This window comes from Chinchilla lanigera, unplaced genomic scaffold, assembly GCF_000276665.1.
Source record: "Chinchilla lanigera isolate Chin_1 unplaced genomic scaffold, ChiLan1.0 scaffold00022, whole genome shotgun sequence".
Lineage (NCBI taxonomy): Eukaryota > Metazoa > Chordata > Mammalia > Rodentia > Chinchillidae > Chinchilla > Chinchilla lanigera.
This window is the reverse complement of record NW_004955423.1, coordinates 23,366,451-23,508,125: the sequence shown is the minus strand read 5'-3', so window position 1 is coordinate 23,508,125 and position 141,675 is coordinate 23,366,451. Positions and strand designations below refer to the sequence as shown.

At 49.9% G+C, this 141,675-nt stretch overlaps 3 protein-coding genes, 2 long non-coding RNA genes and 1 other non-coding gene across 9 annotated transcripts in view; 1 reads left to right on the top strand and 5 right to left on the bottom strand.

The window, feature by feature from the left end:
• The window catches only part of LOC102014146, a 69,483-nt gene extending 68,307 nt beyond the window's left edge, over positions 1-1,176 (top strand). Inside the window, exon 5 of the long non-coding RNA XR_260988.2 lies at positions 111-1,176. This is a non-coding gene — a long non-coding RNA (uncharacterized LOC102014146). The remainder of the gene's footprint in view (positions 1-110) is intronic.
• Positions 1,177-42,817: 41,641 nt separating this feature from the next.
• Wls (wntless Wnt ligand secretion mediator) lies at positions 42,818-133,725 on the bottom strand. Its single transcript, XM_005385271.2, has 12 exons — positions 133,620-133,725; positions 97,440-97,712; positions 71,398-71,522; positions 66,194-66,355; positions 64,992-65,128; positions 62,096-62,264; positions 60,203-60,300; positions 59,700-59,763; positions 57,370-57,513; positions 56,244-56,327; positions 50,147-50,300; positions 42,818-43,592 (listed from the first exon to the last, which is right to left on the bottom strand). The coding sequence occupies exons 1-12, from the start codon at positions 133,723-133,725 to the stop codon at positions 43,483-43,485; spliced, it is 1,626 nt and encodes a 541-aa protein (XP_005385328.1). The 3' UTR covers positions 42,818-43,482.
• Trnaa-ggc lies at positions 54,830-54,901 on the bottom strand. Its single transcript has one exon. It is a non-coding gene; the product is annotated as a tRNA-Ala (tRNA).
• LOC106148546 lies at positions 82,316-93,085 on the bottom strand. The gene is made up of 2 exons (XR_001234091.1): positions 92,772-93,085; positions 82,316-82,679 (listed from the first exon to the last, which is right to left on the bottom strand). It is a non-coding gene; the product is annotated as an uncharacterized LOC106148546 (long non-coding RNA).
• On the bottom strand, positions 104,899-133,605 carry LOC106148544. 4 transcript variants are annotated; one of them, XM_013514461.1, is made up of 3 exons: positions 133,082-133,605; positions 132,301-132,907; positions 104,899-105,004 (listed from the first exon to the last, which is right to left on the bottom strand). In XM_013514461.1, the coding sequence occupies exons 1-3, from the start codon at positions 133,143-133,145 to the stop codon at positions 104,962-104,964; spliced, it is 714 nt and encodes a 237-aa protein (XP_013369915.1). In that variant the 5' UTR covers positions 133,146-133,605; the 3' UTR covers positions 104,899-104,961. The 4 variants fall into 4 exon arrangements, 3 of the variants coding, with proteins under 3 accessions (XP_013369915.1, XP_013369914.1, XP_013369913.1); XM_013514460.1 differs by lacking the exon at positions 104,899-105,004 and adding an exon at positions 128,810-130,009; XR_001234090.1 differs by lacking the exons at positions 132,301-132,907; positions 133,082-133,605 and adding an exon at positions 105,657-107,955.
• On the bottom strand, positions 133,721-134,239 carry LOC106148545 (coiled-coil domain-containing protein 71-like). Its single transcript, XM_013514462.1, has 2 exons — positions 134,074-134,239; positions 133,721-133,986 (listed from the first exon to the last, which is right to left on the bottom strand). Exons 1-2 carry the CDS (start codon positions 134,222-134,224, stop codon positions 133,751-133,753), a joined length of 387 nt encoding a protein of 128 aa, XP_013369916.1. The 5' UTR covers positions 134,225-134,239; the 3' UTR covers positions 133,721-133,750.
• Positions 134,240-141,675: the final 7,436 nt, after the last annotated feature.

The window sequence follows — 141,675 nt, the reverse complement described above, 5'->3', positions numbered from 1 at the left end:
CATCAAACCCAGGACCTTCTGCATGCTGGGCCAACTTCAGTTTTTAAAGTTGGTGGTTTAACAAAATTTAATCAGCCCTAGGTTTACCCACCTATCTCATTCCCCTTCAGGACACGAACGTCAGAGTCACTGACGTCACTGTCAAGATTCCCAGGGCTCCCGATCACCAGGTCCACAGCGCTCAGTTCCCACTGCCCAGAATGACTCTCAGAAGCCCCAGCCGCTGTTCCGGAACAGAAGTCACCTGCGTCCTGGGGAAAGCAGAGCCTGCTGTGACAGAAGCTGCCACAGAGAGCCCTCTCACCGCACTGAATCACCCCTCAGGCCGCGAGGCGTCCTCCAGAGCCGGAACGCAGAGCAACAGGAGCTTCAGCCAGAGCCCTGACCCCCCTGCTCACCCGTAAAGCCACCTCCTGCCGGGGGGTCTCCAGCTGACCCTCTGCCTCAGCGAGGCCCGAGCTGCCCCCCAGTAGGTCCTGGGCCTGTCTCCTCTCTGTCTTTCTGATGAAAGTGCTTGCCTGTAAATTCAGAGAGTCGCTTTTAATTTAATCCCCATTTCTCCTAAAGCAAGGATCCACCCAGGCTGCGACACCCGCAGCTCCGCTCCCTTGTCCTGCACTCGTCCCCCAAGCGCTGAGCCTGCACCTATCCCAGAAGCCGTGACCCTGCCCTCACCCCGGAAGTGGTATGGGCCTCTGACGCCCTTGACTGCCGAGCTGCCGGGCTTGCTGCGGGCACCTCCCCTGCGCCCTGCCGTCGGTTCCTGCTCTCTCCAGCTGTGGCCCAGCTGGCTGGACGTGCCCTTGGGCCACTTCCGCTGTGCCCACCCAGTCTCGCTCTGATGGGCTTCCCTCCCTGCAGCACACGCAGCTCAACGGGCAGTCCCGTCCTCTGGAAGATGCGGCAGCTCACCCTCTTGTTCCCAGGGTCTCACCCCGGCCGGTGCCTGCTCTTCCTGCCCAGGGCGTGCGCGCTGTGTGGCCCGCGGTGTGTGATGCCCCCTGCCACCCCTGCAGCCTAGGTGACGATGTCCTGCAGTCAGGCTCACCTGTCCAGCTGAGGCAGGATAGAAGAAATAACGACAGGCAGAAAGGAGACGAGGAAGACCATGATTAATACTGACTTTTAAGGAAAACCGTGGGCTCAGGACATGAGAAACGGCTCAGGCCTTTCTCCCTTCCAGGAGACTCAAAAAAAAAAAAAAAAAAAAAAGAAACAACAACCCTGAAGGTCACAAAGATGCAAGGCGAGGCTCTGGTGTGTAGACTTTTCCCTTTCGCCTGGAAAATGGGCCTTGCCCCAACGGCAGGGTTAAAGGACCCCCCTTTCCACAGATTTCACACTAAACCACCCAGATACCCAGGCTGTAACCCAGCTTCTCCTGAGGGCCAGCCCTCCATTCTCAGTGTCTGTGAGTTCACTGGAATGGGGTCTCCTCAGGCTGGCCTTGAACTCACCATGTAGCCCAGGCTGGCTGGGAACTGGCAGCAATTCTCCTGCCTCAGCCTCCCGAGTGCTGGGATGACAGGTGTACACCCCCGTACTGGCCTGACCTTTCGTGTTTTGTGGAAGCATTTCCTGGCTCCCCACAGCACCCTGTGCAAAACAGGGAAGTCATCGCCCTCACTCTTGAGTGGGCATCACCATACGCTTTGACGTTTTCAAACACACGGGCTCTTCCCTGTTACGTGAAATCAGACACACGTGTGAATACTGCACTGTCTCTGGTGTGAGAAACCAAAAGTGTAAATAAGGACCACAGTGCATAATAGGTACTGGGAAATGGGAAGAAGACATTCGAATGGGGAGGGGAAGGAAGGAAGGAAGGGAGAAGTAAAAAAAACGAGAAAAGAAGGAGAAAATGGAAACAAAGCTTTTGTAAACGGGGACGGGGGAGGAGGGGTTGAAGGGAGCGGACGGGAATGGAAAAAGAAAGTACCAAGTTAAGTCCTGTACAGGTACAGATCCTCTGTGATGGATGTGATCGTTACGCATACCTAAAATGTACCAATAAAATCTGATTGGAAAGAAAAAAAAACAAAACACACTGATTCTGGGCCCTCTCGAGGCCGGTTGGATGGGCAAACGGTGAGCCCAGATGTGTGTGCTTTTGCGCGGTGCCTTCACTGACCGGGTGGACCACCAAGCGGAGTGCCCCGGCTGGCTGTCCCATCAGCCACCCTGAGAGTCTGACGGACGGCACCTGGGAGCCTGCTCTGCAGTGTAGACTGAAGGGTAGTGCTGGCATCTGGACGGAGCATCTGACGGGGACGCCCGCCCCGGCTTTCAGGACCCTCCACAGCCGGGGGGGATGCTGCGAATCGAGCCCGGCGCCCTTGCCGCTGAGCTGGGCCCATCCCAGCATCCTCAGCGGCTGTCATCTGACGGAGGACATCGGGAGAGACAGGCTTCCCGCTCCTGTGCCCTGGCCCTCCCTGATCAGCATCCTGTGATGAAGGACCTCTTCTTCCCTGCTCTGCTACAGCTCTGCTCATCCAGCCTTCCCGTAGGAGACCAACCCTCCTGCCTCTCCAGCTCACCTGCCCACATGCCAGCCCCCCGGGTGTTTTCTTCATGGTCTGAAGGCCATTGCTCGTGTTCTTTCTTCCTTGTCATAATGCCCTGATCACGGGGTCTCAGCAGTGCCAATCGCCTTTGTAGCCCTGTGCCATTCTAAACCTCTGGATCAGACCCACACAGAAATAAGCTCATGCAGTAGTTCGGGGGAGAGAATCCAAGACTTAAACTCAAGCTGGGGTTCACTCCATAACTTCTTTTTTTTTTTTTTTTTTTTTTTTCTCCGGTACTGGGAACCGAACTCACGACCTTGCGCTTGCCAGGCAGGCACGTTTGCCCCTGAGCTAAATCCTCAGCCCCTCACTCCATAACTTCTCAACCCTCACTGTAGGTGAATCACTGCGCAGCTCCACACTCTGATTTTTTTCACTTGCCAAGTGATATCTGTCCTCCCACATGTCACGTGTAGCTCAGCGTAACGTGCAATGTTATAGCGTAAATGAACAGCATTTGAAAAAGTCAGAGTCCCAAGGTGTTTAACAGCAATGAGCAAGACTTTCCTGGCTTTGTAAGACGAAGGTCTTTCCTTCTGGGTGGTTAAATAAATAGCTCAACCTTTCCAGAGAACCACCATAATATATATTTCATTAGGTTAATGTATATTAAAGTGAGTGTTGAATGTGAGCCACCACCCTTAGGGTGTTAATGATTTGTCACTTAGAACCAGGGGCATAGATTAAGTGCACGTCCATAAAGCGTGCTCCGGAGACTGAACGGCTCTGGCCCTCGTCCTTGGCAGAACTCCCCCGTCAATCTAGCAGCTGTGGTCAGTGAACCAAGTCCACGTGGGTCAGACTGCGGGCTTTCCCACCTCCCTGACCCTCCTCCTCCAGATCCTGTCTACACTAGCAGAGCTGAACCTGCCTGGCATGTGGGTTCACCTGCAGAAGGATGGAAGTGGGTTGGCTCCAAAGAGAGTAGGGCTCTGACTTCACTGTCACTGGGAAACATATTTTTAAAATTTCCCATGTGACTTTGCTAGAATCACAGAAGAGCGTTTTGAAAACACGTTCCCTGGATTATTATGAGCACCTTTTGAAAAGTTAAAATAATGAGTCATAAAATGAGAAGAGGAAAGTGATGCTGCAGAATGTCTACTGTGTTCCAGATGTGATGCCAGCTACGTCGTTAGTGCTTTTAAAGTTTAATCTCAAATTGCCCACAAATACAGCACTTTTACATACACATGGTTGGATAAACCAGCTATTTCCACCAGGTTGATTAAAAGGAAAGTCAGCCAGCCAGCCATCGCCCACCCCAACGTGCTCATCCTGCCACCCAGAGGCAGCTGCTTGGAATCATTTAACAGTTTCTTTGCTCATCTGTCTCCACATTTCTCAGCATTGTGCTTATACCGTGATCTCTTCATTGTATGTCTTATGTCTCGACTTCCTGCTGTGGAAGATGAAGATTTGGTACACACACACACACACACACACACACACACACACACACACACACAGACACAGACATAGTCACACAGGTATACACAGACACGGATGGACAGACACACATACACACACCATAAACTTTCCTTCGTAAAATATGATATTCGGTGACATCAGTATGACCAGGTAAATTTTATTCACAGTTGAGCCCGAAGGTCTACATATTCATTTTTGGCTTGGGATCCCTGAAATCTTCTGATTCTTTCACTTTTCTGTCTCACTTTGGGATTTCTGAGGGCTCTACTTGGCTGTGTTAATGCTTCTTTCTCTCTGAGAAAGTTAATGATAGTTATTTTTCTCTTTTAAGATACACTTTCCTACACTCTTGGTTTTCTCCGAACTTGCCTACTTGGTGTCCCTTGGTCTCCTGTGTTCAGGTGAGAGGTGTCCTTCAAGTGTCTGCCAGTCTGGGGACATCCACCATATTGAAGAGCAGGATGTTCAAAGGTGGAGCAGAATTTTGGAGGGGTAGGAGCAGGCGGCGGCTTTGTGAGCAGCAGGTCAGGGTCAGCAGGTCAGCCTCGTTGCGTGTTTTCTTTTTGGCCCTTCTGATCGCTCCTAGAAGGATCTCTGTCTCCAGTCTAGAGACCATGTGTAGGAGACTGCCAGCCCTCAGGGAACCTAGTGAGGAAAGGAATGGCAGGTGCTCAGAGTTCAGTGTGTGGGTCTATGTCCAATCCTGTTGTCCGTGCACCAGTCTGGTGGGAGGCGAGGAAGAGGTGGGCGTGCATGCTGAGAACAATGGTGCCTCTGACTGTGTAGCTTCCCAAATAGACCAGGCAGTTGGGACTTCGGTATGCTTGGGTCTTAAGGGTCCCCCACAGGCCACATGCTAAAGGCTGGGTTGCTGGCCTCCAGCACTATTGGGAAGTGAAGTGGAGGGACCATTAGTAGGCAGGGCTGAGTGGGAGAAAGTTGGTCTGTGGTGACTGCCATGTTGCTATCATGATCTAGGTGGGTGGAGAAGCAGTTACTGAAATGAGACTTCCAGCAGCGTAATAGATCTGACTTTATGCCAATTCCAGCTTAAATACGTTAACTCATTTCATACAATTCAGGAAGTGCTGCTACCTTTAATGTGAAGTACTATCAACATCACCTTTTTCAGAGGAGAATGGAGAGCTTCAGAGAGATCGAGTGACTTGCACAAGATCACAGAGCCAATAGTAGTGAGTCTTGAATGCCAAATTCCAAAGTCTTCCCTCTCAACCACTGCACGAGTCCACCTTTTGAAAGAGCAGACCTGAGGAAGGTCAGAGCTCTTTCCAAGTCACCATATCCCCACTCCTAAGATGACTTCAGAATTGCTTCCCCCACTTTAAGCGATCAATGGTTTTCCTTCCCCGTGCTTGTACCTGAGGTGCTCACAGCTGCTGTCCCCAGAAATTTGGCAACTGCTATAATTATGCAGCCATTGCCATCACTGCCCACAGAGCTCTCCACAGCCACTCATCTCTCTGTTTCTCAAGTGACCTTAATGGCTTCTCCAGCTTGACCCTGTTCAAGTCCTCTGCTCCATTGCTTAACCCTACACGGCACAGATGACCTTATATGACAGTTTGCCAAGAAAAGACAATCACTGCATGTATATTTCTTCATCTTCTACTTATACACCAACCCATCCACCCACTCATAGCTTCTTTCATTCCTTAGTTAGTAGAAAGAGTATTCTCCCATTCATCACCCTTTGTGGACCATTCTCCCACCAAAGTTCTAACCATGCCCAACCCTACTTAGCTTTTAAAATCAGATGAGATCAGGCACATTTGTGGACCAGTCTAACACTCTCGCAACCCTTCAACTTCTCCAGCTTGGCCCCCTACCTGCTCAACAATTAAAGGTACTTAATGCTATGCTCTGTATGTGGTACTACTGAGACATAGTCATCATGAGACACACTGCCTGGCTCCCATCATGTAAAGGAGAGCTTTAACTTGGCTCACAGCTTTGAGGAATTCAGTCCATGGTTGGCTGACTCCAAGGTGGAAATGTCGTGGTGGAAGCACACAGTGGAACAAAGATGCTTAGTTCATGGGTGCTGAGAAGCCAAGCAAGAGAAAAATGCCAGACAAAGAGGAAGGGCTGAGGGATTCCAAGGCCATGGCTCTGTGGCCCACCTAGAATACCCAGAAGTGTGTTCCACCAACTCTCGGGCAGGTCCTAAGTTCATTCAAGTTGATAGTCCACTTTAACCATCAAATATACACAAATAATTGTTCTTATTATGGCCCTTGCCTAGTTGGCATCAAATATAAGAGAATAATTTTCAGCATACTGTGGTTAATTTAAGTCATAAACATTTCCACTCTTTGGGTCCCAGGCAATTTTAACTTATGTGTATAAGTGCATTCTCGCCATGATTATAAGTTATTTTTTCTAATATCAGAACAAGACAATCATCCAAGTAAAATCTTTTAGGAAATTTTTCTCATTATGGAGGAAAAGGCCACAAGGTCCTTAGTCTCTAAGTTTAGGTTCACTCTGATGTTTATCTCTTCCCCCATCCTCAGTATCTGATCAAATGTGCAGAAGGAAAAGCAGTGGGGGAACGGCGGGACAATTCCAGGGAGAGGTGGAAACCACGCGTGTACTTCCTAAGGGTTGTACACACTTTCCTTCATGGACTCACTCATGGGAAAAGCTTGCAAAGCTCCTCCTGGGAGTCAGGCACTAAGGAAAACAGATGCTAAACCTGCCATTAAAAACTAGGTGTCTTTGTAAGTCATCAGCAAGGATCAGTTGTCCATAGTTCCAACGTACAAGGATTCTACACACCAAAGCTCTGCAGAAGTTGGCAACTCATGTTTTGATAACAAATCAACAGACAGACGGACTTGAAGCCGTTTGTAGACCTTGTGTTCTGCCACGTTAATGAAGCATAGTAATATGTTAAATTTATGGCTTGCTGCCCCAGGCCCAGAGGGGTGTTGCGAGAGTGAAAACTGTGGCTACTGAAGTGTTTCTGGCCGTAAGAGTTTTCAGGTACAGGTTCTGTGCCTACTGAGAGAGACCACAGTGAGGAACTAAATACTTACTGAACTATCACTGCCATGGAAATTGCTTTACAGGCAGAACCTCGCTTTGACTTGATGACAGCCTGGTGCAATAGGTGCTGTGATCCTCCTCTACCGATCAGGAATTGGGCTGTCCTTGGCATAAGCGATTAGCAGCAGGGAGGGGACAGGCAGGAGTCCATCTCACCCCTGTTGATACGTGTGACACCACTTAGGGGTGGTTGAGAGCAGATTTGGGTGAATGTGGTTTGGATCTCACATGTTCCCCAAGTACCATAGGTTGCCAGCTTAGTCACAGCCCGTGGTGCTGGGAGGTGGAGCTTTTAGGAGGTGGGACCAGGGGGAGAGTTAGGTCAGTGGGGGGTGCTCTTGAAGGAGACATTGGGCTGCCCACCCCTCCTCTCTCTCATTCTTCCCAGCCACTTGGGGTGAGCAGCTTTCCTGGCCGCGTGCCCCTTTACCATGATGTTCTGTCACTGTGCAGGGTCCAAGGCCACAGGACCAAATGGCCATGGACTGAATACCTGGAACCACAAGCCAACAAAACTTTCCTCCTTCAGGATGACTTATCACAGGAGCTTTTTCACAGTGACGAAAGTCACTAACTCAGATTTTTGTTACCGAAGGTGGGAGATCCAGAGAGCCAGGTTTTTAAGAGTCAGAAAGGGCCAGGTGCAGGAGCCAGACATTCATGTTGTTTTGGAAGATTCACACCAAGAGGAGGTGGGCTTGGGGCTGAGTCCTAAGAAACCGCAATTTGCTCGAGGTCGGTGATTCAATCAGGTCGAGCCTGATTGAAAGCAGGCTCTGGAAGTGGCTTCCGGCATCTGTTGTCCTGTGAGCACTGCCCAGGGGCCGGGGGCTGGTGGAGACTCTGCTGGGGCTCATCTGGTTCCCCCTGGGTTAGGGGGGCCCTGCGCTTGGGACCTGTGTAGGTATCTGGATACACAGGCTTCAGCTTTAGTGTTCAGGGCACCAGCCAAAGAGCCAGTCTAGGGCATTTCAGAAGACGGACCTTATTTGAGCAGGAAGCTTGTTTTTGTCCGGAGTGGCTGTATAGTGCATCCCTTTCACATGACAAGGTTCCCCACGGCTTCTCAGGGTTTGTAAGGTCACAGCTTTCTTTGGGACCTTTGTGGACATTGGCCTCTCCACTCCTGGGGTACAAAAGGTCCTTCTGCCCCAAGTTTCTCTGGAAGCACATCTCTTTTTCACTGAAAGTTATCTGAAAATGGAAACATCTGGCTAGTACTTTGGAATGGCAGGATGCCATTAGTACTTCCACGGTGTTTTTGGAGGAAATGACATTATCTTAGGAGACGTTTAAGGAGATAGGAGGACGGATGGGAGAACCAGGACAGGTCTGACCAAAGCTGGAATCACAGTCAAGAACAGGAGAAGGAGTCTCAAGTACGGCAGCCCCACCCAGGGAGTCCTCACTGGGCACCGGACAGGCTGAAATCCACCAATTCTGCTCACTCCACGTACCACCGAGGGGTCTGTGCACATCTTGCCCTTCTCTGTCTAAAGCAGGAGAGGATTCGATTGTCTTGAAGTTTCCTTCCAGCTGCATACTGCTTTCTGTTTAAGACTCCAAATTCAGTTTCACATTTCAAAAATTTAAGTTGCACAGTCGAGGCAGGTTATAATACCTGTAAGCGGGAGCCAGTGAGAGGAGACTGGGAGAGACTGTGCGGGACGAACCCAGGCGCTGTGTCCCAGACAGGAGACTTGGACGGCTGGACGTAAAGCCAGCTTCCAGCCCTGTTCCGGACCCAGCCCTGAGGAGCAGCTTTGACCTCTGCAGAATCTAATAGGTGCCCTGCAACGTACCTGCTCCCCCTGGCACCTGGGCAGTGCCAGCGTTAGGTTCCGGCTGCTGGCCCAAGGGTAATGATCACACAGGCAATGAGAGGCCGGTGCTCTGCGTGCACCTGCGGTGGGAAATCCCTGAGCTGTCCAGCTCCAGAGCCGACGCGAGCGGCGCCCTCTTCCACCGCGGGCTTCTGCTCCTGCTCCTTCTGTCCAGCAATAAATGTTCCTTCATAGCAACAGCTGAGGGCCAACTGGGGGTCATCGTGGATCAACACTTGTCTCTCTGGCTCAAGGTCGTGCAAGGACACCTTGCTCTTTCAGAGTTAGATGTGGATGAGATACACCGTGGCAAAGGGACTCTAAAATCCCAAGTGTGTGTGGTTGTGTCTAAAATTTCATGGAAACATCATAAGACTGTGTGAGTCACCCCATGCTCATTTAACTACCCGGTCTCAGCAATGTTTGGTCTGATCAGAGAAACAATCAGTGCACCAGAACACCCTCAAAGTGCATCTGTGAGGCACACTGAAATGTATAGGGATGTTTAAATTTTAAAATTATTACAATAAAAGACACATTGCCATTAACCCTCCTGGGCCTCTCACCCTTGCTGCAAACATACTTAGCCCAGGTTCCTATCACTGTGTGAAGCAGCTCTGGAGTCCTCTTTCTGAGAGTCTTTGGGAGACGTGATAAATAATTTGGTGACTGCTGCTGCCCAGCTCCTTCCAATGGAAAGGCAGCTGGTGAAAACACGACGCTGTGTCCTCCTCCACCTTATTCACCAGGTCTGGCATTGTACGACTTCTGGCTCCTCCCCAAAGTCAGAATGACCAGGAGAGGGAAACGTTCTGAATCAGTGTAGGACTCGAGGTACCCAGGACAGTGCAACTAAAGACCCTCAGGAGAGAGGACTCCAGAGCTGCTGCTGGAAGCAGATGGGACGGTGGGATGAGTGCATGAGAAGCAAGGAGGAGGATTTTGGGGGATTCGTGCCCATCAGCCTATTATCATGGTACATGTTTGAAATTTAAGTTTTCAGTCACACCTGGTACATTACCTGGTAGATTAAGCAAACAGGCTGCAGGCAGCCTGGAGCCTGCACAGAGTAGGCGCTTGGTAGCATGCTCTGTTGCATGCTTTCTTGCTCCTACACAGCCTTGGGCCTCCCTCTGTCCCCTGGAGGAGAGTGACAGGGAAGCTGAGCAGCACACAGGGGACAGAGACTGACACTGCCCAGGGCAGATGGCGACTGGCTTGTGGCTCTGAGGCCAGTGGCTTCTGGTGTCGGTCATCCCAGACTCAGAGCTGATCAAGAGCAGTGAGAGGCCGGTGTCCACGCTAAAGAGGGCTGAGAAAGCTCACAGAGCAGAGGAACTCTTTAAGAGACAGGGACCAGATCATCTCTGCAGAAGGGAGTAAATGGACACAAGAAGGCCCCATGATGACACATTGGGTGACATCACACCCGATGATGTCATGTCTAGTGATGTCAAGTCTTGTGGTGCAGTGGCTGATGATGTCATGCCCCAAACCCCAGGGGCCTGCACTTGGGCGATGGCTCCGTCCCTCCCATTTGCTCTGTTCACAGCTGCTACAAGTCAGGGCAGGCCAGAATAAAATCATTACAAACTTCAGCAACCCGTATACGCTCTTGAAATCTTTGCTTTTTTAAATCTACAGCTGGGAAATAATCACCCTTGTCCCCTTGGGTGTTTGTTAGGACGGAGTCAGGGAGAGAGGAACCGTGCCCTGCCTCACACGGGTAAAAGAGGGTCCCCTTAAAACCTGTAAGCTGGCCCTAACACGACCCCCAAAGGCCTGCAGTCTCTGGCCTGACTTGCTGGGCCCAGCAGCTTGGCCTGATTTGGTGCCCACCTGGCCCTCATCCTGCATCCTGCCCACATGCTTGACAGATAGGTAAACTGAGGCACAGAGCAACTAAGCAAACCTGCCAAAGGTCCTACAGCTAGCAAGTGCCAATAAAGGAATAACGTTATTTTACAGATAAAATGCTATTTAGGTCTCATGGCTTGCAGAAAAGTGTGCCCTGTCCTATTTTAGGCTTCAGCGAAGGGAGACATTGACCTGTTTGAGGCATCAATGCCGGAAGGGAAGGAGGGCGGGACTCGGGCCCCCTAGAACCCAAGAAAGGCCTTAGTGAAGAGCAAACAGCACTGTGGTTGGGAGCGCTCCCTCTAGGACCAGGCTGGCCTGGTGTGAAACCCACCTCTGTCACTTACTAGCTGTGTACCCGGGAGGAACTGGTTGAACTGTTTAGCCTCTTTGGGCCTTGGTCCCCTCTGTGGGAACGATAGCTCCATTAGTAGCGTCTGTCCTCCTGAGACCCAGATGCGATCATGTCTGCAGAGCTCAGTGGGCATCGCAGAAGTCATGGAAAGCAACTACTGCTGGCCTGTAGAGAGTACTAAGGCGAGTCGGTCACCTCCGCCTCAACCCTTCCCCGGGGTGTGTTTGTTCTGGCTTCAAATGTTAGAGTTGGAGTCGCTGGGGTTAGCGCTGACTCTAATCTAAGCCACTCTTTCCCGCTCATCATACACATAAGAAAACTAGGACCTGTGAGGAGGATTAACAGGAAATAGGTGAGGCAAGGTCCTGGGACAGTCTATTCACAAGGTCCTCAGAGAGCCCGGGATGTTCTGCGTGCTGGAGATTCTAAAGGATGAGACGTACAATGTCCAGAGCGAGGAAATCAGGCATCTTTGTGATTGAAAGGAAAACCCTCCCAGTCATTTCTAAGACAACCTCTCAAAGGCTCAAGTACGTGAGGTTCAAAGAGAACAGGAAATACTAAGGTCACTCACTTTCAAAATTTATCTACTACCAATAACAAAAAAAGTATATATACCCACGATTTCATTTCCCTTTTATTTCTTCTTCCAGATTCTGCTGGCAGTGTTCATGCAGAGTAAATCCGCCAAATGACAGTTTCTCAGGAGGAGGCAGAAAAGGGATAAACACTGAAGGTAATCGGACTCTGAATAATCTTGATTTCATATTACGAAGCCCCGCTAGCAATCAGGTATCTGTGGAAGCGGTCCTCCTAGTTCTTTAGAAGATCTGCTCTGAGCGCCCCTCCTTTGGGTCAGGTGGTGAAATGGATCACACCAGGCCTCCTTTTCCCTCCCACACCCTAAGTGGGGACTTAGCTGACTCCCGGCCCACTAGGCAAATTTGGCTTCGGCAAAGAACCATTCTGATCTGACCCAAAGTGCAGGTCACACTACTGAAATCCAGTTTGAAATCGTGGTCTTGCACAAGCGCACCGTCCCGGGCGGGGTGCTCAGTGGCGGACTGAGAGGGTGGCACCCGCTGGTTGAACTCTCGCACTCGGCTGGTGGAAATGCAAAGTATTGCAATTTTTCCAAAAAGCAGTTTGGAAATATAGGTCAAGAGGCTTAAAAATGCTCATGCCCCTCCTCCCAGTGACTTAAGTCTTGGGAGCTGGGCCCCGGCAGGGCTAAGAAGGGCGCACCGGAAGTGTCTTTGCTGCTCTCCTCAGCCATGCTGACCCTCCAGGTGAACTATCGCACTTCCTGTACAGTTTTGTTGGTGTTTCTGCCCTTTGCAAACCCTCCTCACCACGTATTCGTGAGGCCCCGACTCTGCCAGGCTGGCTCCCTTCCTCCTTCTCGTCTCAGCCTGCCCCGGACCAGTCTGCACGCTCCCCGCTTTCAGGCTCTGCCTCCCAGCATGCTCTGAACCGGGCATGGACCTCCTGAGATGTCCACTGACCTCCCCACTTGGGGCTTCGCCTTCCTCTGCTTTGGCGCTGCCGGCTCGGTGAGAACTGCGGTGATCATATGCACGCCGAGTGTCTGCGTCAGTATCAGCACAGCTGAGGTGTGCACAGCCCTGGACCGTGTCTGGCCCGGTGTGAGGGCTCAAGACACCTCTTCTCGCTTGTGTTTGAGACTCTGTGCTCCTCCAAGCAGCACCCTGGCCTCCTTCCACTTGTGAACACCATGGGCCCTGGCACCTGGCTTTGTCTCCAGCGGGGTACTCAATAAATGCTCAGTGAGTGAATATATGAGCGAATGACAGTTGCAATAGACCAGTGTCTGTGCGTTCCCGTGTAACTCCACAGCGGTGGTGTGGGGGGGAACGTTTAGGAGGGGATCAGGTCAGGAGAGGGAAGCCCCTGTGAGAGCAGCCCCAGAGAGCTCTCTGGGCCTCTCGACCATGTCAGGACACAGAGACAGGATGGCCGTGTGTGACTCAGGGCACGTCCGACCACCTCGCTCTCCTGACCCAGAACTATAGGCCATGCCCGTCACTCCGGAGGTGCTAATCAGCCACCCCCGGCTCCCCGTTCCTGACGCATCGCTGCGGGGGATGCTTTGCTGTCCCCCTCACAGGTCTCCGTGCGCCCCCATTCTTCAATGGCAAGGGGCAGAACAGCTGCCATTCCCTCCCCAACCTCATTTCCTTGACTAAAAGTCCGGGAATATTGCACTAAGCTTCTCCCTCTAAGCCCACGTGTGCCAACATAAATGAATGTTGCCAACAGTGAGTAGCTTGCGGCGGAAACAGTTTTTGAAACACATTTAAGGACTGGGGGGAAATAGCCCCCGGGTGTGGTGGTGCATGCCTGTAATCCCAGCAGCCAGGAGGCTGAGGCAGGAGGATCCCTGTGAATCTGAGACCAGCCTGGACTACACAGTGAGACCCTGTCTCAAAAAAAAAAAAAAGAGCTAGGAGGAAATAAACAAATTGTAACAATAACCAATTATTTGAGGTACCTCATGTGCCGGGTGTGGCAGTAACTCTTTTCATACATTTGTCCTGTTGAAAACCGTACGTGCATTTTGAAGCAGTGTGCCCAGTTGCATCTCTTTGTCCCTCTGAGGTTCCCAGCCTGTCCTTCCTCCTGCCAGATGTTTCTCCCGCTCTCTGCCCGTCTGTCCGCTGTCTGGAAGCCCAGCTCGCGTGTATGTGCAGAGTTAACTGTTCTTTGTCCCCAGGTTGCTCTGCTTCCTGTGTCTCCGCCCTCAGCCGCCCAGGGCAGAGCCTGGGGGTCGCCCTCCTGCTCCGGTCCCCGCACGCGGAACTCATCTCAGGATCCCGCCGACTGCCCGCTCAGCACCCAGCTCTCCCCTCCTGTCCGGATTCTGTCCGTGGCTTCACAGCAACGCCCTGCAGCTGGCGCCCAGCCCAAGCCCTCTTGGCTGTTCTCGTCTCTCGTCCTCGCTGTGGTCACGTTCTTTCCAACTAAAGGCGACTCTGCCTCTCACGAGTTTCCAGCCCTTCGTGGCCGTGACTCCACCGGCTGCCACCTTGGGCCCGGCGTCTCTCGAGCCTCCTCCCTGCCCCCCAGGCGTCCCCACCCGCACTGCACTTTGTGCAGGACTCGAGAGGTCTGCAGGGTGTGAGCGGGGACCCCGGGGGGTGTGTTGTAGACAGCTAAGCGAGGCAGAAGGAGTACACGCCGTCGGACAGGGCTGGGCCCTCCAAGAAGTCAGTGCAGAAGAGGAGGACCCCCCAGCTGTGGCTGGAGGCGCATCCCGAAGGCCAGGCCTCAAGGTGAAGATGGACTGACTGCGCCTACGTGCCTCCCCAGGGATAAGCAACAGTGACCACACTCTGAATAGGCGTCAGTCACCTGGGCGGGGGCCAGCTCTCCTCACCCATCCCTTCCAGGAAAGGGCCTTGTTCTTTCCATGCACACTTGCTATGAGACCTGCGATCCATTGGATCAATGTTACCTAGGAGACCGTACTTGTGACCTTACTGGTTGACCACAGCTTTGTCCCACCTTACACAAACCTCGTGATTTTAAGTGGAGCCCGTGGAAACCCATTTGCTGGGTCCCCTCCTGTCTCTCTTGGGCAGGGGCTGCTTTTCCCCTCAAAAAAATTTCCTGCTCTGAACCTCCATTGTTCCTCGGAGTTCATTCTTCGAATTCGGGGCACAGGAACTCGGCATATCAGACATGGCGCAGGTTGGGAGGTATAGCATTTCCCATCTGTCACTTGGAGGTCTTATATCAACCCTGTATCACAGGGACCTGTACAAGGTCCAGACACAAAATATTTTCACAATAACACCAACACCACGTGCTTTCTTCACTCTCTCACGTGTGCCGAGGTGTGTCCTCGAGGCCACCGGAATGTGACATTGCAGCAAACCGACCGCCAGGAAGGTGGGAGGACCCAGCCTCCTTCCGCTCAGCCAGGCCTTGAGGGGACTGAAAAAGCATTGGTATATTGCAGTTTGAGAAAGTCTATTTATTTTTTGTAAAAGATAAGTTGTTGTGTATCATTCTATTATTTCAAGCAGATAATACATATTTTAATTTTTTATTATTTTAAGCAGATAATACATATTTTAATTTTTTATAGATTTAACTTTCAGTACAGAAAATACTGAAATATTTCTACCTACACAAAATCCTTTTGGGGCCCTCAATAATTATTTTTGGTGGGATGATCCCAGAATTGAATAAAGAAGTACTGAGCTACATCCTCCGCTCTTCTTATTCTTTGAATTTTGAAACAGGGTCTCACTAAGTTGCCCAAGCTGGCTTTGAATCTGGAATCTTCCTGGCTCAGTCATCTGAGTAGCTATGACTGCAGGAATAATTTTTAACGCCATAAAGAGGTCCTAAGGCCAGAATGTTCGGGGACCACTGCTGTAGCCAGTAGAAGCCCCCAGAGGACATGGAAGTGTCATTTTCTCTCTCTTCCTCTCTTTGGGGTGCTCATCAACCACCCCCGCCCCCGTGCCGGGGAGTTGTGCTCAGGGCCTCAGGTTTGCTAGCAGGGTGTGCGGCGCTTCCCACGGTGTAAGTGCTCCCGGGGTGGCTGGGATGCCGCCAGCACGAGCTTGTGGAACCTGTGATACACGCGGAGGGTGAGCCAGACATCATCTTACTGTGCAGGGCTGATGGACTGCAAAACCCAGGCGCGCAGGTGCAGAAAGTGCAGTACAGTAGGGATGACCGCGAGGAGTTCAGGGCATTTTGGACGCAAGGGTACTTGTCTTCAGGTACAGCAACGGCTGTGCTCAGCAGGGCGCTCAGAAAATCCCTGGACATTTAACACATGGATTTTGGACTGCAGGCGTGGCCGCTCCACTGTGACCGCTGTAGATGTCACACACTGCTCTAAGCCCAAGGCCCCCAGGTTATTCAGCCACCTCGGACTTAAATCGCGCCTTCGAGCAGACACTCTCAGGAGCTGTGACGATGACGCTGAGCACACCCAAACCCCTGCCGCTTGCAAAGGGTTTCAGGGCGCAGACAGCACCCAAAGATGTGCCATCTGTCTGTCTACAGAAAGCTCTGCAGGATCCATGACCGCTGCCTGCTTGTCTGTGGGTCCCATGCATGGCCTACTCCGCCCCCTGGCCTGTCCCCATGAGGCGGGTCCCAGGCCGGGGGAGGTGCCGTCCACTCCCAGCGCACCCTAGCGGTGTGAGAAGGCGATGTGTGTCTTCTGGGAAACGGTTCGGTCTGTGCCTGGGACCTGTTTCCGTTCCAATGAAGTCACCCCAAAAGGGCCAGTTTCTCTGCAGCAAGGGGTAACTGCGCTTTCAGGCGTGGATTCTGTTCTTATTTTCAGTCTGCACACAGAATGCTGGTCGGGTTTAAGCTGTGCTTTCCTTGGGGGCCGGGATGGACGCGGGAGGAGGAGCTCCGGGGCTGTGCTCTGGGTTAGGGCGGAAGGCTTGGGGGATCGGACAAATCTAGGCTTGCACCCCGGTCTGTCCCGGACTAAGTCTGTGCTCCTGGAAGACACTGGCCTTTCTGAGCCTGGGTTCCCCTGCAGAATGTGGGTTCCTTCACAGAGGTGTCTTTATCCAGCTGGACACGAGGAACACACTCACGAGCAGAAGCCTCACACAGCCTCGTGCCCGTGAGTCTTACACGCTCGTGGGCTGGAAAGCGATGACACTAACAAGGCTGCGAAGGTGAAGCGCAGAGAGCAGTGACACATCCAGAAGTGAATAAAGAATTAATAAACTTCTCGACGAAGACCTCACACCTCATGTAAAAGTAACTTAAAAGGGGTTTCGGTATTAAACATAAAGCGCACGACTATAAAACATCAGAATAGTCAGACAAAAATCTTTAGAACCTAGTTGATGATTCTGACTTGACAGCAAAAGCATAATCAATAAAAGAAAAGTTTGATAAATTTGATCTCATCCAATTTAAAATGTTTCCTCTGCCCAGCCCCTGCTAATAAGACAAAAAGACAACCTCCATGTTGGCAGAAAATATTTTAAAATCACCCTAAAAAGAATTAAGTTGTGCAATGGACAGGAACCAATTCCCATGATGGGTGTAATCATTATGTACTGCAAACATAGATGATACAAATTTTAAAACTTAACAGAATGAAAGTAAAAATAGAAAATAAAACCACATAGGCAAAAAAGGAGTAGGACAGAGAATGTATAATGCACTCTTAAAACGCACCTGTAAAAACCAAATAATCCAATTAGAAAATGGGCAAAAGTCATCTACCTTTCATTGAAGTTCTAGACAGATGACATACAAGTGTACAAAGATGCTCAACATTACTTGGAAAATACAAATTGAAGATACAGTAAGATAAAATTACACAATTACTGGAATCACTAAAATAAACAAAAACATACAAGGCTGCGTGCAGGCGGTGACGCAGAGAGACAGCGTCACGCACACGTGGCTGGTGGGAAGTGAAATGCCCCACGCAGTCCGGAAAGTTACACAGCTAAACATGCAACTACCCCGTGACCCAGAGCTTGTATTCGCAGCACGCGCGCCAGAAAGATGACAATTTCTGCTCCCTCAAAACTCAGCGCAGTTTTATTTGTGGTACAGTGGGCCAAGCCTGAAAAGAGCCCTGCTGTCCTTCAAAGCAGGAAGGACCAAACCCACGCTAGCACAGCTCTGCCCGCAGGGATGGCGGGAACAAACTACCAATACGCACGTCCCATGAACGAACCTCAGGAGGGTTACACTGCGCTTAAAAAGCCCACCCACAGGGGTCTATCCGTGAGTCTGGTTCTGTAACGTTCTGGAGGTGACGAACCTAGAGCTACAGAGAAGAGATTAATAGGTCCCAAACCATGGAGAGGAACGAGGGGGGAGTGTTATAAAACAGCAGAGCGGGCATTCTTATTGTGACACTATTGCTCGTGTCTTTCCTGGTGTGGTGATGGTAGGACTCTACACATGTGATAAAATTCACAGGACCACACACACACACACATGCAAGCACACACACGGCACGTAACACTGCTGTCCAAGGTTCTTCCTTGTGATATTTTACTGTCATCACTATAATACTTGAGATTTACTGTGAACAGTTTGGAAGGGACTCCGGAATTAGTTTTTTACTAAGAGACCTAGGCAGACCCTAAGTGTGAAATGTTTCATCCTCAGAGAACATTCTGAACCGTAATAGCAATTTAACAAGTGGGGAAAGAACAAGACGCCCTGCGAAGTTATTTTCTGTGTAGCTCAGAATGGCCAGCTGCTACGAACTGCGCGAGCAGAGCCTCCCTGCGTCCACCACGACAGTGACGCTGCTCTCTGGCACTGACCCGGTTTAACACTCTTTCACTTGCATTTTTCTTACAGTCTACAGTGCTTTCACCTCCCTGTCCATCCCGAGCCCGTGGATGAGGGGGACAGATTAGGACCTTTCAGCCTCCTTAAAAGCTGGGGAAACTTTCACAAAAAGCCACGAAGTGGGGGCTTGGATATGAAGTGTGAATATTCCGATTCCCAGTTGATGACGCTCCTGAGACCGAGCCTGGGCCGCAGGCCAGGAGACGGTGGGCCTTGGACAGCTGGGCCCGCGCCAGCTTCGTGGGCTAGCGCCGCCTTCTGGTCCCCGAGAGGGCAGCAGGGGAGGCTCCCCGAGGCGGGCTCCTTGAGTGTGGGAGAACATCTTGGGCTTGGGGTCAGGCTCTCCCACGAGGAGGTGGAGTTGCGGCCCAGCCACAGAGGCAGGCAGGTAGAGACCAGGGCCGGCCCCTTCCTCGCGCTCGACCTGCACGCGGGTCCTGCATCCTGACCCCGCTCACAGGGCCGGCTCCTTCCAGGACACCTGTCACAGGCACACGGAACTGTGGATACTCTGCGGAACGGGCACGTTCTACTTTCCTCAGGTTCACTGATTCCTCTTACTGTTTTTGCAGTCCTGGGGTCGCTGGACCCAGGGCCTTCACACTGAGCTGCACATCAGCCCTGTATCGTTTATTTTGACACAGGGTCTCAGTAGTGCTAAATTGCCCAAGCTGGGGTTGTGATTCTCCTGCCTCAGCCTCCCAGAGTGCTAGAATTACAGACTATCACTTCCACTGTCATATTGAGCCTACGAAGCAGCATTTTTATTTTAATGACTGCATATTTTCTATGTGACTTTTTTAAAAAATTAAGTTTATGGATACAATTTAGGTATACATAACGATCACATCATGCATTCATTATAGGGAATTTGTATCTGTGTGACATATCTTCGTTCCTCTTTTCCCCATTCTCCTCCCCTCCCTTCAAACCCCTCCCCCTTCCCATTCACAAGGCTCTGTTCCACTTGATTGCGTCTTTCAGTTCTGTAATTTGCATTTGGTCCTTTTATAACGTCTACTTCTTTGTTGGGCTTTTCCTACGTTTTCCTGAAGAGAATTCGTAATTGCTGTTCTAAAATTCCCCTCAGATAGTTCCGCCTGGCTCCCCTTGGTGTGTGTGTGTGGTGGTTTCTCATTCTGGCTGTGAGTTTTCCTGGTTCTTAGTTGGAGGGGTGATTTTCTGCCGTATCCTACACACCTCCGGGTCCTGGTGCCGTAAAGGGCTCCTTTAATCCCTGTGAGCGAGGGCCCTGTGGGCACAGGTGCTTCTGAGGGCCGCTGGGCCTGTCCTCACTTTCCTGCTGGCGTCCTCCTTCAGGGCCCCGGGAGGGAGGGAGGCACAGGCTGACTCACGCTTCCTCTTTGCAGAAGGTGCTGCGAGTCCAGCGCTGTCAGCCCCACAGGACGATCCCGCAGTCTGCACACAGAGCTGCACCCTGGGCGGGGCGCGGGATCGGCTCTCCAGGGCCCCAAGTGCCGGCTGAGGCCGGGTCCCCGGGCCAACCTCCACCTGCCCTCCTGGAGCATGAGACTGGGGCAAGTGCGGACAGACAGACAGACGTCGGGTCCGTCCTGCGTTTCTGAGCAGCCGTCCGCGGACAGTCCTAGCAGCCGCCGTCTCCGAACCCCAACGCGAGACGCAGCTCGGCCGCTCTTCGCACTGAGCGTTCCTGGCCCCAGGCCCTCGCCCCGTCCCCTCTGGCACTGCCCGAGCCCTGGCTCATGGTCTCACCTGGGCCATTCTAACAGCTGTCTAGTTTGACCGCCGTCTTTCCGGGATCTTTTCCACACAGGCTCCAGAGAGAGCTTCTTTCAGTGCAGACGCGACGAGGTTCGCTGCCACCCTGTGTGGCTTCCCACAGCCTCTCAGGGACGAATTCCGACTTTGCGTGCTGCTGTGCCACGCCGCACCCTGCTCACCGCCGGAAACACCTGCGGTCTCCCAGAGCCCACGCTCTGTTCCCGGCTCTGCTCACTGTCACGTCTGCCCCGATGCCTCCCTCACCCGTTCCCACCCCACCCGAGCCAGCTCCTGCCAGACCCGAACCATTCTGGTCACGCCTCATGTCGAATTGGTGCCTTGCCTTTTTGCCTCCCATATAATATTCTAGATAGGCTCTGAGGGTGCTTTGTTATTTCCCACCTTCTTAGGAAGAGCAGGCTGTCCTCTGCCGGGAGCTCTTCAGGCTGTGCGGGATGGGAGTGTACAGCCCCTGAGGGCCTGCATCTTCTAATACAGTAGTTTTCTCAGTCTCCTCCGCTTCTCAGTACTGGGGATTGAACTGGGGGCTTTGCGCTGAGCTGCACCCCCCCAGCCCTTTTTGTTTTCTGTTTTGAGACAGGGTCTCATTGTGTCACTGAGTTGCCCAGGCTGGGCTCAAAATGCAAGCCTCCTGCCTCAGCCTCCCAGAAGTGCTGGGATTTGCTCCATTTTGAGTACAAATGCTGAGGCTGAATGACTTGGCAGCCTGGCAAACTGATCACCACCAGGTGTTGTACTCACCAAAGTTGCATAAAAACCAACCCCCAGCGGCATGGCACAGTCGTGGGGCAGAGGCTGATAAATTAATTGTGCTAACAGAAAATTAACAGCTGTAAATGTCTTAGTTTACATCAGACACACGATGCCCCTAAGCCCTATCAGAGAAGATCAGGCCCGGGAGCTCAGGGGACACACAGGATGCACAAACCACACCACCCTCCCCTGGGCTGGGTAAAAAGAGGGGCATCCGGCCCTGGGGTGCAGGGACTGGGACACCTCGAAGTGACATCTTATCGGACCACCACAAGGCCCACAGGTGACAAGCTCTGGCCGTCTCCCTGTTTCCGGTCAGCTCTGTCCCCCTGTCTGCCCTACGGGAACATCCTGCTGTCCAGACCAGGCTCTGAACAACTGCGTCCCCGGTGAGCCCTGCCTCCAAGCCCCGCCTGGTCTGTGGCCCTACCTGGCCTCCTGCGCTGACGGCCCCGTGTCTGCCACTCTGCCTGGCTTTCAGCCACTGTTCGCTCCTTCATCTCTGGCCCTGACAGTGCAGTGCAGTGCGACGCTCGCCTGGGAGTTGGAGGTCGTAGTAATTACAACCGGATGACAAGGCCCTGTGACCCCGGCCCTCCGGCTACTCAGGGCCCGAGAGTACCTGGCCAGATGAGGCTGATGAATTTGGCACTGCCCACGACTCTGAGGTCACTCGGCGCTTTCTGACACTGTGGGAAGACACGAGTGGGTCCAGTGTCATGACTGGCATAGCTCACCTGTGACGCTTGCGTGATACACACAGCGGTGAAGCCAGCTGGTCCCTCTTTGACTGTCTTACAGCAACAGCCAGCCACACCGGTCTGCGTCTGAACAGTGCCCTCAGGTGATCCTGGTGCCCGGGAGCCCTGAGCATGTTCTGGTGGAGCCTGGCTTTCCTCCCTCCTCAACTGTTGCTTGCATCTCTCACTTTATTAGATTCCCTCTCTTAATCCAAAAATGTGCTCAGGTCTCTTCTCTTCTAGTAATAAAAAGCACTAAGGCCAGATGTGTTGGCACACACCTGTTATCCCAGCACTCAGGAGGCTGAAGCAGGAGGATTGCTGTCAATTCAAGGCCAGCTTGGGCTACCTAGTGAGTGTGAGGCCAGTCTGAACTGCATAGGGAGATGCTGTCTCAAAAAACAAACAAACAAGACATTAAGACATTACATCACAGGGTTATGGGAATTAATGATGTTACACATGTAAAATGCAACAGTATCTAGTATGTATACCGCATGTGTTGGCTGCCCCTTTAAAGATTTTTTTAATTAAAGTCCATAGCTTGTTCATATTTCCTCCACTCTTTCCTGATGTTCCTTTTCAGTCCCAGGATGCCAGCCCTTTAGATCCTGTTGTCCTTGTGTCTCCTCGTGTGCTTTTCCACTGGAGCAGTCTCTCAGATTTCCCTTTTTCTGTTTCTGTATGTGTGATGCTGGGGGTTGAGCCCAGGGCCTCTGCACTGAGCTACATCCTTGTCTATTTTTATTTTATTTTTAGGCAGGGTCTCACTATATCACTAAGTTACCCAGGTTGGATTTAAATTTACGGTCCTCCTGACTCAGCCTCCCAGAGGGCTGGGATTACAGATGCACACCACCACACCAGGCTGGGATTTCCTTGTTGATGACTTTGACAGCTTTGAGAAGTAGTGGTTAAATATGTGAAAGTTATTCCTTTCCTGGGGTTTGTCTGATTTTTTTGTTTTATGGATCATGATTGAGCTGGACTGTGGGTGTAGCTAGTGATAGAGCACTTGCCTAGGATGTGAAAGGCCTTGGGTTCATTGCTGGTATTGGGAAAAGAACATCACGATTAGACTGGGCTTGGAGGTCCCAAGAAAGATGAGCCCAGAGGTACATGACTGTCTTACTCCTTCATATCAGCGGAGTACATTAGCAAAGCAACCGCTGACTGCTAATGTTGATCTTGACCATGTGCCTGAGCCGCTCCTGACGCTTCTTCATTAGGAAATTAGTCACTCCCTGCTTCCCACGCTCTCTGGAAGGGTGTCACTATGCACCAGCCTCTAAAAGAGCAGGGGCTTAAGCTCCACTGTCTTCAAGGGCTGAGTTACTACTTAAAAATTTTTAAGGATTATTTGGCATTCTTCTGCACTGAAGAATTATCTCATCTCCCCATTTATTAACTTCTTTATGCAAACCTGTTTTGTACTTTGCAGTATTAGCCAGCTCTCCTTTGTTGGACTGTAATCATTAATTCAAATGGCTCCAGCTTTGGCCATGGGGGGGTGGTGTTTTCAGCCAGCCCCCACTTGCCCTTGACCTAGCCTATTAACCAGTCGGGGCTTTTGTTTGTTTCCTTATTTTCTGGCACTACAAGGTGATCCAGATTTATTTTGTATTTTTCCTGCCCCAATTTTAGAATCAACCTTTTTTTTTTCAGTTAGAAAAAAATACTCCTGGGAAGCCCATTGCTTTTGGGCCTTCCCTGCTGACAGCACCCTTTTGTGCACAAATACCTACAAGCATTTCTATCCGTACCTGTAGTGTGGACAGCTAAGCGAGGCGGAAGGAGTATGAGCAGTCAGACAGGGCTGGGCCCTCCAAGAAGTCACAGCACAAGAGGACCCACCGCCGCTATGGCTGGAGGCGCATCCTGGAAGGCCAGGCCTCAAGGTGAAGATGGACTAACTGTGCCTACGTGCCTCCCCAGGGATAAGCAACAGCGACCCCACTCTGAATAGGCGTCAGTCACCTGGGCGGGGACCAGCTCTCCTCACCCATCCCCTCCAGAAAAGGGCCCTGTTCTTTCCATGCACACTTGCTATGAGACCTGCGACCCCATTGGATCAATGTTACCTAGGAGACTGTACTTCTGATTTTACTGGTTGACCACAGCTTTGTCCCACCTTACACAAACCTCGTGATTTTGCACCCACCTTGTGATTTTGCTTTATAAAACTTCCTTGAGAAGTGGGCTCATGGGCAGCCCATGTCCCATAACTTGTCCCTCCCAAGAAGGTGTTGTCTTTCCCGCAATGAATATTTCCTATGCTTAACTTTCTTTTTTTCTTTAGAATTCATTTTCCAATTTGGGGGAATATAAACTCGATGTAGCAGACATCACGCAGGTTGGCGGTTATATTACTTTCCCTCTATCTTTTGTAGGTCTTATATCGTCCCTAATATCACCTATTTTAAGGCAAACCTGAGTTAGTATAGTCTCCAACTCTAACCTATTACCACATGGATCATTCTGGTGCCCTTGCTAAATGGGTAATTTCTACTCTGACAGTCAGAAATCTTTTGCTGTACTTACTGAATTATTCAGGCCCAGGAAATTTCTCTAGTACATTCAGCACACACACAGTAAATTATTTGTACATTCACATTATAGTACATTCATATCCAGCACCTGAGTGGAGCTGGGTCCCGTCAGGGATTTTTGAGCTTGTGACAGTGTTGACCTGACGACCTGGATTCTTCAGCTCATGTCCGTCCTTGAAAAGTCATTTGCAAGCAGCAAGAACCATTTGTGAAAGACCTAAAGGGTATTCCTGGAAGAGAGTTAAGAATTTGGCATTATAAGGAGTGTATGGCTCGGTGTGTCCAGGTCTTAGCTGACTCCTGCTGCAGAGGCATCCTTTCCTAGAATTCTGCAGCCTCTTAAAATTTGCGTGCATTAAGGTACTCTCACTGTGGTGAAGTTCTGTAGGTTTTGGTAAAAGTCTGATGTCATGTGTCCATTACAGCATCACACAAAATAATTTCACTCTCCTGAAAGTCTACTGGACTCCAGTGGAAAAATATAGACAGTATTCAAGAACAGATGGGTCACATGTACCGTGAGTGCCCTTGACATGTTAATCATACATATTTTAAATTTCTTATCTCATGATTCAAAAAACTTTGAATCACATTTGCATCTGTTTCTGATACCTCCTTTGCTTCTTCAGGTGATGTTTGCTCCTGTCTTTTCGTGTGCCTTTTCTGTTACTCTCAAAAGCCACATGTAACGTGTTGAGCAACTGGAAAGGAGGTAACCAGCTTAGTGGACTATCCAGTGTTAACCGGGGATGTGCTTAATGTTTGCTATGGCTCTAGGTGCCAGCGCATTTCTTTTCTTCTAACGTCCTTGACATTTTCCCCTCTGTTTTCTGAAGAAGTACTTTTCCAATATTTTTGCCTCTCTTTCAGCTGTAGTACAGTGTTGTTAAATTGGCAGCAAGGTACAGGAAAGGGAACAGATCTAAAATCTTGTGTTCAAGGTTTAGTTCTTTAATGGGCCAGTGGGCCTGAGCTCCTGAGCTCCAGAACTGTTTCTTAGGCCACAGTTTTACTTCTTACCCTTCTAGCTAAACAGGAATGCTATGGAGGCTGGTCTTGGCTCACTGCCTTTTGCCTAGATAGATACAGCTCTGGTAAAGTGGTTTTCCTTCCCTGGAGTCACAGACATATTCTCCTGTTTCTTCTAAATTAGCTTTACTTTTCTCTTCCACAGTTATGTCTTTAAATTTGTGCCTGATGGGTGCTGATCTGGTGTTAACTTTTGTGTGGTAAAGCGTGCTTCCCATTGGTGTCTACCAGTCAGACAGAGAAAGGTGGCGGGGAGCAGTGGGGCTTGCTCCAGGTTGGAGCGGGCCTGGAGGGATGAGGGTCCAACTCTCAGGGACTGCACCATGCTGTAAGGAGAGAGCTGAGAAGGAAGCAGAGGATGCTGGGAAGACACACTGCAGATGGGATAGCAAGGCCAAGAGGCACAGAGCCAAGGAAGCAGCTATGAATGAAACAGCCGTTGAGCTGGAATCCATCCTAGAAATCATCGTGGTCTAATTACCTCATTTCCTAGGTGAATAATTTGCCCAAGGTTACACAGCTAGAATGCTGCAGAGCTGGGACTCAAAGCCAGGATGAGGGGCTGGGAATTTAGCTCAGCGGCAAAGCGCCTGCCTGGCAAGCGCAAGGTCATGAGTTCGGTTCCTGTACCGGAGAAAAAACAAAAACAAAAACAAAAACAAAAAAAAGCCAGGATGAATCAGCGCTTGTTCTCCCAGCTCCAGGAGGAAGCCAGGTTCTGCTCAAGATGGCCCAGCAAGTGAGAAGTAGAACTAGGGTGAGGCCTGGTTCTCCTCGCCTGGCCCCTGCCTCCTGTCCTTCCACAGGTGCACACCCCAGAGAGTAACTAATGCACAGGAATCCTGTGGGGATGTAACAGTCCTGGGATCAAGGTGAGATGGTTCTGTAGGAATCAAGAATCATACCACCACCACAAAAAAAAAAAGAATGATACCACCCTGGGAATAGGGTTAGCAGCACGGACTACGGCTTGGAATGAGCTGCCAGCGTGGTCTTCTGAATGAAACGAGCAAAATCTTTCACTGGAAACTTCTCTGAATGACAAGATCTGAGGAAGAGACCACGTATGCCCTAGATTTAAAAGCATGCACTTGATAACTAAGTCAATTCTCTCCTCAAGGGAGAGAGGGTTGCAGGTGAGGGTCTCTCCAGGATGCCCTCTCACAACATCATACAGCGATGAGAAGTAAAGATGCCATGTTCACAGTAGCAGGATGAAAAGGAGGCATGAAAAACATGTTGCTGACCGAAAAACAGTAATAAGATCAGACGAGATACTCAGTATTATAGGGTTAGTAGACAGGACTTAGGGTTCCATTCGGCAGTAAAGGCAGAGGCCTCAGAGTGGAGTCAGGAAGTCCAAAATGGAGGCTGCTGAGGAGGGCCCTCTAGGGACCATACACAAACATTGGCCGGTGTCCTGCAGCTGCCTGGGACCCGCCCAGAGTGGGATCAGACAGACCAGCGCTCACGCACGGGCCCCGCACTGGTACTGTGTGTGGACGCTACACAGAGTGAATCCCTAACAAACGTGCAGTCCATAAGAGGGAGATTATACTTCTTAAACAACGGACTGAGCTCCCTTCTAATGCTGTTAAAAGCCCCAGACAAAGAGCCCCCAGGTATCCTACTGCTAAATGAATACCTTCCTCTAGGCTCTTCTATCTTAGTCACTTTGCTACCAATGGGGAAAAATACCCACCACTCACAACTTGAAAGAGGAGAAGTTTACTTTGGCTCACGGCTTCAGTCCCTGGCCAGCCTGCTCCAAGGCAGAAACATGGCAAAGGGCCACGTGGAGGGGAGCTGCTCATCCCATGGTGGTCAGGAAGCAGAGGGATAGGGGAGGAGCTGGGGTTGGAACGCATCCCTCCAGGTCACCCCGTGACCACCACCCACCAGGGCCCACCCTAGGGTAGGTAGCCTGCATAAAATATACAATATAAGGCAGAGAACAAGGCTTGTCTCCCACTCTTGTTGCTTTGGTGTCTTCTGCCCACCATGAACTGTTCTCTGCAAAGCTGCTCTACCTTGGAGCCAGCCGATTATGGACTGAAACCTCTACAAACTGTGAGCTAAATAAACCTTTACTTCCTTAACTTGTGGGTGTTGGGTGTTTTGTGTCAACAACAAGAAAAGTAACTAAGACAGAATTTGGTACCAGGAGTGGGGTCTTGCTCTGACTGTACCTGACCATGTGGTTCAGAAGCCTTTGGGAATGCCCTGTGGGCAGAAATTGGAAAGGTTCGAAGACGCTGGTTAAAAAAGTAGCACCGGAACTCCTTCAGCTATGTGGGAGATTCTGGTTAGAGCTCAGAAGACCAGAAAGTTGGTAAGGACCAGGCTCAGGAGGCTTCTGCTGGGAAGAAGGACTGCACTGGCTGATGGACTCCAGGTGATGTATGTTATGCCTTGGCAGAAAGTTTTTCTGCATTTTGCTCGTGTCCAGACACTTTGCCTGAGACTGAGATTAAGGGTGATGGACTAATTAATCTGGCAGAAGAAATTTCAAGGGAATCAAATGTTGGGACAGTGGCATGGCTATTGTTGAGGGCTTTCAGCCAGATCTATGCTGAGAATCAAGAGCAAAGAGGCCAGAAGAATGACTTAAAATGTTGTGAGTCTGGCCAGAAAGGAAGCTCCAGTAAAGCTGTGAATTGCGAAGATAGAGAAGAAGAGATCTTGATTGCTGAGAAGAAACAGGAGAATAGAAAAGATGGCTTGAGACCATCACAAGCAGCAGCAGGACTCCACCATTTGTAGCCTCAGAATTTCAAAAGTGAAAGACTTTGCTTTGAGAAGAGAGCCCCAGAGCACCGTGCTCCAGAATGGCAACAGCCTAAGGAAGTTGTTCCTCAGGATTTGGTTCATAGGCACCCCACTCTGACAGCCAAGAGAGAGGGAAGTTAGGCTACTACTCCAGCTGGCAGCAGACCTTGGCATCATCCCTGAGGTGCTGGTTTTACATGCAGAATGCAAGAGTTGTGGGGTCAGAGAGCCTTCCACCCAGATTTCAGAAGAAGGCCTGGGAGGCCAGGCAGTGTGACCCTCAAAGGGCAGTGTGTGAATTTGTGAGGGTGATGCCAAAGGTGCAGTGGAGACCCCAGAAGTTTGGAGGAGCCAAGATTATCTAAGAAAAGCTGCAAGGAGGTTGCAAAGCCAGCCCAAGAGTAAAGTCATGGGAGCTATAACCACTGGAAGTGCCACAGGGGCAGAGCCTCCCAAGCCCCTTGGAGTTCACATCTTGCCACAGACTGCCTCGATGCTGCATGTGGAACCACGGGGCATAGCGCTGACCCTGCTACGTTTTAGTCTGGCTGTGTGCCCATTCCTTGCTATCCCCATTGGTAACTTTTGGGATGGGAAGGATTTTCTTATGCCATTGCATGCTGGAAGTGTTTAACTTCCTTTTCATTTGTACAAAGGGTAGTGTTTGCCTCAAATCTCAGAGGAGACTTTGGACTGAAACCTCTACAAACTGTGAGCTAAATAAACCTTTCCTCCCTTAACTTGTGGGTATTTGGTATTTTGTCTCAGTAACAAAAAAAGTAACTAACATAGCACACATGAGAATTTTGGGGTCATTCTGGATAGAAACCAGGCCACCTCCCTACCGGTGAGCACAGCGTACCAGGCAGAGAAAGACCTTTCCCGTCAAAGCTTCTTTTGTCCCCTACTCTCAGTTTGCTGCTAGCCACAATGGCCTATTGAAATGATGGGAAAGAACTGCCTAGAAAGTGAATAATAATACTAATGATAATAATAATAATAATAATAATAATAATTATTTTTTGGTACCAGGAATCAAACTCAAGACGTTGCACTTGCCAGGCAAGTGCAGTGCCACTAAGCTATATCACCGGCCCAGGAATAATTACTAAAAAATGGAAATAATTATCCTTCTTCAGCCACAGATAAATTTCACTCTCTTTTTGAACAAAACCATCCAGTTTTGTGGAGCATTCTCGTGCTTGTGTCCATGTGCATGGCCCTGCCGCTGTAGATTATGATTGCCCTTGCGCCGGTTAGCAAGTCTCTGAATGCTGTTTCAGGACACAATGTTCTAAGACCCTCCTTTCACTGTTTCAAAGCAAAATCCTATTTATAGTCACAAACCACGAATGCTTCCTTTTACAAATAAAGTCATTTCAGAATGGAATCATTGGAAAGATAACACAGGAGTGTGGATGCTTGGCTCTACTGACTTGCGGTCTTGCCCTAGCTTGGGCTGTGCTGAGGGAGGGAGGAACTGGCGCTTGCAAGCGTGTGCTCTTGTAGCGGAAAGTGAAAGGCTTTGGTTTTGTGAGGAAACAAATACTGGAGAGTGGGAAGGCTGAGAGGCCCCTCTTGCTGTAGCAAAATGCTTGACAAAAGTGTTTCCTGCCTAAGTCGTAGGGGAGTTATTGTAGAGTCGGTTGGAGTGTGTGTCGGGCAGCGAGTCAGACAATACAGGAAGGAGGGGCGCTTGTTTAAGAACCGGGCGGGCAGCAGAAATGACACAGGAAAGCCCAGGAATGCTGGCTTTGGGCAGACGTTCGAGAAATGGCTTCTGGGTCCAGAGTAAGGAGAAATGAGACGGAGGAGGTCAGGAGAGCCCATGAGACACAGCTTGTGCTGGAGACAAGGGGAAGCCCCCAGCCTCACGTCGGAGTGAGGCTACGGGGTGATTACCACAGAAAGAAACTCTGTCCAGGAAACAAGTCTGGGGATATCTCACACACAGAAAACCGGATGGGAATAGATCAAACGCCGGTTAATTTTTGAAGGGATTTATTGCCTGAGAAACCACGAGCCTGGTCTAGGAAAGTCTGTGTTGTTGGGAAACCACAGGAAACGCTAGGGAGGGAAACAAGTTGCCCCAGGAGAGGGGAAAGTTAATCTCTGACACTTGCACTGAATGTGGCCAAATGCAAAGACAGGGGAGGAAGTGCAAAGAACAGGAGCAGGGCCTCCCAAGGCTGAGTCAGGGAGGCGCCCCACAGGGCAGGATGGTGGCCTAGTGAGGGACAGTCCGTGCCGAGGTAAACCCTTCCTGGTCAGGCCTGGGTCAGGCCCAGGTCAGGGCAGAGCCTTCCCCTCGTGCTCCCAGAGGATCTCAGAACACACAAAGCCTCGTGCTCAAAGGTGGGAGGTGGGGAGGTGACCGGATCAGGGGAGCCTCAGAGCTGAGTGTGATGTTAGGAGGTGGGGCCTGGTCAGAAGGGGCGGATCAGCAGGGGTCCGACCCGGAAGGGTTTACTTCCCTTCCTGCTTCTTCCCTTTGTCCTCTCTGCTTCCTGTCCACGCTGAGAGCAGCTCTGTCCCCCAAGCCCTCCTCTCGTGCCGTCCTGCTGGAAGCTGGCCCACCGCCGAGGACTGAAACTCCTGCAGTGCGAGCCCAAGCAGCCCTCTCCTGCTTTCGGTGGTGAGTGTCTGGTATGCTGTGCCAGCGACAGGGTCATGACTGCGACCCTCCGACAGCTCTCTGTGGAGAGACGGAGGGAACTGCTGGCTGATGACTAGACGGGCGGCCTGTGCCGACGAGCAGCGCAGGTCCCACCTCCCAGGCTCTGGTTCTTCTGGCACACATGGAGACAGCACCATGCAGTGAGGGGAGGCCTGTGACCGAGTTCTGGACAGGGAAAGATAGCGGATCATCCCTGAAACCCCGCACAAGACGCGAACTCCTGTCCTTCTGAGTCTCCATGTTCTGGGGCCCGTTTGTTACTGCAGCAGAACCTGGCCTACCTTACAAAATGCATTAGCTTTCATGGATTCTAAACGTTTTGCTAAGTGTCCTTTTTATGTTAACTCATTAACGAGGACAAAACCAGCCCAGGAGAGGGCTGACATTGAATCCCCATCTCACGCCGAGGACGCTGGAACCAGAGAAGCCTCAGGCTCGCGTTTTGAGCTGGAATGGGGCGTGAGAGTTCATTCACCCCAGAGCCGCCAGGGCAGGGGGTTCTTCAAGGAAACAACCGGAAGTCTCAGTTGCTTCTGATTTGCGCAGGAAGCAGCCCGACTCCCGCTCCCCCGCTGTGTGCTGTCTTTCCTCTCAGACCCTTCAGCACACGCAGTGTCCACTGCCTGGAATGCAACCGGTGACCGGCCTCACCGGGAGGAAGGTGCTGGCTGCTCAGTGATGACCCTTGGACCAGAGGTCTAGAAACGAGGATGGAGTCTCCCAGTGGTGGAGGACCAGCAGGACTGGGTCTGCCGAACACATGCTTGTCAATATACTTTCTCTCCATTTTACAAGAAGCCAGTAAAACTCTGTAGTTCAACCCAGTGAGAAATACTGGGAAAGTTTAAAATGTATTTTTATACCTTTCTGTTGGTGTGTGTGTTTGAGACAGGGTCTCGCTATATAGTTCAGGCTGGCTTTGAACTCACTATGTAGCCCAGGCTGACCTGGAACTCAGCTGGTCCTCCTGCCTCAGCCTCCCGAGTGCTGGGATGACAGGTGTGTGCCACTGGCTACTTAAACTGTCCTGAGACAGACACAAAACATGTTAGATTTTAATTTTCAGAGGGACTCTGACCGTCTGTGTGTCAGTAGCTGTGAGTGCCTTCTGTATACCTGTTGCAGTCTGGGGATCCACAGCTGGGGCTGTGCCTGCTTGGGGAGGCAAGGACAGAGCAACTAGCACTAGCGCTGGCTGGTGCTGAGCCCTGGTACTACCTCCCTGCTTTCAAAGGCACCGTTTTCCCTCCTCCTGGGTTCTGACCAGCCTGGCCACAGACTTCTGACCTCTTTGAGACCTGGAAAGTGGGTCTCGCTCCTCCTTCCATCCCAGATGGGGCCCGAGGGTCCCCACTGGGTGGGGAAGCAGACCCGGTCGAGCCACAGCTCTGAGCTGCAGGCTTGCTGGCTCTGGGGCGGGTGCATGAAGGAATTGATCAGGCGGAAATTTACAAAACTCAAAGACACATGTGTGGGCCTCAGAGGGAGAGAGCCCTGCGCTGATGGGGCTGGGGGTGCCTCGAAGGATGGGGACCAGGCCACGCACTCCTCCAGGGGCTGCACCACCCTGGGCTTGGTGGGCGCGCAGGCCATTTTCACCTCCTGGAGCGTGGGCTTAGTGAGTTTCCCACGGGAAAAAGGCTCGAGTAGCTTTCGGGTGCTGTGGTTGCAGTTTTTCTTAAGAGCACAGTTTAAAGTTTCTGCTGTCTCTGTCTCCTTTCCTGTCCCCTCCCTCTCTTGTACCTCTGGCTCCCGCTCTCCTGGGTGAGGTAGGTGCGGGGTCCTGGCGGGCTGGTTCTTCTGGTGAGGATTTTCCACCGCTGTGTTTTCCTGCCTGGGGCTGGAGACTGTGGAGCTCTCCTGTCCCAGAGCTCCACAGCCCTTAGAAGAGGCTGCTGCGGCTTCCAGGATGTAAAGGTGACTGCCTTTCAACTTATTCAGTCAGAAGGTCAGGTGTGGTGATGCACATCTGTAATTCCAGCACTTGGGAGGCTGAGGCAGGACGATCTCCAGGAGCAGTAGGGACAGCCTGGACAATCCTGGATGGGGTGTTTGAGTAGGAAGGGAGAGGCCAGGCTGGGCTCTGTGGAGCACACCTGTAATTCCAGCACTAGGGAGGCTGAGGCAGGAGGATTGCAAGTCCAAGTCCCACCTTGGCAACTTAGCAAGACTGTCTCAGAATACGAAATAGGAGCTGGGGATGCAGTTGGATGTCACCAGGTGTGCTAAGTCCCTGACGTGGCCCTGTGCCCAGCTATTGTAAGTGGAGGTCACAGTGAGGTCCCCTCTGGCCTCGTGTCCCGTGCGGTGGTGTCACGTGCACCCTGCCCAGCTCCATCCGACCTTTAGTGCCCTTGTTTGCCCGCACTGTACTGTCGGCTTCAGGGACTGCGCCTCTGTCTGCCCTCTCTCCGGTCTGACCGAGGCTCCCTCAACCCCTCGGGCTCTGAGCATCCCACCTCGGGCTGCCCCAGTGGGCGCTGGATTCAGGGGGAGAGGAAGAGCTACACACGAGGGGGTGGAGGGGGGTCCTGATGTGGCCCCGGCGCGGCCACGCGGGGGCTCCGGACACTGGTGGGCAGGGATGGGCCCGGGACCCGCCGTCCCTTGGCGGAGGCGTCGCTGGGGGCCAGCACCCGGGCTTCGCTCAGTGCCAGCGGCCACCACGCGGGGACAAAGTCATCCTGCTCGGGAAACAGAGCGGGAAACGCCGGGTTCGGGCCGCCAGGGCCGCGGGGGCGCCAGGGCGTGGCGGCCAGGACGAGCATTCTCTGCCTGTCACCCCGGGAAGTCCGGGGGCGCGGTCCCTGCGGGCGCCGAGCGCACAGTGCGGTCCTCCCTACAGATGAGCCCCCCAGGCCCGGGGTGGGTCCTGACGGTCCCGCGCCCGGAGGTCGCTGCTGAGCCCCGGCGTCGGCGACCAGGATGCCGAGGAGCCCTGCGAGGCCCCAGGGCAGGCCGAGGCGCTCCTGGTCGGGTACCTAGGTGGGGAAGGGAGTCCGGCTGTGTCGCTGCAAACACTTTAAAATCCCGCCTTTTATAAATACCCGCAAATTTCTGAAGGCATTCTGAAATTATGAAATTACACTTTCTCCTTACGAAGTGAGTGTTTTTGTATGCAATTTTAAAAAATTTATGTGACTGTAAAAAAAATTAACATAAAAACCAAGGGCCTGTGACACGTTCTACCCCCGTGTCCTGCCCCCACCCCCCGGTCACTGAGCGTCCCTGAGGCTGAGTGAGTGGCCGTCTCGGACTGCACAGGCCCGTGTCCTTGGCCGAGCTGGGTGAGGCCAGCACGCACCGCCCGGAGAACCCGCTCGGAGGTGGGCGGGGGAGGCGGGCCGCTCTGTGATCCCAGCACCCGGGAGGCTGAGGCAGAAGGGTGGCCACAAGACCAGCCCGATCACTCAGTGACTCAGCAAGACCCCGTCTCCATATGCAAACTAAAAAGGGCTGAGGACGTAGCTCAGTGTGAAGGCCCTGGGTTCCAACCCAGCACTGCGAAAAGAGAAAGGGAAGGAGGAAAGGAAGAAAGGGAGAGGAGAAAGACAGACAGCCGGACAGACAGCCAGACAGGGAGGCAAGCAGGCCGGCCGGCTCTGGAGCCCCGAGTGAAGCCAGGCGGGGCCCTGTCACTTCCCAGCGCTGCGCCCGGGGAGCCCCGCCCCGCCCCCTCGGAGCCGCACCCCGCCCCTCATCTTGGGGACCGATCGCCCCACCTCGCGGACGATCGGAGCTGGCGCAGGAGGAACGGGAAAGGCTGCGCCCTGCGCACCGCAAGGAATCGGGTTGGAGACCAGCCCCGCGCCCACCTGGGCCGCCGCCGCGGAGCAGGCCGGAGCCCGCGGTTGCCCCGGCCGCGCTGCCTGGCTCGCGGTGGCTAGCAGAGGGCGCGGGGAGCCGGCCTCACGCAGACCCGGGGAGCCCTGGGACTGCGCCCCACTTGCTCTTCGGTCCGCAGGCGAGGACCGCGTGGTCCCCGTTTGTCACCAGTCGGGCTGGGGACGGGCTTCGGCCCCAGCACCTGCCCCGGGCTCTGGCACAGAGGATGGACGGACAGACAGTCTTCCGAGCAGCTCCTGAGAGGCCCAGGGGCTGCGGGCAGCTGCCCAGCTTGTCCTGAGCTGGCCCAACCCCTGCACTCTCCCTGCGCCACAGCACAAGGCCACTCCTCGGTTGCTTCCTGGGCACTGCCCGGGCCGCCCTGGAGCTGTGGGAGGTGCAGTCCTGGGAGCCCTGGTGGCAGGGACCGGACGGCTCTGCTCCATGCGGCCAGCCCTGGTGCCCTCAGCCACCTTGGCACTGCCCTCCCTGGGACGTCTCCCGTGGCCACCTCCCAGCTGCCCGGGGCCATCTGCTGCCACAGCCTCCCTGGTGTGTTTACTATCTTGACCTCCCTGTCAATTATTATCCGAAATACCTGGTGGGAATAATTATTTGGGAAAAATATTTTGAGATTCCTACTGAAAAACAAAATACGTATGCATTGATGAAGAAAAGGAAGAGACACTAAAACCCGGAAAGAATATTGAGCTGTTCTTAGGTTAACGGAGACTGCCTTAATCATTAAAGCAAAGAAACTATAAAAGAAAACATTTACAAGTCAGCTACGTAATGACTGAGAAGTTCTATGCCCCAGGAAACATCAGCAAGCACAGTAAAAAGCAAGACACAAACCGCACAGTTTGGTTACACACGGTATAGCCACAGGGTGACTATCTTAGGGTATCAGAGGAAAGCAGGTGGCAGATCTGACCTGACGTGTCGGTCGGCTTTGCCATCTCTGGGACTCAGTACCCAGCACCCGAGACTGAAGGAGGAGAGGTTCCTTTTGCTCATGGGTTCAGAGGGTTCAGTCCATGGTCGGCGGCTCCACGGCAGAAGCGTGACGGCAGAGGGTGCGGCAGAGCAAGGCCGCTCGTTTCACGGTGGTTGGAATCGGAGGAGCAGCCAGCACACCCAGTGAGAGATGCAACCTCCGAGGCTCGGCCCGGGACCCGCCTCCAACAGGGCCCAGGTCCTCACAGCACACTCGGCCCTGAACATGTGTGGATTGATCCACCACGGCTCCGTGAGCCAGCTGCCTGTCCCGGAGCCTCTTCACCCAGTGGAGCTGACATGAAGATTAACTGGCTCAGCTACTGACCTGCAGATACGAGCTCACTGGACTAAGAGGACATCCAGCTTCACGGAGAGTGAGGCAGGTGTGAAACTCTTTTTTTTGTTTTTTAACCAAAACTGCATGGCGTCAGTGAGGATGCAGAGACACAGGCTGATGGGTGGCAGTGACAACCAGGCTTCCCATAGCCTTCACCGCTGTCCACATCTGCTCGCTCCCTAACCCTCTGCCCAGCTGCCCCGCCAGGTTCATGTGCTGCATGATAATAGAAGCACTGATTATTGATCTGTCTCGAGTACTTAGAGCAGCACCCGACCGACAGTAAGATGCCCAGCATATGCGTGATGAGTGAATAACTGACCGTGAATCCCAGTAACTCTTAAGAATTGATCTTTTCCAAATGTGGTGGTGCACATCTGTAATCCCACTATTCAGAAGGCTGAGGCGAGAGGATTACCATAGCTCAGGGCCAGCCTGAGCTACATAGAAAGTTCAAGGCAGCCTGGACTACGTAGTAAGACCTTATTAAAAAAATTGATTTTTCTTGTTGTTTGATTTTTGAGACAAGGTCAATCTATGCAGTTCAGGCTGGACTTGAAGTCAGGCAGGGCTTGAGGCCTCAAACTCCCAGTGCTCCGTCTGCTTCAGCTCCCGAGGGCCGGGAATACAGGCGTGCACCACCACACCCAGCCAGAAGTTGATCTTAGGGCAACCTTCAGAGATGAGTCACATTCTTTCTATCCAGGGATGTTCGTTACATCATTAGTTGTAATAGTCAATCTTGCCAACCACTGAAATGTCCAACAATACGGGACTGGCAATAAATCAACCACGACAGGTGTTTATGAGAGGCCGCATGGATAAAGTCACTAAAATTATATCGTAGGCAACATGTGGGAGCTGTTCCGACGCAGCCTGTGGAGCAAAGGGAGGCTGGGCAGTGCCCAGGAGTTACTTTCCTGATTCACGTTTCCTGCGTCACGGATGGGCGGAGCGCTTGTGTCCTGGAGGGCCCTCGGGGGACACTTGCGCGAGCCTCTCGGGGGCTGTGATGGTGAAAGGCAACGCTTTTGCTTCTCTCTCGGGCATTTCCCTGGAGTTTGTACCCTGGACTGCTTTGCTTTCAGGAGCAGAGGGAGCCACATAGCTGAGCCCGGGGTGTCCCCTCGGGGCCCCGGCAGCGCCAGGCAACAGCCTCTCTGCACCCTCCCTATGTGTCCTGTGCTCTCCCAGCAAACAGAGCCCCTTCGTCACCCTCGGTCCTGGTCTCCGGTTTCCCCCGAGACGCCCAGGCCCCTCTGTCCACCTCCCTGGTCCAGCCCCAGGCGTCATCGTAGGCCAGGGTGCAGGAGGGACCGAGGCTGAGGCAAGGACACCCTCCAACAGGGGCACAGGCTGCCGGCTCCCTTCTTGGAGAAAGAATTTTCAAGACTCTCCAGCAGAAATCCAGAAGTGCAAAAGAGACGGAGTGCGGGCCCTCAAGTGAGAGAGGTGCCGTTTCTGAACCGGGAACGTTTAGCCTGTGGGGGAAGGAAAGCTGGCCGGTCCCCTGGAAGGGTGCGGGAGCCTACCCCGGGGCGGGCAGTGTTTTCTTCTCCTGATGGAGAAGAATTTGAATTCTCTCCGCCCGCCCCTTTAGCTGAGGCTCCCGTTCCTGCTCCTCACTTTCCTGGTTCAGCCAGCCTGGGAGGACAGCGGCTGGACGCTGGCAGGGCCACCTTGAGTGACCCTGACTGCTCCTGGCGGCCGGGCCCTGGCGGTCTTCCTGAAGGACACCTTACTAGTTCCACTCCCTGGGCTCCGGCCTGCCTGAGTCCTTGTCCCACCTCAGGACGGCACAGGGTGGCAGGAAGCGCTCCCCGTGGTCCCTGGGCTCCCTTGGCCCCCGAGCTCCCTTGGGCACCCTGGTGTCCCTACAGGGAGGACGGGTCCTGCTTCCCCGGGGAAGGCCCCAGGCTCCCTCGTCCTGGGATCTCCAGGAGCCCCCTTGGCAGAACTGAGCCGGGCTGGAGCTCTGCGGGGCTGAGACCAAGTGCGAAGATCACCTTTCGTGTGTGTCTGGGCAGGCAGCGCGGTGTGGGACGTGGCACTGAGCTGGCTCCGGGACCAGGACCAGGGCTGTGAGGACTTTGGAAACCACCTTGTTCAAGGACTGGGGGAGCAGCGGCTTTCCTGGGGTCCCTGCGCAGACAAAGCACCAGGGCCACCTCACCGCACAGCAGCAATCTCAGAGCCTGGCTGTCGATCCCACCTTCCTGGTGTGACTTCTGCCCCTTCCCAGGCTTGCTCCGGGGTAGCAGTCGTTCTCCCTTCGGGCACAAGAGGGCAGACACTTGCCACGTTGGAGCGAGGAGCAGCCGGCTTCTCCCAGTAAGGTCCTCTGGGTCTCTGCAGCCGCTGCCGACAAGCCAGCAGAGGTCTGGCCGTCACAGAAGTGCTCCCGCAGGAGTCGGAGCGCGGCCGCTGACTTGCCTGTTGAGCTCTAGCCCAAGTCACTGCGTTCCCCGGGCTTTGTGCCTTGGGAAGTGTGCTCTGGCCTTGTGAGTGATATTAAAGGCAAGTGTGTAAATTATAAAGTCACACCTCCTGCACACACACACACACACTCACTCCTGTCTCCTGATTTCATGCGCTGCATGTGTTGGACAGGAGTGCCCAAGCCGGAGAGGCGCTGGGTTCTGAATTCTCCGGTGATTGAAGCCGGGCTGTGTCTCCTTTGGAGGGAACTGAGCTCTTGAGCTATCACGATACCTACTTTTCAAGCTGAAGAGACACTTCCTGTGCGGGGGTGACGCGCCATCTGCCCTCGAGGCTGTGAAGTCCCATGTTTAGGTCAAGAACTACTGTGGGTCACAGAAGGAGGCAGTGATAACGTCCACGTTGGGGCCTCCAAGCCTGTTAGTGGTCACATGGCCAGGACAGGCAGAAAAGACAGGCCAGGCGCTTGAAGAACCCGCTGTGATTTTCTCAGGACGAGGGGCCCGGAGGCAGGACAAGGGGCCCTGAGACAGGAGAAGGGGTCCTGAGACAGGACGTAGTGCTCTGATATGAACCTGGGCCAGCTTCCGAGTACCACAGACTAGGAGAATGAGAAGGCAGTGAGCAGGTGAGCAGGAGCCAGAGAACTTTGCAGAAGCTGTGTCGGGAGGAGCAGATAGAAACCAAGATGTGGAGGCGGGACAAGAAGCCTGTGCCAGTGAGGCAGCACCGCTGGGGTCTCCTTCAGCACAAGGGTGCAGTCATGAGGAAAGGCCTCACCCTGACAGCAAAGGAGCTCGGGCATCGCCACAGAGGGCAGGAAGCTCCTCACACTGGACATCTCAAGACAGGCGACGTCTGCAGGAAGGGGCAGCCATCATGGTCTCTCCCTACCTGCCTTCTGCCTTGGCACTCTGCTTCCTGTCTGCCCTGCAGTGAGCGGCTTTCCTCCGCCAGGCCCTATGCCAGGCCATCCTGCTTTGGAGAGAGGACTAAATGACAGCAAACTAAAATGTGAGCCACGCCAGTTGTGGTGGTACACACCTGTAATCCCAGCACTTGGGAGGCTGAGGCAGGAGGATTGCTGTGAGTTCGAGGCCAGCCTGGGCTACAAAGTGAGCTTGAGGCCAGCCTGAACTGCAGAGCGGGACACTGTCCCAAGAAGACAAAACAACAATAACAACAACAACAAAAATGTGAGCCAAGAGACCGTTCTCCTTCCTTAAATTGTGGGTGTCAGGTATTCTGTCCCAGCAACGAGAGAAGTATAAGATGGGTGGCCCTGGACGGAACCTCTGCTTCCATTATTATGGTTATTCTTCTCCTAGGGGAAACGGTGGGAATAACATATAGCAGAAGCCCCCTGGCATAGCCAGCATAAAACCAATCTTGTATTCTAGTTGAAATAGTCCTTGGATGTCACTAATTTTTTTACTACACTGGTGAATTTTCTTTATTCTTTAAAAAAGATAATTCAAAAATTGTGTACTTTTCCCCAGCATCCTTTTGAAGAACCTTCACCGCGGTGAAAAGGAGAGAGGCTGCAACCCAGCCTGCCAATGCCCTGCCTTCTCCACAAACAGGAGCGGGTGGTGGGGTCCACACACCCTCAGCCCAGAGAGGCTGGGCCAGCGGAGTGTGAGCAACAGCTTCCCGGGTGGTGAGGAACAGCTTCACTAAGGACTGGCAAGCCGGGGAAAACATGACTAGCTATTCACACCCATCTTAAACACACGTCATCCTATGTGGCCCGTCTGTTACCTTCTCCTGAGGGTGCAGGCGTCTTCCCTCCTCTAGGCCGGCTCACTGTGATGTCCCGGTCCTGGCCTCTGCTCCCCTGTGGCTATGTCATCTGCTGGGAGGGGTCTGGCTCCGCCCTCAGGGTTGCCAACTCAGTCCACATTCCTCCTGGACTAAGAAACATGCCCTGCTTTACGCCGGCCGCCCTCAGAGCAAGCACCCTGCTTCCCCTCTTTCCAACAGGACCGTCACCGAAACCAATCAGCCTCTCCTACCGGCCGGGCCCTCGCCCTTGAGGAGGCTGCACATGCCCTGTCAGCCCGTAAGCTTGGCCCAGTCCCTCGGTGCTGCTGGGCCTCTGGGATGGCCAGCGCTGCTGCTTTTATGACTCAAGTTCTCTCTTGAGATTCAACACCCACATTTTTCTGACTGCCCCCCATTTGGTTGCTGTGCTGTGGAGCGGGGCTGGGACTGGCTCACCCCTCTGCCTCGTGACTTCCCCTGTGCTCTGGTGCTCTGTCCCAGTGCCCTGGTCCTGTCTGCAGTGATGACGGCTACGGCATCTGCGAGGGAGTGGCTTGCCCCGTCCTCCGGAGACGTTTTCTAAAAGTGAGTTCGGGAAAGCCCAAACTCATCGCTTTGCTCATGGTGTTAGGACTTTCCCGTTTGCCAGCATGCGATGGACTCTGTCCACCCACAGGTGGGTGCCAGCTGCTATGTGATCCCACTCCCTGCCAAAGCAGGGAGACGCCACTCGTTCACCCTTGGTTCTGAGGTAGGAGACAGAGACTGGGCCTCGGCCTGTCTCAAAGGCCCGCCTCCAGGGCAGAGCCCGGGCTCCTGTCTCCCCACATCCTGGACAATCGGCTCTGCCGGAGACCAGCGAGACGCCCAGGAAGCTCTTGTGGCGGAGGCTGCAGGAGCTGCTCTTGGTTTGTGTGGTGCTCGGGTCCCGGATGTGCACATCTGGCTTCTGTCTCCTCATTTTAGCTCCACGGTGACTTCCTTCTCTCCTCAGCGCTTCCGTCTGTGGCCTCTCTGCTGACCTGGCCAGCCTCGCCGTGCCCAGCGTAACTCAGACTACAGTACCTCCCTGCCTAAAGCCAGAGGCAGTCTTATTACTCTCAGAACAAGTTTTACAGCCCTGCTCCTTGTCCCCAAAAAGTAAAAATAGAAATTCCATGTGGCCCCTTCTGGACATCTTCCTAAAGAGTTAAAGTCATCACATCACAGGGCTCCACACACAGTGTTTACAGTGCCACAGCTCACAAGAGCTAAACCTTGGAAGTGACCCACGTGTCCATCAGCAGAGGAGTGGATAAAGAAAATGTGTTCATATGCTATGCAGTACTACTGTGTCCTAAACAAAGATAAGCTTGAGTCATCTCTAGGAAAATGGGTGCAGTTTAAGACCATAATGCTGAGTGGAATAAACCAGACACAGAGCTCAAGTATCACGCGGTTTCTCTTACACAAGAAACTCAAAGTAAAGAAAATTTCAGGAGCGTAATGCAGGAGAGAAGCAGGAAGCAGGGAAGTAGGGTGAGTGACGGTGGGAAGGGGCCCCGGGGATGGAGCGGGATGGACCGGATGGGAGAGGGAAGGAATGTGACCAGGGTGTGCCACGTACTTGGCCCAGTGACCCATGACGAAAGTCACTATTATAAACACACCGACAATAAAAATAAACTAAATTCTTGATGGTTCCGAGTCTCTGGCTGACAGGTGTGCTCTGGGGCTCCTGCTGCCCTGTCCCTGTGCCTGCCAGGCTCTGCCACCAGGGCTGAGCCCCCTCTGCGCTTCTCTTCCTCGGACTCTCGTCCTGCAGGGCCTGGTGCCCCTTGGCCCCGGGGAAGATCTTGCTTCTTCCCAACAGCTGTGAGGACACAGACCTCCCCTGTCCTCGCCAAGGAGGCACCCAGCATGGCTGGCTGGCGGGTGACGTGGACAGCTCTGAGCCACTGTCCAGGCTGGGAGAACAGCAGAGCCCAGCGTCTGCAGCCAGCCCTGACCTCCACGGCCCCCACCAGCTCTGGGGATAAAGGATTGGGGTGCCGGCGGGCGAACCCCCAGACAGTGCCCCAGAACCCAGCTGCATCATCTGTGAAGTGAGACGCTCCTAGGATCGTGGTTCGGAGCCGGGAAGAGCCTGTGTGCAGATTCCCAGTTACGGAGCATTCGCTCACTCAAAGGCACCTAGCGCTCACGGTGACCCGCCACACCGGGCTCTTTGTGGACACAGACGGGGGACTCTGGGGTCAGACAGCTCAAGCCAGGCCGAGCGCTCGCGAACGACAGTGCCTCCCACCCGCAGCGGGGCTGCTTCTCTCTGCTGTCCCTCGCAGCTTCCCCAGCACAGCTTCAGCACACAGCCCACGGCTGCTCTGCTCGGAGCTGGGAAGAAGGGGTGTTAGCGGAGGCACCTGGTCTACCCTGAACACCCTCCCCACCCTGCTCCCCACACAGATAAGGTGAGCCACCCAGTATGGAGATGTTGCGGGAAGAGCGGCGGCCCACAAAAGCTCTGACTTGATGGCAAAATATTTTAATTTCTCCTAGAGCCTGCTCTCCACCCACTCCCAGCCACAGGTGTGGACTCAGCACAGATTCACAGCTCCACGGGGAGTTTCCAGCCGGAGGAGGAGGGTGTGCGCCTCCATGTGGGCAGACCCTCGCGGGTGTATTCAAATGTTCGCACTGATACTTTCGGAGAGCGTTTGAAGCATCTTATCAAAAGAAAACACATTTTAAGCAAGAGGTTAAAAAAGCTTTTCAGACCCAAAGGCCATTTAATACCATAAATCCTACTGGGGTGGTTAAGCAAACATTTTTTTTTTTTTTTAAACTCACATCCGACAGTCTGGTTAGTATTGGATACACAGATTTGGTTTCAAAGCTGAAATGCCTCTGGTCGGACAGACCTGCTCATGAAATTCAATTATTTTACATTAAGTCATAAAAATAGGGACACAGATCTATGGAGAATTTAAATATTAACTCAGTCGGCTACTTGGTATAAATAAGGGAAAGCAGTGGTCACGAACAGGGTGTGTGAGGCGAAGACACCAGCATACCTTGAACTGCAAAGAATGTTAAAAATCTACCCTGGAATCTAAAAGAGGAATAAAAAAAGAGTCATAATCCACTCGCTATAGAACCCCTCCGGCCCAAACCATCCCCAAGAAGTACACCCCAGCACGCGAGGCTCGCTAACCGCCTGCTCCTGGCGCCCATGTCCCTAGCTAACCATGACCACTGAACGTGCGTCCTGCTGGAGTTTTGTGATCATCCGCAGTGCACGAGTTAGTGGCTGCTGGAAGCCTCCAAAAGCTACCCCGGAGGCACCCTGACAAAGGTCCAGGCTGTGGGTCCGAGAAGCCCCTGTTGGAGGCGGCAGGAGCGAGTGGAGTGTCCTGATGCTGTCCTACTCCTGGGCCTCCTTGCGGGTCAGCTTGTAGATCTCGGTGGGCCCGTCCACGTGGGTGATGGTGGTGGTCAGCTGCAGCTCCTCCCCGCTGTGGACGCCCAGGTCACCTGAAATGGGGGAGGGGGTGGTGTTAGCAGTGCTGAAGGCAGAGGGAGCACGCCGGGCTCCTCTCCGGGACACTGGCCCTGTGCTGGGCCTCTGGGCTCCCTTCCTGCCTTTGCACTCGGAGTAGGCAGGATTTTAAACCTCGTTCTGGGCTCGCAGAGAGTGAGTGATTGTGGGTGAGCGCACTGCTGACATTATGTGTGGTAATCAACACTTCACGAGCACTTACTTTGTGCCTGATGCTGTTCTGAATGCTTGATCCGTGACCTTATTTTATCCCTATCAGAGCCCTCCAGGGCATACATACTGATATCACAGCAGCTGTACAAAGGGAGAAACTGGAAGGTAAGGAAGGTGCCTGCAGCCACCTAATAAAGCAAGTAATTAGGCTGAGGCAGAAGTGTCTCCTGGGTCCCTGCAGTGGGCTGACTAATAGGAAGGGTGGGCACTTTCACATTTGCTGAGAACAGTTTATACCGTAGTGACATCATGACAGAAAGACAAAGAAGACAACCTGCCTATACTGACTGAGACCCTGGGCAAGTGCCCACATTTATGAACAACTAGGGCTTTTCCTCTTCAAAAAAAAAAAAAATACCCCAAAATGTGCTCAGAGTTTTCTTCTGCCACTCAGGATCTGGGACACATTATGTCTTGAACTCACCCTCTGTGGACAGAAAGGAACTCCACTGGGAGGGCTACGGTGGCCTTTCTTCTGTTAGCGGGAGAAAAATATACAAGTTTCTGGAGCTGAAATCCTTTCTGTGTGTTACTTACCCTCAGACAAGTATGCGGATGTAAATCTGCAAAAGGAAAACGGGAAATGTCCGGAATCATCCACCAGAGTGTGGTGGTGCCCGTGTGCATGGGTATTTGCACACAGGAATGCCGGGAAGTGAAGTAAGCTCGGGTCGCTAATTTTTATCTTGCACACATAACAGTATTTTCTGGAATGGACACTTTTCCAGTTCAACATAGAGAACAGGTAGATAGACGGACAGATCAACAGATGGATGGATGGGTGGATAGACAGATACGCAGGCAGGCAGCAGGGCAGGCAGACGGGATTCCCACACCATTACCCAGACGCAGCCTGGTCCCTACACTCAGGGCTCCTACCCGACATCAGTGGGCCCGATGTTCTTAGAGCCCAGCGGTCGCACACACAGCTCTGCAGGCTGCTTGGCATGAAGTTTCACTGTAGACCCACTGATCAGGGCCCATCAGCGAGATCCGTCCCGTTAGCAGGCCCTGGCCTGCAGTGCTCAGACATGGGCAGAGAAGGCGCCAGAGAGGCATCAATCAGCCTGGCAGCCTCACCTGCACCAGTAACCAGAGGACAGAACCTCGCCTCTCTGGGGCAGGGTTACGGTGGCTGGCTGTGGTCAATCCCAACAAGGCTTGCACAGCAAGGTCACTCACTCACATTCTTGGTGGCTTCTTTCAGTCCCCAGTCAGCCAGGAGAGAGAAGCACCAGCCTCCTCTTAGGTGGAGGAAGCCTGTCCTGGATTTGCATATTGTAGCCCTCAGCCCTTCAAAGTGGCTCCTGATCTGCATGTCTGTGTGGGAGTACTCAGAATTTCAAAGGCGCCTGACACCCAGGGAAGTGTTTACCCAAGGAATCCCTTACCAAGCCTTCCTAGAGGCCAGCTCTGGGATGGTTTTTAGCCTAAAACGTAACTCCAATCAGCAGATCAAGCAGAGAAACAGCCAATACTGCTTTAAAAAAAAATAAAAAGACATCTCCATTATATTGCTTAGCACTGCACAAATAATAATGCACTACTCCTTGTGTCTCTTTTCAGACACAGGTGCTGTTATATCATCTTTGGGTGGAGAAACTGAGGCACAGAAGGGCAGGAACTTGCTGAGGCCAGACTTGATCATTAGCGATGTGAGCGTCAAACCAGGGCCGTGGGGCTCTGGCCCAGGATCTAATGTTTGACCTTCAGGAATACTCACGTTTCCAGCTGCTAAGGTAGGGGGAACCGCAGACAACGAGTGGCTGGTACAAACACACATGTGCAACACGCCGGACCAACCCTTAGACCATTGACTCTGCTCTTACACAGATCCTGAGTGGCAGAAGAAAACTCTGAGCACATTTTGGGGTACTTTTTTTTTAAGAGAAAATGTCCTAGTCGTTCATAAATGTGTGTGCTTGCCCAGGGTGTTGGTCAGTATAGGCAGGTTTTCTTCTTTGCCTTTCTGTCGTGACATAGCTATGCGGGTGTCAGCGCCCCAGTGGTGGCGGAAGCTGTGATTTGAGTGTATTTGGCGGGATTTCCTCCTAAGGTGGGGAGATACTGAGGCATAATTCATTTCTTTAGTGCACTGATGGTGATCCAGGTCAGTGGGGCCCTAGGCAGCAAAACCTAGGAATGTTGTGCAGGGTTATTTGCTGTGTCCTGCAGGGTGACTGTTCCCTAGGGAAAGATGGGGGCAGCAGGAGCGGGGATGCTCCCTCTGTTGCAGATCCCAGCGACTCCAACTTCCTCCAAGGCCTGGCCCAGGTGTGAGGCCCTGTCTCCCTGGGCTCGGAGCACCGAGCCCCGGAAGTTCAGTCTCCTCCCAGCTCAGACTGGAGCCCTCCCGGAAGTGTGCTGTGCTGCTTCCGGAGTGGGGAGGACAGGGAATGCTCCCATCTGGTCACCCCCTCTCCCTGGCCTTGACGGCTGCCACCCCCGCTCCTTCACGTGCAGATGGAAGCTGGGTTCTTCCGATCTTCCTAACAGCATCTCCAAGGACGTAGCCAGGACACCTGCGGGTGGGGTCCCAGGCTCTGGTGTGGCACTAACTGCCAGGAACTCCTGTAGAGGACCGGAAGGCCACCACGCCGGGGCCACTTGTTAAGTCCAGCAGCACTTTAGTGGCAATCGTGTCTGCATGCCTGTGGCCCTCTTGTGGGAAGAAGGAAAACTGTCATGCCCGTCCTGAGGTGGTTTCACAGCCCACGGAAGAAGAAAGGTCCTCTCACAGGAACAAAGGCGCCCTGATTCCCTTCCTGCAAGCACTCCGTTACTGCAGAGCAGAAGCCAGAGAACCCCACACCTGCTTCTCAAGGTCACAGAAGTCTACAGATTCACGCCTCCGGGTCTCGGCCAGGTCTGCGTTCTTCCCTGCATGGCGCCATCTGAGGTGCACACCCACCTTTCTCCCATCCACCATCAAAGCTAAGCTCGAGTGACAACTCCGTCACGAAGCCCCTGGTTTACAGCAGAAGGGGAAAAACAAGGTGCATGTGGTATCTGTAAGCTAAGGATTTTCAAACAAAGGACTGATACTTAATCTCATGTGTGCCCTATGTGTTGAGTGTTAATATAATTATTATATTAAAAACATAATGGGCAGTGCATTTTTTTCAACTTTCTCTGTTAAGAAAGTAAATTCTCAGCACAGTACCTAGTACATAGTAAGTGATTTGGGGTGGCTGGGCTTGGGGCTCCTTCCTAGAGTAGAGAGGCTTTGGTGGGACCTGGTGCTAGTCATCTCTCAGTCCCCGTCACTGAGGGGATGGTTGATATGTGCTTGCCCTGGACGTTTCCAACATACCTTCAAATTGGCTCCAGACATTTACTGCCAGGCAGCAAGTCCTCCAGGGAGTCACTAGAAACTTTAGAAGTTTGAAGTAAAATCTTAAGTGTCATGGGCTGAATAGCCCTACTCCCATCAAAGTCCCATGTTGAAGATACCTTGGCTTGTATTCAAAGAAAGGGTCTTCAAAGGGGTAATCAAGCATTCCTGGGGCACTGGTTCTGAGACCCCCTGGTGTCCCAGCCCAAACCCTGAAGATGTTGAAGTCTTGTATAAAACACTGTCATATTCGCACAGAATATGACACCTTCTTCAGCATGCTGGGCTGCTAGGCTGCTGAGGGTACCTAGTACGCAGTAAACAGATGCAACACTGGGTAGCACAGGGAGTCAGGGCAAGGGACAGTCTGTGCCTGTTCAGGACAGATGCTTGTTTTAGGGTACTTTTGGTTTTAGATGCTTTGTTTTAGGATACTCGTTTTAGGATGCTTGTTTTAGGATACTTTTGGTTTTAGATGCTTTGTTTTAGGATACTTGTTTTAGGATGCTTGTTTTAGGATACTTTTCGTCTGCAGTTAGTTGAATCTGAAGACGTGGAACCAAGGGTAAATGTGTGTGTTTATATTTTATGTATTTGTAAATATGTAAAAATGATTTGTGTGATTTTTTTTTCTATACTGAGGATTGAACCCAGGGCCTTGGCACTGAACTATATTATATTCCCAGTCCTTTTTTTTTTTTAATTATTTTTAATTTTGAGACAGGGTCTTGTTAAGTCACTCAGCTGTCTGGACTGGGTTCTACAGTCCTCTTTCCTGAGTTGTCTTTAGTTGCACTGTCCTGCTACCTTGATGTCCTCAGTTGACTCAAAATGTTCACCTCTCATGGTCACTTGGACTTTGGGAAAGAGCTAGAATTCTCACGGTGCCGGATCTGGTGAATAAGGTGGGTGAGGACACAGCGTCCTGTTTTTATGATCCTGCCTTTCCGGTGGCACTTGGCAGCAGCATGCACCACGTTTTTTATCACAGCTTGTGAAGACACTCAGGAAAGAGAACTCCAGAGCTGCTGCAGAAAGTGGCAAAAGCAATGGGATACGTGTGTTCAAAGCAAGGGGGAATGTCTTGAGGAGATTAATGGCAATGTGTCTTTCACTCTAATGAAGAATTTTTAACTTTAAGCATTCGCCGTGTTTTTGATCATGCTGCCTGTGTGTGTGAAATGCTGAGGCGCATACTCAGTGCTCATCAACTCTAACTGAGTAGTATCATCATCGCAACATCCTCACAAGTGCCTGGGTCACTGTCATGGCCTTTGTCTGAAGACAGGAGCTCCACTCACTCACGTCAAGGGCAGGGCCAACAGGATGACATGAAATGAAATCAAGACTCGGGTTCACAAGCCTGGAATCCCCGAGTGGGCCCCATGGAGGTCACTGTCAGAAGCTGCCTGCCTCTGCCTCCCTTGCATAAATAAAACACCAAAGGCAGGCAGCGGGGCAGAAGCTGACAGCTGTCTGTATGACCAACAGTTGGACTAGGGGAGGTAAACTCAGTCATTGCTCTGACTGGGGATGGATCCGAGAGTGAGGGTGGTGAGAAGTCTTTGCTCCTGGGACGGTCTCACAGGGATGTGGCCATTAAAGGGTGAGGACAGGTGGCAGCCAGGACCAGCCCTCCGCCAGGACACCACGTACACGCCCTCCTATACAAGGGCTGACCTGCAGCTCCTACACACATATCTGTGTTCCTCCGGCATATCTAAGCAGCGGCCCAGCCGGGCATCGGGGTGTTCACTTGTGAGTCCAGGGCTCTGGAAGGCTGAGGTAGGAAACTGCAAGTTCTAGCCCAGCCTGGGTAATTTAGGGACTTACAAAGACTCTGTTTTAAAATAAAAGTAATTTTTAAGAAAGGGTTGGGGATATAGGTCAATGTGAATCACACACACACACATACACACACACGCACACACACACACACACACACACACACACACACACGGCAGTCCTTGTCCTTAAGGACAATGACAGTAGAAGAGCTCAGGCATGGACAAACACCTACCATGTCCACCCAGGGCAAAGGAGAATCGTGACCCCAGGCCTGTTCCGTAGACAGTGGAGTGAGCGCCCCTGGGACACTGGAGGCATAAGAACAAGAACCAACACAAGCCACGTAGCTCATACACCTTCCTCGGTGCTACTCTCTCTCACCTGGGAAATGCAGCTCGTGTTTGGGGGTGAGGCAGGCAGGCGCAGGGTCAGAAGGGGCAGGGTTACAGCCAGGCAGGGACGATCACAGCCCTCTGCCATGGCTAATGCAGACAGCCCCAGTGAGCTCTTCCCTTCTTAGGTCCTCGCTGCCTCCCCTCTAAAATGACAGATGGGCTTAGTTCTCCGAGGTCCGTGAAGCACCAACATCTCAGGGTTCGACGAGACTCAGCACACATCAGCACTGAACCGCAGGAAGGTTTTGGAAAGAGGACTAGGGTGTGGCCCACTAGGACAGCACTTGCTTAGCAGGTGTGACCGCCAGCACCACAAACAAACAAACAGATACAAAACAAAGAAGACTCGTGAAGGAAAATTAACAGGGAGAAAATAAACTCATTCCATCTTCCACTCTCTGGGCTCAGGCTCCCTCTGCCTGACGTCGCAGGGTCTCACTTCTCAAACTGGAAGATTAAACGTGGCCTGTACTTTGAAATGGTTGGTTTTCTTCAAAAGATTCAGGAGAATAAATTTGATTCTTTTTGTACTAAAACTGGGACATATTTAAAAATAGCACAGAACATCCTAAATGTATTTTGGAGATTAAAAACATGAGGACTTCAAGAGCTACGTGGCTTGTGCTGGTTGTTGTTCTTATGCCTCCAGTGTCCCAGGGGTGTTCACTCAGTCTGCCAGTACGAGCGGGACACCTGGAGGGAAGTCTCATCCGCGAGCCCAGAGCTCTCGCCACCGGTCTTATGGGGAGAGAAACCGACTCTTCCTGACCTGAGCGGAGCTGAGGAAGCTGACACTCACCGTTGGACTGGTCCTCCCCGTAGTTCTTGTGGGATGGCGCGTACAAGAACATCAGCGCGAACACATACAGGTTCCACATCCCGTAGATGCCTGTGAAAAAGGCGCTGTTCACCTGGACCGTGACGCCACCCCATTTCCAATGGCCTTCGGTCACCTGCAGGAAAAGCACAGTGATACTCAATCAGAACCGAGCAAGAACGTGATGCCAGTATGGAACCAGCCCCTGTGAACACCAGGGCCCTTCAGATGTGCAGAAGTCAAGGGCACGGACACTGCGTCTTTCCTCCAAAGCAAACCTGCACAAATGGAGGGCAGTGGAGGGCTTGCGGTGTCGGCGGACACAGCCAGATTCTGATCTTGGGGACACATTAGCCTCACAGGGAGTGTCTCTTCCTAAACACCCTAGTGCCTGGTTAGCCTAAACTGTCACTCTCGTCCACAGTTAGAACTCCTGTGCTATCCTCTCAGACATGTAAACTCCGCAGACAGAGAGCAGCTCTGTACGACTGACTGTCCGGGCTTCAATGCCCAGTGCACGGATTAAGTCAGATTCACTGTTTAATAAGCAAAACTGCAGACTCTGGACTTCAATTTCCTCAGTGTAAGATAAAAACTTGCAGGGTTGTGGAGACTTGAGTAAAACTATTTCCAGAAATCGTGTGGCCCACGGGAAGCAATAAACCTCAGTAATTTATGAAGTGTCACTCTAGGTAAGTCGCTGACAAAAGTAATTATGAAGCGTTTGCATGCCTTTTAATTCTGCCAGTGATGGCTGGAAGCTGCCCTGTCTGCCTTAGTGGCTTGGTAACTGTTTTAAGCGCTGCCCGAAGACAGGGTTACACTGAGAACTGTCAGCAGAGCTGTGGAGCTGGCTGACTAATAATTTGCACTGGCTCTGAGATCACTGAAATGATTTTTGACTACTGCTGCTTGCTGTGGGACATTTGAAATGGGGATAAAAGAAAGTATTGGATAAATGTTTCTGTGACAGCTTAATGAGGCTGGGTTACATAAACCCGCTAGGGGAGCCGCTTCTCCACGGTAAGATGCAAACTAGATCTAAATGCTCATGACTACCCAGCAGGCTGACTCCCCTTCGTCTATCATACAGTGGGTCTGCATTCTTGCTTTACCCTCTGCGTCCCCCATTGGTATGATTTGGACCTAGAATGTCCCCAGAAGACTGGTATGTTCAGAGGTAGGGCTTGGGCAGGTGATTGGCTCCTGGGGGTATAGACTCATGGTGGGTTAATCCATAGTTGATGTGCTACTAGGAAGTGAGTGTGGCTGAAAGCGGTGGATCCCTGCGGGGAGCGGGCTTGTTCTGGGGGTGCATCCATCCCCCTGAACTCCTCTCTTCCTGGCCACCGTGACAGAAGCAGCTTTTCTCCACCAGACCCTGCCCTGCAGCCAGACACCTGGGCACAGAAAACAAGAGCCAGAATGAATCTCTCCTCCTTCAAGCTGTGGGCGTTGGGTACTTAGCTAAGACACCAATGACCACTGGGGTCGTACGCCCAGTGAGGTGTAGGGACAGTATTTCCCTGTGGAGAGGTGGTGAACCAGGCTATCCAATTATAGCCTGAGCAGTTTTACTTTGGCCTGGGTGATACATAATTGTTCATTTTGTGTGAGTCATGAGAAAAAAAAAACAAAAAACACCATGAACTCTTACTTATTTCGGGAAATAATTCACTTTCTATGAAATATCCAGGAATGTTTTTAAGCCAAGAAGTGTTTTATAACCATTACTGATATAACCCAGGCATCAGCATTGAAGCTACTTGTAACTTCTTCAAAATGTCTCCAAATGCCACTCTTCCTACTTGGAGGTGCAGAATGTCCTAGCTTTATACGAATTGCAGTGCTTGGGGCACCTTCCGATGATTTTTGATGCATATAATAGAAGGTGAAAGGAAGACCTAAGATCTCATCTTAACAGAAGATTTAAGTTCCTGGAAATATATGTGTGCTGTTCTGACCCAGGGAAATTTCTGCCTGAGGTTAAGGAGGGGAGCTGAGGCTGAGAGAGCTGTAAGCATGACAGAAAATGGGGCATTTAGCTAGGAGCAGGACTGGAAGAGACCCTACTTACATCCTCTAATACACACTGGGATACCCAGGAGGGTCACTTTTGAGGGATGTGATTCTTGCTAGGGTTGGTGCGCCCAACCCATGTAAGGAAACACCATCCTGTGTGTCTGGTACCCAACGGTGCTCAGCAGATATCTGTTGAATGAACACAGGAATCTGCAGGGGCCCCGGCACAAACATATGGAGACGGGGATTAGGCACACAAACAGCCACTCTTACACATCTGGTGGAGAAGTTAAGAGAGAACATTACAGTCTACAGTGGGTCACAATAATTGCACTTGAAATGAAAAGAGATGCCAAAGGGTGACAAGTTTAAATACTGATCTCTATTTCATTCCTTTACTGCCAATTAAAGCGGTGATTAACACAGATATTAGCAAAGCTAAGATTCTTCTGTAACAATAGCAAGGAGGAGCATAGTTCGCATTTATTCCGTGCTCATGCTGTACCAGCCCCTGGGTGGAGCATTTTACATGAAAGATGTTATTTATTTTGGTAATATTTCCACTTAACGCATGGGTACACCATGGTACAAAGAAAGACAGTATCTTGCCCAAGATCGCTTTGCTAGAAAGTCCTGGGTCTGGTCTGAGAGAAGGTGTTCAGCATGAGGGTAGGAGGATTATTTTAAGCAGGGTCAGTCTCTGAGGGCAGCATACGAAGCAAATACTAGGGAAGGCCCAATTTCCTTAGGAAGATCACTCCAGGGCCCATGCGTTGTCCCATCTGTATAGCAGCACACACGCAGCGTGCATCCTAGCATAGCAATGCATGTTGTGTAAATACACGGGCTGCATGTACAAAGTGCAGTTTCACAGAAGGGGCTGAGCGGGATGAGAAAGAGCACCCCGGGACACGCACGCTGCTCAGGATACAGCGGTGCCATTACCCGTCTGCTGGATTTGTAATCTGTACGTGCATTATTTCCTGCTGTGGGCAGAGCCGGAGTGCATAAATGAACTGTGCAGATAGTGGGCTCCGCTGTGGGGAGACTGCATTGTGTGCTCCTCTCCTCTCTTGATTGTCAGGCCCGAGACAGCCTGAGCTCCAGGCACATTCCCACCGACAGAAGCCTCAATTAGCAGGCTCCCCAGAACAGGCCTTGTGGACCCCAAACCTTCCCGATGTCAAGGACAGAGGGGACAGTTCTCCCCTTTTAACTTTCAGAGACAAAACACAGGTAGCCCCATCAAAAAAAAAAAAAAAAAGTCACTCACGGCAAAAGTCTTGTTTCTGCAAGTGCCTGTTTTTCCTGATTTTCCATTTCAACAATTTACTTTCGTGTGAAACCACCCAATTACACCCCGGGAGCCAAGCGAAGGTCAAATCCCTTCACACCCAGTAGTCTTGACAACCGACATTCCACTTAACAACAAGGTTTCCAGCGCTCAGACGGGGCTCTCTTACCCGACCGGCCTCTGCGAGTCACAGAATAACGCAACCTCGCGCACAAAAAGGAGCCCAGGACAGGCTCACTGGGCTGGACCTGAATGTCAGGCACCTGGGGGTCCCCTGCGCGGAGGTCAGTGACCCCGTCACCCCGACACTGCACTTCTGTATCCTGCGGCCATCGCCTCTGAACAGAACGCCTCTTTCTCTTCCAGAAGGAAGCAGGTGAAAGGCCAGGCGCGGATACCACATCCCGTGGTTGCTATGACTGAGGCCATTAAAATGGCAGGCATTAAAGACTGCACCTCCGTCCCCGGCCACAAAGCTTCAAGGTCACCACATTCCACCACTTCCCGGGCCTTTCATTCCTCGCCTTAGAGCCTCGATATCCTGGCGAGCCCCTGCCCCATTATATTCCACGGGGCTTAAGTGCAGCGCTCCCAGCAAGCCCGAGAATATAATGCGGGCTTTAAAACACTCCTTTTACCTAAGGCTGGGATCCATTTCAAAAAAGTTACCCAATAGGTTTTCTTTCAGGTGAGCTCATTGCCCTGACATTCCAAAACGATATTAGAAAATAAATACTATGATGACTGTATTAATACAGGACCGGGACACTGAATGTTGTGCTGGAAAATGTCTTAGATGTCTATAAATAAACCTACAAAAAACCAGCAGGAGGAATGTGAGGAGCTAATGGAAAATCTACTCCAGGCCGACTAACGCAGCGGACATGAGCAGACAGACACAGGCTGGAGCTGGACCTGGGGCAACGGGGTATTAATCTTTCTTCTCTAAAGGAAAGCCCCCAGCTAAGCTCCTTGGAAGTCGGCTTCCGTTGCTTTCCAAAGTGCAGGAAAGATGTACCAGATTAAACTCTGGCAAGGGGCACCCACCTGGAGGACTTCAGGGTGCAAGGACTCTGCAGAGGCCAGCCGGTGGGGTGGGAGTGAAGGGTCCAAGGTTTTATAATCACACAGCTGGTACAACACAGCGCTGTGGTAGGTCAGAGCAGAGCTATGAGGATAAGGCTACATCAGCCCTCAGGAGAGGCAACAGCAGTAACAGGCCGTGGGGCTGGGCTGGGCTTGAGGGTTCTTAACTTGGGGTTCCCTTGGATGGAACTAGGGGTGGTCCATGTATTGGGATTGGAAAGAATTATTTCAGGGTCTTATCTGTATACTTTTTTTTGTGGCGGGGGGGGTACTGGGAATCGAACTCAGGACCTTGTGCTTGCCAGGCACGCCCTCTGCCACTGAGCTATACCCCCACTCAGGGTCTTATCTGAAAGTTAGTTTTTCCTTCAGTTCTGAAGGTGGGAAACAAATCCCTGTAGTATTAGCACTGTGGTTTTCTTGTCAGCAGAAATCACGGAATTTGTACGTCTTAGTTTTTGAAGATATACATCTGTAATATACTTGGGATATCTCTAATGTGTACAATTATATACGTTGCAGAGATATAATTTTTAAGTTATAAATAAATATAGGTAGATGATTGCCCTTATAGTGTGAAATATTTTACTGTACGTATTTAGAAACATTCTCAGAAGAGACCCACAGCCTTCGCCAGCCTGCCCCTGGAGCATGCGGAACCCTGGACGGGAGGCGGCCTTCCTAGCAGAGTGAAACAGTCTCTTGCCAGGGCTCCATCTGTCCCCACAAAATTCTCTATGTTGTCAAATATACGGGTGATGGAGCACAGGCAGAAGAGTCAGAAGGAACAAGCTGCGGTCCGCAGCTCACACGCATTATGGCAACACATCCAGTTGTCTTGCTATTCACACGAACAACCACTCATGCCTGGAAAGAACCAGAGGCCCTGCTAACGGGCTAGTCACGTTCCGGCAGTACCTCCTGTGGTCCGTACAGCAACTTTCTGTTGTGTTCTTATTGCTTAATAAGAAAAATGAAACCCCAGGACTGTCCAGCAGTCCACACACATTCCCGGGCAGCTGGAAAATAGAGGAAATGGGAACTGTGTCAAACACCAGCAGATTTTATATTCTGGCAAACTGGGACATACCAGTTCCTACCCTACTTACTTGAGAGGATTTTTGGAAAGCTCAAAAGAATGATAGATGCCTAATATGTGAGATTTCAACAGTAATTTCTACTTTCCAACACAAATCATCGATACTTCTCCATTACTGTTATTGTTCCTGAGGTTTTCACGTGCAGCTGACATTTCGAGTGTGGGGAATAACAATGGGGAGATGAGGCTGTGCCAGTGGGACTTTTTGAATTACGCACCCAGCTTAAGTGGCAATACAGTCACTCCAAAGAATGGCTGGTGACTGTAAAAGGGTCTATGTCAATGGCAGATAAGGAGCCAATCAAATTAATTCTGGTTAGTGTTATGCTGCAGGGCTCACTTGCAAAGTTCTTTCTCTTCAATAAATGAAACATGTTCCCTTCAGTCTGGCTGTGGGGTTTTAATTTATTGAGCAACTGTTACCTCCTACAAAGCTGGACTGAAAGAGTCAGTCCAAGTCGCTGGGGGTCGAAACAAGCAAAGCTTGACCGGCTGCCTGGAGCATAACCCCTCTGCAACTGCTGATGTGTGCGGGGTCCTCCGGGGACTTTCCCTCTGGATGACTCAGGGCCACTCACCTGACTAACGATGAAGAAGATGACAGTCATCGCGGCACAGGCCAAGGTGATCAGCATGAGGAATTTGAACCGGAAAATCAGCCCCTATTTGGGAAGAGGGAAACGTGCTCAATGTTTTGCCAGGCCTTTTATTCACATAGGAATCCAAGAAAAGCTAATTTGAAAGAACTCTATAAAAGCAAATCCCCACAAATGATGGTAAAATAATTCTGCATGCTAGTACTTCTCCTGCTAATGGGAGCATGGCCGAGACATTTCTGTTTCCCAGGTTTGTATGTCTCACCAATCAGTGGCAGCAGAGCCTGGGCAGTCGTACTCCTAACATGTCAGGGGGCTGCTGACTTCCCGCTAAGCTGACGAGGCTTCTCTGCAAGGGCTCAGAGTTTCAAAATCCAAGTTTTGTGCAGTAGTACTAGAACTCTGCTCTGCTGAGCAAAAGAAAGTATGCATATTCGTCAACAGGAAGTGGATTTGGTTGAATGTGCCCATGTGTCATTCCAGCTCTGGGGACAGGCAAAGCTCAGAAAGTCCCCGTGATTTCCCAGAGCAGGACTGGATGTCTGCTAGTCAGGGGTGTTGATGTGCAAACCCGCTGCATAAGGAAAGCCCTGGGTTCTGCTGTTTCTCCTTCTTTTGTCGGGAGGAAGTAGGCCGGCATCTCTGAGGACAGCCACTTAGGCACAAAGCAAAGGAGCCTTGAAAAAAATCAGGAATGTGTTGAATGGATTAGAGGATGTGAGGCTCCAAGTCTCTCTCTTGAGGGAGGAACATGATTTACACACCGATGACGGGCCTCCAGCTGATCACCTCCTGGCTTTTAGGAGCATGTGGACTATTAGAACTGGGGAGCATTTTAGGGCTCATTCTGGGCAAGAGAAATCTGCTGAAAGCCTCACCCCCCAGGCCAAGCCCCAAATTCTGCCATAGTTCAGGTCCAGTGAGCACCTCCGTCCCATCAGAGCAGGAGGACCTGCTGAGCGAGCGAACAGCTCACAGAGGTGGACTGCTCGGAGGAGGCTCAGCAGGGGCCTTCGGGGAGGTCCTGTGGGTGAGTCTCTCAGAGGTGCGCTGGAAAGCAGAGCCCTGTGAGGGCCAGGCGCTCTCGCGGGACCCCGAAGCTGCTCACCTCGTAGTGCAGCCGCCGCACCTTGCTCATGGCGGGCAGGCTGGACTGCTTCCCGCTGATGTTCCGGAACACCTGGAACACCATAAAGCACAGGAAGAGGAAGTAGAGGCACAGGCAGATCCCGGCCACGATGATGAAGGCCATCTGGTGACGTGCAGTCAAGGAGGAGGTGGGTTCGCTGTGGACACAAGCTGGGGACACGGGCCCGGGCACTTCTCCCAGAGCGCTGGTGACACTCGTTTGGTATTCAACTATGTAGGGAATTTTAAGGGGGATAAAAATATGACAAGCTTGCTTTCTAATGGAGGTTTTTGGTTATAACTGTTCCACAGAGGAGTGTTCAAATCGCTTCCCAGGCCAGGAAACCAAGGGCGAGTGTGTGCGGTGGCCACTGGGCCAGCCGTGGAGCCTTCTAAGGACGAGACCGAGATGTGTGGGCCAAGGGAGAGCCGAGCAGGGCCAAGTCCAGCAGCTGTCAAGGACCTGGCCGGGGACTGAAGGCCTTGGGGTCAAGCCAGGGGTGAAGCCCTGCTGGTCATCTGCTGTCACCACTGAGAATCTTCTCAGCTGCATGGGAAGCAGAAGGACAAGGGTAGGAGCTGGGGATGGGGCCCACTGAAGGGGCTCCACCGTAGGGTCCGGTCTGATGCCCACCAAGGCTTGGACAGCATTTCCTGGCTTAGAAGGGGACTGGCTTCACTTCACCTCATCTCAGCTGTAACAACCCCACCCCAGTTTGCTTATATTCTTAAAAAATCATTTGAACAAAGGTGAGTGAGGCTATATATGAAGCATGATCAAAAACTGGGCAAATGTTTACATTTTAAAATGTACTAAGTAAAAGACACACTGCCATGAACCCCCTTGCTTCCAACACACTCATCTCGTCGTCGTGCCGGTTTCTGAAGCAGTTCTGGAAGTTCTTGTTTGTGGGTGTCTTTAGTTATGCTGTTGTGGCTGCCTTGATGTCTTGACTGGATTCAGAACATTTACGTCATGTTCATTCTGCTCTTGGGGAAGAGCCAAAGGCCACCCTGAGACAGACTGGGTGAACAGGGTGGATGAGGACACAGCATCTTGTTTTATGAGGCTGTCTTTCCACTGGCTGGCACCTGGAAGCAGCATTCACTATATTTTTGATCACACCTCCTAAAGACACTGAGGAAAGAGAACTCCAGAGCTGCTGCAGACAGCGACAAGGATGATGAGATGAGTCTGAAGCAAGGAGGGAGGATCTTGTGGGTCATTCATGTGCCTTTTGCTATAGTACATTTTTTGGGGGAGGAGGTCTTTTTGAGACAAGGTCTCACTATGCAGTTCAGGCTGGCCTTGAGCTCACTTTGTAGCCCAGGCTGGCCTCAAACTCACAATGATCCTCCTGCCTCAGCCTCCCAAGTGCTGGGATTACAGGCGTGTGCCACCACGCCCAGCCTTATAATAAACTTTTTATTTAAGCATTCCTCACACTTTCTGATCACACCTCACATTCATTAGCTAGTATATTTAGTGAATTGCTCCATTGCTCCTTTCTATGATCAACAGTATGGTGGGATAAAGCAAATGTGGTTATTTCCTGTAGGTCTTGGAATTTTCCTTGCTTCCTAGACTTCCTTCCCCATCAAAATGAATGTGTGGAACTGATGTGTCATTATAAATTCTCCCCTGATGCACAGCTAGCATTTTGGAGGTGGCAGTGGGGTAGCGGTAGAGGAAGGGCAGAAATCCATCATCTTTAAGGTTTAGTTTGTTACAACATTCTTGTGACCCTGAGAAACCAACAAAACCCTCAGGGCCAGGAGATAAAACATTCAAATCCAGCATCCTTAAAGGGATAAGCTAGGACTGTCACTTAAACTTCATGAGGAAGCCTGGGCTGTCCCCTGGAACTAATCACCTCAGCCTCCACTCCAGCCGTCTCAGGGACGGAGAGAGTGTCTGGGTGTGTCTGCACGCGCACCAAGGTCACCCCCACAGGTCTCGCGCTCAGGTGACTTTGAGACAAAGGCAGGCTCTCCCCACAGCGGCCCAGAGGTGCACGTGGGGGGCTGCAGGCAAATGCTGGTCACGCTTCAGCCTGCGGTAAACTGATCATTCAGATGGGCTGCAGGGAAAGCCAGCCACCCTGCTCCTCCACCAGGCTGCTCAGCCAGGCTTGAAAGCAAGCAGAGATTTTTGCAGTTGTTTGCCTTAATTATGCTGTTATCATGGGTCTCGGGATCAAAGCTCTGGCTGTGCACATGTGGAAAACATCAGCTGAGCTTTGGAACACGATCTTGAGAACCAGCAGCTATGGGAACAAACAAAACCCTGAGTACATCTCGGAAGGATACAGCCAGCTCCGTTCCAACGTCTGTTGTCCAGATACTGTAGAAAGGGTTGGTGAGCTGTACGCCTCTACAAAGACAAAAGCAAAAAGAACCGAGAGGGAAAGGTGGGGTGTCATTACTGCTAAGGCAAAGCAGGGCTTTGCTTAGCTTTCTTTCCATTTCCAGCTGGGGAAGGAAGAGCTGTGTCCAGACCACAAAGCTTCACAGAGGACCTAAAGTGAAACAGAGCTTGGGGAGCATGATTGCCCAAAACTTTTGCAACTGTAAAGGGCTATGCATGGGGCTGGGGATGCACAAGGGCCTGGGTTCGATCCCCAGTGCTGGGAAAACAAAACAGAGGGCCATGGCTTTGACTGAAGCCTGGTCTGGATCTGAGGACGTGTTCACACCTAGTGCTTTCATCCCAAAGGCTCCCAACCACTGCCCTCCTCAAATCACCCTGTAGAAGAGATGGGAGCAGGGGCAGTGGTCACCTTCCGCTCCGAGTCCCACGGCCATCTGCTCACCTCTCACACATGTCAAATACGAAGAGGCAGAAAGAGCCAACAGCAATCGGGCCAACTTGCTTCCAGTACCCTGCGATGTGGTTCCGCTCGTGCTGATCCTGCAGGAGACCAAGTGGGAAGAGGAGATCAGGAGGGGCAGCATGCAGCTCTCGGGGTGAGCCAGTCTTGCCCACAGTGTGTGCTGGCCAGCGAGGGATGTCTGAGCTGGACTCCAGGTGTCTCTGAACAAGGGAGGCAGAGGTCCTGTTATTCAGGAACCTGCTCCACTGGGGACATGGGGACATGAAGACACCATCACAAAGCCCACCTGTGAGGGCGCTAAGAGGACAGGGTCCTACCGGAACACAAGGATCAGCAACAGCCCTGGCAGGGGTGCTTTTGTGGTCCACCAGATAAAGCTTCAGAATTAAATTCCTGTGGAACTGATGACCTTTGCTTGTAAAAGGTCCAGAAGAGGATTGAGTGAAGACGTTAATCAAGGTATACAAGTACGCCCAGTATGAGATCTCTTATGGTTGAAAATTGGACTTTTTCCCCTTATCTTTGTTGAATTTAAGAATGATGCCTCTCGACAGAGGCATAAGAAGACACACAGAAAGGAAAGAGAGGGGTGTCAGTTGAAATGGGGACAAACATGAGGTGACTCTCAGGGCTGGAGATGTAGCTCGGTGGTGCAGCTCTTGCTTTACATGCACAAGGCCCTGGGCTTGATCCCTAGCACCCCTCAGCAAAAAAGAAAGATGTATCTGAGCCGCCAGGCTGAGGCACAGCTGGAAACGGCAGGGATACGGCTGAGCTCATCCCAGACAATCTTCTTGGCTGGCAGCTCTACTCTTGTCTAGCCCCCTGCCCAGAACTCAGTCCCCTGAGGCCCCTCTATGGGACCCTTACAGTGCAGCCAGGCAGTGGGCAAAGCCTCCTTCAGCCAGAGGGCCTTTTCAGAGGCTGAATCTACAGTGTGTGATTGATGCATAGTGGAGTGCTGGGATTAAGGTTGGTGATTGCTGGATCAGCCCACTGATTGGATTGGCACTGCCTTAATCTCCAGTAGACTGGATACAATATAAGAGACAGAAAGAGATTTGTCTCCTCTTGTTGCTTTTGCTGTCTTCCACTGCCATGAACTGTTGCTCTTGTGACATGCCACCCTGCCTTGGAGCCAGCCAATTGTGGACTGAAACCTCCACAAGCTGTGAGCTAAATAAAACTTTGTTCCCTTAACTCTGGGTGTCTTTGTCTCAGCAATGAGCAGCATAACTAAGACAGAATTCTCTTGCATGGCCCTCCAGGAGGGGCAGCAGCCTGCAGCGGAAGATCTTTATGATTGAACTAGTGCAGGATTTAAAGAGTGCGCCGTACCATGAAGTTCACGCACCTGACAGGAGGCCCAAGTTCAGGTGGTGTCTGAGCCATTGTGTGAAGATGGCACCAGTCTTGTTTTTATTCACGGTACCTCAGCCTCTCTTAAATTAGGATCTGATGTCCACACAAGAAGGTCCTGGGGGCCACTGGGTCCCATAGACAGGCTGCCGGCTGCAGGGGGCATGCCCACATTCCCTGTGGCTGACCTGCTCCCGGGGGCGGGCCAAGCAGAGCCCAGCCGAAGGACAAGAAACAAGACTGCTAATTAGAATTGGTGTTTCATCTCCTGGGTTACTCACAGTATCTCGCTGAGTTCTCACAAAGGCCCTATTCATGAGGCTTTCAGAAGACATTTCATGGATGGGGGGCCCTAAGTTAGGTCACCTGTCCAAGCCACTCAGCTAATTACAGGTGGAGCTGGAATGCGGCGAACACAGAGTTTGGCCCCTCGGCGTCCTCCTGTCACCCCGGGCTCATTCTGCCTCACCGCGGTGGCTGCAAGGTGGCGACAGAGTGACCCGGGCCTCTCACCATCATGTGCTCGCCGCAGAAGATGATCCAGAAGGACAGCAGCATGGCGTAGAAGACGCCCTGCCGGATGTCCCCGAATAGCAGCATCCAGGTCCAGTCGAAGCCGATGGAGAACCACTCCACGGGGGTGTTGATGAAGGTCATGGAGATCCCAAGGGCGAAGATGACCCTGCGGGGGAGAAGCCACCGGGAAGCCAGGTTACTCGCCCGCCAGGCACAGGGGTGGGTTTTCAGAATCCTGAAGCCAGCTTTGAGAACCGGCTGTTGCTCCTTATTGGGACCGAACCATCAGCCTGGTTTCTTAGCCGTAACAGTGAGCTCCCAACCGAAACGCAAGCCATCCAGAGTGAAGGAGCGTCACCTCAGCCTCCTTTGCATCTGGGGCAACCTGACCCCAACGCCCCACTCAATTTTGGTACCTCCGACCATGTTTCTGTCCTCGGCTTTATTAAACAGACCTCGAGGGGATACTTGTCCCCCGCCCCCATGTGTACAGGACGTCATCAACCTGGTCATTAAGGGCTTGTACTCTTACTGTGATAGATCCAGCAGCTACGAGTTATATCAGCATATCTGTCTCAGTAATAAACAGCCCAAATACATAGGAAATACCAGTTCTTTTGGCTGTCTGTTGAGGTTTTATTTTACTTTTCCTTGTTGCATTGCTAACTGCCACTTCGCTGTGACAGTATCACTCCTACATCACTGATTCATTCATATTTTTTCACACCCATGAGATGTGACCCATGGGTTTAGGAAGCATGGCCCCTATGCCAGGAATGCTGCTAAGGAGACAGACGCCATAAGGACAGTGTTGGCCTCACGGAGATGCATAGTGGGGGAGACGGACAAAGGCGACTGCAATGGACTGTGGTAAGCAACATCACCACGGTGCAGCGCATGGACGGCCGCCCCCAAGACCGATCTCCCAGGTAGGGACAGAGAGTGCGCTCGCAGTGAGCCGGGGCGAGGAGGAGGGAGGGTGTGGCAGGGCCTGGCTGGAGCCGCAGAGGCGCAGAAGAACTTGCAGTATTTGGGGATCTATGAGTAGTGCAGCTCAGGAAACAACAGGACAGCAGTCCAGAGAAATGAAGAGGCTGAGAGCGTCATGCGTCTCACCCATCTCATTAGGGAATCTGAACTATCTTGAGGGGACTGGGAATCCAATAAAAGTTCAAGAATGGAGTTACATAGTTGAATCATTCACTCAACAAGTGTTCATTCAATGCCTTTGTCCAGTCTCTATTCTAGATGCAGAAGATATGGTCACGAACAAGATGAGCAAAGACCCTGCTCTTGGGACGCTAACCCCGCAGGTGGAAGGAGACGGGTAGATAAATGAGGAATGTTCATTCTGAAGAGAAAACCAGGTGAGGGGAGGGAGAGGAGTCGGGGCAGGATTTTATACAAAGTAGATTTGAAAATGCCTCTAGGGAGAGAAATATCAGGTACCCAGGGAAGGACCAGCAAGTGCAACGGCCCTGGGGGAGCCCAAGCCAGACCTCAAGGGAGTTGGAGAGAAAAGGAGAGAAGATCAGAGGTGGCAAAGGGCCAGATCATTAAGGGGTTTGCAGACCAGGGCCAAGGAGATGAAAAGCAAGGGCTGACGTGATCTGATTAGCACTCAGCAGGAAGCACCAGGCCGCCTAGAATAGACTCTAGGAGGAAAACAGCAGAAGCCAGGAGAGGCGTTCAGAGGCTGCTATTTCCAGTAATCCAGGTGAGAAGTCGTGGTGGGTTGCTTCGATTGAGGAGGTAGCAATAGAACTGGTGAGATTATCCAGCAGGCTAGGTAAGAGGAGAGGGGGGAGGGAGGGAAAGAGAGAGGGAGCGAGCAGACGGGGTGATCCCACCTTTAAGCTGGGGCAACTGAAAGGATGCCACCTGCCACAATGGGGAAAACTAGGAGAGCAACAGTTCTTTGAAAGAAGAGAAAATCAAGCATCGTTCTTTGTACACATGACACTTTGAACGCAAGGGCAGACTTTGAAGAAACAGTTGGAATATTTGGGTCTAAAGTTGGGAGAAACTGAGGTTGAAGGGGTGAATTAGGAGTGATCAGAGGGCAGAGGGTTTTGAAGCCCGTGGAACCTGGTGAGATCACAGGGGAATAAGCACAGCTAATAGCAAGTAGAGGCCTCCCAGCTCCAGCCCTGGCTCCAAAACTGAAGAGGCTGCCGCAGTGGGAGGGAAGGCAACAGAGCACAGCGGAGGACCAGGGGTCTGTGTGAGGGATGCCATCCGTGATGTCAACGCTGGCGACGTCCAGCAAAATGAGGACCGGAAGTGACCCTGGCACCTGGAATGTGGAGGTCACTGGCGACACTGTGAGTAGTTTTAGTGGAGTCCTAGGGAGGAATCCAGGCTGGCAGGGGCTCGGGAGAGCAGGGAGGAACAGCACACAGGACTCTGAGGGTCCCTGCAGCAAGAAGGAGCAGGAAAATGGTGCAGCAGCTTTGCAAGCAAGCGGGGGAAAGCAGCGTTTGTCCAAGAATGGGAGCTGGCGGAGCATGCTTGCATTTTAATGCAAGTGGTGCGGCAGGAAGGGAGCGGTCCACAGCATGGAAGAAGAGAACCATCGCCGCAGGAGCGCTGCCCTTCTTTGGGCGACAGGGGTGGCTCAGTCAGGAGCAGGGTGGTTCATGCTGTAAGGAGAGAAGCTTCTGACGGCTCCGAGTGTGGAGGTGAAGAGTGAAGACAGAGATGTCAGAGACGCAGAGCCCCTAGGACTTCATAACGATTCGCACAGGAAATCTGAAGGCCAGGGAGGACTCCAGGGAGACTCCTGGCCATAGCCCTCACCAAGCCCCTTGGTGGCTGCTGGGCCCAGCAAGAAGAGCGCATGCGGGTCGCGGGGAGCCAGTGTCCCTTAAGAGCGCTCGCAGTGGGCTCTTACTTTTCCAGAAGCACCGGGGGCCGGGACATCATGGTGATCCTGCGCCAGTACCACACCATGATGATGAGGATGCTGGGCGTCAGGAAGGTCTTCATGGCGAACCACACCTTGGTGAAGCCTCCGTTCTGGTGGATTCCCTAGATAGACACAACCAGATTGGGAGGGTGAATATATCTTTGTGTTATTATTATTATTATTATTATTTGCTGTCTAATGCTTTCAGGGCACAGATGAATGGAAAGCTTGTGTGCCAAACTTTCAAGACCAAAAGCGTTGCTAAGCACGGCACGAACCACCCTCATCTACCCTCCGAGCTGTCCTCAAGCACTGCAGAAATATATATGTTAAAAGGCAGGAAAATGGGCCCATTCATGTGAAAGGAATGATTGAGACTGTGGTCACAGATTTTTTGTAGGGTTTTCACTGTCTCGTAGATTCCAACAAGTTGAGATGAGATCGGCAAAATGCCTTCAGGTAAATCTAGGCAGCAGAATGCTAAGTCGTTTTGGAAAGTAGAACTGCATTATTCGCAGCATGCCCTCATACGCAGAAAACAGAGGGAACAAAGGTCAGATCAGTGTGATTCCCTCTTTATAAGGGAAGTTTACGCCACAGAAGCCTTGGAGGAAGTAGATCCAAAGCTTACTAGAGGTTACTTCCCTAGACAGTGGGATGTTGGACAATATAGGCAGGTCACTGTCACCCTCTACCAGGGCTTTACCTATATTTCCTAACTTTCTACAACAAATGCCTGTTCTTGTGCGACTGCTTTGGGGTTTTTAAAAACTGTTCTTCTCACTCCATGCTTTCCCTCAAACAAATAAAATGGAAGGAACCTAGAACACCCCTGTGCTCCCTCCAGCATCGGCGCTTGCAAGCTGGGACATGTTGAAAGTATTTGACTTTTATCTCGATGCAATCACAATCCTATCATCACGACCTTATAATCATCGTAATGGTCTTCAGTGATCTTCAGCCCACTTGAAATAATTGCATTGTTTTCCCCATGTCTGCCGTCACGCGCACAGATTAATTCACTCTCTGATCTCGGCTGGCGGGTCTGTGGCTGAGTCTCAGAGGCAGCTGGGCGAGGGGGTGCACAGGTGCCCAAGTGTGGGGGTCCCTTCCCCATACGTGCCTGGAGCCATGTCCCTGGCCAGCTCCTGCCGTCACAGCCTGTGCGGTCAGTGACGTTCACTCACCACCAACCGGATGTCCTTGATCTCTCCAATCCCGACGTTGATTTTCTTCTTCTCGTTCACGGGCAACCGGATGTTTAGCAGGTAATACTTGTGGGCCACGGAGCCGACTTCCATGAAGGGGAGAACGTCGCATTCATAGTAGCGGCCCTCGTGCTCTGGGGTCTGGAAGAATAGCACAGGGTCTCAGGCAGGTCGCTGTGTCCCCAGTTCTCTGTGTCAACCCCCTGACGGTGGTCTCCCCTCGTGAATCTGAGGAAGCTCCTGCTTCACGGACACAGCTGAGGGACAGATCACTGGGGGGCCCTGGGGCCACCATGTCCACCCCACTGTGCCCACCTCAAAAAAATAAAGAAGATCAGCCACATCTGAAGTGGAACAGAAAGACTTATGAAGAAACAGAGATCTCTTCTATGTCTTAATGCTGCTCTCTGCACTTTGATCTCTGTTACAGCCTCACGTCAGGCTACTGTGGCCCACCAGGGTGGACAGTTTCCTGTCTGAGCAGACCCCTGAGGCTGTGTGGACAGCCAGCTCCTTATATGTTCTGAAGGAAGCAGTGGCCAGAGTCCATTACAGTCTTTGAGGATGACCTAGTAGTAGTAGTATTTGTAGTACTGGGCAGTTAAACCTGGGCATCTGCCTCTAGCAACACCCTCAGCCCAGTTTTATTTTTATTTTTATTTTTATTTTTGAGGCAGGGTCTTTTGCAGAATCACTAAATTTCCCAGGCTGGGCTTGAACCTTTGATCCTCCTGCCCGCCAGTGTGCTGCCAGGCCTGGCATACAGTGGCTAATTATTTTCATGGTGAAGATAAAGAAGCAGGAAGTATCTTCTTTTCAGGGACCTGACAGAAAAGCAGCAAGCCAAAGAGGCGTGGGGTCTGGGGAAGATGGAGGGAGGAAGCGTAATACTGAGATGTGCTTGCCAGGATGTCCCGGCGTTTGCCCTGCTGAGAGTTCAAGTGAAGTGGCTGAAGGGAGCTGCAGGGGACTGGGGAGATCTGGTCAGCTTTCCTCAAGAGCTCCTTGGGCTTCCTGGGCCCAAGAGGCGCCACACCGCATGGTGGTCCGAGTTGCATAGCAGGGACCAAGCTGGCTCTGGGGAAGTAGGCCTGCAGTCCTGACAGGGCCCGGGCATGAGTGCCTGTTGGGGACCAGGTAATGTGGGGGTCACAGCAGGCAGGCACGTCCCTGAGGAAGCAGAGCAGGGTGGCCTGTCTGCATCTGCTCGGCACTGCCCGTCAAGCGACAGGGAGACCTAATGTGGGGCCGCTCAGCCTGAGCGAATGTGCAGGTCTCCGGAATGGCCATGTGGTCAGCACGAAAGCCCAGAGGAAGAGGAACAGGAGGACGGCGGTGAGGGAACCACAGGCCACGCGGGAAGGGCCTGTCCCTCACGGGGGGTGGCTGGGCTCCACGTCGGACAGGCAGAGCTCAAGGTGTGGTAAACAGGGACAGACAGAGGAGAGGGACAGACAGAACACACAGCCTGAAGGCAGGGGTCGGAGGGGAGCTGGTGGACATGGCCCGCCCTACTCCTCCTCCATGAGCGGCAGGTGCCATAGCAGTCACGACAGCTTGGCCTCTAACTTGTCACAGAGCACCAGTGTGTTAGGGTTGGGAGGGGATTTGAAACAAGAACTGTGAAATAATTCTGTTTCTTTTTCAAATCTTGGGTACAGGTTGAATCATTCTTCCTATAGGATCCGCCACTCCCCTTACTGTGGTCTTCTGTGTTATATCCCCAGTCCTTTCTTATTTTGAGATAGAGTCTCTCTTAGTGACCCAGGCAGAGCTCCAACTTGTGAAGCTCCTGCCCCAGCCTCCCCCAGTGGTGGTATTACAGACATGTGCTACCTCAGCTTCCTTTCCCTCTTGCACTTACATATGAGGGCTAGAATCAGGCTCTGTGGGGGGTATTGAAAATGCATCCCGGCTCTCACTGAGCCTCGTGGGCACTGAAAAGACTGCTCACCCCCGGTGGCTAACCGCAGGAGAACAGTTCTGTGGCATTTGCAGTTGGGATCTTGCTTTGTTTATAGACCCACAGGCTTCAAGGGGGAAGGGAATGAACTCCATTTGGTCCAATACATTTGATGCCTGCGCCATCCAAGGTCCCCCAAGCAGTAGCAGAACTGGGGCAGTGGCCTGGGCCTTCCCAGTCCAGCTGTGCCCCGCTGCTGCCTCCCACTCTGATGGGGCAGAGGCTCTGGCTCCACCCTGTCTCGTTCCTTGCTGGGGACCTAGGCCAGCCCGCTCTCCCCCAGGTAGAGCCCAGGTTTAGTAAGAGGGTCACCGGGTCACTAACTCCTCGTCATGGTACCCACTACATCTGTGTGTCTACACAGAGGGTCACGCGACAAGCAGGGGACACGTACACTCAGTGAGTGACAGAGACACCAGCTTCCAGGGTGCTGCCCACTGATGCCGGAGACAAACTCGCGATGAGAGGCTTCGCCTGTGGCCTCTGCCAGGATTCTGGGCATTTAAGGAAACAGATTCTTCCCTCTCTCTCTTTCTTTCAACCACCCCCACCCCCATCCACCTAGAGCTCCGGCATGAGACTGGCTAATTAGGACAAATTACAGCAGGTGGCAACTTGACTTTTTTTTTTTTTTTAACTTCACAATCCACCAGGGACTAAAAAAAGCTTTAAAGCAATTTCTCATTTAATCTTCAGACTCAAGACTAAATTTCACTGCAATCAAAAAGCACAGATTTGATGATTCATTTCCTTCACGCCTCTCAAGGTTTAATATCTCTCTTGAAAGGGATCAACACACCCTAACAATAATTAAGCAACTGTCACCAAGTGGCAAGCATCCCCCACTTCTCTGCCCTGCTCTCCCTGTGTGCTGGGGAAGGTGAGAAACACGTTTCCTTTTCTGGGGATGAAATTCCATACCCCGAAGCTCTCTTGCTCACCCATAAGCTTGGAAAGAGGCAAACCAACTTCTAAGGATGGTCAGAAATGGTTTAATCCACTTCCTACTGTGTAAAAAGGTCTGAAAATGTGAGCTACCCGCCCCCCACCCCAAGTTTCTTTTTCTCGATCTTACCAGCCTATGATTTTTACCCATCGAGTGCCTCCTGGGCCATCCCACAGCCACTCCAGATGGCTGCTCTTGGTGCAGCCCTCCCTTTGGTGCTCTGCACAAGGTTGAGAATGAGGACTCAAACTTTGGCAGCTCAGAGCACAAAGAGAGAAGCTGGTAAGACACAGAGCCTTTGGCCCCAGCACCTGAATTTCAATGCATGATGTGCTGCGGTTTGCGTGTACCTTCCAATGCCCGAGCTGAAATGCAAGTGTGAAGGTGTTAAGGAGTGCAGGGTTCTAGAGGTGATAGGATCTCAGGGGTCCCGCCTTCTGCGGCTCATTTACTGTTGTAGAAATGATTTAGTTATAAGAGGCGAGATCCCTGCAGTTAGAGCCCTGCATGGCCGCTGCTGCCATGGTTGGGTGCTGCACCAAGGACCTTGCCAGGTGTCACTGTCATGACTGTGGACCTCCTGGGCTCTAGAATTGTGAGCCAGATGAGCCCGTGTTGCTCACAGTGCACTCAGCCTGTGGGATGCTGGAGAGCAGTAGAGAGTGAGCTGGGGTGATGGCCATGAGGTGTGGCCCAGAAATCTATGTTTCCCACACACTTGATGTGGGCGCTGTGGGGCTGCAGCCCGCTCTTGGGATCTCCCATCTAGCAAGCTGGGAGAGGAGGCGGGCCGACTGGGCACCAGGACCATGCGAAGTGCTGAGTAGAGGATGTGTGATCTGTCCTCGAGAGGCTCAGTGCGTACCTTTGGTCCAGGTGACCCATCTCGTTAACACCCCCTTCCATCCTCAAATGCATCCCAGACTAGATGTAAACTGCAGGGCCACCCCCTTGTTCCTGAGCTCACCTGGTCCCCACCAAGTTTCCCGGGCAGGTGTCACTGCCCCGTTTTGCTGAGGAGGCATCGAGGCACAGGTGGGTTACGCACACTTGCCTGGCTGCAAGGGCACACAGTCTGGGTGCAACAGGACTAAGTGCGCTTTGAGCTTAGCTTGTGCTAGGACGGTGAGGCCTCTGTGCCTCATCCTACCCCTCTTCTGGGAATTAAGGGTGAGGCTGGGCCATGGGGCTCAGAGGCTGCTGCCTGCCATTCTTAACCATTTCACAGGGGCCCTAACTTTACGAGGACAGGCAACAGCGAAGTAGGAAAGGCCAAGGAGGCTGGGATTGGAGAGCAGAGGTCACCAGCTGTACAAGTCCCTCAGGAGCCAGGGAGTGAGGAAAGAGAGCACCCGAGTGTGCCGCAGTGAGGTTTGGCCTCTTGTGAACTGCACACAAAGAAAACAGGGTCGTTTCTGCACTGGAAGGGACACCAGCAATGCCCAGGCTGGAGGTGCTCATGTGGACTCGCTCGGGGAATACGAGTGGCTGAGTAGCCGCAGCTCCATCTCACCTGCACGGAGACTTTCAAAAGGGAGCGAGTGGGGAGCACATTAGGTGAGCGCCTCACGTATGGAGAGCCCCATCCCCCTTCTGCTGTGCTTCCGCCTTCAAATCCCATTGTCCTCTGTGTCAATCCTTTAGCAGGCACTAAGGACTCTGCCCACAGGGAAATGCCTCCCTACGTTCTGAGCAGGATCGTGATGTTCCTCTGGGGCCGCTGAATTGAGCTCCCCTGGAAGTGCCAGAGAAGGGAGAAGCCTAAGCATGGTCACAGGCAGCCCGAGTCTCAAGGGAACCCGGATTTCCTCTCTGCGCCTTTCCCTGTCCGCAGTGACCGCTGGGATTGTGTGTGCACAACCACAACCCACCATGCAGCACACAGACGCTTAAGACACAGAGCAGCAGATGCCAAGTCCTGGTGCAGAGTGAACCTGGAATAACCTAGCAACCCTCTTCCAGCACTGTCAGCCAGCTACCAAAGAACCAAGAGCCGCTATATGCAGTCACCTCAGAGAGACAACCAAGGCATCTCAAACAGACATTCCTCCGTTCCCTCGGTTCTCCCTTCCCCTGCAGGGACGTGAAATGTCTATGTTGTCCTTCCTCTACTAAGATGAGGGATAACAACCAGCCTTTGTGTGTGTGTGTGTGTGTGTGTGTGTGTGTGTGTGCGCGTGCTATGGGGACGCATGTGTGAAGTGTAAGCAGACCTTTGTGGAACACTGGGGACCAAACGGAAGTTTCGTCAGCTGAGACACGGAGCTGTCCTACCTTGGGGGAGGGGAAGGTGCACTTGAGCTTCCGGGGCACTCTCTCATGGGCCATTTCGGTCCACTCTGCCATCGTGTCATCACGGTAAGCCAGGGAGACATCCATGGACACTTCTGCATTTTCTCCTGCAAGGGAAAGGGTGCGCAACTCAGAAAGGGCTTTGGGAAGATACCCTGGAAATGGTTCAAAAATGCTTAAAGGCTCTGCCAGAGAAAGCAGCAAGACAAAAGTGGTACATTAGTTCTTAATCAAGCTGTAGCCTTGAACACATAAAAACTATAGGATGAAAATTTGTGATATTAGGTTCCTTCCCTCAGCCAATCTACCAGAGTAAGGTATTCCACTTAAACTCCTCCAGAGACAAGGGCCTCACTCGCTCCGAGGCAGCTCGAAAGGCCTGGTTCTGCATCAGGGTGAGAATCAAACCTCCCGGAACTCGCCCTCTGGTCCTAGATCTGCCAGTAGGAGCCACATAGAAGGTGAGATCTTTCCTCCACAAAAAGTGCCTGAGGCAGTTAAAAGACACAACTCATCTGCTTGTGTTTTCTCTTCTTTCTCATTAACATGACCAAGTTCTGTGATTTAGATATGGTGTGAGTGTGTCTCCCAAAAGTTCTCATGCTGGGAGTTCGGTTCCCAGTGGGTTCCTGTTTCAGGTGGCGGGAGCTTTAATGAATGGATGAGGGCTGGTCTTGCCGAGCGGGTTAGCCCTCCCAGGAGCGAGTGAGTTCTCAAAAAGAGGAGGTTATAGGAAGAGAGCACAGCCTCTCCACAGCCTCTCCTTTTTTCTCCCACCCCTCCTGCCATGATGCCGTCCACCATGTTGTGATGGAGCCAGAGCCCTCACCAGAGGCTCGAATAATGGGGCTGCCTGATCCTGCACTGACAGCCTCCGACACTGTGAGCTACTGTGACCTCTTTATTTGTCATGGCGCTAGAAAATGCTCTGAGACACCACTCAGATGTGATGCTGGTGCTGCTGGCCTAAAAGCTTCTTTCTTGAAACCATAAGGAGACCCTCAAACAGGATCTGCTACTACGCTATAACTCCAAGCCCCTTCTTCAGATTGTGGACAAGGCTGACGCAAAGGCAAAGGGCTTTTCAAAAATTATGGATTTATGCATAGATAGAAATATAATAAAAAGCATATAATTATACAAATAGTGTTCATACTATTTCCACATCAATAAAGTCCATACACTCATGTCTCCTCGTTAAGGACATTAGGTTAATACAAATGTCATCTGATGTGTCTATTTTATACTATACTGAGCAAGTTCAGGAAGAGAAAGGCTTTAAACAAAACAAACAACACAAATCATGCTTCCAAAGCGACTGGAAAGCAGCCACCACTGGGTCACGTCTAGGCTTGGACTCTTCTTTCTTCAGTACGTGTCCACACCCTGCAAAGGGTCAGGTTCATGGGGGGCCTGCGTGCTGCCCCAGACACAGTAGGTGCTTAATAAATGTTTACTGAACTGGAACACACCAGAACAGATAACAATGTTTGCTATCAGGAAAGTTAGGGCTTTTCTATGCACTGGTCTAGTGTGGCCTGAGGCTGGTTTATTTCAACAATTGTAAAAAAATAGATGAAGTAGGGTTTCCAGACAGCACATCCTAAACTGCCACAGAGGGAATGTTCTGGAAAAAGGAGCCCCAAGTGGCTCCAGGCCTGCACACGGCTGGGCCCTCAGTCCTGCTGCACCTTCCCGTGTCTGCAGAGTCACGCAGAGACTAAACTCGAGGCCGTGCGGCCATGCGGGTCTCAGCCCCAGGGAGCATAAGAGTCTGTCTGTGATGACCCCAACTGGGCAGAAGCTCGGCCTCCCCTTGGCTAGGGCACAGGCTGTTCTGCCGCTCCCTGCTTGGCAGCCGCTGTGGTCAATAAGAACTGACCACAGTGTCCACCTGTGGGTCAGATATCAGGACGGGGATCCTTTTCACCTCCAGCAGGATCGGGAACTGGGATTTCAGCGGTGTTGAAGGACACAGGAGACGCACTGTACTCAAGAAATCGAAGCCCCAAAGCGGTAGACATTATCGGCCCACGTGGGGAGTGGTTCATGCGTGGTGCTCTGTGGAGCCCTGGCCTCGCTAGGAACAGCACTGGTCTTCCACTTGTTCTAGGGTCCTGCTGTCTCTGGCCGTCTTCATGTGCTCCCTCCATCCCCGAACAGAAGACCCCAAGGTGAGGGGATGGGAACTTGGAGCCCCGAATCCTCTGTGCAGACAGCTCTGAGCCTGCTTCCAAGGCCTGTGAGGCCTCTTTCCCAGATGTGGGAACTCAGAAACTCAACAGCTCCTTGGTTGGTCCATTAGTTGGTCAGGAGAGATCCAGAGGCTGCTGTCCATAGGAAGACATGACCAGACCTTGAGCTTGGAGGCCAGGGTGTCCACACACAGGCAACCAGGCACCTCCCTGTGAGGGATGGAGCCAGCAACAGGAAGAAAAATAGTCTTGAGCCCCACACTTCCTGGTCAGTCACATTTTCGCACAGAATCTCAAAGATGCCAAGAATCCTAAATTCAAACCTGGCCTTCCAGACCATTAAGAAGCTTAATGTGAGATAACTGGAAAATGGAACAGACATGGCCTAACAGCTTGTTGACCTCATTTATCACTTTTAAATACACAGACATATGGTAGGTGTGTCTTCGCTGGTACTCTTGCCCCGGGCCCCACAAATCCTAGGGGTGAGCCTGGTTCAAACAGGTGCCTCAGGGAGAGGGGGCCAGAGAGCTTGGCCACTGGTCTGGTCCCAGCTTCCATAGTAGCTCTAATCTATTGAGGATCCAAAAGGGGAAAATGAGCAAAAGTGTTAGACTCTACTGTAACACACAGTCGCTCCGTATGATGAAGCCCCAGTGGCTTCTGGGATTTCATTTAACTCACCTGAGTTAATTTCTCAGCCATTCTATGTCCTTTTGATTAACTCATGAAGTGAGGTTCTCACGTGTTTAGTAACTCACAGAAAGTGACCTTGTCAGCAAGATGAAGGAAAGGAACGTTTTGAAACTGCCTTAAAGCACAACCATCGGTCATCTCAGGCACCCATTTCTTTCTATTTTTTATGGCAAGAGTAGCTACGGTCACTAATTTTTTAATTATCATTAACTTGCTTTACCTCTTTACAGCTTCATGAGGGATACACTAAATATACCCAATAAAGTTTATTTTAAAAAAGTGTATGACCATCTTTTTCATATCATTCAAAGAAAACTATTCACCTTGTGATGAAAGCAGCTCCTCAAACTGGTCACAAAATATGATATTTTAAGTCTGTGATGAGAACCACAGCTGTGCCCTGTTAGAGAAATGGCCAAGAACCCGCAGCTAGTCCTGGAAGAAGTGGGACCTAGGACCATCCAGGACTCCACTGCCCTCGGAGACCTTTGTTGATAGGAACTGGAAAGAAATAGCAGCTGCATGAAAAGGCCTTCATCAAAGCTGCTCAGCTCCCACCTGATGTCTGTTTCCTGAGCTGTGTTGTTGGGACATGCTAGCAAGGGTCCTTGTGTCCTGACTCCTGCAATTTGGGCTTTGAGAGAGGAGCAGCTGACACCAACACAGGCCTCTCCACGAAGGCCAGGAGAATGGCCGTTCTTGTCACTCGGTGTGAGGAGGCACCATGCCGCAGGCCATGAGGGCAGGGGTTTGAGTGTGGCTCTGCCCCAAACACAGATGTGGTTACAGGCAGGCTGGGCTGGGCTGGGCTGGGCTGGGCTGAGAAGCGGGCCTTGTCTGTAATGGCCAACATAATGTCCCACAGTATGCCAACACAATGTCCTACAACTCGGACTTCCCAGTGTTTAAAAGAGAAGCCAGAAATTCAGATTATTACAAGAGGTCTTTCAGTTTTACAATGTCAATAACTGAAAGCCAAACCAGACCTTTGGGGCAGGCCCGCTGCAGTATCAGGAGACTTCTGAGTCACTCTGAGGAGGAGATACCAAATCACTTCACGGTGGCCACCACATCCCCATCTTTTTCTTATTTCCCCCTCAGATCGACCTCCCTCTAGGACTGTCTGTGATTTTTCACCGAATTTATAGCACATTCTGTCTCATCCTTACTCATCACCTATCTAGTCCTGAGCAGCATGGATAAAGGTCCTGCCATTTCTGGAGAGGAAGTTTGGATGCCAGAACTCAAAGCCCAAACGCTGGGACACTCTCACTCTGTGTCCTGATGGTGGCCTCAGAGCATTGTTGCTGCCTTTCATGGTGTACATAAAACCAGAAGAACAGGAAGGCCCTCCTGTCCCCTGGTTGTGCAGTATCATCCCTGGATGGGCGCCTGGGTTCCTTACCTGCTAGAACAAGAGTTATCTCGTAGGATTTTGTGATCACTAAATTAGTTGCTACATGAAAAACACTTAGGTTTCCGGTACCGGAGAAAAACCAAAAAAAAAAAAAAAAGAAAAACACTTAGAACAGGGCAGAAAGCAGCCAAGGTAGCTAGTGTGGCTGTCATCAGGTTAGTTGGTGAAATTCTGATACCACTTGTTATGGTTCCTATCCAGATGTGCCTCCTGTGCTCACAGGTGGGGCTTTGAGGAGGTGACTGGATGATGGTGTCTCATAGTTGACTTGCTGTTAGGAAGTGGGCCCTGCTCAGAAGGGGTGGTCATGGAGGGTGTGGCTTAGGAGGGCTCCACCCTCTCTCTGCTTCCTGTGCACCGTGCTGTGAGCAGCTTTCTTCCACCAGGCCCCTCTGCCATGCTGCCCTGCCTTGGAGCCAGCCAACTATGGACTGAACCTCTCTAAACTGTGAGCCAAATTAAACCTCTCTTCCTTAAGTTGTGGGTGTTGGATGTTGTGTCCTGGTGATGAGCAAGTAAGACACTACCTTTCTATCAAAATACCCGCCAGCATTCAGCATCACAGAGCTTTCCTCTGTGAATCCCCAAACCAGACCTGGAGCACAAAGCTCAGGATCAGGAAGGCGCTGGGCAGAGGAACCCAGCAGAGCTGTGCAATTGGCCCCCTGGGTCCCTTGGAAGTGAGGAAGGGGACTCTTGGCCTGACTAACAATTGGCCTCTTTTCTCTGTGGAACATGGTACTAGGCCACCAGGATGGTGTAGGAGCACAAAGTTGGGGGCAAACAGAGCTCATCTTGAATTCTGTCTTTTTCTTCCCAGCTGAGAAACCTTGAATTTGTTTCAATTTCCACCTCTGCAAGACAGAAGTAGTGGAACCCACTTCCCACACCTGTCGGCCTCCTCACATATAACTGACCCACCCAGCCTGAGGACGGTCAGATTTTATTATTGACCAATTAAGTGGAAAGGAAGGGGATGGGAGTTACATTAGCGAGGGGATAAAGAGTTATTTCATGGCTGTCAAAAGCTTTTAGGTGCCTAGAGGAACTTTGATTTTCTTGGGTCTTTGTCCTGGAGAAAAAAATTAAAGAAGTTCCAAAATGCCCGTGCGCATTTCCACATTTCATGAGGAGTCACTGCTCCAGAGTCCATTTGGGTAACCTCATCGGGGGCCACCCTGCCTCCTCCCAGCCTCCGGCAGACTGATGTCTGCCGTGGTTTATGCACCATTCTTTCCCCAGTCAGAGACTCCCTGACCTGGCCTGCATTTTCTAGATGCTTTCAGTGCAGAAAATAACAAAATCAACCCTGATTCCTAGCAAAAAAAATGGCCTCTGCTAATTACAAATTGGGCTGTGGCTGGTTTCTTACGATGCCCTCCAGGCCTGGGTGGGAGCATTTATACAAACACATGAGTACAATTATTTCGCAAACCAGCCTAGCAGTTTAGTTCCCACTACCTCTCTGCCATCTCTCTCCATTAGGTCAGGTGTTTGCATGGTGGAGGTGTTTTCCATGGGCAAGAAGAGTGGTCCCATGCTGTACCCGGACACGTGCACTGTCTCCTGGGTGAAGTCCGACAGCTGTCCGCGAACCGTGACGAGGATGAGGGAAAACACCGCTCGTCTCAGGTCTTGTCTCGGTGCTGTCTTCCCTGCCAGGAAACATCCCCTGTGTCTCTGCAGTCAAGGCTGCTGCTGCAGGGGCCATGCAGCTGGAGAAAGGCATCACTTATGCAAATACAGGAATTGGAAGAGCCACAGAATATGCACAAACTCCGTCCGCTGCCTACACCGGGTGAAAGGCAACTCCTTTGGCTTCTGACTCAACCCTCACCCTGGGGCATCACATCTGCTGCTGCGATTCCAGTTTCCCTGTCCAGGCCAGATTTCCCAGCTGAGTTTTGAGCCCACATGTTCATGTCCCACTTAGGTGTCCTCTCCCCTGGTTCCCAGAGCCCCACGGCCAGCATGGGTGCCCCTCTCTGGCGAGGGCCCTCTCTTCTTGCTCACCTTCCCATTGCCCAGGCTGCCATCTTGCCCAGCTTGGGCAAGATGAAACACTTTGATTGAAACACTCTCCTGTGCCTGTCTCCCTGTCACATTGCAGCCAGACTCCAGGAACACCTCCTGCACTCTACAATGTCCTAGGTCTGAAGTGAAACCTCATTAGAGGGCATAAGAGGCTATGGCTTGCCTCCTGTACAGCATTCCCAGTTCATATCCCACAGGCCCTTCCAGAATCACACTGGCTTCACTCCTGCCTTCCCAGCAAGGCACCCCCTCATCCTGTTCCCATGGCACCCGTGGGCCCAGCACTGCACCCCTTGTCCTCCTGCAATGCCCTGCCGCACTGGACCTGAGTTGGAAGGGCTCCCAGCTACGCCATCCGTATCTGTCCACAGGAGATACTCATTAAACAGTCACCAAATTGATGAATGCCATCTTCCTGGGTTCCAGTGTTCTTATAACCCCAGATTCCCTGTCATCCTATCACCTCTTCACCAATCTAGTGGTTTGCTCAAATTTGGTGACGTCCACACTGTTATGGCTTATATCCAGATGTCCCCCCAAAGCCTCTTGCAGGCATATGTGGAGTTTTTTGGGGTGGCTGGATCTAGAGTGTGTGAGGCTGGGATTAAGGACGTGAAGCTGAGATAGACTCATGGTGCAACGCTAGAATTAAGGGTGTCCTACCCTGGGTGTGAGTGCTACCAAGGGCAGGAAGCCTGGACAGAATTTAGGGACAGAAGGAAGGCTGCTGTTGTCGCTTGATGGTTGCTGCTCTTGCTGGCTTCTGCCTGCCATGCACTGTTTCTCCTCTGTGATGCCCCTCTGCCATGCCACCCTGCCTTGAATTCAGCCGACTGTGAGCTGAAACCTCTACAAAATGTGAGCTGAAATAAACCTTTCCTCCTTTCACTTTGGGTGTCGGGTATTTTGTTTCAGCAGTGATAAAAATATCTAAGACACACACTTCTTCTTTCTCCCCGGCTTGTTTTCCTACCCTCAACTTTACTTACACAAATGCGCACGCACACACACACACACACACACACACACACTCAGAAAGAGGATGGTCCTCAGACTGGGTCCGTGGGTTCCCAATTGTCTTGCTAAGGAATGCTGCACCTGTTCCTCAGGTATGGGTGGAAGACGAATTGAAGGGGAGTGGTTCTGGGGAAGCCGGTCCCCTTCCCTGCCTCCCCTCAGCATCATACCCCCTGGGTGGGCTCTGGTGTCCATCTGGAGAAGGCTGGGGGTTAAAGAAGGACATAGGATGTAGATTTCCTGCCCAGAAAGCCCCAGACTCACTGAGAGGGCCTGAGGTGTATGACTGAAGAAACGTGTGGGCCTTGAGGGCTGCGTTGTGTCCCCGGCACCAAGGCTAAGGGAACAACACATGTGCTTCTGGCAAGAGACTCCAGAGAGGGAAGTCGTGCAGGCTCACTGGGCACAACCAGCCCAGGATCACGTCTCGAAACCTACTCAGAACCACCCTGCTGGGGCCAGAAAGGAAACCAGGGCTCCGGAAACCCACGACAACCTGCGTGGTCACCGCTGTGGGATCAGAGTTCCTCAAAACCTCTGCTGCTACAACTCAGCTCATTCCTCCACCTATATTTGTAAGCACCTCCTTGTTCCCATGCACAACAGAGGCAGTCAAAGGACATGTAAGGCCGTCACTGCCCTCAGATTGTCCCCGGGTGGTGGGACAGGCAGGCACCCCACAGATGAGCCCGGCCCCATGCTGTTAACGCCACGCCGAAGAACACAGAAGGTGCGCGGTTTGCAGAGACCAGGAGTGCAAGGTGGGGCGGGACCAAAGAACACAGCTGGATGGCTCATGCGGCAGAGGCGACGTCCACTTGTGACACAAACGAGTTCAGGAGGCAGCAGGGTAGGAGAAGGAGTCACAGAGGAAGCTGCACGTCTAAAAAGTCAGGTAAGCATAAAATGCCTGCGGTGTCCTCCGAGGAAACAATGGAGTCAGTAGGGTGGGGATGTGAGGAGCAGGCAGGGTGTGGTGACAGCGACCCAGCTTCCACTGAGTGATGCACCCTCTGTTTAGGATATACTGGGGCTTGCGGGGTGTGGGGCTGGTGGTCAGAGAACCACATGGAAAGACGGGGCCCAGGGCCTTTCCCAGTGCCCGTTAACAGGATTGAATGCCATGGAGGATATCACCGCAAGGGAATTTCTAAGGAATTTGTTTCCCAAGGAACTAGAACTGAGCACGGAGCCCATCTTTTCCTGACAAAGCTGGAGAAATCAGAAGCTGCCAAGCTTTAAAACTCCAAGCAGCAGACACAGCCACAGTGCTTTCCTTTGTGACTGTAATCAATACAAATGCACAGAGAAAACAAGCTGGCCACGAGAGGAAAACCCACGGCGGGCGCCTTTGCTTTCTCCCCAGGACACCTTTGGCGAGCAGCGCACCGAGAATAGCTGATGTGGTAGCTGTGAAATCTACCTGCCTCTCTCTCTGACTGCAATTAGAGAAAAGGACTTCATTCACACTGCATCTAAAAATAGACTCTGGCAGTGTGCGTGAGTGACAGCCTCGTTCTCCGACAGTACTCAGAGAGGGAGGGGAGCGTGGCTGATGTAACTTGGCGACTCCCAAAACAAACTGCCAAGCTAGCCGGCGTAGGGAGCCTTCAGTGAGGTCCGCTGTTTGAAGGTGGAGGAGGACTGGGGTCACCGGGCAGCGCTTTGTTAGTCCTCCCACAGCTAGTTGAGACCAGCTAGGTATTTTGCAGAGCACTTCCCAGAGGCCTGCAGGCCAGAGATACCACTGCTACAGGGCAGAAGGGACAATGCAGCCGCTCCTAACGGGCTGGTGTGCAGTGTGATCAAAACATACGGTGAGGGCTGAGTAAAAGACACAGTGGCAGGGAGCCCCCTCAACATCCTCCTCCTCCTCATCCCACCAGCACACTCATCCCATCATCCCGGCCACTTCCGGCAGCAGCTCTGGCGTCCTCTCTCTGAGGGTCTTTAGCTGTGCTGCCCTGGCTGCTTTGATGTCCTGAACTGATTCAGAACGTTTCCCTTTCCCGGTCATTTTGACTTTGGGGAGGAGCTAGAGATTGCACATTGCCAGATTTGGTGAATAAGGTGGATGAGGACATAGTGTCGTGTTTTTCTGAGCTGCTTTTCTGCTGGACAGCACTCGGCAGCGGTGCTCATCATATTTTTGATCACGTCTTGTAAAACCACTCAGGAAAGAGGACTCTGGAGCTGCTGTAGAAAGTGACAAACATGGACGACAGGATGAGCATACACAAAGTGAGGGGAGGATTTGGAGCGTGATTCGTGGCAATGTGTCTTTCACTGTAACACCTTTTTTAAAAACTTAAACATTCACTGCATATTTTGATCACCTCTCATTCATCACCGGGACACCCAAGGCTCGGAAGAGTCATCCTATTTTTCTATGTAAGATAATATAAGCTGCTCTCTTCCCCTTTCCTCTTATTCAAATTACACTCTGCCTCTCTTGGGGCATGAAATACGTGACCCAGGAAATCAGAATGGACCACGAGGGGCGTGAACCAGTAAGTTCTGCCTTCCCTCCATCTGAAAATGTTTTCGTTTCCTCTGTTTCCTCCGCAGTGGGCCTTGTCCTGGGAGGGGATTACGTTTGGGCTTCAAAAGCAACTAGGGAAGGGTGTGGGCGGGAGCAGGTCCTGGCTCTCAGGACCAGCTAAATGTCCCCTCCTGCACCCGCATTCCCCGGCCACACCAGCCCCATCGCCCTGGTGACTAAGCTGCTTCGGCAGCTATGTTATTGCTGGAGGCAGGCCAGCACCGTGCACACAGAGTATTTGTTCTTACGCTTTATGGGGAGAATTGCTGCACACAGGATCTGGGCTTCTACTTGCAGATAAGGCCTGGGACCCTTCGGGCACTGCATTCCCTGGCATCCAGCTCTGGTGGCCCTGGCACAATGTCCTGCTGCCAGGAGGTGGCTGGATTCCTAAAGTCACCAAGAGGGAGAAGACAGGCATACGAGTGGGGACTGAGACAAGGACCTTCGCGCTGAGCTCTATCTCCAGCCCTTTTAGGTTTTTATTTTGAAGCAGGGTATTCTGCTGCCCAGGCTGGGCTTAAACTTACGATTCTCCTGCCTCAGCTTGCCCCACTGCCTCCCTGTCTTTCAATCATTTGCCCTGTGGTTTATATCAGCAGCCTTGGGTCTCCCAGGCTCTTGTGCTGAGCAGTGTCTGTGGCCTTGTCCTCCTCGGCACGCGCCCTGCAGCCCCCAGCCACCTGTCCCTCATGCTCCAGTCACTTCTGAGGTTGTGGGTCTGCTGACTTCATGCCCTCCACCTGTCCCTGTGGCCAGCCTCTCGCTCAGGGCAAGGCCAGCACTCCGTTCTTCACTGCTCAATCAATCCACACCAACTCCCTCCTGTTGAGGGCAGGCGGGAGGAAGGCGGGGACACTTCCTGTGGGCGGAACCAGCTCCTGTTCCTGGCCGGGCCAGTCTCCCCGGGGCCCATCAACGGGCTCTGCTTCCTCCGTTCCTCTCACCACCTTTCCTGCCGCTGAATGAGTCTCAGACAGGCGAGGTTTTTTGTTTTTGTTTTTTTTTAAATAAAGGCAGCATAGAACTTGTAAAAGAATGAAACAATGGCTTCTAAAAGCACCCATCTTTGAGTGTCTAGTATGGGAGGACATTTTTACCCAGTAACTGCCAGGCAGAGAAAAATGTCCATCAGCAACCTCAGAGTGAGGAAACTGAGGCACACAGCAACCCAGGGCTGCTGTGTGCCACAGGGCAATGCTCTGTCCTTGGGGCACCGGGTCACATGTTCTGGTCCTTGCTCGGGAAGGCTCCCATTCACCGATTCACCACGCAGCCTGAGGAAGTGGCTGGCTGATGTCATGTCTCTCACTCCAGGCAGAAGTTGGGTCACGTGGCTCCCAGGGCCCCTCCTCACCTGCAACTTCAGAAATGCAGAAATCTGAACCACTCCCAGGTGCAAAAGCAAAACTCTACAACCCTGCCTGCCCTTGGGGCAGCTAGAATGGCAAGTAAAAGAAAGAAAGAAAGAAAGAGCAAATGAAAGACGAATCTCAGGAAATGGGAAGCCACAGCTTCTGCAGAGGAGAAGGGACCCCGAGAGGACGGAGGGAGAGGGAGAGGAGGGGAACAAGAAAAGGACTTGCGCTGTGTTCCGTCGGAGGACCCGCTCCTTGGGAGGAATGCGGTCATTATGTCCTGCAGACATGTGCTGGGAGAAATAAATTGCTTTTAAAAACTAGAGTTGGCCGAATGCAAGAATTTAAGAGCTGCCGAATTCAAAAAGACCACAGGAGCAGACCCAGGGCAGGCGAGGAAGGGTCTGGGCTTGAGGAGGAAAATAATACGGCTGGTGACTCCTGACCTTTGGGATCCCAGCCAGAAGAGAAGCCGAGAGGCAGCATTTAATTGTGGAAAAACCAGCCTGGCTCTCCTCTTATCTTTTTCCTCTGTGAGTGCAACCCACAATTACCGGCAGCCCTGCATTCCGCCGGCCACTCAGCTGGTGGTGGCGGCAACGGCCTTGTCTGTGGCTGCAAAGTAGAAAGAGCGGCTTGGCTTGTACCTGGCCCCGAAGCCAAGCAGCCCTGGCCCAGCCCCGCGGCTTCTCCCGCTACAAAGCTCGCACATGCCCACCCGTCGTCCTCGGGACGCCACCAAGGGCGGAAAAAAGAAGCGATAATTCAAAGGCCCGGCGAGGAAGCCCAGCCCCCAACCCACGGCTCATTCCAGCCTTATGCACGTGACTTTGCAGTCCTCTCCTCAGGCATCAGGCTCCCAGTTTCTTCACGGGGTTATCAAGGCCCCTCTGTCTCATGTAAATTTATCTTTTTCTCCCTAATGTGCACATTTTTCTGGAGCATACCACCTGGGCTCTCTGTCTCTGGCCGCTGATGTTTTATTTTGTGGAAAACTACGAGTCTCAGACTTGACTTTTTAACCCACAAATCAGGAGACCTTGGAAAAGTTGTTCAGCCTCCGTAATTTCAGTTTGCAGAGCTTTAAAACGTGTTGCCCGGTAACGGGCCTCACAGGCTCGGCACAGACTGCACCTTGACCATCAAGTGCCGAGTGTGAATAGAAGATGCCTAACCGGGCTGGGGATGCAGCTCAGAGGCCGATCACTTGTTCAGCGCTGCAGGGCCTGGGGTTCCAGCTCAGGAAAGACGGAAGAAGGGAGGGAAGAGTGAGGGAGGAATGGAGGGGGAAGGACGGAGGGGTCGTTTCCTCAACCTAAATACCTGTGCTTGCATTTTCATCTTCATCCAGAAAACGCTGCCGCGCTAGCTGAGCTCCTACGCGCCCTTCTCCTCTGAGACGGCACCTCCCACGCCCCTCTCCTCCTGCTCAGTTATTCCATTTCGAACAATCTGAGCTTATGTTTCATCTGTTCGTAGTCAAGTACAACAGAACCAAGGGGCCCATCTCCTGAAGGATGCCGGGAACTTCCTGTCTTGTATTTTGGGGTGTTCTCCAATTGCTTAACTGATCATCAGCATGCACTTTGGAACCCTTGGGGGCATCTACCTGTGTGGGGATTCCCGCCTTGGGGTTTATAAAGCTCTGAGTTCTGTGGCTACCCTTCAGGACTCCAGTTGAAGTATGGATGCTGAATCGGTTACTTTTCTCTCATTGCTGAGACAAAATACCTGACACCCCAAATTAAGGACGCCAAGGATTATTTAGCTCACAGTGTGTGGAGGTTTCAGCCCATGGTCAGCTGGCTCCAAGGAAGGGCAGAATGGTGAGGGGCAGCACCTCAAGGCCACGGAGGACTGCAAAGCAACAAGAGCCAAAGGGGGACAGCAAACCTCTTTCCCTCCCCTATATTGTAGGCCCTATCTGCCCACATCATTGTACATCCTCCTCTTCCACAGGCTCAGGAGGTTTACAAAGGGAGGACCCTGGCCCCCTGCTGAGTCACTTGAACTTCTGAACTTTTCAGTTCTCAGGTTGACTCAATGTATCAGCTATTACAGATACTAGCTGTGAGTATAAGGCCATGCACATTTTTCTCCCAAGGTTAAGGTCCTGGACCGGAAATGTGCAACCAACGTGCGGAAGTGAGGAAGGCCCAGGGCCTGCACCCACGGGGGGCCTTGTTCTGCCCACTGTTTCTGAGCTCCTTCACCTCTGCACCACTCACATTCCCCCACCTTCTCCCTGTCTGGCAATAAATGTTCTCTCTCACCGAGCATTTACTATGCGTCCCAAAGCACTTACTAGGGAAAACCTTTCCTGACACTACTCCACCTTAATTTTTACCATAACCACGGAGAGGCAGCGCTGCTACCACTATCTCTGTATTATAGATGAGGAAAAGGGGTTCAAGCAAGTTGTAAAAGCTTCCTTCCCAAAGGCCCCGTCATTTGTGTGGGTTTTTTTTTTTTTTTTTTTTTTGGTCTTATTTTGAGACAGGGTCTTGCTCTGCAGTTCAGGCTGGCCTTGAGCTCACTTTGTAGCCCAGGCTGGTCTCGAACTTGCAACAATCCTCCTGCCTCAGCCTCCCAAGTGCTGGGATTATAGGCGTGCGCCACCATGCCCGGCGGCCCCATCATGTGTAAAGTGTCAGGTCAGGGGTTCAGCTTAAGCTCGCTATGTTCGAAGCACTTAGCCCTGCGTTGTCATTGTCCTCCTAACTCATTTCACTTCTCAGAACAAAACAAAGCCGCCCTAGGCTGCATCTTACCTTCACACGGTACTGCAAATTCCACATTCCCTGTAAAATTCCATCTTTCTGAGGCTAAAGCGAAAAATTACCCTTTCAGCGAGTTGAACGTTTCCGCTCCTGTATTTCTAGAGCAGTGTGGGCACCAAAACATGGGTGTAATTTAAATATTTTGGTGTTTTCATCCTGAGCTGGACTGTGGGCTCCTGACTCACTGTATCTTGAGTAACCCTGGAGTATTTCCTGTGCCGAGGACAGGGTGAAGTACGGGCACAATACCCAGTCCCTGCGTTCAGAGAAGCTGGGCTGCAGGACAGGCAGAGCTGGAACAAAGGCCACATGGACTTACGTTCTGAGGGAGAAGGATGTATGTTTCTTTCCCAGTGCAAGCAAAATGCGCCCAGTAAGTACTGAATGGAGAAAAGAGCCGGGCAATGCCCTTCGGAGGCTGGGCCGGTAAATTAAAGATCTACCAATCCATCATGGAAACTCAGCTTATTTATACACTGACTCACCTACAACCGGCTTCCTGTGTCGGTGTCTATGATACATTTTTTAATGTCAGACTAAAAATACACTTCCAGTACACCAGCTCTGTCTGCCTCCCCAAGGACTAGAAAGGAACACATGGCAGCATGTCACACACACACACAAGAAAAGTCACTCATTTCAGCACCAAGCTCATCTCACAAAGAGGTGTCTCTCCCTCAGGGGCGGTGTCTTCTGCGCTTCATACTCGAGGGTCTCTAAAGTCAGCTGCATACAAAACCGAAGAGATACTCATGAGATTTTGATAAAGCAGAAGAATCTTAGGCAAGTCCTGGACTCTGGGCATTACAGAGACAGAGCAGATGAGACATGAAGGTCACCGAGTACCACTTTCCACGTAGAACAGGAAGACACTCCGTGACACTAGCGATGACCCAGCGTGGGACCAAGGCTCTGGGGTCCTGCCATCAGGCACACCTAGACCCCAATTTCCCAGCTCAGAGGCTCTGGATACATCATTTCCCCTCTCATCTTCGGTTCTCTCTTCCTGCTAGAGCGTTACTAAGATGAGCAGAAGAAATAAAAGCCAAGTCTTAATCAGATCTCAAGTAACAGGGTTTCTCCTACGCTAGCTTGAGCAGAAATTCGCCGGAAGGACACAGGACAAGCAAGGGCAGAAAGGGCTGGGAAGCCTGGGGGAGTGGTGCCGGGAACGGAAGTCACCTCTGCTGGCCCGGCATCGTCACACCACTCAGCTCAGCCCCTCCACTCTGCTCTTTCCTCTGCCTCCCTGCTCTCCCGGCCGGTGTTCCCCGGCACTCTGCGCATGTGGGGAATGCTGGTGGCCCAGGTGGCCCGCAGGACTGTCCGGTTTTAGTGTCAATGAAGCTGATACTACAACTGTGGAACTTCAGCTGCTCACAGGAAAAGACGTGGTTGATCTCCCTGGGTCAAGGGTCCACCCTGAGCAGCCCACCCGTGGCTACAGACACCACTCAGGGGCGTAGTGGGCCCCGAGAGGGTATGAGGAAGGGGCTCGAGGCCCATGCCAGTGACTGGCAACAAAGTCAACCCCCAGCATCCTCGGTGCAGAAGGATTGGTAAAGAAGGCACCACACAACGCAAGCTATCAGTGTGGTCACCTCGCATCCTCCGACTGAGACGGGGCAGGGCCGCCATTTGTGCCAGGCACGTATGACTGCTGGATATCTCCAAGGATTCCAACTTTTTCCAGGTGACGGTAGCTTTTTAAGCTTCTAAATTTAATGTTTTGCAAATGGGGAGCGGACCAAGAAATAAAGGGAAGTGGGAGAGAAGGCAAGGGAAGGGGTCATAAAATGAATTCAATGTGCTGCGTAGGTGTACTAAACTCTCTGTCATGAATGTTAACCATTACATACTGCAGGCCTAGTGGACTCATAAAAAAAGAAATTAAGAAAAAGATTATAGGGGCTGGGGATTTAGCTCAGCAGCACAGCGTCTGCCTGGCAAGCACGAGGTCGTGAGTTCAATTCCTGGTACTGGAAAAAAAACAAAAACAAAAACAAACAAACAAACAAAAAGATTATAAATTTGAATATTTGCCCTCTGTCCCCAAACTTTTTACCCTTACTGAGGGTAGCTCAGGCCTGGGCTCTCTGAGAGCTTTGAAATCATCATATGAACAAAGGGCCAAGCAAGAAAGATAGATCTGCTGGACAAGTATTTGAAGAGACAACCTAGACCAGAACGATTCAAAAACCGGACCTTCTGCTCCTTTAAAGAATTACTGCTGTCTCTCCTGAGAACATGGCCCCTACTAATTTACCAAAGCGAAAGAGAAACTGGAACCATTCCTAGCATCTGTGCTTGGACCTTAGGCCCATGTCGGGAAAGGTTCTGGCCAGTGGGGAGGCCCTACCGTTTCCGCACGGTGAGCTCTGCCTCCCTCAACAAAGGATTCCCTTGACTTCCTTTTGCTTTGAAAACAGTAAAGCAGAAAATAATCTTTCTTTATGTTTTTTCCAATAAGCTAGACAAAATAAAGGCGTGATTTTCCCATCCGAGAAGCTCACGTTAGGTGTCTGACCAGCTGGCGCTGCAAGGCTGTCAGGAAGACCCGCAGAAGGGGGAGAAACCCAAAGATACTGCGGCACCGCTCTGCAACCTGCTGCCGCCGGCTGCGGCTTGGTGCACGGTCTCCAAGGCCGGCAAGGTGTTTCTGTTCTAGTAACCAGAACAGACTTGGTATGGATGCAGAGAGAATCTCCTCATTTATATTCTAAACTCAGCAGGAAGTGAGACACGAAGGTGACCTGCAGCTGTGGCACTATAAACAGGACCCGCCTACCACCTCGTCTAGATTCTACAGTGCGCTACACGCCCTGAACTGAGATGGAGAGAGTTTCCAACACTGGAAACCCAGCTTTTCAGAAAGCCCAGTGAAGCTGCTTGCACGGGTATTAGCGAGTGTCGTCCGCTGTGGGGACAGTAGTGGCCCTGCTGCCAGTACCACACCAATAGCATACACTGCCGATGAACCACCAGGAGCTCAGCCACGGCGAGTCAGTGAGTGGGCATGGCTGAGTTAAAGGTCTCTCTTCCCGCTAAACTAGACTACTCCTTTAACTGGATTGCAATTCATTTGCAAGCCTGACAAAAGCCACAAAACTTTGTGCTTCAAAATGCATGTAAAAATACAGGATGGACACTTTGCATAGACTCAGGGGCTCACCTCGTCCTTCCTTCCTTCCAATGGACTGCCTGGCTGAAGACTATTAGATAACATTCCTGCCCAGGCTCAAAGTCTGCTGGGAGACACTGGGTGTTTAGTAAGTATTCTATGAATCACTCAGCACCATAGACTGGTGTTTTGTTAAGACCAGAGCTAACCTAATGTCATCTAGTCCCCAGTGCAGAGCTGACCAGTAAGCCCAGGGATGACTAAGAGGTATGGTAAAGATGAGACAGACCACACTGTAAACATTACAGGCTGAGAATGCCTCATCCAGATGCTCGGGACCAAAAAGCGTATTGAATTTCAATTTTTTTCAGGCTTTGGAAGAGCTGCATATACACAACAAGCTTTCTTGGCAGTGGGATCCAAGTCTAAATATGAGAGTCATTTGTATCTCATAGGCACCTTCTGCGCTGCCTCAGGGTGATTTTAGGTGCTAGCTCTAGTGCCCTGCATTTTGAATGTGATCTGTAAATGCAGACAGAAGTGTGATTTTCCATTTGTAGCATTGTGCTGGTACTCAAAAAGTTTTGGATTTTGGAGTATTTCAGGGTTTCAGATTTTGAAAGGAAGCTCAACTTGTAATAAAACTTCTTGGAAGAGTTTTGGAGAAGTCTTGCTCTGAGCTGAATTTCTTTTCTTTCTTTTTTCTTTCCTTCTTTTTGACACAGTCTTGCTACGTAATTCAGGCTCAACTTGAACTGATTGTGTTGCTTGAGCTAGCCTCAAAGTCACAGAACTCCTCCTGTCTCAGCCCCCCAAATGCTGAGATTACAGGTGTGCACCACCATGTCTCGTTTCTGGGTTGAATTTCTTCATTTGTAAATGTATAACACAAAATTATGGAGCCATACAGAGATTCAAAGGGATGCTAACAGACAAACCTGGAGCTTTATCGTTATGCTGACCAAGTACTATGCTTAGAAAATAATCACACTCAAATAAAAGAAAGCCAAAGGCTCCCGGTACCTGCCAACCTAAACATGTCCACGGTAGCTAATTCCAAAACAGGAGCTGTACAAAGGCACCTGAAGATAATCCACGAAAGAGAGAGAACAAATAAATATCATGCCCCTGATCTTCGCTAGCCAAGGTAAAGCAACAGAGCACAGTAGTTTCTTTCTGTCCCAAGTCCACAGGACCTGAATTTCAGGTGCTGTCCTGGCCGAGGGGCAGATGCTCTGGCCATCTGAGACCATCCTGGAAAGAGAGGGAGAGACGGCTTTTCCGCCTCCTACCTGACCCTGCAAACCCTGCTCCAGCAGGTCTCTGAGATCTTTGGTTGGTGTATTTTCAGCTAATCTTTTTCTGGGGAGGTAGGGGAAGTAAAGAGCAGAGTGAAAATTAGAAGTTTTTATGTCTTCTTCTATTGTAGTAGATGAAGAAATTTGAAGTGTAATTTTAAAAAATTTTTGCAACACCAGTGTTTGGAGGATAAAAGCTATTCAATTAGAAATGATTTATAAACAGAGACCGGGACAGCGTCCCTCATCCAAGAAAGCCTCTCCTGGGGGAGGGAGCGTGTGTTTCTAGCAGCTGGGAAGCTGGAGACCCAGCTGTGCGACCACAGGACAGCGTGGCCCGGCCATCGCAGCAGTGAGGGTTTGGATGCGGGTGGAATCCTCCCCCCCGGAAGTCGTCTTTACGGCTCCTTCCTGGAAGCATCCACTCACAGAACGAAGGAGCCCATCTTGCCGATGGGCCAAAAATCAGTTCACAGAAGGGTTTCCTGACTTTCTTCCTTCTACAAATTCGCCTGTCACCACTGTGGATAATGTGAGTTTGCTTTTCGTGGTCCACAGATTATTTCTTTTCTTCTCTCGGTGTTCACAGTCTATCGCAGATACAACCACAGGACACTCAGTTTTCTCACTGGAGAACTGACTGAGTAATAATATCAGTCTAATGTCTTTTGTCAGTAAGCACACTTTCAGTTTGGGGAAAGAAACTTCGCTCACCACTTATGGAAATAATTCCAACCCTATGTAGTCATTAACAATAGTGAAATAAGCAAGTTAAACTTACACTGGGGTGTAGTATGCAGCCTGGGGCTCAAGGCACAACTTGCTGCGTTTTTTACCTAAGGAACACATAACTGGGTTTGGTGGTACATGCCTGTAATCCCAGCAGTCTGGGAGGCTGAGGCAGGAGGATCACAAATTCAAACCCAGGCTGGGTAACTCTGTGACTTAGTGAGACTGTCTCAAAACAAAAAGTAAAAGCAGAGCTGGGATGTAGCTCAGTGGTAAGGCCCTGCCACAAAGAAAAAATGTTAAAAAGCACATGTGTGACTTTCACCTACACCACGTTACTAACAGGTCTGTCTTCAGCCTGAGAGACTTTCTGAGCCCTGAAAATCCTTGCTTTGCTACTCAAGCCAGGCCACTCCAGGTTATGCTTGGGAGCAGGGCTAAAAGTCAGCCCTTAAACAGGGCTTGGTCTTTCCCAGGGACAGCCTGTCCTGAAACACCTCTTCCCCCCTCCCAGATGAAAAAAGACATTCGTGTCACTAAAGAGGCTCCAAGGGCTTCAGAAGCCAAATGTCACAATATCACGCTTAACACAACTGCTTCTCAGTCCTAGCACGGAACGACCAGCCAGGTGAGGTAGCGCACGCACTCCTGTAATCCCAGCACTTTGGAGGCTGAGGCAGGAGGATTGAGTCCAGGCCAGCTTGGGCTAGAGCGAGACCCTATCTCAAAAATCAGTAACAAAAATTTTGTGTTTCAAAAGTGAGAAGTAGGGGCTCTTTTAAAATACATTTTTAAAAATGTGAATTACTTGCTTTTGTATAATATACACAGACACCTTCTCTCTCAATAATTAAAAATAATATACACATTCCCTAAACATTTTTATTCGCATAAATTTCCCTGTAATGGCATCATTTCCCTCCCAAAGGGACCGACCTGATTAAATTTTGAAACCGATGAAGCGATGACCAGCTCTAACAGTGTGGTGAATGATTTTCTAGTTTCTTGAGGGTTTGTTAAGATCTCAAATCCTAGCTCAAACCTGGATCTCCTTTGAATTAAAAGATTTAAAAGGAATAACTGTGTAGCTCTAAATGACTAGAAGTCATTTAAAATAAGTAGTTCTCAGATTACTTTATCTTGTCAGCCACCTTTCACATGCAGGTAAAAATGCTGACTAGTTTTATTAGAAATCCCAGCTTTAATTTCATATCTGAATTATGAAATCTTCTTTCATTATTTCAAATCTGAAACTCATTTTTATACACTGGACAAAGCTTTTGTTTCGTTTTGTTCAATTTGGTTTTTGCTGCTTTATTTTATTTTATTTTACTTTATTTTATTTAATAGGACTGGTCCTGACCTTTCTTTATACTTGAATATGGTCACAGCTGAATTGCTGATAAATAGGAAGCCACCCATATTTAATAAGGTTTTGTTTATCACATGTCCAGCCACTTTTCTGAGGTCTCATTTATTTGCTGCCAGAAAGGCATCCAGTATGGTGATAAAATACAAAAATATTTTACTGAAGGCGGAACCAGAGAAAAACCTACACCAGCTGTGTCTGCTCAGTGCTGTCGTTCAGGTAACCTGCATGTGCACCTGTACATCCATCAAGAACAGACTATCACTCTTTTTTTTTTTTTTTTTTGGTTTTTCTCCGGTACCGGGAACCGAACTCACGACCTTGCGCTTGCGAGGCAGGCGCTTTTGCCGCTGAGCTAAATCCCCAGCCCCCAGACTATCACTCTTTAATCAGTGCCTTAGTCAGTGTGTATATTCAGACACATAGAGGCTAAATTTATGGGAGGAAATATTTCCATAAACCCTACATGTCACCTTTTCTTATTAAAAAGTCAGCAGCCTCCAACCACTGCTACTGATCATGAAAAGTATTTTTTTCATCTGGTTTTCTGGTGGCTTTGTTTTTTTATATGGTTTCAGCTATTTAATAGAACTAACAATTGTCCTACCTTGTTAATTTTTCAGTGTGTTCCTATTAAGTGCAGACCCTCATGTTATAAGAGAATGAAGGGTGAATTTTAAGGTAAGAAACCTTGGAACAAGTTTGTTTTAGATGAAGGTTGTCTTAGTCCATTTTCTGTTACTATAACAAAACACCCAAGGCTGCATAGCTTATAAAGAAAAGAGGTTTAGTAAGCTCACATTTTGGAGGAGGAACCTCCAAGACTGGGTGGTCCTATGTGCTTGGCCTCCTGGGAGAGCATGCCTAGCTATAACACTGCAGAGAGACGAAGACAGTATGGATGGTCATGTGTGGTGGTGCACATCTGTGATGCCAGCATTCTGGGAGGTTGAGGCAGGAGAGGACTGCAAGTTCAGTTCAAATCCAGCCTGGGCAAATTAATGAGATTGTCTCAGAATAAAAACAAAAAAGGGTTGGGGCCATAACTCAGCGGTAAGACCCCAGGTTTGAGCCCTAGTACCATGTAGACACACACACACACACACACACACACACACACACACACACAATAACATGTGCCAGGCATGGTGGTGCATGCTTGTAATCCCAGCACTTGGGAGACTGAGGCAGTAGGATTGCTGTGAGTTTCAGGCCAGTTTGGGCTATGCAGTGATTTCAAGGCCAATCTGAGCTATATAGTAACACCCTATATTAACCCCTACCCCCCAAAAAACAACAGCAACAACAACAACAACAAAACACGCAAAAAACCCACAAACAAAAATCCACACATATGTATGACTATCTCTTAGTTTCTGGTTTGGGAGACATGCTCAAGATTTGAGATTTGTCATTATTTTGTTTATACTTCTGAAGCCAATAATTATGAATATTGAACTTTGAATACATTTCAAATGAGTCTAAAAGAATTCCAAAATATGCAGTACACATATGATGAACATAAAACTGTCTGGGCATTTTTGTTTTCTGGTGAAAACAAAAGTAGATAAAGGCATTTAAATTATTTATATTCTTGGCGAAGTTTCTTTAGGAACACATTTTTAGTATAAAAACATTCACTAAATGTACTTAAGAATCTTTTCCCAGAGTTGGCGGTATAATTAAATTTCAGAAATGTATCATCAACATCTAAAGTTTGCCAGGAACTCACCTGGGACTATGAATTATTTTACTAAATGATCTTGGCATGAAGTTGTGACACTGAATTATAGGTCGGTCACTTTCAACAATGCAGAAGACAGCATGGCAAAATAATGGCACTTTTTCCTTACTACCTGTGAACAGAATCACACTTCAAATCGCCACCCCAGGGTCAGCCTCAACTGTACAAGACACCCCGTCACAGCCAGGGGCTGCAGGGAAGTCGAGGAACACGGCCTTCCTGGCTGATGCAGGGTGTCTTAACCACAACTTAATCAGTACAAGCAGTATGTGAACAGCTGTGGCCAGAATCGGCATGTCAGGATTATTCCTTATTGAAATGTTACTCAAATAACAAAAATCTCACTTCAGAGCAAGAAGGAGCAAGTACCTCATTCACTTAGGTGCTTTATGTTCTTTTTCTTTTTGGCAGAATAATGCGATCCAGGACATGTTTTCATCCACAGCTTCTTACACACAAAATTGAGAATTAAACACAAATATCATGCATACTCAGCCCACTGGGAGGTGACCATCTAGTGAGGAGTCCTGGGAAATAATTCACAGGTAAGGCTGGGGTTGCAGCTCAGTGGCAGAGCACTTACCCCGCACACAGAGGCCAGGGGGTTTTGCATAAAGAAACAGGAGATTTGTGCTAAGCTCCCTTATGAAGATTTAGCCCCCAATCCAGAGGCAGCAGTAAGAATGGGAAAGGGGCTGGGAATAAAGCTGGAAGGATGATGGCAACAGCTTCCTTTATTTTTATTCTTTCATTTTAAAATAGTGTTTATGCCTCGAGAGGTTTCTATACACTAGCGTACTCCTCCGAGTCGTTTTGCTGACTGGGAGTTGTGATCTGTGTTTCGCCGCTGAGGAAACACTGACTGAGAGATCTGTAACTTGCTCTGTACTGCGGAGCTGTTAAGAGACAGTGTGGAGATGTAAACCCACTCCCTGGACTCTTGAGCCTAAGTGTCCTCTCCTACCTCTGGATCCGACGTGAATCAGGGACATATTTCAAATGAGACCTTGGCTCCTTTGAAGAGGACGCCGCAGATTGGCAGCATCTAAGATGGTTTCGAATGAGCCCTGGAACCCATGTCCTAGGGTGGCACTAGCTGGAATGCAGGCTGGACACAGGTTTGCTTCTAACCAAGAAAACACAGTGGAAGTGATGGGATGTGAGGGAAGTGACTTCCAAGATCAGCAGCCTCTCCTGGTGCCTGGTCCTTGAGTCCTCTCCTGGACTGCCATTCTCAGAGGAGGCAGCTGCCCTGCTGTGAAGCGGCCTTGAGGTGACATCCACGTGCAGAGGGACAGGGGTCTGCCACACGCAACAGCAACACGTGTGAGCCTGAGGCAGATCCCCCATCTACAGAGCCTCCTGCCTGCTGATGCTCCTATGGACCAGATCCGCGACTTCCCTATAGCCACAAACTCCTAGACTAAGTCGTGCTCAGGTTCTGATAGACAGAAACGGGGACATAATCAATGTGTATTGATTCAAACTGCTAAATTTCAGGATAATTTGTTACCCAGCCCTAACTCGGCCCGCAGACAGCAATCACATAAGTCATTTCCTGGAAGCTACGCGGTACCAGTGGAAGAGAGACTGCACCTGAGATAAACCACAAGCAACCCGCCCAGATGACAGTGCGACCTGTCCTCTCCACTGAAACACACATGCCAGGTCATCTGCCTGTCTCGTCTCCCTGTGGCTCTTCTTACCCTGTCTCTCCTTTTCTTGACTACATTCTTGGGACTAGGAATGCTAACACCTAAATGCTAAGGTTTGTGAAATCATGTTAGACTCATTGCACAGCGGACCCTGTTCTTCCCCAAGGTTGCCCACTGTGTTGTGTTTTCCTCTTCCTAAAGCGCCTTTGTAGCCTTAAACATCTCTTTTCCAGGTGTCCCCTCCCTAATCCCTTACAAAAACATCTCCTGTATAGTCTTATGTTCTGGTGCCTCTTGCTTAACCTATGGCTGGAGTTTAATACAGTTTGAAGGAGGGAATGGCTGGACGGGTTTCACAATCAGTGACTGAGTGAGTAAGTCCACAGGCAAGAGAGGGGGTGGTGGGAAACACCACTTGCGTGTGCCAGGCCACTGTGGGAATCTGAGCCTTCACACCAAGCATTGTCTTCTAGAATGTTCCTCTCACTGACTTCCCACCCCAAACCACCATCATCTGCCAAGCTTTTCCTTCTTTAACACTCACCTCAAGTATCTCTCTGCTTACCTCTACATGCCCATTATGGTTGTGTGGAAGATGTCCCCCAAAAGGCTTTTTGTGTTTCAGGCTTGGTTGCTGATGGGCTTTGGGGAATGGATAGGACCATGAGGACCCTGACTTCGTCAGTGCATCAACCTACTGATGAGTTAAAATTTGGTGGTGTTACTGGGAGGTGATGAAGACCTCGGAGGTGGAGTCTAGTTAAGGGAGTAGGTCATAGAAGCATGACCTTGGGGACTATGTCCTGCCCTGGTCCCTTTCCCCTCTGTGCTAGTGTCCCTCTGTTACTCTGTGCTTCCTGGCTGCTCTGCTCCACCAGGCCCTTCAGCCATGAGCTTCCTCCTCACCTCTGGCCCACAGCAATGGAAACAAATGTCCTCCGCCTGAAAGCTCTGAGACCAGGAGCCAAAACCAACCTTTCTCCTTTGTGTTTATATCAGGTATTTTGTCATAGTGACAGAAAACTGACTAGTACATCCCCCTCCTGCCAGCACACCTGTCCCCCCCACTGAGGCCTTTCCTTACACTCCCATGGTCTCCCAGAATTCCTTGGTTTCAACATGTGCCACACTATGCTGTCCTGGTTGGTTCTGGCCATCCTTTCCACTTGACCATAAGCACTTAAGGACAGCCTCTCCACCTGTGCTGATGTGTCCAGTCCTCAGGCACCCAAACCATTTGAAATTGTGGCTTGCATGGGAAAAAGACAAGCTTACACTCTAGAAAATCACCTTGGCACAATCTGTTAATTCCAGACAAGAGGTCCAGCAGATACCCAGACTGCTCCAATTCCAGAGCACAGTAGAACGGATGTAATGGTGTATCATGGTTACTGACTATATGGTAAAAATATAAGTGGGAGGAGTGCTTCAGTCCATGGACAGGTCCTGTGCAGAGCTGTCTAACCCTCTCTCCTCTGTCTTTCATATTCCTGCCTGTTTCGACCTCAGATCCCCAGTGCTGCCCCCAGGTGACCCCAGGCTTCTGCCGAGAAATCCCCCCACCAGTTCCTCCCCACGACCTGTGTTGCATGGCTTGAGCTTCTAAAGGGCAACTGAGGAAAGCTGGAAAAATGTCCTGGTTTAGTGGGAAAATGGACTGCTCCTGGCTGGCTCCCATTTTGATATAGATCTTCCTCAAAAGCCAGGGCTTTCCTCAAAGCCCAGTGGAAAAAGGCATGGAAAACAGAAGAGCCTCCCAAAGCCCTCAACTCACGCTGCAGAATGGGCACCCTCCTGGAGCTGTAGGGTGACATCCTAACTTAGGACCCCAGCTCCGCCCTCTCTGATTTTCCAATCTTGGACACCCCGACCAGTGTCCAAGCGATTCATCTACAAAATGAAACAGGATTAAGACTCACCTCAAGGGGTCGCTGGGAAGGCTGCCCGGGTTAAGACAGGAAAAGTCCTCAGGAAGTGCTCAGTAAACAATAAGCAACCGGTAATCCTCTGCTACTGCCATCACTACCATTCCCACTGGAAAGAGGGGATTCTGAGGGGCTCCCACTTACGGATTTGGTTGTTGAGCTTGAAGGCGATGTCCAGCTGCAGGATGAAGAGCATGAACTGGAACCAGGGGCTCATCTCCATGTTGGGGAGCGGGATGTGGACGGAGAACACGATGTCATTGGCCTCGATTTCCCTCGGAATGGCCTCCTCGATGTCGCGGATCTTGTCACAGTGGTTGGGTCCCCAGGGCATCAGCCATCTTGCCTTGTGGTGATTCTTTCGCACATCCACGCACTTCACGGACATGTAGGACACTGCTGTCGTGGGCCCTGGAGCTGGAAAGGAGACAAACGGTTTTCTGTTTTAAGTAGTCTGCCTGTGGGGTTCTTTCTAATCGATGTCCTCTGCATTCTAGTTTCTCCCTGGCTTTTGTGCTGCCTTCAGCCACTGGGGGCCACTAAGATTCAGTGAGGATCCTTCAGTGACTGCTAGAGGGTCATAAAGTTATCCCCACTCCTGGTGCCTGGGGCTTCCAGTCACTGGGACTGAAGCACATGTCTGAAAGTAGCCTGGTTCAGTCATCTCTGCACTCCAACCAATGTCACAGAGGTTGCTCCCGGCCGTGGGTCCCACCTGTCAGAGAGCAGGGCCTTGGGGCTTCCTAGGGCAGGTGTCTGAAGTGGGAAGACTGGACCTAAAGCCCACATAAGGCCCACAAATCTTGGTGAATCAGTCAACTGTATTCTAGCCTCAGGCTTCTTATCTGAGAAACAAGATAGCTCATTTTGGAAGATTCCTCTTGGCTCTCAAATTCTGCAACTCCTTGCTTGCTATCTTGGCCTCAGGACAGAGGATGGGAGCTCACACTGTGACCGACCCTTCAAAGCTGTACTGAAATAGGGTCCGTGCACGTCGAGGAATCAAACTGCAAATATATCATACTTAAACCTCGACTTTGCGATCGTCAATGGTTATGTCATCATAACACTAAATTTGCAAAACACAGACGTTTTAAGTGTCAAACAACATGTACCCCAAATCTCACAAGAGGGAAGTAACCACTACTAGAAAAAAATCAAAATACTATCTGTTCTTTCTGGTATGTAATTATATAAAATTTGACACACAAATTAAGTTGTATATACAAATATTAGTGTGTTTTTACAACATAGGATCAAACACATCGTTTTATAGCCAGGTCTTCCTATTTCGTATTGAGGCGGGGTAGCAAGTGAGGGTCTGCAGCCGACTAGCCGGTGTCAAGTCCTGACTGTCCTATTTCTAGCTGTGCTGCCACAAATCCACTCGAGGAAAGCTTTAGGTGAATCACTAAGCTCGTCTGTGCATTTGCTGCACCATTTCTTGAAGGGTAATAATAATAGCACCTATTTTGCCGGGTCTCTCTACACATTAAACAAGTAGCATTTGAGAAGCACTCAGAACAGCGCTTGAGCACACACAAAAAAACCCTATAAAACTGGTGTTAGCTATTATAAATATTTTTCATTTAATTCAAAATTTTCAGTTGCAAAAGTCAATCATATAAGATACCAAACTTATTCTTGCATCAGTTTGCAAAAGTGATCTATAAAGAACTGTAATCTTAGTATTTTTCTGTTACTAATTATTCTACACTTTTCCATCTGGTGTCTAAATTTGTTTATGACACATTTTAACACAGAGAAGTTTTAAAATCCCTCTTTCCCTTTATTTTTTTGTTCAAGCTTTCGTACTTCTTAATCTCCAAATTCAGTGAATAGCCATGTACACTGACTCCTAGTTTACTTTTTACAATTTCACTTTGTAAACACTTAGATAGTTGATTCATCTGGAATTTGCTTTGACATGGTTAGAATGTAAAGTTATCAATTCTTGAGCTGGCCCGGTGCAATCTATTTTTAAATTTTTTTTTTCTGGTACAGGGAATTGAACTCAAAAGTGCCTTGCACTTGCCAGGCAGGCGCTTGTGCCACTGGGCTATATCCCTGGACCTCCCTGCTACAGTTTAGAATCCTATGACTTGCTGGTTTATATCAATTCTTAATGGAGTAACTCCCTCTAGCAATCAACTTCAAATAAATATTGTTCTGCTGAAATTTTTACAGTGATCATGTTAAATCTCTAAATGAATGTGGACAGAATCAACACTCTTTTCCAGCATTTAGTTTTCCTATCCAAACAGTACTTGGCTTCCTATCAGCTGAAAGTTTTTTGGATTTCTTTGAAAACTTTCCCAGTTTTCTTCGTGTGAGTCCTGTTAGTGTGGCATAGTTTTAAAATATATCTATAAAACTTTCTTTGAAAGTTAATAATGGAAAGAAAACATAATAAATCATGGTTTTACTATATGTGTGGTTTACATATATTGAATTCTGTGCATGTGACCCTTGGCATGCTATATTACACATTTTCTTAGCAGAAATCCTTTTCTTTAATAGATATCAGGCAGCAACTAGAAGAAATCTGCAAAGCAAGAAGTAACTATGTAGGGGGAAAAGTGTGTATTATTAATATTTGGTGTACTTTTAATGCTCAACTTCACAGTTTTACTCTTCCTCACCTCTAATTAAATCCACAGTTCTCTAAGTATCCATCCCAATGGTAAAGTTTAGGTAGTAAGATGTTACACTTGCAGAAAGCTGGCCTAATGATAATTAACACTTACAGGAAAACTCAGCACATCTCAACTATAGCTGGAGTATCCTTTGATATATCAGTGTACTGTCTCCACAGTGAGGGTCACTGCTAGCCCAAGCTAGGAAGTTTTACTTTAAAATGCAAAACTGAAGTCGGGTGTAGTGGTACACACCTGTAATCCCAGCCCTTGGGAGGAGGCTGAGGTAGGAGACTGCCAAGAATTTGAGGCCAGCCTGGGCTATATAGTGAGTTCAAGGCCAATTACACAGAGAGACCCAGCTTTCAAAAACAAAACAAAACAAAAAAGCTTAAGAACTTCAAAAGGGTACTACAAAGGCTTTTTATACCTGATTCATCAGCTACCTGGTTTATTATTAGACACATGAGTCCATCAACTTTGGTTACCATGACTCAGCTAAGTGGCTCCTGACAGGAGAATGACCAAGTGGCACTTTTCACGGAACCCTTTCTCATGTGGGTGGAGAAATAAACAGTGAGACCAAAGTCATGAATTCTATTTTTGGTTAACACATTCAAGCTATTTGTCGTGGAAGGTAGTTACTACATTTTAAAACTTCTCCCAAAAAGGACCTAACCTTTTTTTATTTTTTCCTGATTGAAAAACAAGTCTCTGACTTCTCAAACCAAAATGAAAACTAACCTGGACCAGCTGAGCACCCCTGCTGGGTCCCAAACCACACTTCCAAGGCGCAGAAGCTGAGCCATCCTGGGTGGGGCTGTCTGTCCGGCTGTCTGTCCAGTGGTCTGTGGTCGCCAGCCTGGACAGCAGCCTACACAGCCTTCATTCTACCTAAGGTTTTGTCCATAAAGAAAAAAATCCTGGAATACTAATATTTTCACAGAGGTCCTGGTGGTGGGCTTGGAGAAGCCTCAAGCGCATGTTAAGCTTTCTTACAAGAATGACATAGTTTCTTCAACAGACTAAATTAGCTCTCCAGTTGCAAAGATTGTTTTTGCATAACTTAAATACCTGAAGACGATTCAACATTTTCCTACGAAGCTCAGAAGGAAAAAAATGGCTCTGTCATTTGAGAAAACACACTGACAATCCTGATACTCAAACATGGGCAGTAAATGTTTGCCCAATAAATCTTTATAACCTGGCTTCCTGCTGCAACTCAAAGTCAATTCTCTCAGGGGTTTCTTTAAGGCCAAAGCATACGGAGCAAACAAAAAGCAAAGTTTATAGCTCATAGCCGGTGGCCTGGCACAGAAGGTATTTTCATTCACTAGTTGTGGCCCAAATTGTGACTGTATGTATCGTAAAACAGAGTCTGGAATCAAAAGAAATTTGATGGCTCTTTAAATTTTTTAAAGTGATTTTATTATAAAGGAAAAGAGCTAAATGGAGGCAGTTGAAATTACCTGTAACCTTTGAACAAGATTCAGTCACTACCGGACAGGTCTGTAAGGAAGGCCTTCCTTAGTCACTAACCAGAGCGGCTCTGGGAATTAACAGAGCTTGTGTATTTAAGAAGGGGTGGGATTCCAGTCAACAAACCCTGTCCTGTTTGCTCAGGTGAAAGCTAAAAATAACCACTCCTCAGTACTCCAGGGTAGTAATGTGATATCACCAGCCGCCCCAGCGCATGTTATAAATGTCTCCTCTGCCCCTCATTGGAGCACAGTTTAGCTGAAAACAAGTCCAAAAGCTACTTCCACACCAACGCAATCTAACAGAGAGCAATGTGGTCAGAAATGAGTTTGCCCCATTACTGTGAATTGATTAGCTTAAAGTGTGGAAAAGACAGCTCGGAAAACATGCGCAGAAACTAAAAGACCACGAGCAAAGCTGCCCATCCCGAGCGCGCCCCTTCCTCATGGGTCAAATGTACGCCATTTCCCCTTTCTCTCTCAGGATTCCAATGCAATATTTTTGGCCTCCACTTCTCCACTCCAGTATTCAAATGTGATGCTTGATTGTATTTAAAGAGGTGTGCAATAAAGTGAGGCTTCTAGCAAATTCAAGGTTGTCACGAAATACGCAGCACAACTGGATGCTTCTTTGAAAATCTGGGGGTCCCTCACCCACATCGCTGCCTTCACTGTCCTGCGTACCTACTATGCGCTAGACGCTGTTAGATGCTGGGATGCAGCCCATGGACCTCGGCCGTGCAGAGTGGACGCATACTGGAATCTCTATAGTTATTTATAGGAATAACTACAGGAAAATCAATAATAACTGAGGTGACTGTTGTATTTACCCTAACATTAGCCGAGAAAGGCCAGCAGTCGGGTATTTAGGATGTAAGAGAAATGAATACACTAGAATGGGACAAACATTCCAGTCATCACTGCAAGGTGACAATAAAAATATAAATGAACAATGACCAACCGTCTTTCTTAGGGACGAATATGCTCCAACTCCAGCTGGCTTCCTGTTCTCTCAGCCCCACGGCTACCCAGCACACAAATTACCATCCGGCTAGCTGCTGTCATCGCCCATGCTCAAAGCTGAGCCAACACCAAGTCATTAGCCCCTACTCCCTCCAGAACCTGGCATTAAGATGTTGGGCAGAGAGAGATACAAGACGCGGTTGCCTTCTGGACAAGTTAAAATAAAACTAAAACAACATACTGATGGGACCTGTGGTCTCCATGTGGACCCACATGTGCTATTTCTTTGCTTTACTGCAAGCAGCAAAGATTCCTTCGGCAGCTAGCTGGAGCGGTACAGTGCCTGGGCACCGCACTACCTCAAGACAGGGCACAGGACCGCTCCGGGCTCGCAGTTGCGAATGGTGGTGGTGGGGGCTGGGGAGTGTGCAGAGTCGCAGCCCGAGTACACATGGCTCAGGCAGGGGCTCGCACGGTAGCCTCTATTATAAAGAGATCTGGGGTGGCTACTTGCAGGACTTATCCTGGGAAGACAGCAAGCATCAGGAGACGGGGAAAGGGGACAGCAAGGGGAGAAGGTCCTGCGCCCGGGCACAAGAATCACATTTTCTGCAGATGTCTGTATTTGAGAGCTGAAAATTAAAGGGCCCATTTACCAGGGGAGAAAGGGCAACAGCTCCACTTCGCTTGGTCTCAGCCCTCCCGAGCAGGAGCGCAGTGAGATCCACCCGGTGTCCCGGCTCCCACTCCACGTGGTCCTCGCTCTGCAACATCGAGCACTCGGGGCTGGGGACTTAGCTCAGCGGCAAAAGCACCTGCTTGGCAAGTGCAAGGCCGTGAGTTCGGTTCCCGGTACCGGAGAAAAACCAAAAAAAAAAAAAAACAAACAAACATCGAGCGCTCGAAAGGAGTAATCTGGGAGCCACCCACGGCATGGAGCTTTTACTCTGGCCCTGTTGCCTCTGGAGGTCCTCAAAGCCACAGGCCGGGGGAGCGGCTGAAAGAACAGAGGTCCGGGTGGGAGTGAGGACGCGCCACCCCTGCGCCTGCAACAGCCCCTGAAGAGCCTTTGAAGTCTCAATCATCGCGTAATAACAGCCTCCCCTAAATGAGAGGAAGAATGTCTGTCTCACAGGGAGAATGATACTTGAAGGTGAGTCTGCTCTGGGCTACACCGGGGAGGAATGTGGCGGGCAGGCTGGTCGGTGAGGGTAATTCATCTTTACAAGCATTAATGAGCAGAACCCTGCAATTTGTAGAAAATAATGAGTCTAGAGTGGTCAAGGAATTTGGAAATATTTTAGGGAATTTTATTCTTACAACAGCATCTGGATAACAAAAGGGGCTTCAGAACAACAACACACACTGCTTGAAAAACATGAAAATTGCTACCAGACCTTTTCTTCTACAGCCCTAGAGGGAGGTTGATTCAACTCTTAAACTGAGTCTCCATTAAAAATCAACTATCACTACATCGGTACCTATAAAAGCAGGAATGTTTGATTTATTATTTGTGTGTTATAGTTTCATTTATATTCTGCCTTGCTCTACCAAAAACTCTGGGGTGACCAGAAGTATTAGCCTTTTTTAACACACTTCCACCGGCTTGAAGCACCGGGACATGGCTGTCCCAGCAGAGAGCTTGTATCACTGCTGGCACAATTGGTTCTCATCACTTTGATCCGTCTTTTCACCAATGAAATTAATAAATTGCCACCCAGTGGGATAGTCATGCATGGACCACCAGTGGTTCTAGCTGCCTGGCGGTAAGACATCTGACCCCATTGTGAATTAAACAAATAATAACTGGGGCTGATTTAAAACACAGAAATTCATGAGAGGCATTAAGAATTGCTTTTCCTATATCTGGATTTTAATTGTGGCTGCTTTAAAAGTATAGAATTCATGAGGGGCATAAGTTTTACTTGGCCTATATCTGCATTTTTTAGTAAAGAGTAATATAAGCTCCCAGAACTATCACCTGAACTATGAAGTGATCCAATACCCATATCACTTAGAATGTGCAGAAGATTTCCATTGCCTGGCATGAACAGTGTTTATAAGAAGTTAACCAAAAAACAGTATATACCCAGATTGGTTTCAGCCTTGCCTATCGAAATATCTATCTTGCCTTATGGAGAAGCATTGGGCGCATTGGGCATTTATGTCCTTGGATAATTCCAGAGGTTGCTTAGAATGTTTTGACGGGCATTGTGGTGGAGAAGGTAGTGGAAAGGAATACAGGAGACAGAACTGGAGATTAAAGGCTTTTGTGTTATTTACACGGCCATGATTTTTATCAGAAAATCCCTCTTAACGTAAGAGAATTCAGCTAAATTTAGAAATTAGCTTTCAAACGTGTTCCACTGAGTCCCCTTAGACATTCTTCGTTCCTCTCTGAAGCTCAGAAGCCTTAATCCTGGTTAAAAGGAGGCATGTAGAATAGGAGGCGCAGTTTAAGTAGCCAGATCACATTTTCTGCTTGAGTTGTGAAGTTTTAGACAACTAAAGGTTGTTTGAGCCGATCCTGTGTGATGCCATCCAAGACCACTCCTGAAAAGGGCCCTTCACATCCTCCAGAGCATGGATCTAAGTTTCGGCTCCCTGGAACGGCAGCTTCAAAAATTTCAAACTAAAGAGAGCGAAAAGGCTGGTGTTAAATTGACTTACTGCTTAGGAATTGACTGGCACAGTCTGTCAATTCCTTGCCTGAAATTGCTCTGAAATTAATAATGGTCACAGTAGAACATGTTCTGCCTCTGCCGCTTATTTGACGATGAAATTCCCCTACATTTCCACCGCACTTGTTAAATCTTACTAGATTACTAAGCAAAATATTAATTCACAGCTCAATCTCAGTTAATGGAGAGCTGAGATTGTCTGTGAGCCTAGACCTGGAGGAGCGACTTTTGGAATTATTGTAGCTCTGCCACTGTGCATCAGCTGGGGTACGGTAAGTGAAATGCCAGCAATTTTCAGTAAGTAGCTAATTATGCTAACATCTATTCTAGGAAAGCTAAAAAATTTCAATACGGCAGAACATTCCTGTGTTCTAAACTACTACCACCCAAACACACATGCACACGCTCCATGTGACAGACTGGAATGCGAGGTAATTTTTACTGTACATAGAAAAGCCAAGAACTTATTTAAAAATAGTTCTCTATGACATAAACTTATGAATAAATGACAGACGTTTTGACAGCAAAGCTTCAGAAATGGTAACAAATATTTGTGTAATTCATTCTGACTCAAGAAAATATTAAAAAATATTATATGTTTACATCGTAGGTGAGGATTTTAAATACTTGGGCCCTAGCTTCCGTTGTGTAGTGCCAAAGAGGTCACAGCTCTGAGGGGCAGAAGAATCGCTCTGTGCTTTTCAGAATCTCCACGGCAAACAGCGAGCAGAGCCCACTTGGCTTACACCGCTGGCCTGGCTTGTGTCCTGTGGAATTAAATGGCACTGGAAGCAAGAAAAAAAAAATTCAGAGTGTTTTGGAACACAAAGCCAAACCCATCCACAGTATTTGAAAGTCTGGGGTAAACATGAAATCATTTTAGACTCCATCGGTGCCAGTTTCGTGTTTTTTTTTAAAAAATAAAATAAAACGCACATCAAATGACCTTCCAGAGGTTTGCCACATAAAATTCCCGTCATGAGACACGCTGACCGTGCAGGGGCCAGGGGTCCGCATGTGGATTTAAAAAGGAACGCTCACCTTTGCCATCCTGAAGCGAAGAAATACTATATGAGGAAAAATGACACGAGTATATCAAATTCCTAACTTTCACCACAGTCCCTGACAAGTCTGCAATGGCTGTTTCTCTATCGCTCTAGTTATACGCAAAACAGCAAACGTGAAACCCACAGGAAGAGAACACAAAAGCCGCCCCAGAAAAGCCAAGCGGCCCATCTGTGGACGCCACTGCTCCGGCCCGGCAGAACCAGTCAGCCAGGCTGCAGTCTAGACTTCGGAATTTGCTGCCTTCCAGCCAAAAGACCACAGGGGCGATGGGCTGTAGTCAGCACCGCCTATGGAAAGTGGATTCTGGGTCTCCTGATTCACTCCTGGGCCTGAGCTCAGAAACCAGCCAGCACCGGGGCTGGCAGAGCGGGAACCTCGCAGTCCCTGAGGGCCGCTGTGTGCCTGGGGTGATAGAGACGGACAGTCAGCTGCGCTTCTTGGACAAGCAAACTGTGGGCACATTTTTGTATTGGAATTTGAGGGGCAGGAAACCCCCAAATTAAATCCGCTAGGAGAAACAGCTGCACTGTTCAGAAGTAGAAATCCCAACCTTTACTACTTATCCTTTATCACCAGGCAGCTGTTCTTTATCCATGAGAGATCCTCTGCTTTTATCAGCATTATCGATGTTAACACAAGTAACAGTGAAGACACGGGTTGCACAGCACTTTCACAGGCCCCGCGGATCCAGTCCTCCTGCTAAGCGGTGGTTATGATCACCTGCATCACACATCGGGAAGCTCGGTGGGCTCTGTCCCACCGGTGAAGGGCAGAGCTAACGGTGGGGCCTGGGCAGGGCTTCACACCTGTGCTCTCTTGCTAGTTTAGTATTCACATACTTAGGAACTGTTCTTTAAAAAAACCTGAAATAACAAAATTAAATAGACTCACTATGCCAGTGACATATTTTAGCATTTTATCAGTTCTAGGTTCCAGCCCAAGTGCCAAATCTCTGTTCAACGTATTAAATGCCTAGAACACACCAGGCTCTGAGGTTCCCGTTTGTCCTAAGTGAGCCTTGGTTCCTCACGTATGATGGCATTTGGTGTGTTCTTATTACAGTATTCTACTTTATTCGTAAACACAGCTCTGAGCCCTGCAAAGTTATGACGTCCTACAGACAGGGCTGTATCCTCTCTCTCTTGGTGACAGTTAGCAGGAAAGCTGAAACATGCAGACCCTTCAAACATGACATATTTATGGCAGAAGATCTGTAGGAGCTGGGTGTGGTGGTGAACCCCGTCGTCCCAGCACTCTGGGAGGCTGAGGTAGGAGGATCCGAAGTTCAAATCCTTCCTATAAACAACTTAGCAGCGTAGTAAGACCCTGTCTCAAAATAAAAAATACAAGAGGCTGAGAATGTAGCTCAGCAAGAGGGCCCTGGGTTCAATCACCAGTTACACATACAAACAAAACGTTAGAGAGACATATTACATCATAGCCAACACAACATTCAGTTATGCTTGATGTATTTAACATGCTTTATCAAACGCCTGTTAGATATCATTACAGAAGCACCATAGAGGTTAGGGGGGTGGCCTGCCTGCGCCGATGCACATTTACGAGCACCTGGGAGACTGGAAGAGGCCTTCCCTCCTCCTGCTGCAGGGGTGCACATCTGCCCCAGCCAGGCCCGCTTCCTACAATACTTCCGGTCATTTTCGCAGATCCTTGTCAATCGATACAGAAAAGGGACACTAAACTCTGAGGCCCAAAATGAACTTGTCCTAAACTATAACCCCAGTGTGCACAGAGAAAAGTCATTTATGCGTCAGAAGAAAGGAGACACAGTCTGGGAGACTGAGGCAGGAGGACTAAGAGTTCAAGCCCAGCCTCGGCAATTTAGCAACTTCACCAGAGCCTGTCTCAAAATAAAAACTGTTTAAGAAGGGATGTAGCTCAGGGCAAAGGCTGTAGGTTCAATTTCCAGCACCACAAGAAAAGTGAAAAGAAAAGGAGTGAGAATTTTTTTTAAGTTTATTTAAAAAAAATTTTTTTTTGAGACAGGCTGTTGCTTTGTAGTGCAGGCTGGCCTCGAACTCACAGTGACCCTCTGCCTCCCTGAGCCTTCCCTGAGCTGGGTTGACAGGTGTGCACCATCAAACAGGGCTAGAAAAATGGCAAGTTTTATGCAACTGTTCCCAAGGGGGTTCTTGCCAGCACTGACATCAGGGGCGCACTTTGGGGAACTACTCTGTGACACAGCCCTGGAGAGTGAGCTTCTCAGAGCCGGGACTTCGGCACCTACCTTATTCTCATGCTGCTCTTTCACCATAGAGTGCAGAATAGTAAATTCCATAGGAATCATAGCACCACTAGGTTACAAACGTCTCACAGCTAGGACAGCACCTTAGAGCTGAGAAAACTAAAGTCCAAGATGGGTTGTGCCATTTGCCTGCTTCCTGGCACAGAAAGACAAACTCGGTGATCCAGATTCCTGTGCTAATTCACTCTGCTGAGAACCTTGTCCTCAGATTTGTAGAAGTTCAGGACAGCAGCCACTGTGGCCAGAACGGACTCAATAAATGCAGCATGCACACCAAAAGCTGCCACCGGGGCAGGCCCACAGGTCTTCTTCCCGTCCTTGTCCAGTGTCAGACGTCCCCTTTCAGCCCATTTGGGCAGGGCGGCTCCTGGTCTTCCGTCTAGTTAATGATCGAGGATTTCTTTTACTATAATGTGCAACATTAGGATTATCAAGAACAAATGCAACTCCTGTTCCCCATCTTAGTCACCCGTGTGTTTGATCTGCTTCTGTAGCCACCTCTCCCTGGCCCCCATTCTGAGTTCGCTTTTTAGATGAGCTCTATACCTCTAGCACCTACGAATTCCCCTGTGATGCGACAGATCTATTACTCAGCTCCCTTTCATCCCTCCCCAGGGAATGACAAACCGCTCTCTGCTGCCTGTGTAGCAGCCCTGAGGACACCCTTTGCATCTCTCCCTCTGGTTCCCATCCCATGGAAGCAACTGAGCTTGCACATTGCTCCTCCTAGATAGCACCTCCCTCCAGCCCCAGGGGTCGGGGGAGGATGGGACCGCGCCCCGGGGAAGCTGGTGGCATCTGGAGACTCGGATACCTTCCTGCACCCTGCAGCTCCTCCAGCCCAGCACCGCTGTGCTTCTCTGTAACGTTGGTACTTTCCGGGTAACACCGGCTGGGAGAACTGAGTTGGATCTACCGGGCCAGCACCATGCCTGTCCTCTCCTTCTGTTGTGTCGGGTGTTCGAACCCTTTCAAGGGGGTATTTGCTTTTGTTCTCTGGTCGTGTTTGTTTGTAAGGTGTTAATGAAATGGCCCGCATGTTCTCTGTGTGCATTCTTAAGAACAGGGGCCCATCCACACTCTTCACTCATGCAGGCTTCACACACAGTTAAGGCCGAGATGAGACACTCTCCTATTTTGTTTCCCATTTGCTCCCCACCCATGCAGTCCTTACAGCTCTCGGGCTGAGTGAGGCCGGAGGGTCGCTGTGAGTTCAAGGCCAGCCTGCACTACACTGGACCGGGACGGGAAGAAGCCCTGTGGGCCTGCCCCGGCGGCAGCTTTCTCTGCACGCTGCCTTTATTCAGAGTCCACTCTGGCCACAGTGGCTGCTGTCCTGAACTTCTACAAATCTGAGGACAAGGTTCTCAGCAGAGTGAATTAGCGCAGGAATCTGGATCACCGAGTTTGTCTTTCTGTGCCGGGAACCAGGCAAATGGCACAACCCATCTTGGACTTTAGTTTTCTCAGCTCTAAGGTGCTGTCCTAGCTGTGAGACATTCGTAACCTAGCGGTGCTATGATTCCCATGGAATTTATGAATTCTGTGCTCAGTGATGAAAGTCAGTCTTGAAAGTGAAGAAATGCTCTGCAATTAGGGCCAGTTCACACGCCAGGAGCCTTGGCTGCTGAGTCTCTACGCACGTCGTCCTCTCTTGCATTTTCCCATTTGCTGGAGGGACGAACCATGGCCTGGCTGTATTTTTTGTTACTCTCTGGGGTCTGAGTGGGTTCTGGGTGTTTTCTGTCTTCCAACAACTGGTGAGATCAGATAAGGGCTCCGAAAGCCAGGGCGAGCTACAGCCCGGTGCACGACCAACTTCATCTAGAGGAGCTCAGCTCACCCCAGTGGAATCCCTCTTGGGAAGGCGGGGCCAGTCCAATCACAACAAAAACCTCTAGGGAAAAATAACAACAACGAAAAACCCCTTTCCCGCTCCCAGTCCATCTCCTTCCACTCACAGACTGGTTCAACACAAAGACATTCCAGTACAATGAAATAATTTGGATCATGTCCAACCTCTATTTTTTAGAATGACAGAAATAAGCTCAACAGAGCTAAGCCTATTGTTCAAAAGAAATGAAAGTCGGGGCAGAGACTGCCCTAAGCCAGCAGTTGTTGACAGGGGGACACCAATTCATCACATTCATTAGGGTTTCATTTAAATTGCCGGCTTCCAAAGGTATTTTAAAATGTACCCCAACTACCTCTAAAAAAAGAGAGAAATGTCCTAGGAGAGAACAGCAAGTACAGTACGACGAGGGAATTACTTTCACAGGCGTGGTTCCTTATGGCACCATAGATATCCAAAAAAAAAATGTAAGAAAAATTAGAAGCAAGATCTCTAGACTCAGAAAAACTTAAGCTCAAATCCCAGCTCTGTTCCTTCCTGGCAAATGAGCTGGGAAACGTCCCTTGCCTTATAGAAAGTCGGTTTGCCTTCTTTGGCCAAACTGTGCTGCCAGCATGCGCTTCACAGGCCACGCAGGCTGGAATAGACTGCTGCATTAACGATGCTGTCAGAAGAGGGAGGACTCTCTGATGGGAGGGGAGGACACAGTCCTTGTTCTCTGTCCCTGTTCTGCTCTCTTCCTCCGTGGAATGGGCTTCCCACCATCCCAGGAACTAGAAGACGTGGGTCTTGGGTACCATAAACAGGTGTTTTTGATTCTCAGTGACACCCCAGCAAAGAGAGCCCATCCCTAGCGATTTTAAGCTGACCATCTCATATCTCTGATTAACATCTAAGATCTCTCCTCATCTATGCTCATCCATACTCTCCATACTCCTGGCTCCCTACCCCGCCCCCACGGGGTTTTTCAGCCTTGATTCCATCTGGAGCCGGAGAGCTGGGGCACTGTCTCATGCAGTGTGGAATGCATCACAGGTCCCTAGCATCTGCCATGAGTTGCCAGTTGTGTCTTCTTCTCTTCCCTGTCAAGTCCTGAAAGTAAAAAATGTCTGCAGAGGGGCTGGGGATTTACCTCAGTGGCACAGCGCCTGCCTGGCAAGAGCAAGTTTGTGAGTTTGATTCCCGGTATCAGAGAAAAACCAAGGGAAAAAAAAAAAATGCCTGCAGAAATTGTGAAACATCCCTTGGGGAGCAAAATTCCTCCTGGCTGAGACCTCCTACTTTAACCGAACCGCCCAGATTCAGGAGAGTGTCACATTGTCTAAGTCCCTCTGTGGTAATATTCTTTTAAAGGGATCGACCACAAGGACTCCAAGTTTCCAACAACCATCCCTGCTAAGCTTTGCCTGCTGCTAGCCTGACCACCTCAGAACATCATCTACAAATGATAAATGATCATGAGGACCCCCATTTATGTGTGATTGATATTTGTGTTTTGTCTGCAGTAGGGATTTACCTGGGTTGATTTTCATTCATATACGGAAGTAAGTGGTGGACAATACTCTTTCCATTTGGAGAGGGCTAAAATGAGGCTCTAAAAACACGAAAACCACCTATTCAAGGTCACAGCTAATAAGTGGCTGACCTGGGGGTTGAACCTAAACCCATCTGAATTCAGTTTCTCTGGGTTAGGTCGCAGCTTTCCTCCTAAGGGAAATGAGTGCAGAGACCCATGAGCCATGCTTCGGTTGTGAGTCCCGTGCATTCAAATGTCCAGTTCAGTGTCCAGGCTGCTGTACAGCTTGGTGTCCTCAGCGTGAAGCTGAGCAGCAGTGTGGATGTCTTTGTTCTAAGGACACCAACAAGCTGATTGTTGAATTATGGATTTTTCACCACGTAGAAACAACAAGCGGTCGCAGTTGCTATGGCAGCAGAGATAAACTTAACCTTGAGTGGAACTCCAGTCACCAGGAAGGGTTAGTGAGGATGGGTAGGAGCCTAAACTAGTCAGGGAGTAAATCACCTGAAGAAGAGAAAGTGGAGGAAGAGAAATGCGGTCAGCTTCAATTATCTGAAAAGTGGGGAGTCTCACAGAAGGGAAACATGTTGTGGACTATCCCGAAGGGAAAAGTCTGGGATTCGTGTGTGGAAGTGACAGCGTGGCCATGGGAGACAGTTCTCCACTGAATGCTGGGAAAGAATGTGTATTTGCTGCAGGGTTTTGACTGGATTAAAAAATTGAGTGATCTAAAGAGAAGATGTTTTGTTTCGGTGAGAACAAAAAGGGGAGCAGGGAAGAGGACTCTGCTGGGAGACCCCACTGTGGGAGGTGGGACGAGACCAATTCCCAGGCTCTTCCAAAACAAAAATCTGTTTCTCTAAAGAGTGAGTAGATTGTGGGTTCCCTGTTGCAAATATCCAAAGGGAAGGCAGGGGATGGAGGGTCTGTGCTGGGAAGGCAGCTCCGGCAGTACTCATCCCACATTGGGAGAGAGGCACTCCAATATATCCTGGGAAGACGATGTCATCAGGTGACACCAGGCACAAGAAAGGAAGAAGCAGGTGGAATAGATGATCAACGGATGGGCAGTGAAGGGGAGCAAGAGACCGAGAATCAAGTAGATCTTTTCCACTACCTTCCAAATCTTTCCATTCCGATGGTCTTCCTTAAAATTGCAGCCGCACATCAACTACTTTGACCTGCAAACTGCATTTAATTTTCAAAAGGAAATAGACAACGATCAAGCTAGGACACAGCTAAATAATAGTGGACTAGCTCTTTCCTAAACACTAGCCTGACCTTTAATGTAATAACTCGTTGTATTCCTTAGCCCGACAATTCATTATAAAACATCTCATCACTAGATGCAGCAAAGGGATAGGCCAGGGCTACACTCAAACTTCCTTTTTGGAAATCCAACCAAACCATAAATTTGTAGGGCCTGTCCTGAAAAAATTAAACTCTTACAAAGTCAAGCTACCTAGGAGAACACACAACCTCCCTTGTCCAAGAGTGGTACTAAAAGAATAACAAGTTTGCCCTGACAGGTTCAAAAACAACAAAAAACTATCCTGATCCGTTTTTCCTTATTAAATCTAAGTAACACTTAAGAGAAATTTTCCTATCTCTTCATCTCCAGGGAGCTCAAAGCATTTACAGTCTCATTACTTTACCTAATGCCCATTAAGTGGGCACCAAAGATCATTATCCTCCTTTGATTTCTAAGAAAGAACTACAGAGAGCTTAACCAAGTTGCCCAAGGTCTCTTGGTGAGTTGAGGCATTTGGATCTCCATTTAGCACTTGTTCTGAGGATTTAGTGCAAAGTGACTGAATGTGGTTCAATTGACCAAAAGTCCCAAATCGTAAGGATCTCTTTCCTATTTCTCTCCACTGATAAAATTTCCATCATCTAAGCATAAACTGCCTACCATGGACAGCCAGGTCAGTGCAGGCCTCATACTCTACCTGACTTGGCTTTAGACTCGCTGTTAACAGATTCCTTAATCAAGGGAAGTTGATTCTGCCTGGCTGCCTCTGGGAAAATTTTAACCCCTCGATTAGCTATTGCACAGTTGGTTTAACTCAGACCAGACAGTAGACAAAATAGTAGTGGTTTTAAAAAGTGTCTCCTCCATTCTGATGACAAAGGAGGCATGGTTAACGAAGTTCCCTTTGTCTCCAAGCTCCATTCTGAGAGAGAGACAGAAAGGGCTTTGCTCCCCTCTTTTTTGATTTCTGAGTCTTTCTCTATTTGTCCTTCACCCACACAATCTGTTCACAGCCCACCAAGACAATCCAGCCAGTCTGTGGAGAGTTCCTAAAACATTTATGTGAAAGCAGACAGGACGAGCGAGACCTTATCTCCACAAAGGACGATGGGACATTCGGCAGAAGAGTTCACAAAGAGCAATACAGACAGAGGTCCTAGGCTGAATGGCTTTGCCCACAATGGCTAATACAATCACGGTCCTTATAGGGACTTGGCAGCCTTCTGGTCAACTTCCAGCCACCTCCAGGTTTTGGCTCTTAAACTCCATCGCTTTTCTAAAGAAAATCAACAAGTTAACCAAGTCCACACGGTGCTTTCAGGATCTTTTAGTTTTTCTAGAACTTTAAATTAAAAACAGTGAGTTAGACAAAGCATCTAGTTCACATTCAACCAACTTACGAAGAGGAGATGACGCCTGTTAAACACTTGGCACACGGCCCAGTGCACACCAAGCGCTCAGAGACTATCACTTAATATTTTTATCACATTCCATGTTGTTTTATTTATATTTTACACATGTTCTGACTGCTTACCTAGGGCAGTTCTACTTTATAGGTACATGGTACACTTTGCAGATCGGTGCTTCCTATACACTATCTTCACTGAGGCTATAGATCTCCAGGCTGTAGACAGTAAAGGCAAACTCTGGTCTTTGAGTAGACAAGGGGTAGATTCTCTGATTATGGCTCAGTGATTTCACATCCAGCGCTATCTTCTCATAACTCCACCAACGAGAAGATTACTGAGCCCTGAAGCTCTTGTTAGTCTCCAGAACGCAGTAGAGTGCTAAGGCGTGCCTTAAGTTTCCTCTCAAATAAGTTTCCTATTTGTAGATAATAAAAGACACTGAGGATACAGTGTGGAGCCCTTAAAAAAGAAGAAAAGAAAGAAGTGGGCAAAGCAAAACTTTGACACGCCTCTGGCTTGATCTGCCACAGGAAAGCAGCAAGGGCCACTTGGCACATACAGTAAAGGCAGGGAGGATTGGAGGACACATTAAAGAGGCACGTCCTACTAGAGACTTTTGTACTCTTTGTCATGGTTTTTCCTACTAATGTATTATTCCATGAACAGCTTGGATGAAGGGGAATCTTGTCCCAGATTATGCAGGGCAAGCTGTGCTTCAAATGATCACCTCATACTTTAATAAAGGTTCACATCAAGTCCTAATTACTCAAAAATAACTTTTTATCTGATCTAAGACATGTTTAGAACTCTTCGTCTGTTACATTTAACTTAGCCCTTAACAACAATGGTCTTCTTTTATTTTATTTTGGTTTTCTTTTATTTAATTTTGTCTTTCTAACCCAATTTCAGCTGCCTGACTGCTGCAGCCCACAGGGAGCCAGGTTCCAGACCTGCAGCGACATGTCCGGGCTCATGGCATAGCCTCCTGGATGTCCTAAAGAAACCTCTAAGAGTCATTGTGGCCTCAAGTGAAATTTCCCAACCCTCCCCATAGCCACTGCTCTGCCTGGGCAGTCATTAAAGTGTCCCTTCCGCCTCCGAGAATCTCGTTTCAGCTGCTGGGATATCATGTTGCCATCCGTGTCACACAGATATCCAGCCCAGAAGAAGCACATGTTGCATGAGCTTTATTTCAAAGCAGGCAGTCTGGCCGAGTTCCAGGAATTGTCACGAATGCTCCTCACCAGATGTCTGGTGCTCAGTAGTGGGCCCTGAACACACAGGTGTGCACACACACAGATACACACACACACACACATACAGCCCACCTCAGATACTGCTCTCATTATAGGAGCTGTGCCCAACACAGACCGGCTCCATACCCAATTTTATTTTTAACTGTTGCGGAAGACTTAATTCTATCCGTACAATGTCGTACAGTTGTGGCTTCCACTAGGGAACCTTCACAGGGAAGACACAGGAAATAAATGAGTCTCTTTGGGTGGCAAGAGACAGAAAACTGCTCAAAGACGCTTGAGCAAAAATTAGTCAAACAATTAGTAAGGGGAACAGAAAGTGCCTGAGGCCAAGCAGTCTTCTAGTGAGTTCCTTGAGAAATCAAATTATGTTGACATGTGTTGCTTTTCTCTGTCATTGAATCCTACCTTACGTTTTACTAGCTTCTTTCTCAGGCTTCATTGGAAAGACTCCAGAAGTTCCAAGCTCATAGCCTCTGAAGTTCAAATTCAGTAAGAAAAAGGGAGAGGACATCTCTTCCTGGTAGTCTCCCCACAAGTCTGGGAATTCACTGATTAGATAAACTTGACTTGGTCACACGCCGCCCACTGTGGTCAGAGGCAAAGCATCGCTACAGTCACGTGGACTGAGAGGGGAAAGAAATTTCCAAAGGACATTTGGGGTCCTACTACTAAAAAATAATAGTGTGATGCTGTGCAGCCTCTCCAAAAAAACCAGTCATCATTCTCCCAATAAATCCTAATCTCTGAGAAACTATATTACTGGAATGCTCAATTTTGAAAATAGGACATTATAGGAAAAAAAAAAAAACACCAAGCATATCACCAAATAAAAGAGGCTTACCCTTACAGTCAGTCAAAGGAATGTAAACTAAAACAAAGTTATTTTTGGTGCATTGGCAAAAATTTAAAAAAATCTTAAAGAATACTCAGTGCTGGCCAAGCTGGAGGGAGATAAGACACTCCCAGACATGGCTGGTGGGTTGACCATCAAAATCTATAATGATATAAAATTCACAGATGTGAAATTGATTAGAAAATAAGTAGGGAAGTAAGAATTTATCTACAAGGAATGTTTTCCCAATTTTTTTTTTTTTTTAAATAATAGCTCCCAAATGGGCTACATTGTGAAAGTCCAAGAAAAAGAGATTGAGTAATTTAATTATAACATTCTTTCTATGGGATATCATAGCAACACTGAAAATGGCTTTTCAAAATATGTCTTGGCATGGCTTGAATAAGAAGGGATACCACAGAAGAATTAGTACTGTGAATGGCCATACTGTAGCATCCCTCACCAGCTAAACCTAATAAATTTGCTTCAACCATATCTCCAAAGTGCTTCCTGATTCCTCTGCTAAAGTTTTCCCAAGATTCCAAAGACCTAGATTCTGCCAAGAGAAAAAGCAAAACACCTGGGCCCTTCGGCACCCCACAAGCTGTTGAATGGTTATGTAGAGCTGGGCATGGTGGCACATGCCTGAAATCCCAGCCACTCAAGAGGGTGAGGCAGGAGAATAACAAGTTTGAGGCAAGGAGAGTGACTTAGTGAGACTTTCCAAAAAAAAAAAAAAAAAACGAAAAGGGATAGGGATAGAGCTCAGCATTGCCTGGTTTCAATGTGTTACATGGAGGAAGGTAAAGTAACCACAGATCGCATTTATTGTCCTAGCAGAGCACTCAAAAAGTAGTGCTTGGCTGATACACAGCTTTAATCTCTCAGGTCTCCAACTTCTTCCCACTATAACAAATCTACGGCCACAACATACCACACACAAAGCTATTCTCCATCTTGGTCTCCATAACTTCAAAATGTAAATATCCTAGGTGGACTGGCCTATCTTCTAGTGGTGTTGGTAAGATCAAATGAGACGCTTTCTACAAAAGTGCTTTGAAGGAAGATAAAAGCACTACCCAAGTGAGGCGTCGGGAATATCAAACGCATCACCCCGATTTAGCGTGCACTCAATGGAGCTCAGAGTTCCTGGCCAGCCTTTGGCTGCTCCACAGCCTCCTGGAGCTCTCCCCATGTTTGGTTCTTTTCCTACAATCACTTCTGAAAACCAGATGTTTGCTTGCAGAGTTTCCTTGCAGAAAAGGACAGGCCCCCCTCTAACCCTCAGACGCACCAAAGAGTGATTATAAAAGCATGATGGTTCCAGATGGTGGAACCTAGGTACGTAAATAATGGGGAGCCCCACAGATAATCCAAAACGAAGACAGACACGCCCGCAACAGACTGCGGCCCTAAAATGGGAAAGTATAGAGCTGAACAGTACAGGGCTGATGGTGTTCATGTCATTTCACTCAAGCCAGGACAGTTAGAAATCCTGGAAGACAGAAACTTCTCAAAGGAGTACACAGTAGTCCTCTTAGCAATATGTCCTAGCGCTCTAAATGTCTTCTCAAAGGAAATCATTGCTAAAAAACAGAAAAAGTTGTTGCTTAGAAAGCTAGGCCTCTCTCCCATGCATTGATGTAGTGTTTCTTCTGCAGCCTTCTCCTTTTAAAGATTGTTAAAAATTTTAAATAAAGCATGGGATGGGTCCGTGAGGTCTGCAATGCCCTTCTTTTCCAGTCCCCACCCGAGTTACATCCCTCCCTTGAGGATATTTACAGTCCCCCATGACACACGCTCTGTACCTTCTCGGTTCAAGGAAAACACACCTACAGCATTTCAAATTAACTACTGACCCTTACTCTCCCACTATAAACAAACCCTTTTCACAATCTCAATTGCATTGTGTCCACATTGATTAAAGCTGGAGGCCCAGTGACCGCATGTGGTGTTAACTTCTCCCATGCACCAACAGCATTCCGCCTTTCTACTCAATTACCCCCTTTGGTGCCAGAGGCTCGCTACCCAATGAACACACACAATGGGCTTCTGCTTCATTACACTAACCAACAGCAGGATGGAAACAAGCAGAAGAGGAATAAACAAGCTAATTTATCATGGGGACAGAGCAAGCTTTCACCCGTCTCCCCATGGAAAGCGCCAGCGGTTCACGGGAATAGCAGTAGTCTGAGGGTGATGTTTATGATCTTAAGGATGGCCGACAAAGCCACCACAGAAGGTCGCCGATGAAAGAATTCTGCAGCTTAGTAGGTGTGAACACATGCACACAAAAATCGTGGGCTGAAAACTCAAAGGACCTGCAGAAAACCTACTCAATCGTTATTTCGGGACACGTAACCCCGGGCTTTGGAGCATGCAGATGGACACCCTGGTAATTTGGCCCAAGTGTTCAGCCTTACTGCGGGGCCCCTCATTCATCTCTGGCGAGGTGGTCAGGAGGGACCCAGCCTCTTTGTGAGAAGGATCTGCTTGCCCTCTTCATTAGGCAGGGGCACAGCGGTTGATTAAATTAACAACTTTGGAGGGCTTCGCTCCCAGCTCCCAGACATTAGCACCATCATCCAGAACAAATTAAAAGTCTCACAGCAATTAAGCAGATTTTGGAAATGAATTTCCCATGGTTCAGTGGCTCAACAGCAGTCTCGAGTTAAGTAGTAGAGAAGAGCTTAGGAGGAAGAGCGGAGGCCCTGGCTGCTGAACTTCCAAAGTGAGCCTCCCCTGGTGGACCGGGTAGAGACAATAGGCTCCTGAGACTCTGCTAAGCGAGGCTGTTGCATTTCTTGTACATAAAAGTGGAAATATCCAATCAAAGGTGAAGGGAATATGTTTTTAAAATTATTGTAATACAATGGTGGCTTTCAAAAGGATTTCTTTTGTTCTATTTTCTTTGTTGTTGATTCCTCTGGTATCACTGTGTTCTTGTTCAAAAATATAAGTGGATACTGCAAGGGACAAAAATACCCATATATCATCCCTTGCTTTTAAACTGAAACAAGCAGTCTTCCTGATTCAGGCATTGGGACTGAGGACAGCTGGCAGAGACCTCTGCTGCTGGCCTCCAACGTCGCTGGCCGTGCACCTCCAAGAACTGCCTCCTGGGTGAAGAGTACCATTAGTAAGGAATTATTTCCTGTTGCTAAATGTTTCCTGTTTGCCAGGCACAGTACTGAGGTCTTCTCGTGGACTCTGGCATCGAACCGTCCAGAGATAACCACCATGACTCCTCCTTTTCCTTCTTAGGAGATGAGGGCTCTCGAGTGCTGTGACTCAGCATCTGCTCCAGGCTGCTTGACAGCCGGTGCTAGAGCCAGGGTTTGCATCTAGTGCTTCTGCCCCCAAATGCTTGCTTACATTCAGAACAGCAAACACCGCTTTCCCCTAGGTTTATCCACTTGAGCAGTGATGGTCCATGGAGGAAGGGGAATGCCCCTCCTCTGAAGGGCGCCAACCTTGGAAAGAATGAACTATACCTGGGCGGCACAGGAGTCTCACTGGGGAGTCCGGGCTCTGTGTGGCTTTCTCTGGGCTTTTGCTTCTTCCCTGTCAGCTCATGCGTGTGAGCTCCTTACACTGTTTCTGCCCTGCACCTCTGCCTGGCTCTACTCTCGGGTCCACTCTGGCTGCAGGCACACACTCTGCACAGCCTCTGGGAACCCGGAGGAGCGTGTGGGCTCGTCCCCACCCACCAGACTGCACAGCTAGCACGACGGAATGCAGAGGTGGTTATTTGCATGAATTACATTCTCTTGTCCAGGGCGTTTATAAAAGTTGACATCACAAATATACTATTGGTCTCGAAGAACAACTGTAAATAAATCTGCAAAATTCTTAGCAGGGAAATCTAGAAAGACAGGCATTTCATCTTTAAGAATTGAGACTAAAACGATGGCGTCTTCTAAAGGAAGTCCCTTAAAACAGTCCTCAGGGAGCAAGAGACAGACATTAAATTCATAAAGACAATGAATCACAAAATGTGCATCATCGTTCAACACTGCCATTTGAATATTCAAAATTTGGAAATCCCTGCATCGTGTGTGTCTTCCTTTCCTCCCCCTATACTCGGCCAACTGGACGAACAACTGGCCACAGTGAATTTTCTGCATTTATGGCCAAGTTAAGATCAAAGAATACAGACCAGAGACACAGCAACGATCAGCCGAGCAGTGGCAGAAGGAGTAATTCCTGTACAAGTGGTTAGGAGACTTGGTCCAAATGTTATGTGGTCACTAAGCCTTCTCTGGGCCTTAGTTTCCATAATGTAATAGAAGATCCCCTTCCAGCTCCGAAAAATTGTATGATTGTTGTAATCGTAAGTATGCATACCATGAAGGTGCTACCATCTCCAAGTGAAGAATAAGAACCCTCTTCTCATTGAAATTATGAGACTAATGTAACATTGCAAAATTCAGGGCAGACCTTAAAGTATTTCTGCTTCCTCTGCAACAGATTCGAAATACAAAGCATTTATTTGTGCCTTTATCCCGCATATGTTAATAGGTACCGATACCGCACTGGTCTGTGGTAACAACCACAGCTATAGGGAAGCAAAGTAGACCATCTTTTTTCTCAGGTAGCTATAGGTTTATAGGGGGTATATGTTTATGTGCTTTTTTGTTTATAATTTTTGATGATACACCACTATAATTTAGCTAGTGTTTCAATAGTTAATATTTTACTAGCAAAAGATCACTTTTTTCTCAAAGCTTGACTTTCAAAGGTCTTTGTCACACATTTTATATCCAGAAGGAAAAAAAACGTCCCAGTGGACCGTGACTCCAATTTCATAATGTAAAACAGAAGCACTGCTGGGGCTCACTGTGCAACATGCGCAGACGGAACAGATCTCCCCCACGTATGAGTGATATTAAAAGTCCTGCTACCTTGGGTTTATATGTGCTAGAAATAATCCATGTACACTGGCCCAGAATTCAAAAAGGAAAACACTTAAAATTCAAATTAAACCTTGTGAAAATTACTGCCAGCTAAACCAAAACAGTAAATTTATCAGTTGAAGTTAACCACGTATGTGAATAACATGCTTCCTACACTATTGATTAGCATAGCATAGATCATGCACAGTAGGAAGGCCATCAAGCAGGATTACTGGTGTGTGTGTGTGTGTGCGTGTGTGTGCATGCGGGCACACACATGCGCGTGCGTGGGTGCGCTAGAGATTGAACCCCAGGCCTCAGGTATGCTAGGCAAATGCTCTACTGCTGAGCTACATCTCAAGCACTTTTTCAATTTCATTTTGAGGCAGGGTTTTGCTAAGTTGCCCTAGCTGGCTGTGAACTTTCTGATTCTCCTGCCTCAGCCTCCGGAGCTGGGATTATTGGTGAGAACCACCACTCCTGGCTGGATTGCAGAGTTGCTCATTTTATTTTACTCATTCAAGGAGCAGAAATAACCTCTCCTGGGTCTAAAAAGACACAAAATGACTCATGCATATTTTTTTTTGTGGCAACTTTTAATACAGGCGACTGGCTTCCCTGTCCCGATTAATCTAACACCTCTGCACAGGTAAGCTCGAAAGTTATGCTTTCTCAGGCACAACCTCCCTGTGAAGTGGAATATTTTAGATGAGGAAACGTTTTTAGATGAGGCCCACAGCATTCCAGCTTGTCCGAGCTGCACCCTGTGGGCTTCCTGCGTCTTGCTTCTGTAAATGTTATGATAAAAAAAATATTTTTCAAAAGGAATTTTCCTACTTATCTAGGTTGATTATATTGTGTATTTTATAAGTGGCTCATGACAATTCCTCTTCGCTCAGTGAAGCCCAGGCCAGGCAACACGTTGGACACCCATGATAATGGTTTGTCAAGGTCACAAAGCAAGTCTGATACTAAGCAGATACAGCCAATCACTGCCACTGATAAAATAGCATTCCCTTAGTTGGAAATCTGATCACTTTGAATAGAAGGATTAGTATGTTTTTCAGTGAACAAAAACCATCATATGGAAAACTCCAGCTAATACTCTGGTGTTCTGTAGTGGTGTGATTTCCTAGGAATCCTGTGATTGCAGCGATTTCCCAGGAATCCTGTAATAGCAGTGATTTCCCAAGAGTCCTGTAACAATCAGCAGGTAAGCTTCAACATTCCAAAGCACCCTGCGGCATGTGAGGTTAAAGGCTCCCTGGACAGAGCTGGTGTAAATATTGTGCTCAAGTCCTCAACCAGAAAATGCCTGTCTCACGCCTGTACTAACCCTGGCTTTGTTAAGATCCCAAACTGTTCATGGTCCCTTCAACTACTCTTCCTTCCCCTTTTTGAAAAGTGGGTTCGGGGTAGGGGAAGAGGGACATGGAGGAATTCTTTTGATATCAGTAAAAACAGAAACAATGCTAATTAAAAGCTGACCTTGGTGCCCTTTTAGTTTAAAAATCCCAAATTAAAAATTATTCTGCTGCAAGTTTTTTTGCCCGGTCGTCTAGAAACATCTGGTGTTCTGTGTGGGTGCAAAGACCACGCAGGAATTTAACGGAGCACGCTCACAGACCTGTGTTTTCAGGGGCGGGGCAATCAGTAACAAGACATCTAAGGGCCCCAGCTGCCTGACCCCAAGTGCTTCTGGAGAAGCTGATCTTTCTAAGTACAGACGTGTTCTATAAATGAAGGCCAGGCCCACCGGTGCCGTCCGCTGAAAGCCGCAGCACAGATCTTATCTACAACTTCTTAAGACAGGCATGCAGGGGCAAATGCCGGAGGAGCCTGGTTCCTTCGAGCCAGAACTAGCTGCTCCTAGAACAGAGAAAGAAAGGAATGTGGGCCTGTCTCTTCCACACTAGAGGCATTCCACTCTGGGGCGAGCCATAGCTTAAAGGAGAGCAGATAAAACACGCAGAAGCAGAGGAAAAGGATCTGCACCCCCAAAGACCAAGTCTGCCTGGGGAGAGGGCTGGAATGAACACCGTGGAACCCGATTGTTCGGTGGTTGATGACCTAAATGCACACTTAAGAGGCTTAAACAGCAAGGTTCACCTCAGCTGCAGGAGCTGGTGCAGAGAAAGCAGTGCCTTGTGACTGCTCAGGTTTCAACAGAAAGGAAAACGGGGAGGAATTCACGGTAAGATGCTGGCATCTTTCAAATCACCAGAAAAAAAACAAGGCTGGCGTTCTCAAGATTTGAAGCCCAGTTTTGGCAATGTGAATTTCCTTGCAATTAGCTTTGGAGTGAAAAAATGGTAATGACAGAGGAGGAGGTGACTTTATGGCTTCTTTTGTATATAGATGCCCCCCCAAATATGGGGCCTCGTGACCTCTCCCCCTTGAACCTCCAGGCATTGGGGTTATGCTGGCCACAAAGCTCCTCCACGTCAAGGGAGCCTCTGAGTGAGTCTTCAAACTAAACACAGAGGCTGCGCTTTGGGTCGGATTGGGTAAGGACCATACTGCCTGTTGTTTGTGTGTTTGTTTTAAAAGAGTTTGAATTTACAATATTTCCCCAAGCATGAAGAAGGGAATGCACCACACCCTTAGCAAGCTAGGAGGGAATTCAGGTTTGTTTGTTGTCTCTAACGTCCATCTATCTAAACTCACGTAGGACAGAAAGACTCTGCCTGTAATACTGTTGCTCCATAAATGATTAGCTAAATTTACTAAGAATGTAGAACGGCAAGAGGAAGGCAGTTACTACGACCCTCTTTCCAGGGACTGACAACCAAGTCCATCAAGCGGTAAGAAGCACAAGTTGGGAACTCTCTGCACGTAACTCTGTGACTGCCCGAGACAGAAGTCCCACGACCTTCACGGCGAAACTCAGAAAGAAATAAACCTTTGGAGCACTGACTGGATCAAGGCAGGGCACTGAGCCCAAGCCAGGGCGTGGGGAATGGAGTGGCCTCCTCTCCTGAGGCTGGGATTCCTGCTGGACTGAGGCAGAGTGGGAGGGGCTCCGTGGCCCCTTCATCTTTACAACCTAGTGCTGCCAAGGTCCGTAGCCCAGGGGCAGCCAGCATCAAATTAGCCTGTAAAGTGCAGCCGCCTCCAGAGCAGGGGCTTCTGGGTACTCGCAACCTCGGAATCCTGCACATTCTCATTGTCGTTAGACTTTGAATCCATTTCTTGTCTCGGTCCTCATGTGACCCCAGTCCTGGGTCCTTCGGTCACCAGTGAGTTTCTCTGGTGAACTGTCCCACCTGAAAAGTGGGGACATGGACAGTGGCCTGAGTAAGCTTTACGGCAACTATGTGCAAAGCAAAAAATAACAGATCAAAGCAAAAGCATGAGGGTTTCTCTTGGGGGTGAAGTGTGTACGCATCCGGAGAATGAGCTAGACTTGGGTTATTTATTAGTCCTCTGTAACAGTATTAGTGTTCAGCATTGAAGGAAGGCTCATAAGGAGATGTTCGGATACAACACAGCATGCGATAGGAAAGTAAGGTACCTTCCCTGGACTTGCAAGCTCAGACCTAGTGATGCTTTGGGTCATTCCTGTTCCTTCCACCTCCGTAGATGCATGAATCTGAAAGGAACCCAGGGAAGGAAAAGAATGGAAAATAAGTGATGTAGGATCTACAGGGACGGACAGAGAAAAAGCACAAGAGACAGACATGGAGCTAAGCAGGTTCTGTCAATGAAAAGTCCTTTGGAAATCGCATCTCTCGCGCGCCTAGTTCACTGAGACACCCCAGCAGATGCAAGCCCTTGAGAGAGTGGACCGCAGGGATATTTAATCCTTGCAGCCATCGAGCGTTGGTGCCTCCAAATCACGGAGTCCACACCTTGCCTGGGTGTCCCAGCAAGACTGTCCCCACCAACGAATGCTCCTTGGACACCACAAGCTCCCTGAGGGCGGAGCCAGGATTCAGGAGCGGTTAACTGGCCCCAGTCAGCTCCCCTGGGCTTGGCCTTATTAATCCAGGGCTTGAAGGGGAAAAAAAAAAAAAACAACACACAGAGTCAACCACTTCTAGACCAATTACCTCCTTTCTAAAGAAAAATCATAATGCCTTGCCAAAACAAATGTAGTAACTTGGTCTTTCCTTTCAATTACCTCTGCTTTCTTGGAGAAGTATATCTATGGGTAAGCCCCTGAGCTAACCCAGGGAATAAACCAGAAACTTAAGAAGGCCTTATAATTTGTGTGGGCTAAGGGGAAGAATAAGAAAAAGCAAAAAAGAAAAGAACACCACTTTGCCAAGGGTTATTAAGAGAACGCAAGAGGATGGAAAACGAGGGAGCAGAACATTGCACTTGAAGGCCCAGGATCGAAGCGGCCCTTGTAAGTGGAAGTGCTCGCTCCCTTGGGGCAGGATAGGGCATCAGACCTGGGTTTTAGGGCCGGGGATATAGTTCAGTGGCACAAGCGCCTGCCTAGCAAGCACAAGGTCCCAAGTTCGATTCCCAGTACCAAAAAAAAAAAAACAAAAACAACCAAACAAACAGACAGAGAACTAGGTTTTAGAAAGGCAAGCCGTGTCCTGAAAGATGTTTGCAGATGCCTTACTTTTCCTTCCCGAGCTCTTACCCTGCTCCGGTCTCCCCTTTCCCCTCTGCCGCTCTGCTCAGGACCTAAGCACGCTAAGGCTAAGAGTGATTCTCCGGGCCATTTTCTGTTAGAGCCCTCAGCCACCCTCTCCTGCGTGCAGTACCTTCTGTGGCAGGAGGGGGCCTGTACTGCCCCCAGGAGCATGGCAGCGAGCACCCGTCCGCCCTTAGGATCCGGGGTTATTATGTGTCAGGAGTTGAGATCAGCGCTCAGGACATAGCTAAGCTAATGATCAGTAATCGCAGGGCTGCTGGGTTAAGGGAAGTCACAGAAGCACAGCTGAGCTTTCATCGCCTGTTTAAACTGTGCAGCATTAGTTTCATCGCGCTCACCCCTTTGTTCCCCACGGAAATGGAAGGGACAATGGCCTTAGGCTTAGGTGCAAGGCTTAGGATTCCACCAAGGATCACGGCTGACTCCTTTGCCCTCTGCTCGCCGCCTCTGTCACTTCACAAGAGTCCCTTACAGAAGCCCGAGATGCGTCTGAAAATTTGAGACAGGAGCCGCGACTGCCCCTCAGCATTTTATGAGCACCGAGTGAGGCAATACACGGACACGCCACAGAGTCACCCAACATACCCTCAAAGAGCATCTGTCCTAGAGCCCCCTCTGACTCCTGGCCAGATGTCCATCCGCTTTTGGTCCCTGCTACGGTTGGATGAGGGATGGGGTGCAGAGGATGGTCCGGTGTAGGGAGGCGGCAGCAAAGCCTAAAGACCACCATCCACGATGCGGGTTCCCGCTTTCTGTAACCTATCTATCTTTTTCCATGAGCCCCCTCAGGAAAAGGGAAAGTTTTGGCTTCTTTGAGAATTTCAGTGCCGCAGCCGTCCCTGTCCACTCCCATCCTTATCAGGTACTTTGTCCCCAGAACTGGGGCCGTGTGACTCCCCAGGCCCCCACCACAGAACTCAAGGATGGGATTCCAGTGGCCAAGCCGCACTTGTTTTGTGTCTTAATGTTCTGCCCGCCGTTCCCTGTCGGAGGTTCTAGCAAGATCGAGGGCAGCAGATCTTTCAGTAGAGAAAACCCATCAGCGTCCTCCCCACCCCCAAACATAAACTGCACAGAAATGTTGTCCAAAGGCCAAAACTCACGGTGTCTGCATAGCGACCCCTGTAGATGGGAATGCTGACACTATTGTGCGTGGAGGTGGACATACACAGGTGTGGTCGCTCCTTCACGGGAGGGACCTGGGCTCTCTAGGCAAGAGGCTTCTCCTTTAACTGCTCTTCATCACAGCCAATCCACAGTTTCTAAAACCCTCTCCAGCCTCAGCGGACTCCTTTGAGAAAATCCAGCCTTACTATATCACTATACAAATATGTTAAAACCACTAGCTTGGAAGATGGGATCAAGGAACCTTCCTCAGGGTAGCAGAATCTCAAACACTTCCCAGCTAATGAGCTTGTCTGCTCAGACACTAGGTGATTCACACACTCGGGACCAGTTAGAACTTGTGGGGAATTGGCTGGACGAGCATCTGCGCCTTCAAGGTACCTCCCCTAGCCTCGGCAGGGGAGGCTTTGGTTTTGGTCTGCACAGATGGGCTCCATTACGGCATACTGAATGTTTGCTCCTTGCATTTATAACCTGATGATGCAAAGCAGGAAACTGGTTCCAGTTTCAGTGATTCTCATTGTCTCTCTGCTTTCAAATCATTTCTGTTCAGTCTAAAAGTCAAAATCTGGGGAGAAGAGGGGGCACCCCCCAGTGGCTGATGGTGACGTCAGACTGGAGTTGAGAACCACCTTTCACCTCAACTAAACTAGGTAACCTTAAGCAATTTTACTAGATCTTTGTGCACCGTGGTTTATTGACATTGTAAAATGGGCATAAAAATGCCAGTCTGACAAGGCTCTTTGTATAATCATCTAGATATTATTGGATTATCTGGCAAATAATGCAAATTTAAGGCATGTTAGACATTATATTACTTTATCCACATATTTATTGCAAGATGAAATATTAACATAAGATTTGATGGTCTAATTAGCAAGGTATCTAATTTCACGTGTTCTTGAATTCCAAGTAAATAAATGAAAATTACCTTGGTGCTAGAAAGTAACATGAGAAATCTTTTGCTGGTAAACTTGGATTAAGGAGGGCTTGTCTCTGCAAGGTATGGTGGTACACACTTGGAATCCCAGCCCTGAGAGAGGCTGAGGCAGGAGGATCACAAGTTTGAGAATTGCCTGGGCAATTTAGCAAGACTATATCTCAAAATAAAATGTAAAAGGGGCTAGGGATGTATCTCTGTAATCAAGTGCTCTGATTTTAATTACCAATTCTGTCCAAAGGAGGGGGGCTCCTTTAGTTGGTTCACCTCTAAGTCTCCTCTGTACCAACTCCCTGGGCACCATGTAGCTCTATCAATCCCAAGCACACAGTAGGCCCAGATAAATACAAATTAGGTAACTGGCACAAAAGCCCTTTATACAATCTCAGCAGATTCCAAGTCTCCACAGAAATACCTTTAATGAGGAAAACAAGGTAAGAATCTTTCCTCAGTCTATACAGATTTTTGTTTTTTTAATATAAAGACCAAGTTATTATAAAGTGTCAATGATGCCAGATGTGGTGGTGCAGGCCTATAACCCTAGGAGGCTGAGGGAGGAGGATCTCTGTCAGCTAGAGGCCAACCTGGGTTACATAGTAAGTTCAAGCCCAGCCTGAATTACATGGCAGCCCCTACCTCAAAACAAACAAAACAAAACATGCCTGGGACCAAGGATATAGCTCAATGGCACAGCGCCTGCCTGGCAAGCATGAGGTCATGAGTTCGATTCCTGATACCGGAAAAAAACAAAACAAAACAAAACAAAACAAAAAAACCCAAACATGTCCAGAAGGTTTTAAATCTAGACATGATTTTCAGGCAGGGAAACTGAAGCTCTCTCAAAGCTACAGATAATCCTGTTCTCCAAAGAAATGTTTCCCATTTTTGCTAGGGAAAAGGGAAAGTTCTAGTAGAAGGTTCGATAGGCTGCACTAAAAGAACAATCAGAGGAGCAAGCGATCAGACATTAGATTGTTGCCACAAGCATGATATCCTTGCGCTAAGCAAGTAGATAGCTCAGCTTTTTAAAAGTCAAATAATGTTGTTTCAGTTTGTAAAACAAAATCACCTGTCATTAAGAGTTGAATGTGCGAGGTCACACAGGACTTCTACAAACCACATTAGATAACAGAGAGAAAAAAAATGGTCTGGTTTAGTTTGACACAAAATTTTACAAAATGAGACAGAGTCAAATACTGAAAATCATGGATTAACATCAACCAAAAACCAATTAACTAATCTATTTCTAGATTCTCACCGGACAGCCAAACATTGCAGGATTTCACATATTGTATCACCGATATGTTAAAATACATACAACAAGCTTAAATGGAGCATACTGGGGAACAAACACACACTCTGCACAAACTGTAATTTTACTTCATTTCTCAAAATTCTGCAACTTTCAAATAAACAGCAGCAGAAACAACAGCTGATCTGAAGGACCCAAAAGCAAGACCATCACTAGCTGTACGTAACAATAGTAGCAGATACAATGTGCGCTGTTTCTCTGAAGGTGGATAAATCCATGGACCATTTCAAGAAAGGTTAGACTACGTGTGTGTATATGTTTGTCTTACTTACAGTACATTCTCAGCATTGAAAAAGAGGCCACTCGTGTGCGCTTTTGAAAGAAACAGCTAGCATTCCTGAAGAAATCACAATGGAGGGGTTGTTGATACGTGTTGGGAATATGCTCACTTATGGGTACACTCCATGCAACAATTTTCTCTTCCTCTCATCCTGATCTTCACACCCGTAATAGTTTCAGAACAGGCGAGGAAAATGACCTGCTTTTTCAACCATTATATCCCCCAGATGTGACTAATTTGAAGCTGAGAAAATTGCTCGTAATAGGCCAGGGATGGAAGTTCAAGATTTTCAGTCTGCTGTCGTCTTGGTGCAGGCTGCAGCTGCCTCTTCCGAACTAAATTCACCAAACATGAAATCAAAGGAGAATGATTTTTAAATTTTTCTGCGTGCTTATTTTTAAGAAGGATAAAGATTAAGCTATATCTTTGGAAAATTTATTCCTTTCCTTCAGGGGTTCTTAAATTTTAAAACGAATGCTAAATACTAAAGAAGCTAGCCACTTAAGAAGCTTTCTGTGTCTAGAAGGAAACAATCAGATGCCTGATTTTATAGTGGCTCTAAGTTTGTTGTTTTGTTTTTTTTTTTTACAAAAGCATGATATAAATCACTGAATTTATACTCCAAGTTGTCTTATATTAACTTCCAGAGCCTTTTTTTTGCCAAATCCCATGAAAGGTTTAGCAGCAAGAAAGACAAACACAAACAAATAATCAAACTTGATAAGGAGACTGTGGGGGTGAGGAAGGACTTAAGCTGGCTGTACCAAAACTCCAACTTTCCCATTTGCTTTTATGGCTGACATTTTTCACACCAATTCCAGAAAGCACAGCCACATACCAATCCAGATACCTTGTAAAACAGTGCTACAAGGATTACACAACTGGAACTGAAAGAGACTTTAAACTCATTCCCCCACCAGCAAGGACACAAGCCCATGTGTTGAGAGCCTTCAGGGCTCCTGGCCTGTCACAGTCTTCTGGGGTGGTGGCTGTGGGTTTTCATGTGGGGGAATTCTGCGTGGGGTGCTTAAACCCTCCCGGTCAGGAGCTTTGCAGCCTGGATCCTCCCTTCTTAATCCGCCATGTCTCCTTCCATGACAGGCAGCCGTGAGTAGGAAGGACCATGGCCCTTTTGGCATGCACTTCTCCTTCTCTGCCTTGGCCTCCTGCAGATGTACTGGGGAGACACCTCACCCCGCACATTGGGCCCCTTGTGCAGCAGCAGCATTGGGCAGTGAGTTCTGTTCCACCTTGGGGGAGAAGATGTGTTGGTTCTTAAACTTCATCTTGACTTTCTGGGTCATAAATTCTTCTTCCCACTACCTATCCCACGTTGCTGAAGTTCTATTCTTTGTTTAGTTTCATTTACTTGCCAAGGTAGGGAGGAAGTTGGGTGGGAGAGCCTATCACTTACCTTTGGTTAAGATTCCTTTCCCAGGCTGGGCGTGGTGGCACACGCCTGTAATCCCAGCACTCAGGAGGCTGAGGCAGGAAGATTGCTGTGAGTTCGAGACCAGCCTGGGCTACAAAGTGAGCTCAAGGCCAACTTGAACTGCATAGCGAGACCCTGTCTCAAAAAGACAAAAAAAAAAAAAAAAAAGATTCCTTTCCCATATTTGGGTCTTATAGCATACCTAATTCCTAGGTTTTTTTAAGAGGCAAAAAATTACTCTCCAGTAGGAAGCTGAAAGGCTAAGGCACTATTCATCACGGGCTCGTTCTAGTGTGTCCAGTTTCAGAACTAGCAAGAGAGGAGGGGAAAGGTGAGGAGTAAACTCATACCATACAACAATTTTACCCCGAGGAATAGTACACACAGATATTTTCCTTCCCCAAAGAAAGTTGGACCTGAAGCAGTTTATTCACGAAGAGGACCTGCCATCCACGGTGAGGTTGTCTGCTATGCTCACTAAGTTCTATGGGAAAACAATCCACTACTCTACATACCCCACACAAGCTCTGCTGTGAACAAACAGCTCTTCTGCAGCTACAGCACCTCCAGGGTCCAGCAGCCCATCACAGGGCTCCTTGGACCTCCTCCTAGGCAGTAGTAAGATTCCAGAAATCCTGCTCCTTCCAGAAGCGCCCTAGGAAGCTCCAGCGAGGTTAAAGGGCTCTCCAAACCCAGGAGATCAGCTTCAGCAAAAGAAAACGCAGTGCACACCAAGAAACTATGTGTAATGGCTCACTGCTTGTGCAAAAACCTCAAAGAGGATGAAGGTCAGACAGGGATAATAGGCCAATTTAATTCTGAAAGCACAAGGTGCAAGAAATTTTAATTATGGTCTGCCACTGAAATCACACAAGATCCAATGGCATCTAACTGCAACTGCTCACCAAGAGGTGTAATTGTAACCGCTGCATAATCACCGAGGGTGAGGGCGCAGAGGGCTGCCCTGGGCTCCCAGCAGAGAAGGTATTAAAAGCCTCGAAAAATCCAATACAGGGAAACATGGAGATTGTGCGGAGCCAAACAGGCTTTCAGCACACAAAAGCCAAACCGGGGTGCGTGCGTGTGTGTGTGTATGTGTGTGTGTGTGTGTGTGTGTGTGTACGCGCGCACGCGCCGGCGTGTGCACCGAGGGTGAAGGTTCCAGAAATAACAAGGCGAAGCTGTTTGGCCCACCTTGAGGACAGGCGCGAGAAAACTCTGCGCTCTTCCTGCTTCGCGGACACGAGCCCACAGAAAGGCGCGATCTCCCGCGGAAACCGCACTCTTCCTGAAGCTTCTCGCACTCTCCTTTGTCTAAAACAATTAGCTCGGATGTTACGGTGATTTCCAGGGCCAGGCTGTCCGTAACGTTGTTCCCCCATCAGACCCAAGTCTGCAGGCAAAACGCCCGGCATGCAGCCCGAGTCGCCCACGCCGGTGCAGCCCGAGGGGACGCGCGCGGGACCCCGTCCGCCGCCTCCACTGCGCAAAGTTTGCCGGGCCTGGAAGGAGGCGCCGAGCCTTCCCTCCGCGCCGCTCGAAGCTGGCGCTGAAGTTCGTGCCGGGATGTCCCAAACGCGCAGGCGGGGAGGGGACGCGAGCGTGGGACCCGAGAAGGACGCGTGGAGGTGGGGCGGCGGCGGGGGAGGCAGGTTTCCCGCGCGGACTGTGCCGAGCCTGTGAGCTCCGAGGTCCCGGAGTGCGCGCCGCTGGGGGTCTCCCAGGGTGGGCGCCGTCACCCCAGACTCGGAGCTGTCACCTGCGGGAGACCAAGGGCTCCAGACTCGCCGGCTCCAGGGCTCTAAGAAGTGGGGGCGGGGACAGCAGGCCTAAGAAACACCTTTTTTTGGTGGGGGGACGCTCTTCTCTTCCAGCTCCCCAACTCCGCGGGGTGCCAAGGACCCTCACACCCTCCCTGCCCGCGCCACCTCCAACCCGCAGCTAAGATTCGTGCACCGCGGTCCCCCGTGGGCACCTGAGAGGGCGCGAAGGCTGGGACCCCAAATGCAAGCGTCACCCCAGCAGGGACATTCGCGCATGCAGAGCCCCGGGTGCGCGCCGGGCGCAGCTCCCCGACTCTCCCGTTGTTCTCCTAAAGTGGACTCCGCTGCCCTCCGGGAGCTGAAGGGAAGCGAACCCGGAGAAAAAGGGGGGCGGGAAAAAAGCGAAGCGGGGGGGGGGGGGGGGGGGGCGATCAACTTCGCAGCGCAGCGAGTCCTCGGCGACCGCCGCCAGGCCTCAGATCCCCACCCGCCACCCCCTCCGGCCTTTCAAGTGGATACTGAAACTAGGCCAAAACTTTTCCCCTCCTTTTCTCTCGGCCACTAGACTGGATTGTGTCCCACGGAGCCCCATGGAGCTCTGCTTTCTTAAGCACAATAGCCGGACTAATTAGATCATAGAAGCGAGGCAGTGATACTGTAACAACTCGCCCAAGAGGCCAGGGGGAAGGGGCCGGGGACGCGGCGAGAGCGAGCGAGAGGAAGGGGAAAGTTTTCGGCTCCCGCACTCACCGATCAAGCCGCCCACCAGGAAGGCGACGACCTGGAACGCCAGCAGGATCCCGCCGACCACGCAGAGCTTCTTGGTGCTCATGTTCTCTATGATTGCCCCCGCCATCTCCGCGCGCGGGCCCCCTTGCCTTTTATTTTATTTTAATTTTCCCCTTTTCCTCTTGCAATAAACGCTCCAGGGCGTGTTTTCCGCTCCTCCCGCGCGCCCCGCTCCGCGCCTCCGCGCCCCTAGCAGGGCGCCGCCGCAAAACTTCCCGGTGCGCGAGCGCGGCGAGGACGGGGCCGGCCCGGGCGCCAGCCGCTCCGCTCGATCCGCTCGCGCCGGTGCCCGGAGCTGTGATTGTGGCCGCTCCGCCGCCTGTGGACGCTGCAAGGAGCAGGGAAGCGGATCACATGACGCCGCCTCCCTCCCTTTCTTCCTCCCTCCCTCGCGCTTTCTCCCTCCCTCCCTAACCTCGCTCCCCGCCTCTGCCCCTCGCCCGCCCGCAGGGTGGGGAGCGCGGCCCGGTCGGGCCTGCAGCCTGCGCGCCCCGGCCGGTGACCTTCGGGTGCGAGGTTGAGGTGGCGTTGCCCAGTGGGTTCCCCGGGCCCAGCCTCGCCAACATCTCCTTTCCGGGCACCCTGAGTGCGAGGTTTCTTTTCCAGACCGCCTGGAGACCTTTCACTCACCCTTTGACTTTGGAAAACGTTCCCCACCTCCAACGGGTAGAACTCTTTAGGAAACAGGAGGAGGATTTTTGAAAGGAAACCAGTAGGTGCTGAGACGCTGCGCAGCGGTGAGGCACGAAGTCCCCCCGCGCTTCCCTCGGCGAGGTCCGGGTCTCGGCCTCCGGAGCTCAGCGGGGCGCAAACCCAGCTGTCCCTGTGTGCGCCCCTGGAGGGACGTCGCTCCCTACTCCAGCCCCTGGGCGTTCAGGCCTTGACTCTGGCTCTTGCTTTAAAATTTTTCTTTCAAAAAAGGGTTCTACTCCCATCACAATTCTAAACTTGAGTGGGACCTCAAATCGTCCGAAAATCTCCTCTCGGTTTCCCACACCGCCTCCAGGCAGTATCTATGGAAACCCTGTGTGGACACTGTCACCTCCTGTTCTGCGGACCTGTGTGTGCACACTTGTCCCCACCACTGAGCTGTAAATCCCTAGGGATAGAGACCCAGCGTATCCCTCGCGGCGTCCCACCCCGTGTGTCCTGGAACCCTTTCTCTACAGGGATCCTGCATGACTTTAGGAGACAAATAAACAAATGATCGTGAAAGCAAGCCGAAGCCTTTTGCATTTCAAAGGCCTGCAGGGCTCGGTTGGTTTAGACGGTACACATATTAAGTTGCAGTAACGTTTGTCGGCTCTTTGTGAAGATTGATTCGTACATAGCTGCGGGGGACAGCGGTGGGTGGGGTGAAGGTCTTAGGAGATTCCCTGTTACCAAGCCTAAATTCCTGGGCCTGATTTTTTCGGTATTTCCCAAACTCGGCCAGTACAATTTATTACCCAAGGGGTTTGATAATCCCTGTCCCCAACACACAGGGCCCACTCTTGCACACAGGGCCCACCCTTGCACACAGACCTTGAACAGCCCCTTACTCCCCCCCACCCCCTGCCAAGGAACTGTCCTGTGCTCCAGAGACCCCGGAGACAGATAGCCTGCACTTCATAGAGGGATCCTCTCTGTCCGTCTTTGAGTTCACACACCTCAAGGCCGCGGGTTCTCGGTATATCAAACCCTAGCCTCTTGGCCCCTGCAGTTCTTAACAGTTCTGGGGCCCGCTTGCTGTGTGTTCACCCCGCCCCTCAATCCTCTATCCCGCAGAACCCTGAACATGGTCTAGGCTTCTTTCCTAAGCACCGGAGGACAGCAAAATGGCAAAGCTCCTGTCCCCGTCCAGAGGCGCCCGGTCTAGTGGGTGTACAGTGGACCAGGGTTGAGTGCGTGTACTTTGGACACCAGGTACTCTCAGAAGGGGGAACACATTTTGTGTTATCTCAGCAAGCTGCTCACTTCCACCCGTTTGAATAATCATGACGTTTCTGAGTCAAAGCTTCTCTTTTTCAAGCAGATTTTTAAAGAAAAGGTTGGAAGGGCTGCAAATGTAGCTCAGTGGTAGAGCGTGTACTTAGCATGAGGCCTGGGGTTTAAGTCCTAGCGCGCATGCTCACAAACACACACACACATACGGCTGATGGAATTCAATGTATTTACTGTCCTTTCTACACTACATTTCAGCAAGAGAAAAGCCTAACAAACTTACTTAACCAGGATGAAAATCTTCAGAGCAAAGGGCAGGTGCAGGCGAGGTATCTGACCTTATGCTTAGGTTTGACGAAGCAGCTACAGCGGAGCAGAACTATGACTGCACAGAGTGGGTGCTCGTGGGAACAGGCTGAGTGGGAGACCCAGCCAGGCCTGTCTGTCCAGATTCTTCGTGTCCCTCAGTCCTGGCACCTCTTCCAGGAGGGGCTGGATGTCTTTATGGGCAGGAAAAGAGTAGGGTCGTGTTGTGAGGCCCCATGGCTGTCTTGCAGGGAGAAGCGATGTTGGCCATGGCCCTTGACAGTGGGCTGGGAAAGGAATCAATAACCTCATGGACTCCCTCATGGTTTTTTTGCAAGAGCTGACTGTCCATGATCATCATCATTATTATTATTATTATTTTAGGAAACATTAGGGAAACCAGTGACCTGGTGTTAGAAACTAGTAAAATTGGTCATTGAGTAGTTCTTTCTCTACAACTTTGTTATGCTATGAATACTTTTTGAAACCCACTTCTGAAGTCTGGAGGGTTGACTTTATTTACAAAGGTGCTAGTAAGGATACCATTTAGTATTAAACTGCAAGCAACACTTAGTGAGTTTTATGGTAGAAACATTCTACTCTCAAGAGTGCTCCTAACTACCAAGGAAATATCTGCTGTACCCTCAGATAGACTATAGCAGAGATGGAATAATCCAGGGAACAACAACTCCACCAACAGAAACTGATCATTCCCACCCCATTTCCCAAGGACCGAATGGCCTGATCTATCATCTTTCCTTTTTTCTAAGTGTTTGGTGTGTGGACGCCGTCATGATGGCCTATGCATGTCTGCTGAGGATGGATGGGTGGATGGATGGATGGATGGATGGATGGATGGGTAGATGGATGGATGGATGATGGATGGATGGGTAGGTAAGTGAAGCTCCCCACCACCTATTCCTCTGTAGAATTCGCTGGTTATTTTCTTACATAGTACTTACGTACTGGGCTGTTTTGCACATACACCTTATTGTGGGGTGTTGCCCATTTGATGTGTGAGTTCCTTAAACACAGGTAGAGTGTGATCGAGCCTGGTCTCCCTTGGAACTCCAGGAGCATCTTGCACAGAGCTGAGAAAATCCCACTGTCCCTGTAGTACATGTAAGGTAGAGATCTAAGAGACCTGAAGACTTCCCTAGACACTTGGTTCATTTCCGGGGGGGTTGGCGAGCAAGAGCAGTAATCCCACTTGGAGGAGGCACCTGGTTCTCGGGAAAAGCTTTTCCCCATCAAAGGCATCAGGGTGGCTGGTGGTGGGCAGTGTTTTTTTGTAGGTAGGTGTGAGCACGTCCCCCGGGTTCACACTGTATTATTCAGCGTCACTTCACCACTGTGTGTGTGTGTGTGTGTGTGTGTTTCCATGCATCACTTCTTTTAAAATGATTTTCCCCAAACAGAACCACCCCTTCCTTCCTTCCTTCCTTCTCTGGGACCCCAGTATCTTATTTTGTATGGAAATACAAGACCTCTCCTGATGCGGCCTTCCACACACTGACCTTGGGTAGAAACCGTGAAAGCCCTGGGCTGATCTTCAGATGACACAGTTTCATCAGCACCACTGGGCCACTCTCTCTGTGGGCCTCACCCTGACACACATCTGGCAGACATAGACACACATCTTTCGCCCCTTCCATGCAGTCCAGGCAGCAGGCTGACCCTACCCCAGCTGGGGGTCTGACTGGTTGTACAGAGCCTTGGGGAAATTGCTCACGCTTTGATCTCACTATTCCCACTTCTCACATAACGCAATACCCCATGCAGAGCTTCTGACCAGCAGTAAGCGAAACAGTACAACGAGTGCACAGCGCCTAACACAGAGCGGACACAACGCCTGTTGCCAGCGTTATAAGACAGGAGGTTTCTGTTCCCAGAGAGCAAAACAAAACACAACAAACCATAAAACCTCTAATTATAGTCCTGCTTATGAAATCGCCTCTTTGAACCCAGGCAACCTGGAAGGGCAGGTAAGGCGCTTTATAGGTGTCCAGAAGCCTCTAGTGAGAGGCGGGAGCTTGCAGCAGCCAGCCGGCCCCCTGCTGTTTCCCAGACTTGAAAGAGGCCGCCGAGCTGCCTGCTGCAGTGCTCTGAGGCTCTGAGACGCATGCTGGGCCCCAGCAGAGCCGGGCACAGAGCTCTTTCTTCTCCTGCTTCGCACAGCGAGAGCCACTTGGGCCCAGTGACTGCGCCCGAGGGTCCCACGCCCACCCTCCCTCTCCTCTCAGCCTGCCCTTCCTCGTTTCACCTGCTCTTCTTTGTCCCTCTTTGTGCTGTGACACAGGAAGAGACACACCTGCCCGGGATGGGGGTCCCGTGACACACTCACAGCATCCAGCTCCACAGCACAAAGTCAGCAGGCAACACGGTTTTTATTCACTTATTATTTATTTGTGGTACTGGGGATTGGACCCAGGGCTGTCACACTGAGCTACACACCCAGTTCCTTTTTCCTTTGTTCTGCATTTAGAGACAGGGTCTTGCTAAGTCACTGTGTTGCCCTAGCTGTACTCAGACTCACAAGCCTCCTGCCTCGGCCGCCCAGAGTGCTGGGACTGCAAGGTGTACGCAACCATGTTTTGTTGACACACAAGTTCTACCCAATGAATGAATGGTAAGCGAGCAAGTTCCAATCCACTGATAAACAAGCTCCAGTCGTTGGTTGCCCAGGGGCTCAGCAGGCCCCTGGGTGATGGCAGGAAGAGAGGTTTAGACTCATCCACAGCCCTGGGTTAGATGGCGTGAGGGCAGGCTCTGACCCAGGACCAAACCTGGTCTCATCCCACCAGTACTGCCGGAGATGGATGACCCAGGGTGACTAAGTAGCTCAGCATCAAGGGTGGTGTCCCATAAAAGCACTTAGGGCACCTCTATGGGAGATAAAAAAAGCAGAGTTTTTGAGGCTAAACACACAAAAGTCAAGACCCTCTCACATGTCTATTTTTTTTTCCAGTATCGGGAATCGAACTCACGACCTCACGCTTGCTGTGCCGCTGAGCTAAATCCCCAGCCCCTCACATGTCTATTATGCAAAGAAACTGGATGGTTGGGAGTAAGAGAGGACGGGTCAGTCCCCAAACACCCGACAGAGTGGAAGCCAATAGCCCCTCTTAGTACTGTCAATAACTAGAACAGAGGCAACAAGGGGGGCCTGTGTGGTTTGCTTTCTAGGTTCCAGACTCTCGGCTATGTGCTCTACATGTGTTATCCCCGGCCATCTCTATGACAGTGCTAAGAGCTGGTGTGCACGTCCATCATTCTAAGAGGAAAGCTGGCTCAGCAGAATTAAGGGATATTCCCTTGGCCACGCTGCTGGTGGAGCTGAGAGCCGAGATTCTATACAAGCTGCAGCGCACCACTCATGGCCCAATCTCCAGACACTCTAAGCACTGCCCTGGAACTGATTCAGGTGCTGGGAGGACCAGGAGTCCTGGCAAGTCCTGGTCCTCTGGAGCTTAGTACCAAAGCCTGCGCTGGAGTCTGCAGTCCCATCGCCTTTGTGTGAGCTGTGCTCTTGAGTCCACAGCAAGAGCAGACCCTACAGGCCTGTTGGGGAGAGAATAAGCAAGGCTCTAGGTGGCACTTCTCACAAGTGCCCTTCCTGCCTCGTCTGAGACAGGCACTGTGTTAGGTTTGCCAGCTTCTCCTTTGTTCACTGTCCTCCGCTGGGCTCCCCCGAGTGAGCTCCCTCCCATCCAGCCTTCCCTCCGTGCCACCCTTTCTTTGTTGGCAGTATTTGCTACCAAGGGCTTTTCCAAGTTGAAGATCCATTTTCAAGGTCAAATGACTCGAGACGATTTGTTAGAGGTAAATCGAGGGCACTCTTGAAAAATACACCTGTGCAAAAGCCACAGGACACAACATGAATTTGGCTTAGGCAATCGGCAGACTGATCCCTCAACTCTGCCGTTTCTTTGTTGTTTTGTTGTCACGATACGAATCCCCAGTCGAGACTTCTTTTTTGCACAAGAGCGGAAGGTGCTTCATCAGTATCATTCGTCTTCATGGGATGAACAAGGAATGCGGACAAAAATTTCTCTCTTTCTGATATGCGTCTTGTTTGGTACCTGGAGCCCAGATGATTTCATGATGTTTTCTTTCATCTTGCCCATAAATATGCATTATGTGATTATCATCAGCCAGGTGTCTGGCAGGTGCTAGGATACAGATGCAGACAGGACAGACACACTCTTGCTGTTACACAGATTAGAAGCTCGGGTATGTGAAGGAAGGGGCTGTATGATGCTCTGGCTCTGTCAGCTGAGGAGGGAGGTCTTAGGGAACCACTGGTGTAAGGGGCGGGAGGATCCCAGGATCGAGCCTGGTCCAAGCAACTTAGTAAGACTGTGTTGAAATGAAAATAATATAAAATTTTAAAATGAAAGAAAGCCAAATATAAATTCAAATTTATAACCTAGAAGACTCTGAAAGTGAATACTCACTCTGAAAGTGTATATATTGGGTTGAGGGTGTTGGTCAGTGTTACAGAGCCTGCCTGTTCTGTGTGCAGCTGTTGGCTCCTCCCCAGCACCACTCCCACCACCAAAAAGTGTGTGTGTGTGTGTGTGTGTGTGTGTGTGTGTGTACTTTCTAAGTAACTCAGAGGCTTACTTCAGGATTCTTTGGAATTTTAGATTTCTCAGATCATTTAACACTTATTTTAAGTAACTTTTCATAGGAAAATGAGGGTCTTTGTATACACTTGGCCATCTAACCATCTTAGCAAACATGTATGGAGCAGTCTGCTTTCTGTTACTATAACAAAATGCATGAGACCAGGTGATTTATAAAGAACTGAAGTTTTTGACTCAGGTACTGGAGGCTGAAGGGGCCAGGAGCATGCACCAAGTTTCACTTGTCCTGGTGGGGACCTCCTTGCTGCCTGGTCCCATAGCTGAGGGCATTCAGAGCGAGGGTGCTGGTTTGGGTCTCTCTTCCCCTCCTAGGGAGCTATTTATGCATCCGTTTCTGACCTCAACTCACCCCAGCTACCTCCCAAAGGCACTAGCCCAAATACTGTCAGTGTATGAGTTAGAGATTCAGGGTCCTACCCAAGAGCCTCTGGGGCCACATTCAAACCACAGCAGGTCCCTACTCTCTGCAGGACACTAGATACAACGTGTACTTTGGTAGTTACTTCTCATGTCGCCTTAGGAAATTCATTTAGGGTATTGATGCCTCATTTCTCTTCACAGTATAGAGCCCTGTGATTGCTCCCTGGCTATCACATTTTAGTACATAGAAAGGACCAGGCTGAGTGCATGAGACATGGTGATACTAAGTAAAGTGGCCCTACAGTTAGTAACCGTAGCAACGGTAGTAGTTGTCCTAATATTCTCACCTAAGGTTGTGGGCATTGGAAAGCAGGAATAAGGCAAGAGCAGTTCATTTTATATTGGAGGACAGGAACAAGCTCAGCTGAGTCTTTCGGTTAAAAGATAGTCCTAGATAGGTTTTAAAGAATGAGGAGGTGTTTTGCTGGTAGACATAAGGGAAAAACAGGGCAAAGTCCGGATCAGAAAGCAGTCACTTTTAAAGGCCATACATCTGGCTGAAGAGTTGGCGCTTGTCCATGTCTCCAAACCAGTGCACCACGGTGACGTGGCCGTGTCAGCTGTGGCCGTGTGAGATAGGGTGGAGAAGTGACGAGATTATAGAGCCTTAGAAGCTAGCACTTGAAATCATGTTTGTTACCAGCCTGGGATAATAACACCTGTCCTGTATCTGCACAGCATCATTTCAAGGGCATTAAGATGCTATCTCAGAAGTATTC

Bases quoted from the DNA above. Each gene is read 5' to 3' on its own strand.
- LOC106148544 (XM_013514459.1), bottom strand. From the start codon at position 133,145: ATGCGCGAATGTCCCTGCTGGGGTGACGCTTGCATTTGGGGTCCCAGC. The intron at 132,908-133,081 runs GTGCCCACGGGG...CCCACTTCTTAG, and splicing joins CAGCCTTCGCGCCCTCTCAG to AGCCCTGGAGCCGGCGAGTC.
- LOC106148545 (XM_013514462.1), bottom strand. From the start codon at position 134,224: ATGTTGGCGAGGCTGGGCCCGGGGAACCCACTGGGCAACGCCACCTCA. The intron at 133,987-134,073 runs GTTAGGGAGGGA...TGCTCCTTGCAG, and splicing joins GGGCAGAGGCGGGGAGCGAG to CGTCCACAGGCGGCGGAGCG.
- Wls (XM_005385271.2), bottom strand. From the start codon at position 133,725: ATGGCGGGGGCAATCATAGAGAACATGAGCACCAAGAAGCTCTGCGTG. The intron at 71,523-97,439 runs GTAAGTGGGAGC...TTTCCCTTGCAG, and splicing joins CAAGCTCAACAACCAAATCC to GAGAAAATGCAGAAGTGTCC. The intron at 60,301-62,095 runs GTGAGAGGCCCG...GGTCTCCTGCAG, and splicing joins TCTGCGGCGAGCACATGATG to GATCAGCACGAGCGGAACCA.